This window comes from Saccoglossus kowalevskii, chromosome 18 (genome assembly GCF_978046115.1).
Source record: "Saccoglossus kowalevskii chromosome 18, keSacKowa6.1, whole genome shotgun sequence".
In the NCBI taxonomy this organism is placed as follows: Eukaryota; Metazoa; Hemichordata; class Enteropneusta; family Harrimaniidae; genus Saccoglossus; species Saccoglossus kowalevskii.
The window spans coordinates 25,786,835-25,917,374 of record NC_140658.1 but is presented as its reverse complement, the minus strand read 5'-3'; the positions used below and the strand labels follow the sequence as shown (position 1 = coordinate 25,917,374).

General features: G+C 36.9%; 3 protein-coding genes across 5 annotated transcripts; 2 read left to right on the top strand and 1 right to left on the bottom strand.

Moving 5' to 3' along the window:
* The first annotated feature begins 57,037 nt into the window (after window positions 1-57,037).
* On the top strand, window positions 57,038-60,657 carry myc (myc proto-oncogene protein). The gene is made up of 3 exons (NM_001164972.1): window positions 57,038-57,119; window positions 57,519-58,041; window positions 59,563-60,657. Exons 2-3 carry the CDS (start codon window positions 57,522-57,524, stop codon window positions 60,159-60,161), a joined length of 1,119 nt encoding a protein of 372 aa, NP_001158444.1. The 5' UTR covers window positions 57,038-57,119; window positions 57,519-57,521; the 3' UTR covers window positions 60,162-60,657.
* A 787-nt stretch (window positions 60,658-61,444) lies between these two features.
* On the top strand, window positions 61,445-105,963 carry LOC102810275 (tRNA dimethylallyltransferase-like). 3 transcript variants are annotated; one of them, XM_085493171.1, is made up of 10 exons: window positions 61,445-61,609; window positions 75,168-75,305; window positions 84,895-84,993; window positions 87,154-87,524; window positions 88,882-89,024; window positions 95,411-95,531; window positions 97,762-97,958; window positions 99,445-99,554; window positions 100,185-100,305; window positions 104,079-105,963. In XM_085493171.1, the coding sequence occupies exons 1-10, from the start codon at window positions 61,472-61,474 to the stop codon at window positions 104,186-104,188; spliced, it is 1,548 nt and encodes a 515-aa protein (XP_085349297.1). In that variant the 5' UTR covers window positions 61,445-61,471; the 3' UTR covers window positions 104,189-105,963. The 3 variants fall into 3 exon arrangements, with proteins under 3 accessions (XP_085349297.1, XP_085349299.1, XP_085349298.1); XM_085493172.1 differs by lacking the exon at window positions 61,445-61,609 and adding an exon at window positions 61,627-61,694; XM_085493173.1 differs by lacking the exons at window positions 75,168-75,305; window positions 84,895-84,993.
* A 5-nt stretch (window positions 105,964-105,968) lies between these two features.
* Window positions 105,969-120,360, bottom strand: LOC100377685 (F-box only protein 32-like). The gene is made up of 9 exons (XM_078011798.2): window positions 120,131-120,360; window positions 116,716-116,819; window positions 115,876-115,922; window positions 115,079-115,180; window positions 114,133-114,226; window positions 112,900-113,069; window positions 107,713-107,898; window positions 107,370-107,510; window positions 105,969-107,053 (listed from the first exon to the last, which is right to left on the bottom strand). The coding sequence occupies exons 1-9, from the start codon at window positions 120,256-120,258 to the stop codon at window positions 106,949-106,951; spliced, it is 1,077 nt and encodes a 358-aa protein (XP_077867924.1). The 5' UTR covers window positions 120,259-120,360; the 3' UTR covers window positions 105,969-106,948.
* Between the last annotated feature and the right edge of the window lie 10,180 nt (window positions 120,361-130,540).

Sequence of the window (130,540 nt, the reverse complement as noted above, 5' to 3'; positions counted from 1 at the left end):
CCCTGGCTTACACATCCCACACCCGGCTTACATATCCCACACCCCGGCTTACACATCCTATACCCCGGCTTACACATCCCATACCTCGGCTTACACATCCCACACCTGGCTTACACATCCCACACCCGGTTTACACATCCCATACCCTGGCTTACATATCCAACACCCGGCTTACATATCCAACACCCCGGCTTACACATCCCACACCTGGCTTACACATTCCACACCCAGGCTTACATGTCCAACACCCCGGCTTACACATCCAACACCCGGTTTACACATCCCGTACCCCGGCTTACACATCCCATAACCCGGCTTACACATCCCACACCCCAGCTTACATATCCCATACCCTGGCTTGCACATCCCACACCCTGGCTTACACATCCCACACCTGGCTTACATATCCAACACCCCGGCTTACACATCCCACACCCGGCTTACATATCCCACACCCCAGCTTACATATCCAACACCCCGGCTTACATATCCAACACCCCGGCTTACACATCCCACACCCGGCTTACACATCCCACACCCCGGCTTACACATCCCATACCCCGGCTTACGCATCCAACACCCTGGCTTACACATCCCATACCCCGGCTTACGCATCCAACACCCTGGCTTACACATCCCACACCCGGCTTACACATCCCACACCCCGGCTTACACATCCCATACCCCGGCTTACGCATCCAACACCCCGGCTTACACATCCCACACCCGGCTTACATATCCAACACCCCGGCTTACACATCCCACACCCGGCTTACATATCCCACACCCCGGCTTACACATCCCACACCCGGCTTACACATCCCACACCCCGGCTTACACATCCCACACCCCGGCTTACGCATCCAACACCCCGGCTTACGCATCCAACACCCTGGCTTATACATCCCATACCCCGGCTTATGCATCCAACACCCTGGCTTACATATCCCACACCCCGGCTTACACATCCCACACCCCGGCTTACACATCCCATACCCCAGCTTACGCATCCAACACCCTGGCTTATACATCCAACACCCTGGCTTACGCATCCAACACCCCGGCTTACATATCCCATACCCTGGCTTGCACATCCCACACCCTGGCTTACACATCCCACACCCAGCTTACATATCCCACACCCTGGCTTACACATCCCACACCCGGCTTACATACCCAACATCCCGGCTTACACATCCCACACCCGGCTTACATATCCAACACCCAGTTTACACATCCTGTACCCTGGCTTATATATCCAACACCCTGGCTTACGCATCCAACACCCTGGCTTACGCATCCAACACCCTGGCTTATACATCCAACACCCTGGCTTACGCATCCAACACCCTGGCTTACGCATCCAACACCCCGGCTTACACATCCAACACCCTGGCTTATACATCCCACACCCTGGCTTACACATCCAACACCCTGGCTTATACATCCCACACCCCGGCTTACACATCCCACACCCGGCTTACACATCCCACACCCCGGCTTACACATCCCATACCCCGGCTTACGCATTCAACACCCTGGCTTACACATCCCACACCCTGGCTTATACATCCCACACCCCGGCTTACACATCCCACACCCCGGCTTACACATCCCATACCCCGGCTTACACATCCCACACCCCGGCTTACACATCCCACACCCCGGCTTACACATCCCACACCCCGGCTTACACATCCTACACCCCGGCTTACGCATCCAACACCCTGGCTTATACATCCCATACCCCGGCTTATGCATCCAACACCCTGGCTTATACATCCCACACCCGGCTTACATATCCAACACCCTGGCTTATACATCCCATACCCCGGCTTACACATCCCACACCCTGGCTTACACATCCCACACCCGGCTTACACATCCCACACCCTGGCTTACACATCCCATACCCCGGCTTACACATCCAACACCCTGGCTTATACATCCCACACCCGGCTTACATATCCAACACCCAGTTTACACATCCCACACCCTGGCTTACACATCCCACACCCGGCTTACACATCCCACACCCCGGCTTACACATCCCATACCTCGGCTTACGCATCCAACACCCTGGCTTACATATCCCACACCCCAGCTTACGCATCCAACACCCTGGCTTACATATCCCACACCCCAGCTTACACATCCCACACCCCGGCTTACACATCCCACACCCCGGCTTACACATCCAACACCCTGGCTTACATATCCCACACCCCAGCTTATGCATCCAACACCCGGTTTACACATCCCATACCCCGGCTTACACATCCAACACCCGGCTTACATATCCCACACCCTGGCTTACACATCCCATACCCCGGCTTACACATCCAACACCCGGCTTACATATCCCACACCCTGGCTTACATATCCCACACCCTGGCTTACACATCCCATACCCCGGCTTACACATCCAACACCCGGCTTACACATCCCACACCCTGGCTTACACATCCAACACCCGGCTTACACATCCCACACCCGGCTTACATATCCTGTACCCTGGCTTACACATCCCACACCCGGCTTACATATCCAACACCCTGGCTTATACATCCCACACACCGTCTTAGTCGAGTCGAAACCAATATCCTGGCAATTCTCGGTAAGATCTTCCTTTATAACATTTTAATCACCGTAAAAGAGGCATATATTCAGTGATACCGAATTCTATTTATAGACATTATTTATCATTTTAATAAGCGAGCGCAAGCTTACTCGACCCACGCACCCCACACCGTCTCACCCGACCCACGCACCCCACACCGTCTCACCCGACCCACCATTCCCTCCCACGCGTTGTGTTGACATATTTACTCAGACGAACAAGACAGTTTATGTTCATGCAGACGACGCGAAAGGATACTGAGTTATCGCTCGATGACAGAGCACACACAACGCATGCTACATGGTGTACATCAGGTCGATGAAAACGTATAGCCACAGTTAAATAACGAACGCATTTGTAGTCCCCGCTTTCGAACTAAATAAATCAAAAACCAGGTCCCAGCCGGCATCTGCACACTCTTCTTTTGAAAAACGTGTTTTTTTACAACTTGACTACGCCAGTATGTGTCTGGAATGTCTACTAAGGTCGATCCATGGCAACTAATCTCGTTCAAACTAAACAATAATGAGAAATGATGACCATTTTACGTAAAAGGGCTTGATTCCAATCACGCGCAGTGCGTAGCTACGTGAGTGGAAAGGCTAATTGTAAACCAGGGATAGTGCGTGTACTTTTTTCCAGTAAACGGTCCAGCACACACTGGAATGTCATTTATCCGTATATTCGGACACTTTTTGACACTATCAACTATGCGATAGCATAATATTCTCTTCATGGGTCGTGCTCATCGCAATTCGTCGACTGACATCGCCCTGTCGTATTTAGTAATCCAGCTCGTTTCACCGTCGTTCAGAATTTTAATGGCTGCTTGGTTCATTTGTACATGACGGCTGAAAACCATTAAAGTAAACGTTACTGTACTGTATCAGTGTTGTACACAAGACCGCTAGACTGAAATCGAACTATAAAAATGAGATATTTACGAGTTGGGAAAACTATATAACGAAGGACTTAATAGCTGCCTGCCTCAGGGCACCTACCGGGTAAACGTACTTACCACGCTGGTTTTCGTCGCGTGAGATTGGGGAAATATTTCTGGCAATGAGTTTTACTCAAATATACGGAATGTATGTTTTCGCGGCTTTTTTTTGTTTTATCCTCGCCAGCGGGAAATGGGTGCGCAAAGACCCGTGGAGAAAACGATATCTCTATATGAGCTGTCACTTTTGGTTTCGGCCAATCGGCCACGGTGGCAATATATGACGGTGGGAACTCCTAAAAGAGTCATAGACATCACAATGTGTATAGGTGATATATGCCCAGGTATCCTCCCCAATCCCCTCCCGTCTTTTCACATTGTCACATCTACCGTACAAGGACGACACTCAAAATACAAACATGCATACAAGACGGGGCATGTGTCGTTGTAACCAATTGCTTTACACTTGGCTGCACGTAGCTCGTGGCGCACAAGCAGGCACAACACAATTACCCGTGCGAAGATAATTCAGAAGAGTTACCGGATTATTGCGAAGAGCTGCTACTGAATGTGATGTAGGTTTCACGCCACAATTAGAATTTGTATCAAGGCAAATGTAATCCTCTCTATTTTGAAAACAACTGTTTGCAAAAGATTGCGTGCTTGTATTTCAAACCTTTTTTTATTTAATATGATATCAGAATGAGCAATCCTTAGATTTGTGAGTATAATTTTAGCCAATACAACCTGGTTTGAATTGACTTCATAAGGTGACACTCAACTGTGGAAACTTTCCCAACATCGCCAGTACCAACTTAGTTGAGTCGGCTTCATCTTTTGGACTGATAATGCTTAATATTTGATTTTCAAAATTAAAGAATCTGACTTTGGGCAGTCGACTCACTGCTTCAATGCCCCGACTTTTCAAGTTGTTATATTTGCCTCTACGTGGATTTTAATTATAGTATATCAGATTGATTTAGGAACGGATGAAGGACTAAGTATATTCAGCCACCCATCACCGTAATTCTAGATGTGAACTATGTGCTCACATATTTTCCTGTACAAGCCTTGCGTCATGTTTTTACTTAGAATCTGACAGTCGGGACTTTAAACGTCTTGATGGGGCAAACACGGGGAACCGTTCGCAAAGCGTGCTGTAAGTGCATTTACGCCGTAAGCTGAATTTGAGCATTTCAGTCAACTGTATTTAGGTTTATCTTATTTCAATATAGGTAAGCTCGTAAAGTATATCAAATGTTAAGGAAGTGTTAAGTTCGTATATTGACCTATATAGACAATGTAAAACTCGAAAAACGGATGTTGCATGTTCTAACATGGAGCAAAAGAAAATTACCTCCATGTTCCAACAAGTTTATATGTATGTATATTATTATGACATTTTACGTATTCCACAAATGTCGCCTATTATTGGTCGATTGAAAAAGCATACAAAAGATGGGGAAACATGGTCAAAAGAAACATTTCTTATCTACGAGCCAGCACCGTTGTGTGCGTTACTCGGCGGCCATCATATTTACGTTACGCTTTTTGTCCATTGTGAGCACATACTATGGAGCAAGTTTAACTGAAATACAGTTAACCTCAAATGCATTTTTTTTTAATTCTACCCGTTTAAGCTCGCTTACATCGGCGTTTACATTCACACCCATTTTCTCTTACACCGGCGTAAACACCGTGACGCTTAGAGAACCACAAGCTCATAAACATAGTTATGATCATTTAAACACGTCGTTACGAAGTTTGAGAACACGCTGTACTGTTTACTCGGGTCGACAAGCAAATCCAGAGTAGTTCATATTAATTGAGTAAATTTAGTAGGTGATTTACTAAGAGTAAAAGAAATGAGCTGGTCAAACTGGTTTCTTTATAGGTACGGTAGATTCTCTTAGGTGAACGCATTCACGTCTTCCACAATTTGACCTCTTTGTATTTTCTGCTATATATTAAAAATAAAGACTACTTAGCCAAACAAAAAATAATTGTTTTTGGTCAGTGAGTGTGTGCTTGCGTGCGTGCGTGCGTGCGTGCGTGCGTCAGTTCACGAGGAGTCGCTCACGATTCTGCAAACAATTGTTAGAATGAGAGAAAAATAGGAAAAAGAAAAACAACTTTTTTATGCGCGTCACAATTTTTAACATCCAAAGACCAAAAACAAATCTGTTTTATTCTTAATTACTTAAAGCGAGAATGATATCATGCATCGTACGTTCTGATTTCGTGCGAACAATGTATTTTGCATGTGTTCTATGCGTCGCGTTGCACACACAACGAACCAACACGGTTCGACAACCTTGACTTTAATCGTTAGATACTTACTAATCTTGGCTCATTTTGTATTAACATGGCTGCTAATACCATTTAAACATGAAATATCGTAACACAATAATGTAATTCTTATTTAGTCATTCATATGTATATAAAACTGATAGTCTCCCGACGTCACTGTGGGGGAAATGGGGACAACTAACCAATGGTAAAAAAAAGGTTCTACCATCTTTCTACATAATGCGGAGTATGTCGAAGTCGAATGCAGTATGGTTGAAATTTGATTACCATTGTATCAACTATGGAGAACCGATTATTTCTTAATTTAGTAATATAAATTTGGATTTTGTGAATATGGCCCGCATCCGTCCAACGACGGATGGTACTGAGTCCGACCAACAGCGATACTACTTCATCGTGAGTTGACTGTATGGCACGCTTTCTCTCTTTCATGTGACTCGTCCGTATCATGTCGGGGCTTGTTCATAATGTACGAATCATGTTGCTACCCATATATGTACTATGTGTTTGCCATGTTTGCCGAGAATATGACTACTTTGCTACGTTTATATATATCGTGACGAACATTTGCCAGATTATATAAAAAAAAAGCTTGATCGCATCAAAACTAGCCCTAGCCATTCTCTGTCTCGACAGATTGTTGCCTCTCTTTTTCTCGGCCCATTTCTCGTGCCCTATGAACATTATGAAGTCTGATTCAAATATTTTATTACAACACATTGAAATGTTATGTGTCATTTTGTAAAAACGACGATTTTAATCTTGTCTCTATGGTAGAAACATATGGGTGGACAAATCCCCCGTAGTAAATGTGCACGGTGATACTTCGCCAACATTTTTCACAAAAAAAAAAAACACATTTACTGCAAATCTTATATATATATATATATATATTTGATCCAAAAAAACCTGTTTTGTGTATATAGACACCATGTTCACCCATTGTTTCGTGTTTAAACGGTACATTCTCGATGTTTCGACAGCCGATCAATCAGGATCTTAAAATCTATAAATAATACTCCCCCATATGTCAAATTATTTTTGTTATCATCCTGGCCCTTATAATACCCCGATGCTCTTAATAATACCACTCTGTACCCCTGTGCATTATGCTATCTTACTTCGACCTTATTCACCGGTTGGACATACGTTTCCTTGTAGAGATCGTGTCCTCAACCTTCGCCCTTCGGCCTCAGGATACAGATTCAAGGCTAATACAGCTGTTTTGTGTTGCAGTTTGCATCAAATCCGCGGTACCCTCATAATTACCACAGCATCCATCGTGAATACAATAAATTAAAGCGAGAATCGTGACATGCTGGTACCGAGTACAAAGACGAATCTACCAAAAGATCATCACTAAGCATTCATATCCAGTAAATGTAGTGAGTGGATAAATACTACTCGCGAGAGGCGATATAATAAGTTTGTCAGTAACGTACTTATAACGTGGAGGAGTGGCCTTATTGGTGAAAAGTTTTCATTCACATGATTGGCCAGTTATGCATGCATCCGTAGTTTGATTGCGTCAGGAGAAAGCTTTCTGGATTCTGACTGCAGCATACAATAAAATGAAAATATTAAACAAAATACAAAACTGCACAATTAGGATTAAAATATAATTACTGTTGAAACTATGATAAAGAAGAGATACTTGTGACGTAATCCCGTATGGCCATTATAGATAAATCAATATACTAAATTATTTATAAAACTCATACTAGTAGTTGCTGTCGACATAGGAAGTAAAGTAAGCAAATAACACCGAATAAACGGCAAGGTAAAGACTATGTCTAATTATAGTAAATACGTACTGCGTGCGTGACTCAAACCGGCGCTCGCGTACGGCACCTAATCGCCTAGCTTCACGCCACTACACGTCTTCCCCTCGGCCACCGGGCATCCCCAAAAAAGGATGCTTAATAACCGAGCTTATTACGTGCAGAGAACGTGAAACCCGTCCACGCGATACGCGCCACACAGCATGGCCAGAATGCGGCAAAGGCCTTCAGATCTGGCTGTAGTAGGATGGTGAAAGTAATGGTACAGCATTTTAACAGTGAATAAGTACTGGCACTTACATTTAATTTACACTGGCATTTAATTTCATTATTCGATATTTTGAGCTTGTCCACGAATTTCCCGGAAATAGTGAGTTATATTGTTATTTCATGGCAAAGTTGAGATTTTCACGTATACCCATACATGTATACAGTCATATATACATATATTTAATATTTGAGGTTTTATTGTATTCTCATTGTTGTCGTTTGATAAATGTTTATTGCCGCGATAAAAAGAAATTTACACTTTACACCATGATTTTTGCACACAAAATAATTATTTTCAATTTTAACCTTGGCAAGTATGTGTCAACGTTACATATTTATATATATATTTAAACTTATTTTTAAACTTATTAAAACATATAAAATGTGACTTCTACGTTCAGCGTGCCCTGGTGTCAGTTATCGGAAGAAGGGCCCGGTAACCGCAAATTGAAAACCACGTGACAAATAAAACATCTCTGACTCGTGTTAATTCAACCCAAAGTGGTACGACTACTTGCACCGTTCCTGTCATGTGCACATCGAACAATAATTCTACATAAAGAAATATCAATTGCGTATATACTCATCTACTTACTTACATATATACGAATCGCGTTGTACTGGTTCACCGACATTATTTATTTATTTATTTATTTATTTATTTATTTATTTATTTATTTATTTATTTATTTATTTATTTATTTATTTATTTATTTGTTTGTTTGTTTATTTGTCTATTTGTCTATTTATTTATCTATTTATTATTTTATGTTCGGAAATAACCAATTGAATCGTGATCAGAGAGAACATTATTTGTTAAATTGGTGTTCAGTGAATGAATGATAAGTGTTTCCGCCAGCTGTTTGTCCGCGTTCGCCGCTGTTATTTATTATCGTTTTACTAAGTATGACAATTACATACTCCAAACACGCCGCATGGTAGGTCTGTTCTTTTGATGTCCATTGAAACACTAGTAACTCACAAACTGCAATACTCGCAGGAAATGTACCAACAAACCCAAAACACGAAGGAGCCAAGGACACCGTGTACCGGAACCACCATAGAGCCCTTCTCACGTTCGCTGTAATTAGCAAGTTTGTTTATTTGGAGTTCGAGTCTGTTTTGTTTCACGTTCCCAACAGCGAACTCGGGGGTCCCATGTGATGAGGGAGACAGCTTGCTTTAATTTGAAAAAACAAATAACACCGATATGGTATTGTTTTACTGCTTTGTTGCAATACCGTCCTCTGGCGGTCGCTGCTGTCTTCCCTCTTCCGGTTCATATATTGTTACTCGATCGTATTTCTGGTCTAAAATTAAGATATAATGTTTCATTTCATAATATTATCGGTATGTATTTGAGCTTTGCCGAAACAGACAAGCAATGCTGTTTATTTTTAAAATGAGGAATGTTATCTCTTTCTCTTTCTCTGGGGCAAACGTGTGAATGATATACATTGTATATATATATATATATATATATATATATATATATATATATATATATATATATATATATATATATATATATATATATATATATATATATCCCCAACACTGACACTGTATACAGACATAGAATATATACGGCGTTCCACTCACATGCATCACATTGGGAGAATAGGCTCTGTAAAACTACGAGTGTTTTAATTGGGGTACCTCGTTCCGCAGGTTACCTCTTTTAAAAGTTTAACGCGTAGGTAACAAATTATCCTAAAATTGAGCCAGTCAGGACCAAACTTTGTTTTGCGATTTCTAATTTTATCCACCCGGTTCCAATGTCACCTTCCCCTCACCCACTGCCTCCCCCGCATCCGTGAAAAGTTACCACATAATAAACGTTCCCGACTGGTGGTGTTTTGTTCTGTACTCACCCAGCCTGAAATCCCCACCCGTTCTCGATGCCTACCGATAACTTTCACCTAGCCGAGCCAGACTGACCATTCCTGGTCTTCACTCAACTGGATAGTAGTCGATCTTCCTAAAATTAACCCTTGTCTAGAATCAACAAACAACACAGCCGACTCCCACCCACCCACATCGACGAGAGGTCAAACAGAGAACCAAGTCACATACCTTTTCGATATGTCTGGGCATAAATCATGCCAACCGAACTTGAAACTGAGATGTTTACTGACCTGCTTTCTATCAAGACCGAAATCCACCAGGAATGCCGTCTAGCCGATAATTACTAGTATACGGAAATTACCACTTGGAGCCAATTATTGCTAATTTTCACATTAAAATCATTTTTAATTTCAGTCGGTCATTGCCCCTGCAATGAACAAGAAATATTGAATATACTTTACTCCAAAAATTAGAGCAACCTTAGAAATATTTACATAAATTAATAGTACTCCGTCCCAATATTAAATCAAATTTGTTATATAACTAGTGGTTACGAGTAGATTACTCTATAACTTGGGATGTCATGGCCAAAGACGCAAATTCCATTCATACCTAAATCTCGGGATGTACAGTGAACAATCTCATAAAAATAATAAACATTCCTATCGTGGAACCTACATGGATCATTAATCAGCCAAGACCTTGCACGTGTAATTAAAAAAACGAAAGTATTCACGGCAGATATTTCCTCTCCCAGTGGTCTCGTTAATTTTCTGCCGACTTGTCAATTCTGGTTTTGACCTTGAGATTGCTACTTATTGATCAAAGGGTCATTGCCCGATGAATACTACTATATTGTTATCACTTGTTTGGTCTGGCTAGCATAAAGGAGGGTACTGAACTCATGGTTACAAAAATGTTTTGTTTTCAGTTTTCTTGCACAAAAATCCAAACAAAAACATATACGCGTACATTCCAGGAATTTCCCAAACTGCTCCACCCAACTCTCATTTTCAAAATAACAATTTACTAGTTATGTGCTGCTCGTATTTCAAAATGTTTGATGATACCAGAATAGTGAAAACCGACCGGTTTGAGAAGACATCAACAACGGCCAGTATAAGTCTATTGTTACCTTCGAGTAGTTTTCAATTCGCGCATATAATGCATTGGTATGAGTGTGGGTGAGTGACACATTAGTGTTCGATGTCTGGAAGTGACGCCTGGCACTAACAGCAATCCGATCATTTTTGACAAATGTGCCTTTGGATACAATAGACCATTTTCCGTGTACTGCGAGATCCCGTGTTGTGCGTGAAATCGAACGTAAAAATAGGGCAAACACTGCTCACTGTCGTGGTGGCAATAAAACATCGCGGGTATTTTCGAACTTAATAATGTACTTTACACATTTGATGATGGTAAATTTTGATGAAGTACGTGTATATCAACGCCACGATCTCCTCTGAAAAATAGGCATTTTGACATTGAACTACAAAAAAAGAAATTCAAGTTCAAAATCGAATAGTCCTATTTTTGCGGCAGACGTTCGATTCGCGACTTTCACGCAGTACGCGAGATCTCGCAAGAAACGGAAGATTGCCTATTGTTTTTGTTTTTTCGCTGGGACTCTGTCCTATACTTAATCGACGATTTTATTGTAATTCTTCTCGGATTGGGTCATTTTATATGACAATGCGCTAAATCGAGACAATAAAATGATGTTGGACTAAAAAGTCACTTTTACAGCAAGTTAAATACTACATTGTAAAAACTCCTGGGTTTATGAGAGCTCGTCTCGGAGCGTTTTGTACTTTTGACTATAAATAACTAGTTTATCCCCGTTTCGCTGGCATGATATGATATATACCAATAACGTATGTTGTGGTGACATAAAATTTTAACGACTTCAATCCCCAGACTTTGTAATCCGTTTACAAATACTAGAAAATGTATTCATGCGCCAGGTACATAGCTGAATAAAAATCCATATTATTGGAAAAGTTGTTTTGAAACGGTGGATGAATGAGATATTCTGATAATTTGGTTAATAATTCTACTTGCAAACAACCTGTTTTTTTATATATTTTGAAAATCGACAATGTGTGCATTGCGTTTTTATAAATGCCTCGTGGCAACCAAATTATATGGCGCCGATCGCATTCAGCGGAAAGTAAGTCATGGACATGACTTCGGGCAGACATCGACAGTTCTTTGTAAATCGAGTAAAACTACACACAATTCCAGCAGGTATTGATTGACAGAGCGAGTTATTGGCATCCCTCCCTGTTATGTTGAAGACACGCTGTTGCTATAGCAACGTCATCCAGGTACCACGGTACAGCGTGGCTGACCTTGCAGTTGACGTATCCAGGTGCCCGAATAGTCGATCATCAGCAAGTGTTTTTTTTTTTTCAAAGTTTGATCTATTGTGCCTATAATGACTGGATTCTCGTATTAACGACTTTGTTGGATTTAGAAAACGAGGGATATTGCTCCATGATTTAAACATCGTCGTGTTTTTTAATTTTAAGCAATAAAAACAAATCAGATAACGAGTATCTGTTTTCGATTGCGCTTACTAAACAAACTGGCATTGTCTTGGCTGTTTTACTAGTAGGGTGTGATCCGATGCCCAAAACAAATCACATGGTGCAAACGCATACTTTAAATTGTGATTTATTATTCGGATGTGGTGATTATTTTTAATTGTGATCTTTTCATTATAATTTATTAATTTTTAATTATGATTTTGTGACAATTATTCTATTTCATACACAGTGATTCAATCCCCCACTATTGATCGTATCGCCAATCTTGTTATTTTACTTGGTTGTTGTTGGTGTTTTGAATTGTGGATTGGAAGACCTTGGTGATGGGGTGAAAGGTCGTTAACCTTTTGGGAAGCCTTGGAACGTCAGAGAGACCCTGAAACGAGATATCCCCGAAGAGCCATCAACAAACAAATCATCGATAAGAGGCAATTCCTTGATACACAACGCGGTAAAATAACATATTTTCGTGAATATCGACCTATGTCGGCGATGAAGATCTAAAGAGGTTTCCTATTTGAAATATTAGGTTTGTTTGTTTTTTAAACAACACAACAATATTCAAATATTTCTGGCGACAATTTTGTTATTCACCTTTTTCAAAATTATTTTCAATTATTTTACAAAATTATGACAGTTTTCTCTTCATCCACGACCATTTTTGTTCACACAGTTGTCTATCTCACCCTCTCCCAGTTTTTAAATGGCGAACCCAGAAACGATTGTATTGTCTAAATATTGTTTATTTAAATTGCTTAGATTTATTTGGACTCTTAATTGTTTCTATAATTTTCAATAAGTTAAAACATGGAGGCAAGAATATAAATTATTGCTAAATTCAAACATTGATACTGTTTTAACTTTATTCAACTCTCAAAAATGATAAATATTGAAGTTTATCAACATTCCGCACAAGCAATCACAAACTTCAAATTGAAACGGACATATATTTAAAGGGCGGTCGCGCCGCGCATGTGCGAAATTTATGTTGATAAACATTGATCCAATGCGCTATTCTAATGAAAATCGCGAGTGCGAGTTTTGACCTAGGTGCAACGCGCAGTAATTACCGTCGATGACTCCCTTGATACCCTCCAATCACCAAAGAAATTATCTAGTTAAAGCTTGGTAACGTGTCAGTTTGTACTCTTTGTTTATATCTCGCGCATGCGTGGCGCGACGACCACCGCCATTTAAACACTGTATGATAAATACGAATTTCATTTCTCCAATGTCTGTTCAAAATACGGAAACGTACTAGTACGTCAACATTTTCCCCTTCAGTAATTACTCACATACATTCAAATAATGTTAAAGCGGAAGGGTCGTCACTTACGCACGCTCGGGAGTTGAGACCCAAGCGACAATGACAACACACACTAAAAACGCAAAGGCTCATGGGTAGCCGCTTGTTTGTAAACAGTGACACGCTGTGGCCATCTGACACATGCGCGGGTGACGACTCCCCCCCCCCCCCGCTTTAAGTTATCCTTGGGGCGGACATCCGGGCATTTTCTACCACCTGGCAACCCTCGCGTTGAAAATAAAGGCCAAAAACTCGCAGAAAACGGTACTTTGGGATGGTAGTTGAGAGTCCCCTGAACAGTGTAACAAGTTTAGCCTTACGTGTGTAACATATATGAATTTGGTTGTTCAGGATTACTTCAAAGTTGAGTTTGTGTTGTTTTCTCGAATTTTCACCGGCTCGAACGGCGTTCCATGTTTAAACGCCACTACGACGCCACATTACGCGGGATTTTGCAGTGAACGGGAAATGACGTAACCATAAACGGTCGTAACGCTTTAACGCTGGCGTCTGATGTGTGGAAATGGCTGTAAACTCATAGCGGCTGCTGAAAGTAAAGCATGTAAATAACCATGAATAAACGGCATGGTAACTACCTTAGTACTATTTCTACCCATTCCCTTTTCTTTTTAAAGTGTTTCATGGGGAAATTTTCTTCATCATTTACAAACCCAGATTATATAAACAGATTGATGACATGTACTCAATTATTCGCTAATCAATTAAAAAAAATGAACTAATAGATTATTTATCGCGTTGATTATCGCTTGTTATTGGCTCAGAATAATGTATTGCTTCATGGGAAAAAGAATTCTATCCCGTCCACACAGCATGAACGAAACTAAAATTTCTGCCAATTTCGAAATCAGATCTTGTAAGTATCTAGAAAGTACCATAAATCTGGATCAAGTCTCTCATTAAATCCATCAATTTTTTGTCATTACGCTCGCTTCACTGCACAGTAGAAACCCTGACCTTTGTGTGCACATGCGATCCAGTCCGCATCTATGCATCCGGGTCACTTTGTGTCTCGTTAAAACACCGTGACGTCACGGTGTGAACTCTGTGAAAACAGTTGCGAGATATTCGAACGCATAGACATGGTAGGTTGGTTTGTCTTGAGACTAACAAAACATAAATCAGACGATAGAAATTAAATTATGCCGAATCGCCGAGGTTTAGCGCTTGCCCGGAAGACAACTCTGAGTTTTACGTAGTCTTACAGGTAAATTCAACTATTATGACGTCATCATTCGCTTGATACTAGTAAATCGGCTTCTCTTCAGTGCCAGTGGGACACGGGCTCTAGTCCTCGTTCACCTGGGAGTGTAGGTCGTGTTCGCGTACACGTAGTCGCTGAATGCAAAATAGACCGACTAGTCCAGATTAGATCGAGGGGTTCTGACACTTATAAGTATCCTATCCTTGTGTGGTTCAGACAGTGAACATAAAATAAAATTTAACATACTCAGGGTACGTACACCCTAACAAACTTTTCGCCAGATGAGACGTTTCTGTCATGCGTCCTACGGGGGTAATACAACTTTATTTCAGTTGTACTTTTGTTTAGACAGGGCAACTTCCACTATTTCCCTTGGCGCTACAAAATATTTTGGCGGGAAAGTCGTGAGAACTAGGTCACAGTCACATAAACATAAACGTCTGATGTGGATGTATTTGGTGAGAAGCTTGGCAACACATCTCAACTCGTGCCCTGTTTTCAATTAAAATTTGATCATAATATCATACACGTATCTGTATGTGTGTATGTATGTATGTATGTAATATTGGAATTTTTAATAACATTACTCAATCTAATGGGTCTACTCATGCGGAAACGGCCGTGGAATGTCCAGACGTCGCACACGGGTGTGTGGACAACTTAATAAGAAAACTTCGCAAATGATACTGACACGAGGCCCGCCCTTCAACTTTACGCGCGATTTCACTAATATGCCCATTATAGAATTACCCCGAAGGAGCAATTTATTTTGAAGTCACAATCCTTCTCATCCAGCTAAGCACGTAATATTGTTTGTTACTCTAATCTCAAGCTGTGAGACTTTTGTTGCAGTGTATCGTGGATCCTACGTTCTAAAAGAATTATACATTTAGTCAAATATTTCGTCTTGGGTACTAGAACATATATATCGGCACAGGCCATCGATCAGAACTGTATGTTGATTTGAGTATTCTGTATCTGTCTATTGGGGATTAGGGAAATGTACTATCTACGAGGAAATAAAAATGACTATATCACAAATTCATAATGCATGAACTGTAATTAAATATTAATTAAATTTGTCAATTATTTCTACCCCCATTTTATTGTGGATGCAAAAAGAATTCAGGGGAGTCTCAACAACTATCCCAAAGTACCGTTTTCTGAGAGTTTTCGGCCTTTGTTTTCTCTGTGATGGTTGCCAGGCGGTGAAATTACCCGGATGTACGCCAGAGGATACCAAGCTTTTACACGCACTTGGAACGAACTGTTACGTATCTATTGAGCATGTGACAGAAAATATAGGCTGTGCAATATTGGAGAACTTTTTATCAGGAAACTTAACTAAATTATATGTTTTGCAATAATATGACGTACAGCGATAATAGTATATTTGTTCATCATATTGCACAACACCAAACGAGAAGATGTGTATAGGTAGCACCACGGAACAGAGGGGTGTTATGAGGATCACGGTGGAGCCCGAAACAACTTCCCATGTCTCGCGTTTTTATTGCTTATACACTGACTGTTTCAATTCAGTTTAAAGCAGTATGCAAAGGTTAACATAATTCCTCCATCAACAAGTATTTTTCTAATTTTCTGTTGAAACTGACTGTTCTGCAGCCAGGACCACACCTGCTTTACAATTCACCTTTTCAACAACATATTGAATCTTTCAGGCCAACTGTTTGCAGAGTTATGGTCAGTAGTACCAGGACTTGTCTTACATGAATGCCAGAAGTCGCCAGCTACAATGCCGTCGCTGATTGGCTACTCTCGTCAATTTGTCTCGAGGATTTCACATTTTAGGAGAAGAAACTCACAAAGATTGGTCCTGATATTCTTCATCCGTCGTCGTTATGTGATATTTCCGACCAAGTCTCCGGTTGGTTGCAATAAATGTCAGTCCGAGTCCCCGGTTGGTTTCAAAGCGAGGTACAGTCGCTGAGTGGACAAACTTATGTTTTTCTTATTGAAACTGTGACATGACATAGAATGACTGTGAATGTGTCATCTCACTCACCGTATTGACTGTGTGTAGTTTATTATACGGCCAATATGTCGCCAGTATTTCTGTTTAGATTATTACCTATTGAAAAGTCGCATCGCGGTCAATTCATAACTACGCGGTTTCCAGCACTGATAATGACGTCCTTAGTCATTAATTCGACTTTCACTCACGATGAAAACGGTTACATGTAGTACAAATTATATTCCATGTAGCGTCACGTGCCAGTGCATCATGTGAAATGATGTAAAACACTTTAAAAAAACCAAATACCATTTTCGTGAAGTTGGCTCGCTACATGAGCTAACATAATCATAATCATTTAGCTAGAGTACTAACAACCTTATTATGAGAATATACCCTTAAATTACCCACAACTTGAATAAACAAAATTAGAGATCAACTAAATAAGCTAAAATAACATGCTAGTTAAAACATATTAATAGTATCATTCGGGGATCAAACGTAATACAGGGAGTGTTATATTAGGCGCGAAAAGATCATAAATTGAAGAGTTTCATTCAGAATAAACTAATTAAAATAAATTCAACACTTGGAAAGATTACGTTTTATGGATTTCGTTTGTAGATTTTTATGAGGTCTTAAATGAAATGTGCGTTTGGCGAAGCGTTGTAATTTTTTTCATAATAACACGAAATCGCGGATATACTACTAAAATATTTGATATATAGGGTCCACGCGATGCAACGCGTATTGGATGCTTCGTTTATTTACGCGAAATCCCAACCACTGCCTTAATAGCAAGTGTAAACATGTCAGTTGATATGCTATGAACATTATAATCTGACACTGACAGGGAATGGAACTGTAACGTGTTGTAGAATGACATTTTAAATTATTCAATTATTTACCGTTCGGAAATACGATGGTACAAAGCAGCGGACAAGTCACGACTTCGCTTCGTCACGTGATATGCAAATTAGCGCGTGTCGTGTCGCCGCGATTTGTCGCTTGCCACATCACCACTGCGGTGTATGCAAATGAAACATATAACGTCAACTGCACTACCCTGTTTATTTATTTGTTTATATTTATTTATTTTTAATATATTTGACAAACTGAGAAATCTGCACTAACATCATTGTTAGTTCTTTGACTAGTCATCAGTGTAGCAAATTAACTTAAATAAACTCCAGGTCAGAAGGCCCAATAACGACCCAAAGCTGCAGGTCCTACTAAAACAGAGCTGCTCTTGATTCTTTACCATAGAAATGTATATGCCAACCGCATTTCACCAGTGATGTCGTATCACGCAAATCGACATGGCAACCACGCAACAAAAAATTTCAACACTTTTATTGTATTCACTGACATCCACAATATTTTATAATAAATGTTTGCCCCCAAAAGAAGAAGAGGACTTTCAAATCCACAATGTATTTAATAGTGATAGCGTAATATTAAAGATAAATAGATAAAATAATGCAGACCTTGGCTAATAATAATGACTTATCCCGGAAGAATCCTTGCGAACTTGTTTTCATGGTTGTTATTGGAGTTTACCTTCGGATTCACTCGGGGTGGTATTTTTTTGCAATCGAATTTCCAACATTGTTTTTATCATTTATCGAGGAAATGCTAGATACCCATATGACAATGTATTTGCGTGATTGCGTTTTCGTTTTTCGATTTATGTAGAGTTTCGTATGGTACATTAAAATTAAGATTTTTTCTCAATTGTTTTCACATTTATATTCCCTGGCGATGAAATACTTTGAAATATGCGCTCAAACATCGATAGAGTACATTTCATATGCGTCATGGTGCAGCCGACACAAACACTGATTGTATTATAAGTTATACCCCAAATTTGACGTTGTGTACTCTTTTTTTTTTGCGTACATCGATTTGGTTTAAAATTATTAATTTATATGCGATATTCCATTAAAATTAAACATTCCATTTTTAATGAATGTCCTCTGAGTGAAAGTCAGCTATGTATGTTGGTATTATTAGTGACACCTTATTGCTAACCATATTTCAACATGAACGGGAGCGTAACCAGTGTACGATGTCTTCTGAAAATGTATCGCACGTCACCGTGACAAGAAGCCGAGTAGCTTATACCATCTAACTTCCTCTTAACAATTATTTACTTAAAACAGCCTGACATTCTCTTCTGGTATTTTAGTTAGTATCTACTGTTCGTGATATTAATTTGATTGTTGGTGTTTTTGCTTACATAATGATCACATTTGCTTAAAATATCTGTAATATCTACTTACAATGGAATATATTAGTTCCTAATTTCTCATTTATCAATTTAACTTTTATTTTACATAAGATTCAATTATTTTTTATGTTTCGTCAATAGGGTCAGGGACTTGACTAGTTCCACTGAATTACCTCCTTGGTTGCCACCATTCATAATTATATATATATTTCTTTTTTGTATCATATGTTTCAATAATGTGAAATGGTGAAATAATTAAATTTACAATTTACTGTGTTAACAATCTGAATATGCTCATTATTTTCGTAAATTGTCCTTCTATAATATTAGCGCACACTGATTGGCTGGCTGAATTCGACTGCCACTGAAATTTAAAAATATTTATAAAAATAAAGAAAACAGTTTTTTTGTTTGCCAAGTTTATCTCCAAGTGTTATTTGATTTGGAGTTAATACGGTAATTAATATAAAAGCCAATATATTTACATGTACATTCTTTCTTTTCTGTTCAACTTTACGGATGTCCAAACAAGGATAGGATTCAATAATAATTATAATTATTATTATTATTACATGTAGCAGACCACTCCTTCTGTCATAATACCCAGTTTGACCTATATTTACACCGTGCAAGCTAACGTGTTTAAAGGATTATTATCGGAAATATTGCACTATCTATATTTCGACCCGCATTGTTTCAGCTCAGCTAAAACTGTGCAACCGAAACAAATCAACAGATTACGCGTTGCCAGAAATAGTATGCATAGTGGTGAGTCGAACACATAATACAGCTCTTGTTTTAGGCAAGAGCATTTGTGTTGTACTATTAACTGAGTTCGCATTATTTATATTTTTATTTGTTCATTTGTTTATTAATTTTTAAGGTATTTGTTTATTTATTAGTCGAATATATCAGAAATCAAATTATTGTCTTATATCACATGTGATCGAACCGCTCGCACGCGTTTGAAATAGCTTTATTACTAGTATATTTTTTTCAAACATCGTTTCATTTACGTCAATGAAAATCCAAAACGAGGCTGCGGTGCCACGTCATAATACGTCATCAATCAATCATTCGCAGACGATAATACTCATATTTCACACGCGACCAGAACACGACTACGTATCGTAAATAGGTGTAAAAGTTCAACAAATGTGCGTATTTAAACATATTATTAATTATAGATTTTAATCTTCCTGTCAATGTAATATGTTCCCTGTGAGTTATTTTCGTATCGGGCGGGTAGAAAATCATACCGATGTTTTTGACAGGAGCTAAGTTATTATTTCTGTCCGATTACATCAGAACCAATTTGTATCCTCGTTCGCAGTTAAGCTCATACCGCGTCCGTGTCACCGCCCCCTGCCTACATGCGAGCAAATACATAAGCCAAAGAAACCAACTTTTTGGTGTAACAAATAAAAAATATTTTTTTTTTTTTTGATCTTATCAAAAAATCTAATTGTTATGATAGTTATAATTTAACCGATGGCGGCCATGTTGTCGGTATTGGAACGCTTTAAGCATTTGTTCTTATCGTAAATATATTATGTCATATTTCAAACTGTAGGGTGGTGGTAAAGGGTTAAAATATATATATCGTGACTGGTGTACATTTTTTGTTATCTTGTATTATTTCAAATTTGGTTTGACCAATACGGTACAGCATTAATGCTGGTACTTTTCATGCTTGTATGAAATGTATGACCTACTTCTATCGAATCACTTCAGTGACATTGCGGTGATACAGCGTATCCGTTGTTGTTTTTTACGATTTTCCGTCATATGTTGCAAAACATGGCCGTTGATGTTTTCTCCTGTACAACGTCGCTTTCAGAATATGTACGTATACGCTTGTTAAGTCGCTTGTCGTCGCGCAGCGCGTGTTCGAGTTTCATGTAAATAAACAATGTATTTTTACACGCGTTGTATACGTCGCTATAAGTCCCATATCGAACAGGACGCGGCACGACGACTGCCGCCCTTTAAACTTAGGTCAGTGGAAAATGATGATTGTTTATCGATTGTCGTTATATTAAAATCTCCACAAAATAATATGTCTGACTGTTGTATTGTCCGAGAAATTAAGGCATTTCGAACTGCATTACAATTTTGTACTTTTTGGCATGTTATTTAACGTACACGCAATGAATTATGGGATGTAACTTCCCATTGTATATAATAATAATAAAATCTTTATTACATCCTTAGAAATACATTTTTTTTCTATCGGTAAATATCAATATGATAATAAATGAAAAGGCAAAAAAATGAAGAGAAAAAAATACCAATAATACAAATCAAGATAATGTTCATTTCGTAAACGTATATGTAATTAGGATTTTATTAGGATTCCTATCAATTCATCAATTTTTTTTCATCACGTTTTTTCAGCATTTTCAGCATTTCATTTACATTTCTGAATTCCCCCCCCCCCAAAAAAAAATTGTTCGGTGACACCCTTTTTAGGTAAATACTAATAATTACTAATAATTAAAAGTACATATTCTGCCTCACTCTCCCGCTTATTTTATTTTGGGGTTAATGGTGCGTTTTTTTTTCATTAGACAAAAATATCTATAATTTCACTGACCTTCAAAAACAAACAAAGCCTCTGATCTCAATGTGTGTCTATTATTTACAAATCTGGCATAATTTAAGAGATTCGCTTAAAGCGCGGTAGTCGTCGCGCTGCGCATGTGCCACATTTGTGTTGATAAACATTGATTTTCCCACAATCCAATGCGCTCTTCAAATGGAAATCACAAGTATGAGGTTTGACCTGGGCGCGACTTGCACTGATTACCGCCGGTGACTCCTTCGATACCTTCCAATAACATGAAAATTACTTATTTGAAGCTTGGAAACGTCTCAGTTTGTACTCGTCGATCTGCGCAACAGTCAAAGTCGCCATCTTTGTTTATATGAGACCCATATATCTCGTACATGCGCAGCGCGACGACTACCGCGCTTTAAGTTCAGTTATTGTTATTATATTGTGCAGTTAATTTATCATTACCTAATCACAATCTCAGCAGTTAATGGTGTATGGAGATGAAATTCTGCAATTGGGGAATCAAATTTAACACGATTGATTACATGACCCCAACAAATCACTTATATTGTTTCGTCATAGAATGCAATAAGACTATATAGTCTATCGTTATAGCAAGGTAATTTTAGTCGGTATACATGTCAGGAAACAATATGGCTCCACCTTTAAAGTCACCTTGAAATTCAAATGTACTGGTTGGAATTCGGTATTTCTAATTCCAAATAATTTATTTTATGAACATAAGCTCGCTTACTCTGACATCAAAGTCTGCCATATGTCCGTGCACCGTCACCTCATCCATCATACAGTGCACGCTATAGAACGCCAAGCTCCGACTCAATCTCGGAGCTGGGTAATGAGGACAAATCATTTTTGTCAATTTCAAATCTACGTGTGTGACTGATGGCTCGTGTCAGATAATTGATTAAAATGCAATTATTTTTTTATTTATTTACAACACAAGCATGTCATTAGGTGGTGACGGTGAAAATTAACGTTTCTGGGCAAAGTCAAATGAGCCGAGTCAAATATTACGCGTCTCGGGCCATAATGAGAAAACCACGTTGCAACTGAGAAGCCAGATCGAATCAAGTTTCATTTCAACTGAAAAGTGCATTTGCCGAATTCCTGAAATTCCGGAATGTTCGATGTTGGAAATATACTCACGACAGTCGGATGTTTTGTTTCACTATAAATACGTTTTTCGAAATTGGTGACGTAATTACGGAATAGTGATGTAAGCAAGTTGATTCCACTTTTTTGCAACTAGGCCATCAACTCGATTAAAAAGGGATTTTTGCTGATTCATAGTAAAAGAAATCAAATTTCCCTACTGAAGCGAGTCGGCAAATGTGGATTCATTTTCCCGTAAGACTAGTTGGAAAAGGCATATGGGAACAAGAATGCGTGTTTTTATTTTTCGGCAAACATTGTTTCACACAATTGGGAACCAGTTAGTGAAGGACTAAATAAAATTAAAATATGCATTCCCACTTTGTGTGATCTCTAAAAAAAAAAAACTCTTACGGATCTCTGTAATCACCATAAGAACTTTGGGTGCTGTACGGTTTACGAGAGGCCCTATCCAATATAACCCTGAAATCGAATTTAGGAGTCCATCCAAAATTATGTAAAGTAGTCTTTAGTGGTTATGGCAATGACTTTCAGTGCAGTCTAGCGTAAGTTTTGAGGTATTACATGATTTGTTGGAAAAACAACTCATTTTATCATTCCTCATGCTTACTATAGTGTAACATATTCGTCATGAACATTGTTTGTAACATATCTCGGATTTCGCTGATAAATCATAACTTCCAAATGTGGATAGTTTATTTTCAATAGTTTTTTTCTCATTCATCTAAATTCCAGTAACAACAATATTGTATCACTGGTCAAACCGTCCGCTACTGTTACCGTCATTCTATGTGCGTCCTGCAGTACTCTGAGTTGGAGCACTGCCAACAGGACAAGTCATAAATCCACGCAGCGACATTTTGATTAAACTATCCAATATTTCCATATTTGGGCATGATACATACACACAACGGGAATCCATTTTAATCATTCGCATCTGTTTATTTCCCTCCCATCCCCAATCAAGTCACGCGCCCACTCCGCTCTGTAATTAAGCGACACACAGGCACCATGGAGAAGAAATCGGTATGAGCATGTTCTCAAAGTAAATATTTGCGTGTTTGTTAACATGTATGATGATTTAATATTGATTCAAAAATGAAAATGAAACATCGTGGAAGTAAGAGAGTACTGGCAAATTGTTATGTTGCCAGGGCGACGCAAGCGGCGAAGTGCTGAGAATGAGGAGGAACAGCTCATCACGAGAATGAGAGAGATAAACTGGTAAATGTCACCTTTCAATTCCAACGAAGGTGCGGAAGGACGAGCGCATAAATGCAGAACGGTTAAGTGTATTTTGTTGCGACATCGAAACAAATGTATGCCTACCCTCCTAGTAATTCAGGAGTAATAGTCCGTGAGCTGATAAACACACATGTTTATGAACGTTGGTACTAGCCTAGTAAATGGACATGATTGGTGGAGAGTTTGCCATTTCTTGTGACGTCATACATTTCGCACATACAGTAAATTTTGATAAAACTGGTGATCAGCGTGCTGTAGTTGTGTTTTCGTTAGATGACCATTTTCACCGCCTTGATACCATAAATAATTGTTCCGCCAAATGTCTTTTCAAGGCATTCCTGGGCGGATTCTCTGTAAGGTCGTACTTGTACGAAAAAAAATATATATATATTAATCATATTGTTCGATACTCCATACTGTAGAACGAATCGGTCTATACTTTATCTTAAACTTCAAATATTGCGTTTGTAGAACCGCAACAATATTCGTTAGATCAAAAAATCGAAACCACTAATACGCATGTGTAGTGTTTGATATTGTATTCCACTAAATAACCAGTGCGCATGCGTATTGGGAGATTTCATTGAATGAACGTTCAGATGTGTACTACAAGAATAGCGTTTTCAGATCATGGCCTAATTCATTAAACAAGAATATTAAAAACGCAATAGTCTCATCCATACGTCGGAAATTGTAGTATCCAGGATTTGAGGCGATGTGGTTGTGGTCTCGGCCAAGGAATGTACGAATTCAAGCTGTTGCGGGAATTGCAATCACCCACTTGGCAATCTAGTCACTAATGTACGTCACATATTTATATGTATGATAATAAAAGTAATAGAAAATACAGTTAGTCAATGCTTGAACTGACTTGGAAGAGAGAGTGTAAGAGAAGTGGCAGTGTCTTGAAGTATCCAGGGGTGAAGCGCGATGTGAATATCCGATGACCTTTTTGGAAGAAACTGTGTTCGTTGACTCCCGTGGAAGTTAATGCCACGCCTGTGGCTTTCCGCGCTCCGTCACCCCGGCGAGTGACCAAATACGGTCTCGCCAAATGAAGTTGAAATCCCAGCTTCCGTGTCCAAGTACCAACTCCCACTTTTCTTAAAGGCGGACACTTGTGGGCGTAGCTGTTCCTCTTGGATCTTTGTTAAAAGATGATATTGTGTTTCCGTTGATAAATACAATGTTTGGTACAATGTACTGGTACTGTACTTAAAAAAAATATTAAATTAAAATAAAATTAAATTAAAAATACATTTATCGAGGTAAGTTTGGTTTTCATGTATGTGCACAAACAATGCCATTGTTGTTCCATCATTAGCCGCTAATATTTAAACTGTGAAAAACAAATTAATTGTTTGACTATCAAATATAATACAGGATTCATGGACAAGATGCTGACAATTAATTTGATAACCGTGTAGGTGTGAAAAAGCATATCCTCCATCTGCCTTCTTTAAAGCTCGATCACCCACTGCCCGTCCTAATAACGTGGTCACGGTATATACGCACTGCCCGTCCTAATAACGTGGTCACGGTATATACGCATTACCTATTCTGCGCCATATATCCATCAGATTTCGATTGGTGTTCAGAAAACTTGAATGAGCAGTGACAAGGTCGCTATTGAGATCGTTTCCCCACTGACGGTAAAGTCGGCAATTTCCAAAGGGTCACCCGGCAAAGACGTGATGTACGTAAAAGAAAACAAAATAAGTTAAACAACACGTTTTAAACGGGTCCCAGTTATTCCCCTGATGATCAGTTATGCGGAAAATGGAAATACCTACCTAATAATAAAACATAGTTGAACTCTGGTGACCTTGCCCTTTGTTATATAATATAATTCCCTTTATCATAGTTTGTTTCAATATAAATATGCATTGTCATAATTAATTTTGAATACAAACAAGTTTTGGGGTTGAACCAACAGTGGGAAATCAGTCTACCGAATGTCCTTAAAAGATATAAATATCTTACAAAAACATTGGTGCCTTATTTGTTTAATTATTTTAAGGGACATAATTTCCAGCTTTATTCAAAGTAAAGATATTTTAGTATAAAAACAAATGCCTCATCGCAAAAAAAAAGTGCTGCATTTAGACGTGAATAGATTCATAAAACATGCAAGATAACAGAAAATCTTAGCTGGCTTTTGTCCAAGTATTTTGTACAGGTGTCTGTCAAAAATTAATGATTCACTGAGACAAATATGAACTGCCTCATTGTGTGACTACTGTATTATATGAAAAGTAAAAAAAAAACTTTATGAATAGCTATCATGTTGCAAGCTCTGCTTTGTATGCAAATCAACTTAAATAGTTAGTTGGTGTCCAGTGGAGGGAGAAGTCAACAGTACTGTTGCCTCCTGAGAATCTACATTTTCAAACACTGCAATCTTTGAAGTGCGTTTTTAAACCAGTATTATAAAAACTCTATCATTCTGTTCTAACAGCTGAAACATATTCCTGTGAGTTTTCATTTGTCGAATGAACTGTTTGTCAAATACAGAATACATATATTTTAGAACAATTTTCTTTTTAAAATGTGGATTAAATGTTTTGCTTTTTATGTATTGTTTTTGATTTGATAAATTTGAACCAAACGGATTTTCTATTAGCTTCAGATCTTGATCAAAGTTTGGCACCCAGTTCATAGGAGTGCTTATATTGATTTTCTGACATCTTGTTTTTGATAGGATTTTATTGGTAGGTTTGCAAATGTGTATCAGACTGTGCATTCTCTCCATGAGTTGGTTTTGAAACCCAGTATGGGATTCTGATATACATTACCAAGGATATTATTACAAGATAAATAATTTGCTTCATTGAACACATACAACAATGCATATTTCCACTGAGATCAGTGACCTTTGATGTGTATCACCAGTGATCAGTCAAGTAGAAACAGTCAAAATATTTTATCAGATTTTCTCAATTTTTGCATAATATTTTCATACAGGACATCTGTTGTTCAAACTCAGGGAAGACTTTATACTGATGAATAAGGTGACCAAGTTTGGTGAAGTTTGGAATAGAATTAGTAAAGTTATTATGCACACAATAACAATTATTAACGACGACGACAACAACGACAACGCCGGACAAAATTTTCCCCTTAATATACCTTTCCCTTCCATCTTTGATGGTACGGGCAAGGTAAAAAAAAAACGTGATTATTGCGCCGCTTCAACTTCAACAAACGCGTTTCTAAACTTGCCTTTTTACTTAAGATATCCTCGAACCTTGAGTCATCGTCAACACCATCGTGACATAAATATAAGTCCCCGTATTGGCGATCAGAACGAAACAGTCACTCCAATTTGAATTGTCTTTCGAATAATAGTGATATTTATAACCAAATTGCCAGCAAATTGTGTATTCGCAAATTAAGTAAATTTAATTTACAAGACTAATTTACAATAGAACAGTGAATGCAAAACAAATATCAGAAGTTCACATAAGGCAAAAAAGTAAATAATTATTTCAAATATTAATGTTAGTCAATACCAAATTCCTGACTGCACTAAAACATCGACAGCCTCATGTGAACTTAAAGCGGGAGGGTTGTCACCTGCGCACACGCAAGAATTGAGTCCCAATCGACACGCTAAAAACGCAAAATCTCATAGATAGACGCTTGTTTGTAAACAATAACACACTAAGGCCATCTGACGCATGCGCATGTGACGACTCCCCCACTTTAAAAGGAAATAATAGATCGCTGTTCACGCCATGTTACTGTACACATTTTACGGGTTTATTAAAAATTGTCGTCATTTTCACAAATGCGGGGGACGCCGTGACGACCCGTCAGTAAATAAGCGGGCCCTTATTCCTAAGGTGGTCAAAATTGAAATCAGAGCTCGGACCACTATTTTTTTGTTGTCGTCTGAGATCGGAGCATTTTTAAGAGAAAATATATTTGAAAAAAATGCATTGCGGAAGACGTCGTGAATATACACAATCGTTTAGAGAACTGACTCATTAACGACATTTTCCAGAAATTAGAACCCGTGCTGCCACCCCTATATAAATAATGGTTCTCTCTTAATGAGCGCTACAACAAAACGACATTGCAATATTCCTAGTTCCGATTCGGTTCTGAAAGTGGATTTAGGATAATCTTGCCAGTATAATTTGTTTTTCTTTTGTTTTTACTATTTTTGTCTATAAGTATATCTCTCCTCGCCGTGACCCCTTTCTAACTAGGCACGCCCGGAGTCCGAGCAGGGTTTAGCTAGCCGGCCAAAGGATGCACCCCCAACTTCATACGTTTGTAATTATTCTTATACTCTGGGACTTTTATTTCACGCGGGTGGTGATTTTTCTTAATCTGACATTTCAATTCCGTTACATTGTAGTTTCCACTTGTTATTAATAATGAAAACACGCCTGACTTTGTTTGAATTCATGCCGCAATAATGTTAAACTAAATAAAAATTTGTGTATTCAATATATTAATTTGAACCAGACCATGACTAAAGTGATTATCGGATTAACTCAACAAGTTGTTATACCACCCATTGTATCACATCTCCTGGCATGCACCGCAGCACGGTGATTCATGTTATACTGCCTTCCGTTTACCGTTACTAGACACCACCGTCCGAAATCCCTGCGCCCACCCCTATTCATATTGAACATGTTCTCAGTTTGTCGGTGTATAGTCGGTCACTTTGGTGTCCAAAACGGGCTTTGCAGTTCTCGCGATCGCCCATTCACAAATCTCTCGTCGCCATTCACTTTTCCCGAGTCCGATTTCACTATGTAACCCGTAGCGGTTACGAAGGTGTAATCGTACACCGAATAATTGTGTCAACCCGAAGCTATAGGCTAGTAAGTTGATGTTGTATGCACCGTGTCCATTTCACATGACTTGGTGTGGTCGCAAATCTCTTCTACGAAGGAGCATACAGCGCAATCAGCTCACTAACCATAATGAGCCCGAAACACGTATTATACAAACAAATCGTATTAGAATCCTTTTTTTTTTTAAATCGAAAACAGATTACAACGTTTTTTTACGGACGATGTCGTAACTTTTACGATACACGAAGGAATTGTTTAAATTGATGTATGCCCTAGGTTAACGATGCACGTGTATAGTAACCGTTGCTAACGTGTCGCCACTGCTTGGGATATTATGGATACATTTCTTGACGCCGCTGTAAATCATTGGACGTCGTTCAGGCATTCGACTACCTGTTGATTATGTCGCTTGAAGCGCTCGCTGGAGCCACTGTTTATAACTATGTAAAGATGCCCCTGCCTTTTAATGAGTGCGCCATTGACTCTGTCATACCGCACAAAAAAGGTTTTTGTTGCCTTCTTGTTCTTTTCAATGGATACCTCCAACACTACTTCATTAACCCCACTAAAACGACCAATTTGCGTCGACCTCGTCGGATTTGTTGTGTCGGCGTCAGCACTGGACATTCAATAACCCGATATTTCCTGATTGATTTTATTGCGAATGTTGATCGTACATAAACTGATGATCATTAAGCACACCACGCAATTGGATATATATTCATATATGTACAATTGTCAGCGAACATTCGATTGTAGGCAGTCTTTATTGATATAATGATTAAAAAATCATTTTGCAGTGCTCTGCTTTTTGTAGCAATTTGAGAACTAAGCATATCGTGGATGAGTTTCAGTTATCTTCTCAGGTCAAATTCAGTCAATTGTTTCTTCGTCAGAGTTTAACCCCGAGTTATTGGCCAGTAAGCGTATTTATTTGTTTCTATAATATCTACAATATTTTGAACTCGGATTACAGCATATCAAAGCCTCAGTGACCTGGACAAAGCTTGACTGTTAGAGACCAGACGGCGTTTCGTACACCAACCACCCATAAGGGCATACACATAAACGAAACCCACCATCATTACGGGACGCACAGCTGGAAATCGCCCATGCGAAGAACCGTTGTAGCGCTGTATGGCCAATTTATTGGCAATGCATGGCAAACCGCCAATTACCCGTCTCGTATCCTAGCGGTATATTTCCGGGTAATAATCGGTAGCTCGTCAAAAAACGGACTGATTCAAATATCGATCCAAATGTCAACGGGATAGCATCGTTTGCAGAATCCATGAAAATAGTTTATGAATTAAAGTGTGTTGCGTCACCGACTCATATTATTATTAGATTTCTCACAACGTCATTATTGTTAATGATGATTCGATACAGAACGGAATGAAAATCGTTTTACGGTTACTATAAGGCTCTTTACTTCGAGTGCATGATACACTCAAAACCTTTTGTGTGTAAAATAATTACTTTTAAAAGACATTTCTCAGTTCCGGTCATTTTGGGAACACCCCGGGCCATTGTGGGAAGTGAAAGGTGCAGGGAGATGGAATAAAGTACAATGTTTTGAAAACGTTTCTTTTCATTCAAATTTGACACTTCTCAAATTAATGCAATGGATAGCGCGAGGCTTTATTTTAAAACCGATTTTTTTTTTTTTTGGTGCCTTCATATGTGGGAGTATAGTCTGGCCACCTTTTGATTGTTCCATTCATTCATATGTTCGCAGGACACGCCCCATCGAACACAATTAGAATCGAAAGATCAACGTACCAGCTACAATTACATTTCAAGTGTCAAAAATGTACGAAAGACATTCAATTGCACATCGCTCGTGTGATTGATTGAAGCAGGGCACCACATCAGCGCCGCAAAAATGTCAAATTTGAACGTAAGGCACCTGTGTGACATCTTATGGTAATCTGAACTGCGTTTGGTGTTGCGCCGACATCATTTTGGGCACGCGATAGGGACCGATTTCATCACCACTCTGGAAATTGCCGCTAACTAGCTCGACAAAAAAAATGTTGGAATTAAAAGGCGCCGAATTATTAGGTGCTAACCCAAGTGTGGAATGCAAACGATTACAACTACGAGCAGAACGGTCAGAGAACAAACTATCGATACGCTATTTTGTCTTGAATGGAGAAACGGTTTGTTGCCTATTATCGATAGATGCAAAGAAAGTCGCCTCCGAGAAGGTCAATTAATTTGTAACGCAATATGAATAGAGGTCTGGAACCCTTTCCAATAAACCGTATACGTTAGTAAGGGGGTGCATCACGTCCAAGGTATGGCGGCATTTCAGTCGGCGGTAGTTGCTCGTTTATTCGATTGTTGGTGGAATACTTGGCCACCGGTATTTAGTTACAGTCAATGTTAAGCGTAGGTTTACATAGTACTTCTTTCAACTTGAAGCCCATTCAGTTCGTATTTCGCACTCCCTGTTTCCTGTGACCATTTCACCAATATTTGCCCTACTTTCCATTTCACAGGAACGTCTACATTCTTTCGTTTGATGCATTCGGAGGAACGTCCGTCACACAAATCGAATGATTTGATTTTAAGCTTGAATTTCTTATTTTATAGGTCAGATGAGAACATGGGGCTCAGATAAAATTGATCACCATCAATTGATATAGTGCATCATTAAGCGTGAAAATACACAAGAAAACTACTTTCGCATTCGCCGAATGGCACGCGATGTTTTCACAACGACGCCATGACCTTTGCTTGTCCTGTGTTCACGTTCGATTTCACGCACAGCGCGGGATCTCGCAGTGAACGGAATGGTCGATTTGAAAAGGCAACACAATATAAGCGTAAACAAGTAATGTAACTTTGTACTCATATGGGTCATTTTGACAACTCCCGTGAAAGTTTGATATGACCTATAGCGAACAAAACAAACATCGAAAACGTCATATTAACCGGAAGTCCGATACGTTTTTTCGAACTTTAGTTCCGATTTATACTGCGAAAGTGAAAACAACTGATCATCCTAATTGTCAAATGTTTTACAAACACATGTGGTATCACCAACTTGATCTTGAAGGGTAAAAATAACAATACGCATATGTACCAAAATGCTGCATTCAAGATTAAAAAAATAGATGTATCTAACAAAAACATATCTTCAATACAATACATGCGTCTTCTGTATCTGAAAAAATAACATTGGTACCTTAAAAATCGGTGGTCGTCGCGCAGCGCGTGTTCGAATTCCGTGTAAACAAACATCGTATTTTACATGCGTTGTATACGTCGCTATGGGTACCATATCGAACAGGACGCGTCGCAACGACTGCAGCGCTTTAATGATATACACCAACAAAGAATGAATGCATTTATGGTGCTTCACAATTTATGAAATTCAACCTAATAGCACAGTTACGCAAATGATGTTACATTTATTTCGGTGGATGTTTAATTAGAACAAAATAAGAATCGCTTGCGAACAATATTCAGTAACTACTTAAAGTTTTGTCAGAAATGTACACATGAAAATTCACAGAAATATACTTTTTCCAGAGTAGTAGTGTGAAGTAGATAGTTAAATAACATGACATATAAATACACCAAGATAGAAAACACGGCATATAAATGCGGTTAAATTTTGTGATTCATGAAATGGGTTTGCTTTAGGGCTAAAAACAACACTTTTGGTCTAAATCATGAAATATATATTAGCCTGAACACTTCTTACCCGATTGTGTGCAAATGGTCCAGTTATGTCGTCACAGTGACGCATGGTGCAGTTAATGCTGTGGGTGGAAGCACAAGGCGAAGGATATTTGATTCAAAACAGTTGAAGAAGAGGTACTGAAAGTATTTCAAATTGAAATTTTATATTGAGTGACCAGAAATGAATAATAATTTGTACCAAAAGTCCCATGTATTTAAACGGCTAACCCCATTGAATTCATGTTTTCAAAGTCTAGTAAAAAGTTGTATATAGTACACTTTTTGGAGACATTACTTATATCGTCTATATAGGCGGAGTCTTTTTTGTAGTCCTTATTTTGTGAATCACGTGCACTGAGCTATAAAAATGAAGTCTTAAAAACTGTTTTTTTCAATAAAAGAAGTATCAACAACACGTTTTTATTTTTTTCCGTCCAAGTCTTAAATTCCCAGAGAAATGCCATTTCTATTTTAGAGGTACCTAGAAGCAACAGAACAGTGACAAAAAGGGGACAAACGAATTTAAATTTGTCCGGAGAAATAATCTGGTATTTAAAATAATATTACAATAATTTATAATAAAAAAAATGTACAGTCTGCAATGATGAAAACACATACTAACAATTATTGGCCAGTCCCTATGGGCGTGTTGGTTGGTTGACATAACGAAAGACCTCCCGTACATATTTCTGTCATTAATAGTTTGTTTGGTCAAGGAAAACTGAGTGGGAAAGGCTGATATCCATTTACCACTTTGTTTGAGGGCAGTGACAGGTTGGGTCACTATCCTAAAACAGCGACAGAGGAGTATTCACTCGCCGAACAGCGGTTTTCAGATATCAATATTTCTACTCTCTGTGTGATCATGAGGTAAAATGAATCACCCACACACGCACTTTAAACTGATCGTCAAACGTATTCGAACAACGTATTAGGCAATTGAGCTATTTGGTCCCTTCGCTAAATCTGGATTCAATTTCAGTTTCCATCGGTCTTCGTTGCATGCCTCTCACCTTCAACTTCGTTGTTTGTTTATTTACATCTCCCGGAATCTACTGGAAGCACGCACCAGTCCGTCGGGGCATACCCTTTTTTTTTTTTTAGTATTAAATGAGTCTTGCTCTAATCAGTTGACGGCGGAATGTGTTACTGAAAACCACAGATGAGTAAATGGGAAGTTGTCACACTCACTTGAAATAATAAATAATTATTACTGAAGGAGTCTCTGTGGACTAGGAGATTTGTCTTATATCGGAGTACATGCCTGATCGTGTACGTATGATGCAGTCACTAGATATGTTTTGGGGTGACAGGGAAGAAAGAAAGAGTGGAGTGTGTACGTACAAATTCGATTTATTTATTTGGCACTTAAGCTGACCACATTTTAGTCAGAAGGGAATGAATGGTTATCAAACCATGCGAGCGGACGATGACTAATACCTACCATCAACTTGTTTCAAAATATAATATACATGTTTTGCAAAGTGTATTATTAGATGAGTACCAGACACTCTATAAATAAACACATTTTTCAAACTCTTGAAAGCTGTTTAAAGGCATGCTCTCTGTATGATTTAATTTCTGTCTCTGAACACTGTCGTGCATTATGTAATGTGTTTTTTATATGATTCATGTTGATTACGTTAATTTATATGTGTATATTAAAGCGCCGTGTTTCTATGGAAACCGATGCTGTTCGAATCTTAAGATTAGATAATTATGATGATTTGTAGCCAGTTCTCAAACTTATTGATTTTTGTTCAACTTTTTGTGTTTCCATGGTTAGTTACTGGTGTTGTGTTTATTGCTCTCTCCCTATATTTACTGTTTCGGCCATTCTTGATTACATAAATCTTCAAAGTTTGTTTTGTATTTGTTTTGTTTTGTTAATTACTATACAGTAACGTAGTTTACGTGGGAGAGGTCGGAGGGTGGCACCAACTCTATGCCCCAGGTCACCCATCTAAACAAAACAACCTATACCTGGTCGGATCAGACACTGATTTAGTAGTGGTTCCATAGGCTCAGTAGTATGAAATACTTGCTATGCCCGGCATGTCCGGCCTAACAGCTTTGACGAGCAAAGTTTTGCGCGACGAATTGTCCTCGTTACTTATAGAGTCCAACCTCTAAGTGTTCTTCGAGTATTGATCAACAATCGGCGAGCTGGCATGAATTTTAACCAATTCAATATATCCAGTGACTCATCAATACATTGAATCCTCCCCCTCAACAAACTTATACCAGTTCAACTATATAACACAAAGAGCCATTATAAAAACACAAGTCGATGTATAAAATACCAGGTCGAGAGAGATTCCTATATGTGTGCCTATATACAATTGAATGTACTGAGATTGTTTTTTAAAATCTTGTTCAATGTCGGAAAATAGTAGATTTAAGTGTGTTCTTAGAGGTGTTTACCCCATTAATAGCATTCATGGTATCATTTAGTAGGTGCCATTGTATATATGACATCTCAGACTGTCTGTCCTGAAATGAACACGATGGCTATTACGTAGTAAAGCCTTTATATAGTACAAATAACTCTGATTATTGGAGCTCATTAACGGACACCACGCGATGGACGCACCACACCAACTGATACGCCGATTGCAAACAGTGTGTTGCGCATTAGCTTAACCTCCTTAAAATATTGACAAGTTTATTAAGAGCCATGACACCTCGGAGTGGGTTCTTTTCCTGTGTGATTAGAGCGCGATGAGTTAAGTCAAGATAAAACAAAATCAACGCGCCCTGTCCTTCAGGGGGTCTTATTTGGCGATCGTTCACTAAAAGTACCTTTCCATTGTATTGGAACGGAAGTTTTTAAGTGTACCGCTGACAGGGTTTGACAATCGCGATCCATTCAAGGCTTTCAATAAGCTTAGTAAATTACAATCGGGTTTTCTTTTGTTGCATGTATGCAACTTGAAAGAAAATTGGGAGGATTTTGAACCGGTTCACTTGGTCCTACGTTTCTTTCACATTACTTCCTGTCACGTGACTATCGGGTCACTGGTCATTTTATCTATAACGCTTTCGATCATTGTTATGACTATGATACTAATACCCCCCCCCCACACACACACATATATATATATATATATGAACTATTTAAACAACAACAACAACAACAAAAATATAACTATGCAAAAACCATCATCCCAATCTCTGTTGACCGACTATTTTCAATTTATTTCTGAGAACATACAGCAAACCTGGGAAGTATCTTTCAGTCTAGGTAAATTGTGCTCTGAAATGAGGACCAAAAGTCATACTAGGTAACTTAATGAGAAGCATGGTACAACAATAAACTCTTTTTCACACGTATAATTTTTTTTAGGACACATATGTGTTCGGTGTGAAGCGTTCACTTTATGTTATTTTCTCTATAGGTTTGGATCTTTTCCATTCAAGGTCAAAAAGTTTTTTTGACACCTACTTCTGACCTCACAAACTCTGCATACTGTTCTGTTGCAGTGAATTTACTTTTAAGTCAACTATTTGACGAAACCGTGTTTAGAATCAATATATATGTTTTGTGACAATCGCTGCAATTATCTACTAGGCCATCTAAAATAAATAGCAACTACATCACTGAAAAATAAAAAAATCAACCGTAGTCACCCAGATATATACTGTATTTATATACTAAATTATATTGGTGACGTCATGCATTTGACCATGTCTTCAGTGTCTGTGTGATGTCAGCCATGTAAACGGCATGTGAAGTGAGTGCCCTTGCCCTTCTAAAGCGATATTGTGAAGACAACTTTCAAACGGACGTTTTCGGGACAGGACTCGTCGTCATTTTTGCAGCGAGTTCATTGATTTGGTGAGACACGTTAAATAAGTGACTTACGACCAATGATTCTTAAAATGAGGTGATCAGTGTGTACTTGATATATGGCAGGCATTCCAGGGGCTCTCAATGGTCCAATTACTACAATAATTCTGTCTGTCACCACTTGGCCTTCAGGCCTTGTAACGAAACTCAGGCGCAACTTCTCGCATTTCGTTCAGAGCGTAACTTCGTATATTTATTTGTTTGTTTCAATTATTTGTTTTCCGGGGTCGGCAATTGTTTCTTGTCAACACTCTGCATTAGAATAGTACCAAGGCCTATGATATTCTTGAGAACGTTCTCGGAGAGAATGTAGGAAGGTGGCTCGCAACTAAATACTGTTGTGCAGCAGACCGACACACGAGAGCATATCCCAACGCCACTGACTTGCAACATTTACCTCCACCTCCGACAAACATGAATAAACTGGTGAATTAAACTCGCAATATTTTCACGAAATGTGTCTAAATACGTATTTTAAAAGGTACGTTTTTGCTGATATTGGAATTCAGGTGCCGTCTGCATTGTTATCGGTGTCTGAGATGAGCAGGCGGCCATATTTGAGTCGTATTTCGTTCTGGGTGCTGAAGAACGCACAATCATGATAAGTGTGCTTGTCACGATGTATTGTGATATATGTGTTTATAACGAGGGTTGACCAAAGTTCACAGAATATTACGAAGTCTCCCCAAAATCGACGCTGCTAAACTCAAATCAGGACAATTAAACGCGTCTGATTCACCATCAATGTTTATCAGCGGCATACTAAAACTCTCGTTGCCCTAGTTCGTATTTGTTGACCCGACTTAAATTTGCTGAGCTGAAAGTAGTCCCGTTTTTTTTTTTAGTGAATACTCAATGCAATCCTTGAACTGTCTATGGTACTAGCGCACTGTGAGCAGGTAGCCTTGGACTTTTATAGCAAATTATATTACGCTGCTAATCATGAATCTGAGCCTAAGTCGCATATTTTCGCCGTGTTTCTTGTGTTCGCTCGATTTTGTTCTCCAACGTACCCTCATCATATTAACTACTAACTCGCCTTTAGCCTAACCTGTATACGAGCGTACTGTCAGCATACATCGTACCCTAGTTAGCCTAATCTCCCCGCCCTCATGTTGCATATCATACTAAGCCGAACCAGTATGACACAACAGCGTTTTATTTGTTTTAGGTCTACCAAACGCAGCGTGTTTTTAGTAATGTTGATTATATTTTTTCTATTCCCGTAAAAATCTTCTTTTTTTACTATGGTAGAACAGAATCTGTTCAATAAAACGTTTGCAAAGGTGTAGATGATTATATTGATAGATAATTTCGTAAGTAACTCCGACAAATTTCCCAATCCTATTCATTACTGATACTATGTTGGATTCACTCTAAATTGTCGACCAAGAAAAAAATGCTGGTTTTTGCCGAGGGTGGGGAACGTTGTCTACTTTATTGGATAACATTACCCAAGCGCTGTGGGAACTAAGTGACCTTGCTCCGTCGTCATCTTGCATACATATGTGCTTCTGTTATACGTAATTTGACGAATGATTCGGAAAAAATATAACTACATAGTATGGATAATACGTATGAAGGGGGTTAGCAATCGATTATATTTATTTATCTTCGAAGAGGTTCGTTTAATTTTCTGAATTCATATATCTGTGTCAGAAATTCGGTGAAATATATATATAATTTACATCAGTCGTGCATGATGGAGAAGGAATCTTTTAATGAAATACAAGGCGCACCCCGGGGTAGACCCTCCACGCCCCAGTCTGTGATTTGTGGCATGGTTGGGGCAATCAGACTTTGCATCGCCCATAACACCCGACACACATTCATCATTAATCCGCTAAATCCAGTAAGATAATCTCCCCATTTGAAGTACAATCTTGGACGATCTTGCGCTGAGGAGGGGTGTGTCCCGTTACTTCCTTCCTGGATGCGTCACTAATCACACTGGTTGGTTTGTTTGCACTGTACATGCAATGAATAAACTCCGTATAAATTGATGAATATCACTTCGAGGTGTACCCGGATTTTTTCATCGATTTGGGAAAAGGGACATCCCGACTTGGCCGAGGTCGAGTCGGTGGAAGGAATGAGTTGAATCTACGGCAAACTTTAATAAGTGGCCGTTCCATCATGCTCCACGTAGTAGTTTTTATGGAGGCTAAACAAACATACCAACGCTCGACTAACAGACGGAAACAAAACATAGACGTGTTTAGTTTTCGTTTAGTGTCAACTTCATGGCATGCATTTCATCGCTAAACAAATCAAACAGTGCTTGCGAAGAATGGAATTCGGCTGTTAATTTTCAGGATGACCTTTCGATTCGTCGGTCGACCTTATTAGGGATTTATTAAGTCGTGACTGGTCCGAGATATAGTAGCAGTTTTCGGATATACCCTTTTCCTGCAGAGTTTGTCTGGTTTCGAGTACGACCACTCGAGAGGTGTAACTCTATACGGGATGTGGAAATCTGAGCAGTTCGGCTGACTTGTTGCGAGTAGCCATCGATCAACACCGGTCGTTTGGTGGGCGTTGCCCGAAGCGTCCAGAAACCCTGGACCTACCGCCTTCCCAGGCCCATTTAGGTAGCTCGATACACATTAAAACATGAACAAAATTGATCACAGTAAATCATTCACAAATTGTTGTGTGATGATTCACTTACATGCACGTCATTCATATTTAACGTTTTTACGGAGAAAGAAGGATGTGTTTCCAAGAAAACATGTGCAAAATAATCTGAAAAGCGGCCATGTTAGAACATTTACCATAGGATCTCATGTAAATACATTATTCCAAAGATAACTTATACTGATATGTTCATTTCACGATATTGAGCCTGGATGGCCAGTGAAACTATCGGTGACTCGGAAGTAATTTAAAAAAAAGTCTACACAGAGAACATTTACAAAATATACACACAAATACAATTACAGAAAAACAATATTGGTAATATCTCCCCGGAGTTCATAATGGTCAATCCTTTTAAAATGTTTCACTGTATATAGAGATACTGCAGTCGTTTAGTGTCCAGGAACGCCATAGAAACGTTGCTATAGCAATATCCTAGTATCCGCGTCCTTCAGAAGTATTTACCGAATTTGGTTTATTGCATTTGAGTACGAGACAAGCATCGCGATTCAGGGGCACTTAACGAATATGTTGACATATTTATTAATTTATTTCATTCCCTGAAGCACTTCTGAAATTGACGTACAGAGTGCCCGGCCGACGAAACCCGTAATATTTAAGCGTAAGGATGTCACCAGTAGGAACAGGAATGCGGAACTGCAATTCGAAGCGCCCGGGTCAAACTAGGTCAAAGCAGTTTAGATATCTTTCATTTTCTTTGACATATCACGAACAAAAAACGAAACAAGAAATTATTATTACAAAGCATTGAAAAACATAATCTTTTTACAAACAGACACTCGTGAAGTTTGATCGTGATTGTATTGTATACACAGTGAGTTACGGGTGGTCTGTTTTGATTCGTTAAGCCCGGTGAACGTAAACTTTTAAATTGGCCACTAATAAGATTGGGTCTCATATGAAACGACAACGAGTCGCCCAAGCGAGAATGCTCTGGCTAATGAAGCGTGCGGTTCTATCGATACGTAATAATAACGTATGATTGTCAGTGCACTGACTATTTGCCGGGAATATGCACTGAACACCGGCCCATCGGCTAGCAGTCAGACGTCCGGCTTGTATGTAGGTCATACAACGTTGCAACAAAAGCATAAACCATTAACTTTTAAACCAGTGCCACTTCATTTGAAACATTTGAAGTAAGTGATATACTGGTATTGTAACACATTCTCCAGTTTATGCCGCTAAACAGCTCAAATTTTCCGCGGGAACTTGAGTTGAGTCATCAACAGAAATACGTGTTATCATGCAAGTTGATCAGTCTGTGTTAGCGAGGAGTTGTTTAGGCTGCAACGGGGTGCAGTGCAATGCTTTTATTAAATGCATTTGATGGTTAATTGTTTTACTGCGTAGTAAACTTTATTTCTGGTCATTTCATGGGCCATTCGCTGCCAGGAGTGTATGTAAAGTTCTCGAACATCATGTACTACAGTGACAGCGAGCCGCGTAAATAGTTCAGTTGACGTTGGGATTTTATGACAAACGTTAATAGAATTGGGTCAATCGGCTTTTTTTGGCGGGAACATTCCATACTCGTTAGGCAGTACTGCCCTGAGGACGATAGAAATGCACTGAACCACCGCTTGAGATGTAACGAGCTGGGCGATAGGTTCTCACGTGTAGGAATGCATGCAGCACGCCAGATATTACGACAAAGGTTTGCTGACGAACGCGAGATGGTAGTCACTCGGCGCTCCCAGAGTTCTTGTAGCATAGACCCATCTTGAAGTCATGGCAACTACCGTGCACGCAGGGTTACTTGGAGGGTATAGTTCTGGTCGGGTAGGGTGGGGTGGTGTGCATATGTGTCATAGAAAGTATATACGCGAGAAATGCCGCGCATGGTCAATGAATATATTTTGTCAGAAATGAACGCAAGGCGGTGGTTTGAAAAATACATTTAGTGGTTCAGTTCTGAACTAGAAACTAGAAAGACTCTAACATTGGTTCGATGTCTTTTGAAGGAAGTTATATCGTATGTTGGTTGATGGGAGTAACAAACACCACTACTAGCATATATAAACGTGGAACATACAACATATTTGAAAGCTCGTTTGTATATTATTTTATTCATATAATAACCAGTTTCATGACACATCAAAAAACATAACACGCAGTCATCATTTTTTTAGAATTATCGTTGCAGAGGACTGTTTCTCGAGTCTCCCATAACACTATTGTGTATATGGTAGGCAATCCAGAAGAGTATACATGCACTTGTTCATATATCTGATCCACAAACCCCACTGATAATTCTATCGTGACCTTGGAATGTGTCACAAATATTCCCTTCAGCCTTCAAATATGATCCACTCCTAAGAAACTTTGCACACTGAAAAAGATTATATTTGAATTCAGAAAAGCAAACACCAACTATGGACAATTAGTTCGCCTTATCGTTTTTTTTTCTCTGCTAAACCAAACTGAATTGATAACGAAGAAACAATTTCAAAAGACTTAGCAACCGAACAACGCTTTAGATCCCCATGGACGAGTCCAGACCTGAACTTTTGTCGTATGTTCCCACAATCTAGGTCATGTGATCAGGCCCAGATAATTTCAAAAGATATGAATGAGAACACCTTGTTGTGTCATGTGAATTTATAATGAGTTCAAAATTTACAGAGACAGATGTTATGAATAAAATATCAAAAGCTTAACTTAAAAACAAATAATAATACGAATTCAACAGGTGCCCAGTTGCTCTTCTTGAGTCTGGAGAAGCGTGTCGCGTCGTCGTTCCCACTTTGTATATATACTACAAAAGATTATTGTTATCACGATGAGAAATGATGAAATCATTTGGCAGGGAACAAATTTTGAAATTAGAAATTGAAGATAGCCCAACACTCGACAGAAAAGGTCAGGGTGTCTAATCACCAAATCAAATATGATTCTTATTGCTGTAATCACTCAAGGCCATTTGCAAGTCTTATTAGAAGTTTTTTTCTAAATTCAGTTTCAGGATTATGTTGGATAAAATTGTTCATAAGCTGTTAAAAAGTCCCTATGATGATTACAGAGTTCAGTGGAATCTTTTTCTACTGATCATACTAAGTATAAATGCAACTTCAAGAGATCTCAGTCATCATAGGGGGTTTAGAATTCTATGGTATTAAAGAAATGGAGTTGGATAATGGATAAGGTGTCTTTCTTCGCCCTTCTCCTCGTTTCTGACACACCCCTTGCTGCTGTTCTTGCCTTACTTTGTGTAACGTAAGCAGACCGAAGGTAAATGTGTGTCCTTCACGACTGGACGGTCCAAGGTCATGGCCAGTGCCCTTTTTGTGAATGACCTGGAGACAGAAATCGGATGAAAGACGAGAGGAGTAGAAATGACCGCTACTGTGATCGTGATAGTTGAATACACACGTGACAGTTCTTTCAGGAGTGGTAAACCTTTGAGCCCATGTTAGGTCACAACTACCAATGTCAGCTACCAATTTCAAGGGTAAAGGCAAACACTATTTTTAGACCGTGGTTACCACGTAAACCATGCATATTTTGTGTTTTATCGCATATATAGTGCAGTTTTCAAACCAGAAATTTAAACTTTTTGCAGATTTCTCCACATTTACACATTTCGCAATTGAAACATAGACTCGTTCAACACATATCTACAGCACATATTTAACGTTTCATCCACTTATCTCCGGGTAGCTGGGGTTTCCACACATTGAGAGCCAGGAGTTCAAACAAAACTAAACGAATGGTAACACAGCTATCGATGAACACGCTGTGTGTAGTAAAACGTTAATATAACGACAAGTACATTTTGTTTAAAGATTATTGTATGGACATGTGTCACAATTTCTGTGTAATGGTCAAACATGTACCTTGTAAATGTGATGTTCAATTTATTATTTCCGACATATCAATTATCTACTAATAGTAAAGACATGTGTCACATGTTTTGTTATGCATTATTGATGACATTGATTGAGTGCCATGTTTCAATAACGTGAATGAACAAAACAACATAAACGAATATTTTTTGCTGTTGGATCTGTAGAATTGTAAGTATCATTAAACTTGTTGTGCGTGGAAATATCTAAAACGCCATCGTGATTTTTTGATCGAATTTTGACTCAAACTTGTATTTGTAAACCAAATTTAGCGGTAAAATCACACTTTCTGTGGACGGACGATCAAACCGTCATATATACTGCAAACAGTAGTGTCTGCACAGTAAGCGCAGTACACGTCATTCCATTGGATCATACCCAAATCCAGTACACGTTATTCCATTGGATCATACACAAATCCAGTACACGTTATTCCATTGGATCATACCCAAACCCAGTACACGTCATTCCATTGGATCATAACTAAAACCAATACACGTTATTCCATTGGATCATACCCAAACCCAGTACACGTAATTCCAGTGGGTATACCCAAAGCAAGTAAATGCAATTCCAGTGGGTATACCCGAACCCAGTACACATAATTCCAGTGGGTATACCCAAAGCAAGTACACGTAATTCCAGTGGGTATACCCAAACCCAGTACACGTAATTCCAGTGGGTATACCCAAAGCCAGTACACGTAATTCCAGTGGGTATACCCAAAGCCAGTAAATGCAATTCCAGTGGGTATACCCAAAGCGAGTACACGTAATTCCAATGGGTATACCCAAACCCAGTACACTTTATTCCAGTGAACAACGCCCAAATCCAGTACACGTAATTCAAATGGATATACCCAAAGCCAGTAAATGCAATTCCAGTGGGTATACCCAAACCCGGTACACTTTATTCCAGTAAACAATATTCAAACCAAGTACACTTTATTCCAGTGAACAACGCCCAAATCCAGTACACGTAATTCCAGTGGGTATACCCAAAACCAGTACACGTAATTCCAATGGGTATACCCATAGCCAGTACACGTAATTCAAATGGGTATACCCGAATCCAGTACACGTAATCCAATGGGTAACCCAAACCCGGTACACGTAATTCCGGTGGGTATACCCAAAGCCAGTATAAGTAATTCAAATGGGTATACCCAAACCAAGTAAACTTTATTCCCGTGAACCGCGCCCAAAACCAGTACACGTAATTCCAATGGGTATACCCATAGCCAGTACACGTAATTCAAATGCCATAGCCAGTACACGTAATTCCAATGGATATACCCAAAGCCAGTATAAGTAATTCAAATGGATATACCCAAAACAAGTAAACTTTATTCCCGTGAACCACGCCCAAATCCAGTACACGTAATTTTAATGGATATACCCAAAGCCAGTAAATGCAATTCCAGTGGGTATACCCAAACCCGGTACACTTTATTCCAGTAAACAATATTCAAACCAAGTACACTTTATTCCCGTGAACCACGCCCAAATCCAGTACACGTAATTCCAATGGATATACCCAAATCCAGTACACGTAATTCCAATGGATATACCCACATCCAGTACATGTAATTACAATGGGTATATCCAAAGCCAGTACACGTAATTCCAGTGGGTATACCCATAGCCAGTACACGTAATTCCAATGGATATACCCAAACCCGTTACACGTAATTCCAGTGGGTATACCCATAGCCATTACACGTAATTCCAATGGATATACCCAAAACCAGTACACGTAATTCCAATGGGTATACCCAAACCCGGTACACGTAATTCCAGTGGGTATACCCATAGCCAGTACACGTAATTCCAATGGATATACCCAAAACCAGTATAAGTAATTCAAATGGGTATACCCAAACCAAGTAAACTTTATTCCCGTGAACCACACCCAAATCCAGTACACGTAATTCCAATGGATATACCCAAATCCAGTACACGTAATTCCAATGGGTATACCCAAACCCGGTACACGTAATTCTAGTGGGTATACCCATAGCCAGTACACGTAATTCCAATGGATATACCCAAAACCAGTATAAGTAATTCAAATGGGTATACCCAAACCAAGTAAACTTTATTCCCGTGAACCACGCCCAAATCCAGTACACGTAATTCCAATGGATATACCCAAATCCAGTACACGTAATTCCAATGGATATACCCAAATCCAGTACATGTAATTCCAATGGGTATATCCAAAGCCAGTACATGTAATTCCAATGGGTATACCCAAACCAAGTACACGTAATTCCAATGGGTATACCCAAACCCAGTACACGTAATTCCAGTGAATCACACCCAAAGCCAGTACACGTAATTCCAATGGGTATACCCAAACCCAGTACACGTAAATCCAGTGAACCACACTCAAACCCAGTACACGTAATTTCAATGGGTATACTCAAACCCAGTATACGTAATTCCAATAGTATACCCAAACTTAGTACACGTTATTCCAGTGGACCATGGCCAAATCCACAGTACGCTTTATTCTAGTTGACCATACCAACAAACCAATAAAACACTTTATTTCACGCGACCGTACCCAAACCTGGAACATAGGAAACCAAATCAGCAGACCACCTTGTTCCATTCTGGTACAATTACTTTCAGTGGATCCCGTTCTATTCACGTTGCATTTCAATTAACAGCTATCAGGAATTGGTCACAAAGAGGGAAAATTAGGTCAGATGTTTATTTTATCACACTCGACTCCATGGCAACAAAATACAGCGGTGGTTTAGCGAAATAACTTTGTTTCCGCAGTACAATCCGCCAGTGTTGCACAAATCATTTTGTTTAAACTTGCATGTTGAATTACAACGTAAATACATGCGCATAGCCAGTGATATACAATCTACATCCTTTCCCACGGCCATAATTGCTATATAGTTATCGATGACGCCACTAACACTACCAACACAGTGAATGCTGAACCCTGGATGAACATCCGATCTTTACTGCTTTGGACGGAATGCTAAGTTTCGTGCCACGGTTATTTCTTGCCTAATATATCAACATGTCAACGCGAAGTACTAGGGGTCGAGAGAAAAGTGTTTTATTTGAGGTGATATACATGGCTGGGCTGTGTCAATGAATATCTATCTAAATAAAATATATTGCAGCTATTCGGCCGTGAATCTCCGACTAACGTTAAAAGAAACTTCGATCTCCAGATCTCAGTATTTACTTTAGAAATATCTCCGAGTTTCAACACCCGAAAAGTGTCAGCGGTGACTCTCGACAATTGGTTCGTTGCCATAGAAACCACACAATTTACTGTAGATATATCCCATTCATTGTCCAGATACCAGTGTGTACCAACTGAAGGAGTATTTCGCTGAAGGACAAAATGTGACGTCGTCCTTTCATCAAACATCTTTTCTTTGCACGAAGATTAGCGTATGTACTGGTAACCCGAGGTACGATTATCACGGATACGCGATAAGTGAGAGAAAATGTAACCCGTATTTAATACTGCAAATTATTGTGCAAAAATCGTTTTTTTTTTTTTTTTTTAATTGGTTGCAATTGATTTTTTTAGGCCGGGGACGTTCTGGGCAGTCTTAGTGAAATGGCCAGTATGCACTGACACTTCAAGTCGGTATATCTCGTTGACACACCTTGGACAGTTTAAAGTGCAATCAAACCGGGCAAAGGGGCATTGCCATTATTGTTTCGATCAACGGGAGGAGGGGTTGGAAAGCGTCACATAGAACCGGAAGCCAAGCGCTGGGGTCAACGGTTTTTCTTCTTTAGTCCCGGAGGCAATGTGTTCTCCCATTGTAACTGCATCAATGATGCTGTTGCCACGACGACGCATTTCCATGCCGTTTTTTGTTGTCCTTTATTTTAATTTGTATTTCCCCCCTTCTTTGGTTGGTGACTTTCCTGTGTATGAACATCGTCCACACTTGGACTAGGCCGTAAACGTTTTAGATTTGCTTCCGGGCGGCGGTGGGTTTCAATATATCCGGAGAGTTGGTCGATATTGTACGACTCACCTAGGTATTCCCACACAACGTTACAATGCGGACGTACATCGTGACAAAATAAAAAATTACCACTGGGTAAATTAATACATTTATCCATTTATAATTGTGAACTTATGCAGCTAACTCGCCACTGTCCGAACAAGTGTCCCTGGTCCGACCGGTATTTGTTTTATTTGACCTTGGAATCACTAGAGATTGGTCGATCATATCGTATCATTCTCTATTGTGTGTCGGTATCTTGTAGCGTCTACGGACCTGAAGATAGCAAACGCCAACGGCAGACTTTGTACTTTTTTAGATAAGGCATGGGCGAAATGAATCGACCGGGACTTATGTACAGGTACGGTAGCACTAAGGTCAGATATGACAGCCGATATACCGAGCACTAGTGATGCGGACTCACCACCAGTCCGCGTGGGAGCCGGCTATGTTTTTGGGAGCTTACGAACAGGTCACGATTATGTGACAGCGTGCTCATAGTGGATACACTATGATAGTGGTTACTAAAATAACCGTGGTGGAAACTAGTTTTATGAATCAGGCCACGTGTACATCACTATGGTAACAACGGATGATAATCGTCAGATGAAGCCTAGTGAAGTGTCACGGGTCGTTCGGTATTTAATAAATGGTAGCCGTCTATATAGGGAGTTGGTGCACGATTCGCTCAATGCATTGTATGTCACATCGTCCACATACACCATCATTAGTATAGAATGACACTGCGCAGTCTGTAGAAATATTAATTCAAATGCCTCAGTGCCGTCCGCGCTATGATATCGATTGTTCGAATTTTGGTCGTATTAAAACGCCGGGGACTCGGAAGGATACGACGATTTAACCATTTAAATAGATCCCCTCCCCTCTGTTGAGTTTAGGTGAAGGTCAATTTTATCGGTTTTATGTATTTCTTGGAATGTTGCCAGTTGAATTTGACCTTAGCTTTGACCTGCTGATGCCGTTTGGGGGGTCGTGTATGGGGTACTAAAGGTCATTTCTGACAATGTAAGATTATTAATTTTAAAGTAACCGTATCCGATTTAATGAAGAAACATGCCGCTCTTTAAAATATGCGACACGCAGTCATCATTATCTCCCCGATAGCACGTGATAGGCTGAACTCTATACTAGGGGTCACATTGACCTCAGAACGAATGTCAGCATCGCGTAAAAGCGCTGACTGCGTTTCCACTCGTCGTTCTATTCACTACTGCTGGTATTGTATACGCTTGACAACATTTCGTACGATTTCGCAATTCCATCTATTTCGCAATACCATCAATGAATTGAAATGGTCGAGACTATTTGCGTCTATGTATTAACAAAGGAGGGTGGTATGCTTTGGCACTCGTGGATTTGGATCGGGTGTACGTGAATTCGTGATGATATTTTTAAAATTATCTCAAGGTTCATTGAACGTCGAAAAGGCGGTCCTATGGCCAATGGGCGTCATCTCGCCAATGGACTTTAGTTGAAAAACGCCATTTCTTAAGACGTTTGCATAAGGGTGGAACTTTACATAAAGTCAACAGTCAGTTAAAAAAAATCATGTTGAGAAAAAAAAACTGAAAAGATTGTCGTCAATGAATAATGGTGCGATACGAGTTGAAACCGTGGGACAGTTAAAATCTATAGACGGTTGTATACTCAGTATAGTACAGTTGAATAGCTCATGGAAATCTCAAAGAACCGAGCACAACTTGACGGGACAATGGGCTTTCAATGTATTCATAACGTGCTTAAAAGAACATTTCCCGCCATTGGCTCTTCATTTGGAGTCCTCCCCCTTATAAAATTGTACCTGTACTGAGGCCATGGGAAAATGCCTAACTTGGGAGGTGTCGTATCTATGGGAACCAACTAAACCACATTCCAATACCGTCCAGCGTCTTCTATGCACGGTATGGTATTTCAATGCCTGGAGTCATTGTACGCTAGATAATAGAAAACGACTGCGATGTTGATTAACTGCTCGTCGATTTTCCCCAGATCAAATAAACAATTTACATATCTGTAATTCTTTGCTATTAGATATAAGAAAGGAATCTACAAGTTTTGTTTGCAATAAAACAGAAAGCATTGCTTGTTGGTAACGCATTGACAAATCCTGGAACAAACGAGCCCCTCGATGTCGTCTGCGTCAATGGTTGTAGAGGTATGCAAACGACACTTAGAAAACCAGCCCGAAGTACACACCGACACGTTCAAACTTGTTTTCTGTTTATTACATTTCCTTGTCTCAATGAAAAACGACCTGGATTTGAGTTCACCTACCCAAGTGTTTTGAAAACATAATAATCTTTACGTGTGTAGGTAATATATGTAGCAAACTTCTTTTGGAGTCGTGAACCCAATGCCCAATCCACTGTGTATGTATGGACTGTAAGAGTATCTTATCCTGCACACTAGAACCCCAGCAGGTCGCTGACAAATTTGTCATCAAGAACACTTACATATAGGCCCACTTCCATTCAAAATACTCAGAAACATCTGGAAATTCTCAAATTTTTTTAAAAATTATTTCATCTTCACGTATCAATAATAATAATAATTTTATTGCGCAACTTAGCCATGTGTGGGTTTAGTAAGGTAAAAATGATTACAAAAGACAAATAAAATAAGACTCACTGTAGGACACTCCGACTTCAATATGACGTCACGGTCACTACATCATTCTTGATATACACGCTTGGCACCTAACGTTCACGTTTGGGACGTTCGCTTTTGTAAACAATAACATTTCAGACAGCAAAAATGCTCATATGGTGGTGAAAAAAAATATGATGTTAAATTAGCGAAACCTACATGTTTTAATGTTTACGGTGTTAATCGTATAAATGTACATTTGGCATCTTTCTTCCCGGCTTTCGTGATCGGCCCATTTGGAATTTTTGCTCCAGACATGCACGTTTGGTATTTGCCATTTTTTTTTTGGTATTTTGACACGTTTGCCATTTTTGACTTGCTGAACTGGTATTTATTTGACAAGATTTACACGTTTTGCACATTAGGCTTAACATTTTACATTGCTGCCGTTTGCTGTGGTAGCCTCAAATGTGTATGTTCTGCAAGTTTCCAAACATGCAAATTGTACCGATTCCAGGAAAATTTTACTTGCAACTTTCTTGGATACGACTGTTTGTGGGTTCATAGCTCTTATAGTTTCTAGTTTCTTTTCGTGAGCACGTCGAATATTTATGCAAACGAAAGCGAAAACTACTGCTATTCTTCGAAATCAGTACAGTTCAAATCCTAACCTGACTTTCAGTAATAATATAGTATCAGGGAGGATGCTTCAAATTACCCCATCGCTTTCCAAACATATATCAAGTTTTTTTCAATCATTTGAATATATAATTGGAGACAAATGTATGATTGAAAAAAACAGACTAAGGCACACGGCCTTAGGTAATCGTTACGTTTCGAACAATATTGTGTATCACTGTTGGTTTTATATAAACCTTTTTCCTGTGGCACGTTCAATTAGAAGGAATATTACAGGTGTTACTGTTAGAAATATATTAAATTATACTTTTGCTTATGAGGTTACTCAATATTGATTCCTTATAAGGCGATTATTTCACCATCTCTATCCTTCATCTCCGATTGTTCTGTGTCAATAATAATCCGGGCAGGTTTGTTCATTTATTTGGCAATCCTACAGCTCACACCATGCTAAATGTGTACATTGTGGCGAAAAAGCATGCCCTCAAACACTCGGCGTCGGAGCACTACTAGTATTTAAAAAAAAAAAAAGCTGATACGTAGCAATTAAAAAAACGGGTTATTTTTACCTTATGTGTTCAGTGATATGTGGTATTGTATTCACGATTTGCCGGTCAGCTATCAGTACCGAAAGATATACACTACCCATGAACAATTGTGATACGAGAAATTTTGTTGATGCAAAGACTATAAAATTATGTTTATATGTGTTTGAATTGTGGCTGGATATATTCTTAGCGCAACTAATTTATTCACTTCATCTTTGCAATACTTCACAATTTAAACAGAAACGAGAGGTTTCTATTGGAGAATTGAATATCGTTTGAACGTCGCTGCGCGTTGTGCTCGTTGATTGGCTGGTTGAATTCAACTGCCATTGAAATGTATAAGTAATAATAGGAGATGGATAAGATGGAGGTAATGCCTTTGTTGTGCTGATAGTATAGCCATTCACGTAGACACCATTTATGTGCATTTTTTAGGGGCCAAAGACTCGGCTTGTTGTTTTGCCACTTATATAATATCATTTGCTTTTTTAGAATTAAAGAAATCGCATTTTTGCAATTATTTAATCGTATGTGAATGTTAAAAGCCGCAGAAAAACAAACACAAACAAACAAACAAATGCAACCGTCGGTATGGACACCCACAAAATGACGGCATCAAGTAACGGGAAATTAGCTGACACTTGTTGAGCCTAGTTTTTTTTATTTAAGTTTGTCACACAAATAAACGTGCCTGCTTATTTTTCTGTTCACGCGTCAACTATTATTTTGGGTGCGGTGACTTAGTTAGATAAGATTAGAAAATATGAAAAAAATGATTCTATAGGAAAGACATGAATAGCACAGTGAAGGCAAATCATTAAACGTAACTATTCCATATAAATTAAATCGTATAAGTCTTGATGCAAGAACAAAATACAGACAGTTTTATTTTTTGGTTTTAAACATGTCAAAACAGGGGTACTGTGTCGATAGTTTTAACCATTGATACTGATAAATAAAGAAACATGTTGGGGTCATCATCTTAAACGAGTGTGTGTTTACATTCTGTTCGTATATTGAAGCAAACATACTAGTATCGAATCATCATCGCAGTCGTCGCAAAGCGTCGTGATCGATGTGGGTCCCATGCAACAACGCGTGTAATATTTTTTTTTTTACTACAATCGAACGCGCGTCAAGAAGTGGCTGAGGCGCCGAAACCTACAGGGTAGTGAAATTAAACATCCAGTCTCTTCAACTGCAAGGTAGCGTCATGTAAAACGTCTGTTTTGACGCCACTACACCTTCTCAGAGACGCTACACGGCACATACTTTGGATAATTAACTGATTGTTTTCGTTATGTGCTGTTTTAACCGGAAACATGCTTTGATCAAAACAAAACAAGTAACAAACTGAACTTCACATTTGATTTGTTTCCGTAAAGTGACCTCGGCCCAATTCTAACGTGCTAGTTCTCAGGTTTGGTCGGTGAACGATGGTGGGATGGGCGAACATTTGAACAGATGTTTGTCCGTGTTTTTTTGTATAAAATGTTCTGCCATAACAGATTAGTATACAGGTGATACAGGTGATACAAGAAACTAAATCGTATTATGTGGGGACTGACTATATATATAATATATATATATATATATATATATCATGCCAACAAGAAAACCAAGAGAATCCAGCTGGAATGATGTCGATATTCAGAAAGCAACTATGTGACAAAATCTATGAATACGCTACAAATGTTAGGGACCAGCAAACTTCTACATTTGGGGGAGCGAGGGGAGTAGTGGTTTGTGAAAACGTGTCTATCAAGCTTTGAATACTCTAGACGCAACAAAGCCATTCTCTTTATCTATATAAATATTTATACATTCCAATGGCAGCCAATCAACGAGCACTGTAGACATCGATGTCATTTTAAAACATTCCCGTGTCATGCAATCAGCTAATAGAAACCTCTCGCTTTAGTTCGGACTGAGAAATTATAAATATTTATAGAAATGAGGGGAATGATTCTGTTGCGTTGAGAGTATAGTAGTATATTTACATCACCAACTTTATATTGCCCAGTATTAAATAATACCGTAGGCTGCGATACTCGCTTGCCTCAGGCTCGAAACTGTGTAACTCGTGAGAAAAATACTACTCACGCCGTCGTTTCAGTTTTATTTTTAGTCAGTGCCAGCTAATGTTTTTAAAAGTGAAATTTATAGAAAAAAACACTTTATAGTCACCCGCCCGGTCACGCTTGCGATCACAGTGCACAAACGTGCGGGTGTATGTGTGTCCCTACTGCTCGGAAACTATACTACCATGTAAATGGGAATTATGTATATTTTTTGCAATTTTGGCAACTAGAAATATACAACGACACACACAAATAAAATTACTGGTCGCCAACCGCATCAACACGTGTACTGCATGAGGGTGGGTGGAATTGGTGTTCATTCTACAGTAAAATAAATATGTCATTATCGGTTTCAACATCCGGTACCAGTGACTCAACATGTTGTTGTTGTTGTAATGATCTTGTTATGGCAATGTTCGGTGTATTTCAAGTATCGCCAATTTGGGCAAATTTGTAACTTTGAGAACAATGGCAAGGTCGGACCTACAGGCCAGCACTATAGCACCGAACTGCATGTTCCGTTTGTATCTTTGTTTTTTAATTTTGAAATACGTTGACCGCAACCGTTTTTTAATTGACGAATAATGCGCACATCTCCAGCTTCTGAAGACGACGTGTTGCCATGGTAACCATCCACTACAAGCAGACAGAACCCTAATGAAGAGCACGTTAATGCATGGGTGTGGCACCTCCCATCAGATTGGTTTATTTGTGTGAAGTTGCGATAAGATACCGATTCTCTGTAATCATGATCGATCTTCGTACTGGTGGCATTGGGAAGATTAGTCCTTGTTTTATCCCACGCATCTTCACACGAGGAATGTTTAACAGTTTAGCATCCCCATTCCTTTAAACTAATCAGGGAGAAAAAAATATCCCGGGAAAAACGACCCCACGGACGGCTTGGACAAACGTTACATGTGTAACAAAATTGATACATCTTATGACGTTAACGCAATCAATTTGCCACACTGTATGTATGTAAGTACGCTTCCGTGCTTGATTTTAGATTTGCTTCGTAGATTTAGTTTTACGCCGTGTATAGAACGACTGATTTCACGGACGTTTAAAAATCGCGGTCCCAACCCGGGTTTTCAATCGTGTCACTCCGTTTTTTTACGGTGGAATAGATCATGAACAAACATACAGAGGGCATATAACCTCCTAAAGTAAATAGATTCAAACACACACAGAACACAGCGTAGTCAGGTTATATACAACTCTGTTTTAATATTATAACTCCATTCAATTGCTATCAAAGTCCAGAGTTACGGTGCCCATGCATTGTGTTCTTCTGGTCTCAGCATCTGGTATGCCGGATTGCGTTGTTCTGAGCGTCTGGTACAACCGTGGGGGGTCCATTTTATAGCTCTTAGGGGATCCGTCGGTAGGGGAGTCTTTGAAATAAAACACCCGTGTCGTAAACTGCGTAGTTCGGTAATCCATATGGTCAGTTATAACATTAAAATTTATTAATTACCTAATTAACATGAACAAATGATACGATTAATCAATGGAAGGATGGCAGCTGAGGAACTCACGGGTCATTTAATTTGGATACTAGTGTATAGTATGACTGTGAAGGCCCTTAGAAGATGGTCTTGAATAAAACAATTGTTTCATTTCGTTATTATAAACAATTTACTGCATGCAATGTTGTGGCTTGGTTTTCTTCCAGTTCCACGAAATGTGCCACGCTCTTTCTCGTGGATTCCAAATGGTGTGCTCCTACTAAGTTGCCTGGGCCAGACAAAATTTCCAGCGAACTACACTCTGGCAGATCCCCGCCACGGTCACCAGTTGTCACCCAAGTGTCACAATCTACGAGCAGTTATCACAGAAAATAAATGTTGTATAATAAAGTTGAATCAAATCAGGGAACGGGAGTTTATTTACGGAAAATTACGAAATACAAGTTTACGACGATCATTGTTATTACAACACCTTTTTTTATCACAAATATTTACCGAGCATCAACTCTTGCATCCCGTATACAATAACCGCATAATGCGCATATCCGTTTTGAATTCTTTATGTTGCTGGTGAATATGTAAATCGTCGTAAGTCGTTTGACAACTAATGCTTTAATCGGATGCACAACTTCCTGGGACAATTTCCAGTTGTTGTGAACGCAAACTGCGAAAAGAGATTTGAGTTACTCCGGGAATAATCAATATTAGTGTATTAACTTTTTACAAAACGATAATACATTCAAATTTGAAACTGTAACAGCCATTTTAATTATGAGCATTAGCAAACTTCTTACTGAGTGCATTGTTATGCAAATTAGCAATTATCTCAGCTTCTTTTTAGTGCACATTCCAGAAAAAATAGCTCGTAGACGCTTTGACCTTTTGTTTTGAAATTTTCACAAATGATTGACAAGGTGTTTATCTTCTAAACGCCGTCGGGCATTGTTTTTAGTTGAATAGTGTTACAGCAATCGTACAGACAACTAGCCTGGGTGTTAATTTATGCATAAACTTGAAGTAGTGAAATTGGAGCTGCTGCCCTACAAAATTGACAACTGGTAGACATTTTTCAAGACGGCGCTTTCTTCATAGTAAACAGATGTACCCATAAACCAATTTTGACAGGAAACAGAAGCATGGTTTAGAAGCTAATTTTTTTAAATCACTTTTGACCAAAAAAGCACATTTTTGTGCATATTTCCAACTAGAGTGTCCAACAAAACTTTAAAATTCATACAATAAGCTTTCCGAAAATATATAGCTTTGTGGACAAGGGAGGTCATCTTGATTTCCTAATTAATTAATTAAAATACCTGTCAGGTAAACTGCATCTCTACCTTAAATCGAAAGAGCATACAAGCCAGAGAAAAGACACCCCCCCGGTCCCAACATTCAAACACACCCGACCCGACAGGTGCCTGGCTTCCGATTGCTTTATCGGTAGGAAATCGCCCAGGGTTTACAGGGAAACAGTCAGTGCATAGCGTATACGTAGTGTGGCACTCGTACCACAAAGCCCTGTTCTAGACAGCTTCTGATTGCACTTTGAGAATTGAAACTTTACCTGCGGGGCAAACATGGGTGTAACTACATGCAAACAAAAAGTGTGGATATATGAAATCGCGATAAACCTTGTGATTAGAGATTCTGTTTGAACATACATGTGGTATAGGTACTTAGTAATTTACCGACGAAGGGACAACCTTTATACGAAGTCGTTGCTTATCGATAAACAGCGTGTCTGACAAGAGCTCAAACAAACTGTTAAAATTAAATATTATCACTCAACGACACTGACAGGGTGTCACTGATAATTTCGGCGATGACCCTGAAGACGAACCCAGCAGTTGGTTATTTTCCCGTGCAGTACTGGTGTTTATCCTTGCGTCGTACGCTAGCAGTGCTGCGGAAGAGGAACACGTGTTCCTATTTTTATGAATGGACCACTCGTAATGTTAACGTGGCACCGTAGTAAAAATAAAAAAGACGCACATTGCGTGCCTACTTCTTAACATACATGCATACACCTGTTGTGGGTTTCATGACTCTGGACTACCTCCAGAATTCATCGTCCATGACAAACTCTTGAATTTTGAAAAAACAAAACTTGTGTAGTATCGGAGAATTCGACTCGAATTCGAATATTCCAACAACCCACGACGCTGTATATAATTGCACATTGATTTGACACGCCATTTTGATAATTACACAGCCGGTGTTTGACTACTACTACTACTCGTTACTACATCCTGCCCTCTGTGCGAACCGGCTAGTATACATGTGTTTACCGCTGCACAGACGTTTCTATGGATTTGGGCATGTTTCGGATGTATACTGCACGAAATTACTGATTACGCATGTATGTTGCGTACACGAATGTTGCGTACACACAGCCCTTCAAAGTCCTCCACTATTTCCAAAAAAAATGCGATTTTACTCTGAATAAATGCGTAAGATTGTCGAGTAAATTGATTGGTTAACGTAGTAATAAAGCAAGGTAGACAACGCGTAATTTGCATAAAACACGCCTACTTTATTTCGCGGGCTACCGAAGTGGGCACTTTTATGCAAATTAGAAACTTTGCGCCAAAATAGTTCCAAGAATCATTCCTGTTTAACACATAAACAAGATTTAAAATGCATTTTTGTTGTCAAAAAGAGAATATATCGCGTATTGTGTAGTTTTGTTGTCATTATGCGCGTAATATTTTGAAATTTATATTATTTGCGTAAAAATGACCTTAGTATGAGCTGCCCTACGCGGATGAATACAGAATGTAACAGTTCATTTAGCGGGTTTTCCGGTCTACATTTATTACGCCTACTCCAGCTTGGTGAATAAGCATTGACTGTGTGAGGGAGATACGTAGTATTTTCATTCTACCTCCAGTTTTCTTGTGAAATAAGTCAAAATTCCGCTCCAAGGTAAGCACATTCGATAGAGCACACATGTTTATGCCCACCAATGAAATGTTTTTGTAGCATTCCGTTTTTAAGTTGTGAAATTCAGTGAAACAAGTTGCCGTCTGGCGACTCCCAGTGACTGGAGATTTAAATTCTTCACGCGTAACGTTTTACTCGCAGGTAGGGTTGCCAATGATGCCAGACTACGAACTTGGGGTTTATTGCGTCTGCTACCGAAGGTGAATAGTTCTTAGTGTAGCTGGCAGGGTGGATTTTAGTTTGTGTGTTTAGACTAGTTTTTACTAAATTCTAACTCGACTACAGTATGTTATCGCGTTCTTGTATGGACTTCCTCGTATGCTGCTGTAATAATTGAAATTTTTTCCATGGTCTGACGCGTCTCTCGTTTCTTTTTGCTAGGAAATGCCAGAAATGGAACCAGAGCAACGTATTCAGTCTATATTGGATTACGACAAGTATCAGCCTTATTTTCTCGGGCACGACGAAAATGAGGAGTTTTACGGAGCTACGCATACACCGTCGCCGAGTGAGGACATTTGGAAGAAATTTGAGCTGCTTCCTACACCGCCTCGGAGTCCCGGTAGGCCTGCGCCGATACCACTGCTCTCTGTCGTCGCAGAAGCCTTACAGCAAGTTTCAGAAACATTGGACGATGATAACCATACCCAGACATTCGTGTTTCCAGACCTTTCAAATTTGAAATCGAACCTTATACAGGACTGCATGTGGAGCGGTGGAAATAACGGCACTCCAGAAGAAACTACGAAGGGAGAAACTACTCTGCCAGCGGCTATTGCCGCTTGTTTGACCCCTCCCCCTCTGGATTACGCCGTTGCTGAATGTGTCGACCCTACTGCCGTATTTCCATACCCTCTGAACGACCCTAAGGATCAACTTAGCGGACCATCGCAATCAGATTCAGGTAAATTCTATTTCTCTTGTTAAAACATCGATGCAACCCAGTGAATGAACGGGTGTTGCATTGTTTGGTAGCAATCGACGTCTGTGTTGCAACATGTCTCTAATATTGCTACAATTTTAACTAATGAATCTAATCAATGATAAGGCTGTACTGGAACGTCCACTAGTTTCCGCCCAGACACACATTTCGAAGGTTCAGAGACTAGTTGAAAAGCGGAGACCGTCAATGAATAATTCTTCACTTTTGTTGTTATAGTCTGATGATTCATGATTCGTTCATTTGGGCAGAAATCGAACAGCTGGAGTGGAGAGTCGTCGCATTTTTTTGTTCGTTCGTACACAAACGCTTTCTACAGTTTGTTTTACCACTGAAACTAGTTACGTAACGAGGTGTTGGACGCCTTTTCACACCTCAGCTTGATTTTAAAAGCACTTGACCCCCCTTTGTCGTTAGATTAAGCGAGTCTCCCTGCTGATTTAGTTGCTATTTCCCGGCCATGCGATGACTAGACAACTGTTTAATATATCGATCTCGCATGGTAATAGTCTCTGCGACCCCGATTGCCCAACGCGCCGGAGCATATCGGCTGTTCTTGATTGCTCTGCGATTAGACAAATCGGAGAGATTTCGCAATACTAAAAGATAACAGACGTGTCTGTGTGGTGCACTGGGCATTCTTGCAGTATGTGGTAAACGGTATGCTGGACATAGCTGCACGTAGACTTAGTCCCGAGTTTAGCCGTGTGAAAAATCTGTATGGCGGGAATTTTAGTTGGATTGCTTGGTCTACGCGTAATACATGCCATACATGAAATTACGTTTTGACCGGCTAACACAATGACTAATTCGTCTCTTTATTTCACGCCACCAACGGTGTGCTGTAAGTTGGAAAATGAGCATGTTTTCTATTATTCTGAAATCGTTTATGAGCTCATTAATTCAATGTAATGCATAATAAAACGTTCATTCATAACGCGCCTTATTATAGAATGACATTTTGCTTGCATAAAATATTAGACTAATTTCTAAGATTTATTGTTGGCTCTAGGCAAAAATCTATATGCACAGTTTCATATCATTTGAATGGTGGTACAGGACTCTCCTACTTGTGGTCATGTGTTAGAATGAATCTAGGGTCCTCTTAATTAAGCAATGCTTAATTAATGAATAAGTAATTAACTAAGTGAATTGTAGGTGTTAATCCATGGAAGTCAATAAACAAAAGCATTTGTTTGGATAAATTTGTTTATAAGCTTTTACTATGCTGTTGTCATGCTGTTACAGTGTAAGAGGCCTGGATACGTAGTTTTTTTTTTATGTTCTTGTAGTCAATGATTTTGTCCAGTTTACTGTTCCCAATTACCTGATGTAAACAGTGGACAAGTTTCATCATGTTGGGAGCTTGGACTGACTAGTTAACCTCTCTGACCCTAGGTCAGGCTCTACTTTACGTGCATGTCGGATTTTTTGAAAACTGTCAACCACTAATGAACTATTTTTTTTTTTTTTTTTAATTTACAGAAGAAGAAATTGATGTTGTTACTGTTGCAGAGAAATTACAACAGCCACCAAAAAGAAAGGTTACAGCGCCAGCTACTCCTGCATCAAACACCGCCACTACCACTACCAATACTACAAGTAGTATCACTTTAAAGCGAGTTAGACCTAGTCATAACCATCATAATCATCATTCATACTCTACACCAGCCAAGAAAACAAAACAAGAACTGTCCATGGCAGAGTTGAAAGCACTGATGCAGCAGTCAAATGGAGGTCGTCGAACGCCAGGAAACAGCCGACCGGGCAGTCGTTCAAGCAGCAGACCTAGTTCTGATTCTGAGGACAATGATAAGCGTGCCACGCATAATGTGCTGGAAAGGAAGAGAAGAAACGATTTAAAAACAAGTTTTTTGACTCTGAGAGACAATGTTCCAGAATTGGAGAATCAGGAGAGAGCACCAAAAGTTGTAATTCTTCGCAAAGCCACTGATCATATACAACAAATCACTGCCGATGAGCTACTCCTGGTAAAGGACAAAGAGGGCTTAAAAAAGCGAAATGTTATTCTTCTGGACAAACTTAACAGACTAAAAAACGATCTCAACTTTATGTTGTATTAGAGCCTGCTTGGATACATTTATACAGATAAAATTGTATATTTTCAGTTTCAAGTGTTGCGTGATGTGATGTGTCGGGGGGGAGATAACTCACTAGCCAACTTTGTATATATTATTTGTTATATTTCTAACAAAACTGATAAAAAATACCTAATTATGATAAAAAAAAAACGTGTTTGCTTTATCATTGTATAAATTTGTAAATGAAGATTTTATATATTTAGTTTATTATAAAAAAGCAAAAACACTGCCATTTTGAATTCGGTACTGCGAGTGTACTGTTTAGAAATAACGCTGGTTTGTTTAAATTACATGTAGAAACAAGCTGGCTCCCGTTTTGTCCTCTGACCCTTTGTTAACGTTGGTCTTTGTTGCGAGAAATATACATGAAGAATAAAATAAGTTTTCTAGCAAGGATATTAAATTGCCGAGCTGGGATGTCTAATCTTGTGTTGTATATTTAAATTGTCAATAAAACTGCAAGTTTGTTTGAAGTTGATTGTCATTGTCCTTTATCACAACAAAATTGGTTTAAAGTCCCTCTGCCTTTGTTCCTTTGTGATTCTGCTATGTGGAAAGTTGATTTGCATAAAGCCCGCCAAAATCATGATGGTTGATTGACATCTTTTTTAGGGTAAGGAATGCGTTTAATATTAATGAGATAGTTAAGCCTCGCCCACCAAATACTAGAATGTTCAGTAGTCATGACTGCAATAAGGGCATACAAGCTGGTCGAATAAAGCAACTTTAGTCAATATGGAAATCTTCTCGAACGATTTATGCTACAAAATGCCAGTAGCATAACCTCTGAATGAACCCGTTTGATAGCGAAAAAAAACTCCCATGTTATTCTTGACAAATGGCTTTTTGCTGGTTCCCTAGCAACGAGTGTCCACTGGTTGGAATGCTGCCAACCTATGAGTTTGCATTTTCCCATGCCCCTGTGATTATCCAGTGAATATTAACTTAACATGTTTGGAAAAGTACCAAATTAATGCAGACAGAGTATATAACTGAACTCCTATATGAACCTAATTATGCAAATTTTCATGATTGCACAAGAGTTGCGGAGTTAGGCAACTACGAATCCGAGGATTTTGATTATATCTTTTGTGTTAATGTTTTTAAAATGTTGGAAAAATGGTTAGTAAAATAACCCTAGAAATTCTGAACATCAATTACATTGATAATTAATCTCAAAATCAGTCAAGTTTATACATTTTTTGGTTACTTGAGAGCTTGGGGAGCTTCAATTGAGAAATGCAATCGAGCTAGGTAGGCTACCTCGTTGATATGAATCATGGGTAATTACAATGGCGGCGCCCATGCGGGTGCTTCCCCGATTGCCAGTATTGGTGATTTTAGGAGCTACTGGCACTGGGAAATCCAAACTGGCATTGGAATTAGGTAGCAGATTCAATGGTGAAATCATCAGCGCAGATTCCATGCAGGTAAAGTTTGATGTGTGGATAAATCGGCACAATCCTTGGTTCCCACGTGAAGCCATACAAGATCTCATCATAGTCTTGTTTACAGGTAAAGACATGAAGATTTGACCAAGAAAATAACATTGGAAGATCGTTGATACGTATTGAAAAAAAGTAGAGAATATAGAACTCGTTAGTATTTTCATGCAAAGAAGTCGACGTGTTGTGTAGCTTGAAAAGCATGTCTGGGACGGTAAAATGACTGTCCATACAGACAAAGCGTCTTGAATATGCGGAAGCACGTGGTCCAATATATAGACCAAAATGTCTCAAGTTGCCGTTGTAATATCTCAGCCAAGAATATTGTTATCTAAAGTGATATAACGACCACGGTTGCCCAATTTCAGACTATTAGAGCATCACATAACATGCACGAATATATTCTGTTGAATTATATTTATTATTATTTACACAATGTGCTTCTCATACTATAACGTATTGCCAGATGACATGCTTTCATGATACCTGTTCATAACCTAACCTTAATTGTGGAAGGTACTCACGTTTGTACCTTCCATGCCTTAATGGAGCCTTGGGAGTTAGGCCAGACTTTTGTTATTACTTGTTTCGCGAACCCGCCGAATCTGCGAATGAACAGGAGCCGAAAATGAAATAAAAATATAATTTTATTGCAGCGTAATTTCTCGCACTCGTAAGCGCAAAAAATGCTAAAAAAATATTATTTTTATCTTCATTTTTTTTTTACCGTCCGCCGCATAACAAATCCAAGTTGCATTTTCGTGGGAGTATCATTATCAAATTACCAAAGTCTCGCGCAGATGAGAAACCAGGTTATACATGGAATACAATTTTATTTCATTTCTTCTCTCTGATCAATGATCTCACTTACAAATCTTTGTGAATCACGCAAATCTAATGAAAAAAAAAGAATTAATTTTATTTTTTATTCGCCCTCCTCAAAAAAATTCAGTGTTCTCCACAATCCAAAATAGCTGGTGGGTGGCCTAATTAGCATAAATTTGCATATAATTTGCCTCCATTTACATACAGCATTCTAGCATTTATGTCATGAACTGCAATACACACTAAGTTATTTACTATTCTCTTTTTAATTTAATTGAAATTATTCTGCATTCTTGAAATGCAATTCGTGTAACCAAGAGCAAGTACAAGAGTTATAATGTAGAAAATATACGAGGTGATTTGTCCCCGACGCCAAAACAGGCGATTTTCAAAATAAAACTCATAACATTTGTGGCATCAGTACTCACCTGTGCCGACAGACGGTAAGATGCATTTACGCATGTACGGTCACGATACGTTGCGTTTTCACACGTTTTGGAATTCAAGAAAAAATGCTAGCAATCGGCAAAATAAAAGAATCTGCTATGTTCTCGAAAGATTAGACAATAAAGAATGGATAAATTGAAAAAAGTACCTGGAAAAGATAACTAAAATATTATTCAATTACAAATACTCGCGGTAAACTAATCCGGCAGCCATGTTTGATGTTTATTACTGCTTTCCGAATTCAGTACACGAACACCCAGAATGCGCTGTTCCCCTATGCAACTTAGATACTAAATCGTTACAGTGCCAACAGCGGTGGGTGGCCGACGGTCACCAGTTTGCCTTCTCCATGCTATTTTCACAATGAAAATCGAGTGAACGTTGTAAATATGGCTAGAATTTTAATTTTTGTTCATGTACATGCAATCTGCTAATATATTTGTTTATTTTCTGTGCATATACATTTCGTTCGTATATACTTCTTTCTTTCGTGATCGGAAGACCATTATTAAAAATACAGCTGTAAATTCAAACCACTGTAGTTGCGTATTGTAAGCAATAAGTGGCAACAATGTCGGGCGACAATGAATTCAGGCGATTGACACATTGCCATGAATAAACTTGATAACTGCTTGCAGACTTCCAGTGGTCATTGTTTATGTCTGGACTCTTGAAACAATAGCAAAATAAAGGGTTGGGCAACTACTCTTTTGTTTAGGCTTGGGAAGAACAATGCAAGCTTTTTACAAATAATTTCAGCTGGATGTACGTTGGTGGGCGGGTGTTGAGAGTTACTAGGCGACCGTAAAACTTGATGGCCCACCGAAAACCTCTTCTGGAGAACACTGAAATTGCCTTATAAAAACTCGCGAAACAAGGAATACAAAAAGTCTGGCCTTATTAGTAAATGAACAAATACATTCCATAATTTGTGCAGAAATTGTAACTCATTATTTTTGAGATATAAAATAACTTTCACAATCTCGATAGAACTTAAGAAGTTACACTGTAACCATCCCACCCATATCAGAAATACTGGTTAGTTATTTTGAATAATGATTTGAATTGACTAAGAAATCATAAATGTGTGTATACATATAGATGTTTATTCAATGACTCAACACCGACTAGAAATACTGTGGAATACTTTATTTTCACTGGAATTAATTTTCGCTAAAAAGGCATTTTGAATGTTCTGTATGGAATTTATTTTCACTGATTTTTGACAAGTTTAATGTGAAATATAGGAAAAAAAGTATATTCGCTGGATTTTATTTTCACGGAATCATCCTTCAGCGAAAATAAATTCCAAGCGAAAATAAAGTATTCTACAGTAGTAACATGGATAACATTTGGAAATGATAGACTTGTTTCATAATAAAGTTGGATAAATTTTAAGAAAACTAACAACTAATTTTAAGCAAGCAAATAAATAAATAAAAAAAAATCTAAACACATTAAATTAAACGCGACTAAATTTGACCACAGTTATGTTATTCACATTCACCGGTATAATCAGTCATGTAGTTGCAACTGTTGACTAAAGTTAGGTCACGGTTACTAAAAAAGAGTAACCGTGGATAAGTTAACCAATAGTTGTCAGTTGGAATAAAACACATTTAACTATATTTGGCTTTGTCATTTTAATTTACTAAGCCTGTGCTAAGGAGCTGTGCGTAAACACTACTTACAATTAAAATTACAATGGGGATAAAAAAGACGGATAAAGGAAATCAAGGTTAAAGGTTAAGCCTGATCCAACAACAAATTTACCTACTTGATTAATTTAAAAGGACAAGAGAATTAAAAAGATGGATTTATAAACAACAATAATAGAAAAAAAATGTGCAGGTGTATATTGCACCTAGAAATCATAAAGGACGATCTGTTTTTTCTCTAAAATTGGCAGCGTAAAAGTTGTGCTGTGTCTTAGAGGAAAAATAAAACTGATGTGAACACACTACTATTAATAATATTTATTTATTTGCATCTTTATAAATACCGTATTTCTATCAGTACAGTAGCAATAAAAGTATAACAAAGTATAATAATAATAATGAAATAATAAAGAAAGAGAAAATATTATCATGTTAAGTATAAAAGTAAAATGTAATGTGTTAAATTTTTTTACTAATAGTAATAAGTTTAATAATAATAAAACTAAGACTAATAATAATAAAATTTAAAGCTATCAACTATTTATTCTTTCTTGAACGCTTTGTAAATAAACTGAAACCTTTATAATTTCACATACATCTGCACTGAGTAATCGAATGAATGTATTGGGCAAGTGTGAATTGGAGGTGTGGCTATGCTAATGAGTGTTGTTAATCACTTGCATAGCCTATGGCGCAACCTGTTTCAGCGGTCCAACATCACGTGACTTTGATTGACAGTAGTTAATTATTCAAGATTAGTAGCGCGTCACTTTCTCCGATTCATGTTTTTGACTTTATTCGTCAAAATCTCAACTCGTACACTATTTATTGTCATAAATACTACACACAGTCACTGCTGTGATATTCATAGTCGCATGCATCCACTTTGGCATGACATAATTAACCTGTAAGTTCGAGAAAACGCGCTATTACCGAGGCTTGGCTGGAGCTGTTTACTACAGCGTGACAAGCAAGGAAATAATCCCTATTGTTTAGGACCGTATTTATACTATACCTGGGCCTTTAAGTAAATCTTTAGCGTCTGTTGTGTTTTCATTCAAATCTAAATTCTAATGTACTGTGTTGTGTTGTGTTGTCATTTGGGCATGAACCTTCACTTCAAACCAGGACTACTAGTACCTGGCTTGTCTGCAAACAGTATACAGCACATAATTATTCGCTAGGTTTAAATTTGTCCATTTCTCTGCTAATAAGTAAAGTATGCTAAATTAAATACATGTGGACATGCATGTGTAAAATAACAATAGAACTCATTGTTTCACTGGCAAATTCATAAATATAAAACACAGTGAATATGCTCAAAACATCAAAATAGTGAAATTAAATGTCAGTGAAAATAAATGGTTTTACAGTAACTTAAAATCAGGCCATCAGCTGGCTTTGTTTGTTTGTTAACTCATAAAAACGCTAGTGTCAACACTGTTATTTTGTTGTACAAATATTAGATAATCTGCTGAAATGTCTGCTTGAGTTCTGACTTAGTAAAAATACCGGTGTCTGAGAATTGAATGCTGGCCTTCCACCTAATATTTTGTGTAGTTCATCCCAAAATGGCATAGTTTTTGGAACCGCACTGCTTCTGTTGTTGTGCTCAGTCACTTCTCTGTACTTAAAGTACTATACGTAAAGTTTTGATCTTCCGTTGACATTGTAATGACGTCCTGTCCAACCCCTTTTCAGCCGCTTTTTCTGCAATCAGAACATAGACATTCCTAGACATTTCGTCCATCATTCTTTGATTATTAGATTCTCTCCATACAAATATCAGTAATCTTGCTTCTTCGTCGAACCAGTTCGACGTTCGACCTGTAACCTCTGACGCCATCTTGTGTAATGACGAGCATAAGTAAGTCAGTGATTGAGGGCGTTTGGCCATCGTATTGTGTTCACATGGCACATAGCGTTGTGCAAGAGCCGGTGTGAACAGCGTTTAGGATCTGGTCCACCCCGTTGACGACAGTGTCAAAAACGCTGATGCCTAAACGGCGTATTCTGTTCACAACATTTTAACAATATTCTCAAATAAAAGGCATTGTAACAACGGCTTATTTCGTCCAGTGAGAACACCACTATTGTCATCAATAATTTCAACTTGTTCTTTGTAGTATGTTACTAAAAAATATACTGTGGAATACTTTATTTTCGCTGGAATTAATTTTCGCTGAAAAGGCTTTTTGGGCGTTCTTTATGGAATTTATTGTCACTGATTTTTGATTAATTGAATGTGAAATATAGGAAAAAAAGTATATTCACGTTATTTTATTTTCACGGAATCATCCCTTCAGCGAAAATAGCGAAAATAAATTCCAAGCGAAAATAAAGTATTCTACAGTAAGACATATTTAGGTATGTTACTCCACACAATTGATGGTTTTGAAAGCAAGGTAAGCGAGCTATATGCCATCTTTAAGGGACAAATATTAAGTTATGCTCGTAATGTAATTTTGTTAACACTAGTTGCTGCAGTATCCAGTGATCATTAGGTGTAGTAATGCCATTATGAATGTTAGGTATAAATGTCAATTTGAATATGCAATTTTTTCACATGAATTATGCTTGAAACAATTAGAGCTATTGGAGGTTTTATTTGGACATGGGGGGGGGGGGGGGGGAGAACTACAACTACTCCGGAACAATTTTAAGTTTTTTTTTAAACATTTTTGGGAATACCCGATCAAAGACATGATAGTGGGGAATGGTAGACATAGTAACAAATCATGCTAGTTTAGCCAATAATTTCTAGCCCTTTGCCACTGAAAACATAATTATAGTACATTATCACTATGAAAAATTTAAATTTATGAATTTATTTGCATACTTTTACTAATATCAATGTTGAAATTCCTGAATTCTAAGGATGTACACTCTGGAAATATTTGAATGAAGGTTATATCGTACAATGAATGTTATTCAGATTGTTATAAGCCCTTGATTAACTTGGAGGTAACACAAGAACAAAAACAGACAAAAATTGATTTTTGCAATGTCGAATTTGAATTGCCGGTTCAGCGGCATATCTCCAATAAAACCCATATTACATTTATCACCGACAAATTAAACAAATTAATACTACCGGTATATCGTGAACCTGATATTTTGACTGTTTAAAAATATTACACAGACTGACTAAACTGGAGGATGGAGGTTTGTGTCTTCTGTCCTACTTATTTTGCAATAACACAACTGTAATCCATTAGCAACACAATATAGTAGTGTGCAATAATTTGTCTTTTGCACATTTTTTAATGACAATTGCTACATTCACACGACAGCATTTTATTGGAGCCTACGACTCAAAAATGGCCGTGTATACGCGTTCAGCTCGAGCCGGCTCAAGCCAGGCTCGGCTCCAATATACCCACAGGGTTGAGCCCCGACAGGGTTGAGCCCCGACATGGCCCGACTGTGTATACGCAGGGACCAATTATCGGAGCCCAAATCATGCCCTCAATCGTCTTCTTCAAGTAACCTTTCATTTCAATTATGGCAGAGGCAACATCGTTTGTAATTTCATGCAATATCTGGCTTGATGAAGAGTTACGCGTCCTAATATATATTTGGTAGAGTAAAGAAATACTGCGATAGATTGGCAGAAAAATTAAATACAAAATTATGCGACAAAAACTTGAACGACTGAACAGATCCAATGGAAATTGAAGAAACTTTTTAAAGACACCAAAGATAAAAATCATAGAAGCGGCCATGGTACGGTGATGTGTTTCTAGTAGGTTTAGATTGACAACTGTTACACATATCAAAACACTTACAAAATGGTAATTTTGCATGACAATAACTTGAGCGAATGGGCTGTACACATTTTAGCTGCTGTGTTTTCTGTTTATTTCAGATACTATTACCTAAATCATAACACCAGTGCATTGTCTTTTCTAACTACCTCCATGCTCAGACTTGTGACCTTCCTTTTTTTTTTCCTCCCAGCTCAACAGCATCGTGTCATGTAAAGAAACAACATAAGCACGACACCAAAATTGTTGTCAGCCATGTTTTTTTTCATACTAATTACCGGTATTTAAGGGCACTGTTCCGTTCGGCTCTGATCAAACTAAATTGAACTCTGGCAGTTCTCGGCTCTCTAACCCCCCCTCCCCCCGACCATGTGAACGCATTGGAGATGATCCCCTGTTAAACTGTGGGAGGAGCAGTAGTTCGGCTCTGATAGAATGCTGCCGTGTGAACATAGCATATAATTGCAGAGTGTTTTACTTCCATGCAGTTACTAAGTACACCTCTCATTAATACAGTTATCTATTCGGTTAACTAATCCAGGGTCCTATAAATGAACAAATTGTGAAATATCATGGTATGGTGCTTTGTTTAATATCAGTGTTCATTCAGTATAATGTAGACGATAAATTAGCTTCCCATGATGTTGTGGAATGTTTCAGAAACTGATTTTATGCAACATATTTTAAAGCACTACATTTTGTCGCAGCGAATCATGTTCGAAATGAGGCATATGTAAAAAAAAAAATTAGTGTAAAAACATTAATGAACAGTTGTGACTATTTAACAAACTACATAGATGCCAATACTTTAGGTGACTAACTTAGTGTTATTATCGTATCAGAATATTTGAGGCAGATTCACATGCTGGATTGTGGATGGGGAGAGGGTTAAGTGTGACCCCCACCCCCCTCCATATGCTAAGCAACTTAATATGCAATGCAAATTTTTATTAAAATATAATTGTACATAATGAAATCTGTTAGAGATGTGTGTACGTTTGACTTTGAGGTTAAACGCCATTGTCAGTAAGCTGTGAACATTCACTCTGACTTATTGAATTTTTACACTGCCATCGGCCGTGTAGCCACTGTAGTCCAAAAAATAAGCTTGGTACAAATTGGTTGCCTCTACTTGTGTTTTAAAAAAAAACTTAGTCATTGTGTTTGCTTGCTGTTTTGTTTTTTACCCCCCGTGGTCACATATATCCTAAGTTACTACCCATTTAACACAAATTTAGCCTTGCCCCCCATAATCACTATTTTATAGACCCCCTGCCGTGATGCTGTTTTAAGTCCCTCCCTGGGCAGGTTTGATCCGGTGTAAATGCATCAACTCTTGGCCAGCTTGTTATAAATGATTTTACATCGACTGTGATTTCCGCAGGGATATACCCTCTTTTGGAATGCGTTCTTGAAGAGATTAGTTCAGTCAAGTATTAGCACTTTGAAGGATCAGCTACCGGGCTAAGAGTCTCAAATCGAGAAACAATTGGAATGCTTGTATACCTGTGCTGCTTTTCTCAATACAATTGCGAATCTAGGTCCAAATGTCACTGGTTAAGTTTATCTAATTGTTAATTTTGGTTGCTGTTGCCGGTTGTTTTAAAAGTGAAAGTGAAAGCTATTAGTGGAATGTTAATGTAGCCTGGGAAACAGGATTGGGTAGTTGCACGGAGAATTACAATTAATTATATTGTTTCTCTGCTCTGTACTGCCCTCAGTTACTTTGCTCTATTAGAATTGCGTCTCTGGTAAAATTTTTCATTCAATTCATTCAATGACACTTTAAGCTTGCACTAATCTGATCTGACTTGTGACTGTATTTACGTAAACACACCCGATTGAAGAAATACTTGTAACGAAGATAATCGTGTGTATGATGCAATATCAGTAACATAAAACTGTTCTATATGACATCTCTCGGCAGCAAATCTGATTGGTCCTTTGATATTGTCGCATCACCAACTAGTCGCCTCCGAAAATGGCAAAATATAGCTTATCTAGAATATTTTTTTTCATGGTAAATGTTTAAAATACTGTAAAGGGGGAAATTATTCACTGGGTTTTAATTTAGCTTATTTCGCTGACTGGAAAATGCGCTAAATTAAAACCCAGTGAATATGTAAAATTTAGCATAGAACACATTATCTAAATGACGAAACCGTGAATTTAAAACCCACTGAATATGCCTGAAATGGTAAATCAGTGAAATTTAAACCCAGTGAAAATTAGTCATTTTACAGTATGATTAATCTAAAGGTCCTTGCTAAGTACTGTAAAATACTTTATTTCCGCTTAGAATTAATTTTCGGTATTTCGCTGAAGGAATGATTCATAGAAAATAAAATCGAGCGAATATACCTTTCTTCCTATATTTCATATTCAACTCGTCAAAAATCTGTGAAAATAAATTCCATACAAAACACCCAAAAAGTCTTTTCAGTGAAAATTTATTCCAGCTAAAATAAGGTGTTTTACAGTACATGTACCTATAGTTTTATGCATTCTCCAATGTGCATTTTTGTTATGAAGTTTCTTTCGAGGATTTCTTCATTTCTACTTGTCCCTACCATGGCAACACATGAAATTTTTTCTTCACTGAACCACTGCTACTGCTTGCCAGGTTTATAGCCAAAAAATAGAAAGTGCCTGTCTAAAAACTCCATCGAAATGATAGCATTCCCCAACCACAGATTTACAATCAATTTTTTGTTAATGTTTATGGTTATAATTTACAGGTAATTTTCAATCAAAATTTGACAGGTTTGCCTGTCTAATGAAATTCTGTCTAAAATGACAGGTAGATGGGTGGTTGGGTAAAGCCTGCTGCTTGCTGATTGGCTGTTGAAATGTGTGAAGACCACAGATAGAACTTGTCCACTATTTAGTTTGTTTATTATGTTTTCAATATACTAGTACATTGATGGTTCAAAAAATGAATTATTTGGTTATTCACAGCCAATAAACTGTCTGCAATGTACGTTCAAGAAATAGCGATCCTATATGCAAATGAATAAAATGCGCTATGAAGCTTATTATACTTGCAAACAAATAACGACTCAGTATCTGCAGCGGAAAAGCTCGAAATGTATACATGTGATAAATAGAATATCAAAATTTGTGGCCGTGTTATATCATGTTTTAACTCTTATAAGTTTCTCGCCAAAGGCTTGAAACGTATAAAAAATGGCTACACTTGTTCTCATGTGTCTCTCATTAGATATTCTCTATAGCCGTATCGTTTCACAAAGTGTGAAATGGGAGAAGTCTGGAACTGGATCGGAACAACTATAATTTCCTCTTAACCTTTCACTATCGGTTCCCTATTTGCCGTCACAAATTTACAAAATATCCCTGTTCATAGTCTGCAATTTCCTTCAATAGCAAAAAATTGTTTGAGTAAAAACTGAAAATTTACTCAAATTTATTCTGTTGGCTCCAAAATTAGGGTTCATTTCCAGAAATATTAAAGAATATCAGAAAAAAAGCGCAGAAAAATTTGGGCGAGAAAGTCTGGTGGTGAAAACGTGAACACATTGTCTGATTATGCTGTTTAATTTCCCATTCATTTTGGCTCCTCTCTGTGAAACCTTTCAGCAGACGATGTTTCAGGCCAAAAGTCAGTTAACACCTTTCACAAAATTAACCCTTGTAAAAAAAAATTTTTCTTTCAAAAATGTTGATTAATATCTACAGCCAATTGGAAAAATATGTCCACATTACAAAGAAATTAGAAAAAATTACCTAAAAATGGGCAAAAAATTTACGTGGGAAAAATTATAATTAAGAAATGTTATTTCATTGCAAGTGACGCCTTGAATCTACTGTATTTGAATAATAAATGCATCGTAAATAACAAATGAATGACATTAAAAGAAACCTAGTCATTTTGTGGAACGGTGGATACAATGCTTATATCATTTTTTCTAAATGACGTCACTAATCATTACGTTGTGTCATAATTATACTTGAAGATGTTTAATTTGAAAGACTAAAGTAGAGAAAGATGTAATGATAAATTGTGTCGTTGAAATAAATTCTGAAGGGCCACAAAAATCATTCTTGGGATTCAAAAAATGTCACAGTAAAAAAACATTTTTTGGATTGCCTCCATCCATTTTAAACATTTACCATGAAATAAATTCTGAAGGGCCACAAAAATCTTTCTTGGGATTCAAAAAATGTCACAAATATGTCACAAAAATGTCACAAATATGTCACAAAAATGTCACAAATATGTCACAAAAATGTCACAAATATGTCACAAAAATGTCACAAAAATGTCACAAATATGTTACAAAAATGTCACAGTAAAGAAACACATTTCGGATTGCCTCCATATGTCTGCATACATCCGCGTTTGAAGCGTTTGAATTGTTTTACGTGCTGTACCTAGTTTTATGATTACATTAGTACTATTGTTTATAATATCTCTTAGTTGTTACTGGCGTAATTGATACAGTACATTATATAGGAACTCCAAATTTAATCACCATCTGGCATACACATGTATAGGGTGTATTGATATACCTAGCGTATTACTGTGTTTACGTTACATATGTGCTGCATATTGTTAATCCATTGCAGCGGGATTAACGCTGTTGCACTCCTGCACATTAGGGCTGGCTCGGTTTGTAACCAAATTAGACGCATATTAGTTGATCAGCCGAAAGGCATGCGTTTAAATATGTCTTCTTATACTACGATGTTATTTGTAAATGATGTCAGTAATACGCTTGAACACCGTAAATTAAGTACTGTGGAATACTTTATTTTCGCTGGAATAAATTTTCGCTGAAAAGGCTTTTTTGCCGTTTTTTATGGAATTTATTTTCACCGATTTTTGATGAGTTTAATGTGAAATATAGAAAAAAAAGTATATTCGCTGGATTTTATTTTCACGGAATCATTCTTTCAGCGAAAATATATTCCAAGCGAAAATAAAATATTCTACAGTACTTCGTGTATTTAGTTTCCATGGTTTCTGTAGTTTTGTGTTCCTTGGCAGGAAACTAACTATTGTTTTAAATGTTCACATGGATTTAGTTTAGCGAATTTTACTTATCAATAAAAATTAGTGAAATTAAAAACCAGCAAATAATAAACGTTAACAGTATTATTTGAATTTGTTTTATTATTATCACATGACTAGGGAATCCTGATGATCAAAATAAGTCACATATTACTGTAAAATCTGTATTAGAAGCCGCGGCTTCTATTAAAATGGTACAATACAACAGAGAGGATGCGGCTTCTATTAGAGCATCTACACATATGAGAAATGATGAATTTTTGATTCCCAATTTTTTAAAAAAATGGGTGCGACTTCTATTAGGGATGCGACTTCTAATACAGATTTTACGGTAATAGTCCAACACCCATGCAATTGTGCGCTTTTAATAGAGTAAATACAGTACATTAATTATTCTACTAGACAGATGGGTACACTGGTGGTTTGATGTGGTGTATTAATATAATGCGCAGTCTGAGCGTAGCCTATATAAATCATCTTAAATGGGTTTGCATTCACGTAAGTGTTCTGTACTTCCAATAAAATAATGGTTTCTCCAGACGTTAATAGTGTAATATTGCAATGTTGGTACTTGGATAAATAGCTCTGACAAGGACGGAGTGATTCCTACATTTGAAATCGACTATCAAAAGCTGCATCCCTAATAGCAGGCTGCATCCATTCTTTTTGAATATTTAAGAATCAAAAATTCTCTATTTCTCATACGTTTTGATGCTCTAATAGGCGCAACATCCCGTCTGTTGTATTGTACCATGTACCGGTAGACGCAGCTTCTAATACAGATTTCACAGTACACTTCTCATTAACATTGTCTGTACGTGTTTCTGATAGTTTGACAATTGCAATGTGTTACACGTCTATCTATGGTGACTTAGGTTTGCATATAAATTATATGTCTTTACCGAGTACATTAAAACTTTGCACACATTACGCATTCGTACATATGAGACTCTTGTACATGCTCATTTCAATTTAGGCTTAATGATTCAAATTTTGAAATGTACATTCATATACATATATCATCTTAGAATGTAAACGTATATATTTATTACTCAAACTTAGATAACTTGTCATTATTTATCCTGGTTTAACCTTTTCACCACCAGACTTTCTTGCCCAAATTTTTCTACACTTTTCCCTTATATTCTTAAATATTTTTGGAAATGAACCCTTATTTTAGAGCCAACAGACAAAATTTGAGTGAATAAACCTTTTTTCCTATATTTTACATTCAACTTGTCAAAAATCAGTGAAAATAAATTCCATACAAGACACCCAAAAAGTCTTTTCAGCGAAAATTAATTCCAGCTAAAATAAAGTATTTTACAGTATTTTGTGATGAAAAGAGGAAACTGGCTGATAAAACTTTTATTTTCATTACATTATTATCATTTTATTACCATTACTGTGTTATGTTGTGACCTATTTTCTTTTCTCTACTATATTCATGCTAAATTATATAAACAGTTATTTTCTTTCTGAAATATTCATTGCATGATTGTATCATTAATTATTTATTCCAATTTTCAACAAGCAAATTTTCACTGACATCTGCTCAAAAATGATGTATACTATTTGACATTGCCGTGTTCAGGTGCAGTTCTGGTTGTCTCCATTCCCGAAAGGTTTGATTCATCCATGTGGAACTCGTATATGAATTATTATTACAATCATTGTAAAAATTGACATAATAGGAAAGTACGAGAAATCTACTATTTATACGGATTTATTTTTTGAACGAGCGATTAAAATTGACAATGACGGGATCATCCACAAGTGTAGCATTGTCATGTATGCATTGTATTCTATTGCAGGTCTACAAAGGTTTGGATATAATAACAAATAAAGTGCCAGCAGCCGAGCGTCAGCAGTGCCCTCACCATATGATAGATTACGTGGACCCGCTCGGCAGATACACGGTCGTGGATTTCCGTAACAAAGCCGTGCCAATTATATCCTTTATAGTAGTGTCATCCAGAATTGACGGTAATTCCACTTTTAAAAGCGATTTCCCAGGGACTGTGTATTGTCATGTGTTAGTTAAATTTTCCCTCCCAACATTGTGAATGCAGTGATTGTCCCTTCCCCCCCCTCAAAAATATCATACCCATGCTAATTGTCGCGACAATAGAATATCTTATTTATCATTATTGTATTAATTGTTTTAGAATAAGAGTTCTATTTATTATTCATCAAAATTAAGTGAAGAGGTGGCCACTATGTTGAACATTTTCCGTGGAGAACCCTTATTCGGTGTCCGGCAACGTACACAGCTACTTGATTTTACGCCCTGCATACAGCATTGGTGCTTATAATCTACAAATAGCGAAGTAACTAAACTCTAAAATTAGACTGTGTTTTCACTGAATCCGCGTTTCACAATGATTCAGCATTTGACATGTAACACACCTCAAAGTACAGAGGTCGTACTACACTGACCTACGTATGACCTGTAAATATGAAATAGTGGACATATTTCAAAAATATAAGAGGTCAGAAAAAGGTTGTCTAAGTTCATGCATCAATGTGTGCGCGGCGATTGCCCAGTCAATTGTGGCACGGAAACGGTAGGGTGGGCGGAGTTCAGATGGGGTTGTTGGGATGGGTTGGCAGCGGTGGTGTGTGTGTGTGTGTTTGTGTTAAGGGACAGACGAATGAGAAGAAATGACAACTGTTCATTTTGTGGAGGCTTTCTATATAAAATGTGTATTTCATGCTTTCTTAAATATGTATTTAATAATTTATTTTTCATAAATTTAATTTTTTTCAATTTTATTTATTAGTTATTTTATAAGGGTAGTTTTTGGAAAGCGAAAATAAGTTAAACCCACATAAATTCATTATTTTTCAAAAATGTTATCATTATACAATGGATCAATGAGATTTGGTCCAAAAATGCATAAAAAATATTTACAAAATGTTTCACCAAAAGAATATACATGTAGCTTTCGATAATTAATAGAGAAATGCTGTTTCTAATACTTTCTAATAACTTTAGACATCAACACTGGCCAAGCTGGATTTATAGTTGTGAATCTGCTCTAAAAATAAAATGTAATAATGCAACAACCCTTTAACCCTAGGTTTATGTAAATGGTTGAAATCACCTCTTATATGCATTGTTTTTTATTTGAAAATTATGTTTTTTTTTCAATTTTTTTTTATATTATCTGTTACCCAGAATCCTTCCAGTAATCACACCATGAACAAATAAGTATATTTTGAGATGGCTGAATTGTTAAAAACTATATTGGTTGCGTGCTTGAAATAATTTCTGATTTATTCAGCGTAGCAAAAGTCAGGGTTCCTCCCACAGTTAACCCAATGTATTAAAACCTGTGTAAACAGATTAACCCTGGTTAGTCTCAATCTTGAGTTCTGTGTTAAATATATAATAAAAATAAATTTATTGCATCCTTAGAAATAGTTAGTTGACAGCAATAAAATGTAGAATATAATACTAAAATAAAATTGTCCGTTATTGTTATTTCAGATTTCAAATATTTTGTATAAGTATTAACCAACTTGTCTTATTGTGGGTAGGATGACTTTTAAGTTACTAGATGTACATGTATCAAGCAATAATGGCCTGTAAAAAAAATTATGCAGATTTAATTTTAATTTTGTAATAAGACTATTCAATACCGTAACAAATAGATGTGTACGTTTATTAAATAATTATGGTTTTGAATACATGCATAACAAGTTGATTGGGATGAAAAACGTCCTTTGAAACGAAAAACAAACATTTCCCAATTATGCCGTATGTGGTGCATTTCACTGATAAGTGGAATTGTAAAAATAATGTGGTTTAGGTTTTGTACTATTAAATAAATACTATTTTTTTGCTATGAAATGGACAATTCAAAATTAAATGTTTCTTATGGCTTTCATGAAGTGCATATATTCTGATATGATTTTATGTCTCGTTGGGAAAATGTATAGAATTGTTATATTAAAAATTGAATGTTGACAGAGATGAAAATTTCTGCTTTATTATAAGCATTGACTCTACAGAGATGTTTTCCCAGTACTGCATCCGGATCTTCTTAAGTACAAATATTTGAGTATGCAAACTTCAATAGTTGTTGATTTTTACATAATACTGTATAAAATACTTTATTTTAGACGTAATTAATTTTCGCTGAAAAGACATTTTGGGTTTTTTGTATGGAATTAATTTTTACTGTAAAATATAGGGAAAAGGTATATTCGCTGGATTTTATTTTCACTGATTCAGCGAAAATTAATTCCAAGTGAAAATAAAATATTTTACTGTATGAAATTCTCTGGACCCCCTTCTCATACCTAAAAAAGTGCCTAGGAACTCCAATATTTAGGTGACAGTGCCCACGATAGTTGGTTATGATGCCTCCAATCATCAACTTTGATCAGATTTTGAAAACTTTTGGTTGAAATATGTAAAGAAATAATTTTGCTCCAGATTTTTGCTATTGGGGGGGGGGGGGTACTGGTATGTCCACAGAGAACCACAACTGCGTAATTTGCATAAGTTATTAAAACAAATTTAACTGATGTTCTTAATATTGAAATCTTTGACATTCTATTTTTAAAGAGCTTTACTCTTCCCAAGTTGTTACCAAGTAGTTGGTCGTCTATATATAATTATTTCTCTTCTCAATGCATATGTATGTTAAGTTTTGTTCTGTTGAGCGAAATTGACAATGGGAAAATCCTGACAGGTCATTCATGCTGTTCAGAACAACATGAAAAATCAGACCACTGCGTCTCGTTGAATCGGTAGATTCGTCATCAGTATAATTTGATATATATACTATTTGATTTATCCAAAAACAAATGGATCCCCAAAGTACTATATCGCACAACGAGACGATTGAGATGCAGGTCCACGATTTTGTATCCTTCAATTTTTTCTCTTTTTATTGAGCTGTACAAACCAGATGCGCTTTTGAGTAATATTACAGAATAATTACATTAACCTATTAGAAGTCTAATATTGCTTATATTGATGTAGTTTTGCAAACACACTAACCTGATTTTATATGGATACATTTGGATTTTCTGCTAGCGTATTCGCTGTAATAGCGCATACGCAATCGTAAATTACACGAATTATTCTATGCTCAAAATACGTAGTACTGTAAACTTCTTTATTTTCGCTTGGAATTAATTTTCGCTATTTTCACTGAAGGAATGATTCAGTGAATATAAAATCAAGCGAATATTCTTTTTTTCTCGTATTTTACATTTAATTCGTTAAAAATCAGTGAAAATGAAATCATACAAAACACTCAAAAATTCTTTTCAGTGAAAATTAATTCCAGCTAAAAGAAAGTATTTCACAGTATTTAAATGATTCATCATATAGCAAAGGAAACTTTTGGTTTAGGAGAACTTTAATTAACTTGTGTGAAATATATCAAATGTAAAAGACTGTTTGTTAACATGGTATTTGAACATGCATTGCTCACCGACTCCCCCCTTTTATTGACGTTCTTAAATTTATTATAATATGACATATTTTACCATAGAACACTTCTGTCATTTTAATACTTAATACAGCATAGATGCTACTGTTTCAAATGTGAATATAATCCTGAAAAATGTGTTGCTATTCCATTAACCTTTTGTGTACCATTATTTTTCTCAACAAAATGTTGGTGCCTGTTATTATGTATTTTTCTAAAAATTTTTGACCAGAAGGACATACACGTAAATTACCAATCTCTTAGCTACAAGTCTTTATCAAAACATTGGAAAAATACAATGGGATTAAAATTTGTAAATGATGATGAATGTTGACTTCGACCTTCCAAGGGTTAATAGTTGCGTTCACGCACAGCTCCTTAGCACGGGCTAAGAGGTCAAATTCCTTAGCCCGTGCTAAGAAAACGTGCGTGAACGCTTAGCACGGGCTAAGGAATGCTAAGTACGGGTTAAATCTGATCCGAATTTAAGACGCGGTCTAGACCTTAGCACGGGCTAACGAAGTATGCGCGAACGCTTAGCCCAGGGCTAAGCGCCCTCTGCGGCGACCTTTGGGTGTGAAAATTGTCCCATGTTCGTATAACGACACTATTCCACCAGTCATTACTCCGCGCTCGCTTCCACACTAATCGGGTCACTGTAGTAGTAGAGCGTACAGCAGCTCCAATCGTAGACAAAATAAATTTGGTTCGCTGTCTACGACGTGCATTAATAAAACTCTGTATTCTGTTACGACCGTTGTATACTGTTTATGTGCATCCAAATAAGTTGGGTCCGTCTTCTCTCGCGTACCTGTGCACGTCGCTTCAAATTTAGAACGAAACATGCCAGCAGCAGAAATAGAACCTCGCGCGTGTCATCCATTTTTCGTTCGCAAATAGCGGCTTACCAAAGGTCACCGACTAATGGCACCTCTTAGCCCGTGCTAACGACTGGCCCGCCCTGTGCGTGGACGCAATTGGGTCTAGCCAAAATGCAAATATGCTAGATAAGCCTAAATCAGCTTAAATCTTAGCCCGTACTTCGTGTAACGTGAACACAACTAATAATGCAAAGTATTACTAAGACAATGCAGCGGGAGTATCGATGAGATCGCGTACTGCCTGAGTGCATGCTTTGCAGTTTACTCGTAATAACATTAATTATTATTATACATCTTTTCCTTCCAAGGATACACCATCGGAATGCCGAAATCCAAAATGTTTAGAACAGAATCAGCAAACTACTTTGTGTGGGTCCGGTCAAACCCTGGGGCAGCCATGTTTCTTGTTTTTATTATTAGAGGACGCTTACGCGTGTAATCGTTCCATATTTGGAATTCGCGTTTCTTAATATGGTAGGATGAAAATACCCAGTAAAATACCGCAAAATTACGGCACGCTGTAACTTATGGCGTTACGGTGAAAGATGTATAATAATACATTTTATCATATCTAGTTTATGTGACATTTGCAATTTGAATGCTGTATTAGTAGCACAAGCGATTATGCAAATTACTGAGTAATAAGTAATATTTTAATAATCAGTATGCAAGAAATGTAATATTTGGTTTACATCTTGCTTCTACTAGGGCAAATACAGAATTACTGAAGCCTGTACTTCAAACTACCTGTTGCGAATTTGTCGTCTCTTTCAACCCATTTGTCTTCATCACTCAGTATCGCACAAGGTCCACCATTTCCATTAGCAATGATTTCAATACAATGGCTAGAGCCATTTTCAAGGTTTTCAACACCAAAATTCTTAAATAGCATAGAATTAAATTAACTTGGACCCTGGGAAAACGTGAATAAGCCGTGAATAAATATTTACCTCTTAACATATATATTAAGTGGTTTTGTCGAAAAACTAGAAAACATACACACAAAAAGTGGCTTCACAAGTTGTTTAACTTTCAATAAACCCCCACATCAATGAAGGTTACTGGTGTTTTTGTTTTGAACTTGACTATTGTCTGAATGGTTTAATTCAAGTAGGGGGTGGTGTTATTATCCTGAATGGCTTCATGACATGTCTCTTTCACACTGCATACGTTGATGAGTTTCTCAAATGATATGCTCAGGTGTTCATGCACATAAAAGGCACGTCTTTTTGACTTTTTTAATTGGAATACCTATAGATTCAAAAGCATGGGAATTTGATTTTGGGATAGTGGGAAAATGCAATCCTGGCATGGAGGACCACGCCTAAATTTGATTGACCTTCAGCTATGGTCTTCCTTTTGTAAAACCAGTCACAAAATGAAGCTTGACCATTTGAACTTGTTGATATAATTCGCTGGTACCATCTTCAATCGTGAGTGTTTTCTAATTAAAATAATCGTAAAATTTGACCCAAAAATCAAAAATAGGATAGGATAGGATAGGATAGGATAGGATAGGATATTTTATTTGGAACGTACACAAAAACAATGCTTGAGTAAAGTCCAACGTAAGAAACATACAGTATATTTATGTTTCTTGAAACAGAACTTGTGTTCGTTCTTCCCTGGATACATGCAGTTGCCGTTAGAATTTGTCATTAATTTTATTCATCACAAGTTGAAAGCTTCTATGGATGGTTGAAAGGAATAGGAAATAGACTGCGTCAGTATACAACGGATAATTCTTCCTCCAAAATTTTGCTACAACATTAAAAGAATCTTTTGTCTTTTTTTAGCCTGGAAGTAATTAGTTTATTGTTCATGGAAGTCTGGAAATCCAATTTGTTCTTTGTATTATAGACCTTTCTTTCTGTTAATTATTATTATAATTATTATTATTTGAAACTTGTATAGCGCCATAATTCTCGAGAGTCTGATCAGAGACGCTTCACAATTATAAGAATTTAAAAAAAAAAAATGAAAGTTATTGATGTTCGTTCTTGTAGGCGTAGGCTTGTTGAAACAATGACGAGTCTTCATTTTCTTCCTAAATACAGATAACAAATCACATTTTTTTCATGTCAAAAGTAAAATTTATTTAGTTTTGATGCTAGATTCTGAAAGGCACGTTTTTTATAAGATGACTTTACTTTAAGTAGTAGTTGTGTTATCGAACGGAGATTACAAATGGGATTATATGGCTTTAGATAAGTAGGCTGGTGCTTAGCCTCGAAGTAGCTTAATTGTGATTAGAAGAAGTTTGAAGTCGATACGCATGGGTATGGGTGGCCAGGGAATGTTGCTTTCTAAGGTCTGTGCATATATGCACCGTGAGAGAACCACAATACAGTGATTGGACTTCATTCATTTGTAATGTTATATAATCTAATGGTAGCCTAAGCTGTACTCAATCTATTGTCGTGTACACAACCTTTTTCAAAGGTTAATAAAAGCTGCCTTAGCTCAAGTGTGTATATGGTGATTACACCCTGAAAATGCTTGGAGGAAAAAATAAAAAATGATACGCTGTTCTCTCAATAAGGGGCTTTCCCACCCGAAATGAAGATTGTTTGAAACAAGCAAACATTAGTATTCTTTTTATAGACTTTTGTTTTTTGACAATTCTCCAAATACATTTCTTAGGTGTGAACAGGGAGGTGTAATGAGATTATTATAGCTCCCTGGTATGAACAAATTAGGTTAAATGTTGGGAGAATATCTCTCAAACAAGAGATTCTTTATTTATTTTTTTCTGTATGAAAAAAACAAAACAAGAGAATTTTTTAAAAATATTGAAAAACCACCCATATGATGAAACTATATAGTTTGCTTCCGGGTTTGTTGTAAGTTAAGTTGTCAAAAAATCTACATTTTTCTCCTGATCTAGGAGACTGTCCTTCCTTGGAGATGGTTTCTGTTTTTGATGGAAAGTGCTTGATTGTCTCAACAAAGCCCAACAACATTATAGTGATAACACTGTGGATCTTGCATGAACAATAGAGAGATTAACTCTCAGCTTAGAAAGACAAAGGGATGTTTTTTTTTGTAGCAGTGGAGATTTCTTTGTCTTTCACAAAAGCAATTGTGCACATAAGTGAAATGCATCATGGGTATACTGCTATTCTTTAGATAGATAAGTAATATGCCACACATTGTCGAAATTGCACAGATTTGTAAACTCAATGTTAACATTGAACCTGTGTGTGATTCTACTGGAGACCATGCATTTTAAAGTGATAAAATCCATAAATCTGATTGGGTGCCTATGTAAAACATATGACCAATAGGAGTTGGCATAGCATACAGCAATGAACATGAAACAAAATGGCTGGATGTTGAATTTCCAAAGAGAGCGCACTTTAATACACACTTGCTGAACAGGATTATGCCAAGGCACAGTCCCTCTATCCCCGGTCTGGAAACGACTAGCGTTCTTTTGTCTCGAACCGCAGTGCGGGTAAACAAACCATTCACACGCAGGCGGAGGGAGTCAGGAAGTCAGACAGATTACAATACCGGTACCTTCAAAATTTACCGTCATGCAAAGCGATACCTCATTGTATGACTTCCCTTTGACTTCAAATTCGGGCAACCACAACGTAAACAAACATGTAAACAAAATTATCACTATGAAATTTGGGTTTTTTGAACCCTGATACGCATCACAACCAGCCTACCAACTCATAAACATCCAGTTCCTGCAATTCAAAGATTAATATCGGGAATTATGTTCATTTTCTCGTTTTAATAGGGAAAAAACTTCGTGTGCCAACATGCTGACATCGCTAAACAAATCTTGTCAAAATGGCGTCGTTCATGTTAACGTAGTTGATCGAAAAACCTGTGATATTTCTGATTCTTGGGGGGTTCATAACAGTTCAAGTCAACTAGACAACAACTAATGACTTTATTCTATGCAAAAGTATATAACAATGCTTCAATGTTTGTATATAAATGATTTTTTTAGCACAGAATTGAGTACATTGTCATTTCAAAACGTCGCCATTTGCATTTACGATCTAAAAAGCATCCATAAAAGTCGCTCAATTTAACATTAATAAAATGCGGTGTGACAAATAACAAATCAGCCCACCAATTTTTAATGATATGTTTCGATTATAAAATGTCAAAATCGAAGACAAATATTGTTTTCACGCCAAGAAGTATGGTAAATAAAATTGAGTTAATTTCAATCACCCCAAAATCAAAAACGACAAATATCTGGGTAAATGTATGAAAATTTGTTGCGAAAATGTGTCGCTGCTGGTAAAATAGATGAATTAAAGAACTACTCGCCGGCTAAAATATGACCTTATACAGATATCCTGATTAAAAAATTATGTGAAAAAGTACGAATTCTGGAATAAACAACTAAGTTGTAAAAAAAAATACATAACACTGACGATGTCAAATCACGTACTGATCACGTGACAATGCTTTGCCCACACCCGCAATACGCCTTTGCCAGGGAAGAAGACCAATTCACACCTAATACAATGACCGTTTCTAGACCGGGGATAGATGGACTGTGGCCAAGGTATATTAGTGAGAGGACGGGCAAATAAACAAATCTTAGCTAATGTGCGTAAACAATCTAATGATCAGATGTCTGCATAGTTTTTCTCTCAAATATATTTTGGGGTGCAAGAGAGGCATATACTGGGGGATTAGGCCTAGGAATGGGATGCGTAAAGAGCGTTTATCTTTTCATGGTGCAATCACCTAATGTAAGTTAAATTTATTACACACTAGGCTTCCATTAATAATATCTCCATAATCTCGTTTCATGTTGGGAACTTTTTACCATCGATGTCGTCATCGAAGTCTTATCTAACTGCCACGAGTGATTGTGGTCTGAAAATTACACAGTTGTTGCGAATGTTTCAATTTTTGAGTTCATTTGAATAATGACTTTAGAATGATAAGATAAGGGTATGCCACTGATATGTGATGAAAATAACACTTCAAGTCGAACAAAAGTGGGAAATAATCCCACAATTTTATTTTATATTCACCAATTTAGTATTACATAACCTTGCTTATTGCAGCTTGTGCAATCAGAACTTCGCGTCCACTATGTTCTATAATATATTAGTCAGAATTCAGTTTGATTAGCGTTCGTAGAAATCCCTCAGAATGGGAATTTTACAAAATAATGATTTGCTTGCATTTTTAAAAACGTTCGTTAATCACCTTGACTGGCATCGTACGTAGATGATATTTTATCACGTCAGAAACTTCCCATCATCGTTGGCGGCACCAACTATTACATCGAGTCGCTGCTTTGGAATATACTATTGGAGATGCCGGTAGGTCATTATGTTTGTCACTTCCAATGAAAATGTAAAGCAGTATTGTGATAGGACGTTTGTACTCCTGTGTTTACTCTATTACTTGTAAAAATGTTTGTATAAATGACAACAGTGCCTGTGGTAAAAAAAAAGTCTGATTTGAATACAACAAAAGAAATTTTTGATTTGCATGCTTTTGTATTTCGAGACACTACTAATGAAGAAAATACTGTAATTTAGATAGAATGTTGCCTTTTATTCATTTGGAATAATTGTCATGTGACCTTGTGCCATGCCATATAAAGTCTGATTTAAAGTTTGATTTTTGGGAAATTTTTCACCCATTAACCTTTTCACCACCAGTTCCCTCTTTTCACAAATTCACAAAATAGTCCCATTTATAGTCTGCACATCCCTTCAAAACAAACAATTTATTAACTCATAACAACCTACTGAAGGAGGTTAAAGGTTACAACAACAACAAAAATTACAGATAAAAATTAATCAAATTACAATGGCTAATAGTTTAAAGACAACCAGAAACAGACTAAATTGAAGTTAGTAACGGAAATATATAATAAAGTAAAATGAAACACCAACAAAAAACTATAAACTGAATATAAAAACAAAAACCCAATGAATAGGTTTAAAAAAAAAAGTTAATCTTCAGAAGATTGGGACAAAAATAGAAAAATGTTTTGAGTAGAAAGTGAAAATTGACTCAAATTTTGTCTATTGGCTCCAAAATTAGGGGTCATTTCCAGGAATATTGAAAAATGTGAGAAAAATGTGCAGAAACATTTGGGTGAGAAAGTCTGGTGGTGAAAATGTCAAACAACAAAGTCAGCTTGTGTAACTTTACACAAAACAAGTCTTCATATCTTGTAACGTTTTGTATTTTAGTACAACTATAATAATGCTCTAGCGGTATTTGCTTAGTGTTTTTTTGAAATGTAATGCAAGAATTGTAAGGAATGAAAATATGCAAAATGATTCATTAACAATTTGGCGGGAACAAATTATTGCGTTTTATTTATTTTATTTTTTTTTTAAATATTTTTTGGGCCAGGCGACAGTTCCGGACATTGGGTATCACTGTTGTCTCTCCTGACTTTTTTGTATGTGCAAATTGCAAGTGCTAGTGACGAAACACAGTGCATTTTGCCACAGAAGTCGTATTCATGTTTGAGACTACATGACAGGGCTGTGTGGCCATCTCTCTGTCAAATGGCAATTTGTAATGCGCTATCCTGGCGTCAACCGGACCCATCAAACACAAGCACCTGCGGACCTTAACCAAGGTTCCCCCAAAGTCGCATTCATTAGTGAATGAATCTCCATTGAGTCTGTGGCACACTCACCCAGGGTAGGGGTCGACCCTTTGATGTTCAACCTAAGGTAGGATTTGAACTTGGGTCTACCGATCATGAGTCTGATGCGACAACCACTATGCTACCAGTAACCGGTAATTATTGCGTTTTAATATTATTGTGTGAAAAATGCATGTTTGCACAGAATTTGAATGACTTTGTTTTCATGTTCTTGTGTTTTGTGATTTTTCAATCCACTGGTCAAAAGATAGCCATTAGGCCAACAGCTATTTTGCCCCAAACCTATTAGTCAGACATGCTCATGCTCACGACCTTAGACGATAACAAGTCTGGACCAATTCCATACAAGATTTATTGCCGTATGGGGTGTAATAAAATTGCTCATCATCTTGTTTAGTGATTCCATTCAAATGGCTGACTGGTTGCCATTTTGTTATACACATGTATATGTATTTGTATGACATTCCTCGACTCATTCAAGTTCGTTGATCGCTATCAGGTGTCACTGAATACGCACTTGACAGGAGCCGTGATGAATTGTCAGTAATCTTGTCGTAAATGATGATATGTCTCACAAGGTGGATTCGTGTGATTGGTTGATGGGGGCGTAACAGGGTTCTGTTGTCAATACTGAACAAGGATGCAAAATGAACAACCCTTACCATAGTATTTATTTTAAATGTACCTAATCAAGCATTGAAAAACAGCACAACAGTTCACACGGAATAGAAGGTGATCTTTTCTCTTCCAAGGAGTTTATTTTACCCCCTTTGATACGTGCAACCTAATTGAAAAGTTGATTTGAAAGACTGGAATTTCAATTTCATTTTCTTCAAATTGTTTACAGATCAGAGACTCGGGTGAATTGATTCTGAACAAAGAACTTCACAGAAAAGGTGAACCCTCACTAACACCGGGAAAACGTAGTTGGAACGATGATATAGCCGGGAGTGCTCTGAAAGTGAAAATGCAGAAGACTGAGGGGGACGTTGGTGATTCTAATGTGAAAATTGAAGAAAAGGACCATGAGGAAAAAGACGAGACTAAAAAAGGGGTGATGAAAAGTGAACTTGAAAATAAAAGAGAGGAACTTAGACAGTTTATTTCTAACATTGAACTTGACAAAGTGAGTGGAACTGAACTTCGATGCAAATTAGAAGCAATTGATCCAGTTATGGCAGACGGAACTCATCCCAATGATAAAAGAAAACTATTTAGGTAATAGTTTATCATTGCTGGACTATAGGTTGTTTTTTATTATCCTAGAATTGATGCGAGTTCTGCTGACTAAGACAGACTGCGTAGGCACAATAATCTGGTATTGAACATTAGTTGATTGAATGATGAGAGATCAAATGATTGAAAAAGAAAACCCTGCTTGCATCATCTGAATTGGCCACTGAAGTACATGTATTTGAGAAATATTTTATCAAACTTTTTCAAATTTGGTTACTGTAAAATGAGTAATTTTCACTGGGTTTAAATTTCGCTGATTTACCATTTCCGGCATATTCAGTGGATTTTAAATTCACGCTTTAATCATTTAGATAATGTGTTCTATGCTAAATTTTACATATTCACTGGGTTTTAATTTAGCGCATTTTCCAGTCAGCGAAAATAGACAAAATTAAAACCCAGTGAATAATTAATCCTTTTACAGTATGTTATTTCTAAGTTTCTGGTGAGATCCAAAATGCATGACATCAGCATAAAAAAATCTGAATATGTCATCGGGATATTATTCAAATTTTGTACCTGATAATGTGAGCAAACTCTCACATTGGACATAATTTAAATAAATATGTTTTTTCTCATTGTTTTTATTATTTCTAAAATACTAACTTTCTTTACCGTCATGTTTAGTCTCAATGTGAGGTCACAACCTTTTTTTCCTTGATGACACTTTAGAAAATACAATATATGTAAAGCCTGAAAAACAACAACATTGTAATAAGTCTCATCAAGACGCTATATGAATTTTTGCAAAGTCAAAATAAAAAAGGAAAACACTAGAACAAACAACAGAAAATAATATTTTTTCAGAGAATTCAGGTTCTAAATGGGTTTGATAGGATTTTGGCAATGATTGGACATCCACATTTTCCTAGCACTTACAGTAAAATCTGTATTATAAGCTGCATCCCTAATAGAAGTTGCACCCGTTCTTTGATTGAGAATTGAGAATCAAAAATTCATCATTTCTCATATGTGTAGATGCTCTAATAGAAGCCGCATCTCTTTTGTTGTTGCATTGTAACATTTTATTAGAAGCCGCAGCTTCTAATACAGGTTTTACTGTACAAGCAAAAATACAGTACTATCCTACTACCTTAAATACCAAAAAAATCAGCATACAATGCAGCTGGTATTTACCTTCAATACGACATTTATGTGACATTTGCAATTTGAATGCTGTATTTGATCCATTAGTAGCGCAGGTACTTAATTGACAGAGGCATTTCTATCAACAAAAAAGGTGTATTTGAATGATCCAAGTATACAGGTGAGGCCATTATTTCATGCACTTCTAATGGAGCAAATACAGTACACTGAACACATTTTATTTCTATTTCAGAAGTCTGCAGGTTTTTGTGGATTATGGTGTGATACACAGTGAATTACTTGAAAAGCAGCGTTCAACCGAGGGTGGAAGCGTGCTCGGAGGTCCTCTCCGTTACAAAGATGCGTGTATATTGTGGCTACAGTGTGAAAGATCTGGTAGGTAAACAAATCAAATGTGGCTGAATTTTAGCGGCCTGCTTTACATAAAACGCTTCACGCGACAAAATAGCAGGGGTAGTCCTTTCTGTGATCTGCTTGTTTTGTAAAGATTTTATCAAATTCTTAAAAAGTTATCATTCAAAGTCAAGCTCTCTGTTTCTTCCAAAGTTAACATCAAAGTTTGTGAAAAGCACAAGAAACTTTAACCGAGGGAGTCGTCACCTGCACACGCATAAAATGGCCATAGAGTGTCATTGTTATAAGCATTATCCCATGATCCTTTACATTTTTAGCTAAAGTTGTTATCATTGCTTAGGACTCGATTCCTGTGATTCCTCAATTACTGGTGATGGACGCTTTGGCACAGGTGACAACCAATTCACTTTAAACTGTAGGAAATGTGATTAGTTATGCTGCTTCCTGTTGGGATTCTATAGTGTGAGCGTTATTTTACGGCATGATTTTATGTCAATCATGCGTATTCAAATCAAACCGTTAGTGACATTACGTTCAAGACACACAATAATTTGCATATTTTATTAAATTATTGACTTTTTACCTCCGCTGTCATCTTAGATGACAGAGTGGGGGCTGTTCATATTGGTGAATGTCTGTCGCTGTCTGCCCATCATCTCTCAACAATTCCATTTTCAACTTCTTCTTGAAAACTAGCAGCTCAATTACTCTGATACGTAGCTACCTTTGATGGACCTCTGTCAGATTTGTTCATTTGATGACGATAACTTCAATTCTATTTTTGGCGAATATTTTTGATGAAAAATGCTATATTCAACTTCTTTTTGAACGATACCAACCTGATTGCTTTGATATTTGAGATGCACATTATTTTTGTGAACAATTTGTTCTCAATTTGGCTACCACAATGTTCTTATGACAGAGGAGCTATTTTGACCGTCAGATCGCTTGTTTCAAACAAAATGTCTTACTTACGCTCTGTTGTGGCAACATCTTTCTGCCACTGATAATTGATGGTTCACTAAAGTTTACAAATTTTGTACATTTTTTCAGAAATATTGTACACTTCATAACATGTGGGGGATTTTATTCAGGGTGTGGCTAATTCCAAAATATGTCCGAATTTGAGTGAAACCCAGTAACGATTTGTCAGAATAATTTATGAATCTCAACAAATGATGTACCATATTTGCTAAATTATTAGCACATGTGCTTACATAAAGTACAGAGATTTGTCTCTGGTCAAAAATGTTATATTTTAATGAATCAATATATACAGCCAATGTGATTGATGTGTACTGCCAGTGGAGCCAATATGGTGTGCATACCTTTTTTTCGAAAATGGTAGATATAATTTTAATTAATATTTTACTTAATGCTTTGATTATCTGTTTACATTCATATGCCACCAACGTTTTTTATAGTTTAATTGAGATTGATCCCAAATTTTACCGATTCCTTTATATATATATTTTTTTTACTGATGTAAATTTGCCAAATAGTGCTATTACATCATTAGCATTTTAAATTTGAATTTTTTTGGTTTTTGATTTTTCACTTTCTTTCATATGCAACAATTTGCTTGTCACTGAGGTAGTGTGTGACCTTGAAAACAAAATACTTTGTAGCATTGAAATGGGGGTGATTTTTTACTGATACTTCTTTGCTGTTTTCTATTGTTGAATGTGGATACATTGTTACCCTCGGTAACAGTATGGTAGAGTTGGCCTGGTGACCACAACTGTCCATCAGTGTCAAAAAAAGTGATTGATGCATGGGGTGATATTAAATTGTGATTGGGAGGGGGGGTACCTTTTTTTAGGGTCAGACCATTGTTTTTATCATTGGGTAATGGATAGGTTTCAAAAACATTTGGGAAGACTTGCATTTTAATATAAACTGTGTAGAAGCCCTACAAACATACCTCTCTGAATTAAGGGGTTAAATATTGGAAATCATTGAGGGGGGTGGCCAGTGCATTTTTTTCAGTGTTTTTCATTGTTTTTTCTCGAGTATGCAACCTCTTTTCCCTGCAACATTTTGCATGCAAATTTTTCTTTTTCTCTGTGTCTGGACTGCAATTTTTTTTAAAACAAACCTTCCAGTCACTTCTCTTCCGTGATGTTAAATACTAGTAGTAGACTCCTATCGAAAAGCACATTAATGGTGAACATTCAGGAGGGGAGATGCATATTATGCGTTTTATTTTTTTGGGAATTTGAGCTAGATTTGTTGATTATATTACTCATGGTTCTTTTTTTTTTATTTTTTTTTTTTTTTTGCCAGATGACAGTTCCAGTTTTGTATGTCACTGTTGTTTTGCTTGACTATTTTTTTTAATGTTCAAATTGCAAGTGCATGGTTTTTGTGTACTGCTTTTCGTGACTTTTTCACATTTTGTCCTGTAGGATTATTTTCCCTTGTTCAGAACCCTCCTTCCAGTTTACCACCCCCGAGTTTGCAATGGTTCACACCTCAGGATGGCCTGATTGTTCTAATAACCTGTTGTGTAACAGAAGGTCGATGTAACCTTCCTTTAGATCTCAACAAAACTCTGATGTTAGGAATAAAGAGGTGGATGAGGAGGGATAATAAAGTGATAAAACATCTACATAATAACCATATAATATATCAATGTACACTTCGATAATCCAAGCGACAGCTGTAGGATTATTTGTTTGTGTTTTATTAACTCGTATTGAAACAGGTTTGAATAAGTTTTGATTTGAATTGTTTCGTTTATTCTGAAAAGAAAAACATCACAAATATCCTAAAAATGTAGGTTTACGTAACCTATAAAACAGCTGTGAATCGTCTGATCCCAATATTAAAGAATTCACTGTAAACTGCTAACATTTCATTGTGTGGAATTTTCAAAGTTTGTTTATTTGGAAACGTTTGATTGAACAAAATCTCCTGAAGGTCACTGTAGAACCCCCCCCCCCCCCTAAGTCTTACTGTACCTGGGCAGCCTGGATACCAGATTACTGTTTCCATGGTTACCCCTTCTTCACTACTGTCTTCACTTGGCAAGAGTTTGCTCATAACTTGGATTTATTGCATCAATATACTGTAAAACATGTTGAAAAAGTGTCATGCAATTTTAGCGAATTTTAGTAAAATGACATAATAGCGAAATGTTGATTTAGCGAATCTCTCTTGTCATTGTTGATTTGTTTGTTCGGCGGCCATTTTGAATTGATAATAAAGTCATTAGCGACATCTTGAATTAGCGAATCAGATCTCTCGCTAAATTCGCGAAAAAGACATGCTTGCCAAAAAGACATGTTTCACAGTAGGTCCCATGTGAGAATGTGTGTAAAATTCGTTGTTTGTTTACAAAAAACTCACTCCCTGACAACTATTATAGAGTGAAATTAACACTGCAGCTTCCAGTATAAATGTCTGTTTCAATGCTGTTGTATTGGATGTTAGAGACAACTCTAATTACCTATCACAAAAAAATATAGTAAACTTACATTTTCTCCATATTTTCCCCCAAAATTAGATTTGGTCCAAAATGAACAAAGAAATTATAGAAATTTTCATACATATGTCACGCATGTTGGCTTGAAAAGTGAGATAGACTGTTGTGTTGAAACAGAAGTCGTCACCTGCACTTGCAACGTCATAGCATGTCGTTGTTTACAAATTGGTGGCTACCTTCGAGCCTTTTGCATTTAATTATGCGTTGTTATCATCGTTAGGTCTCAATGTTTGCACGTGTTCAAGTAATGATCCCTATGCCTTATTTATTGCACATAGTCATTTTTTTTTATGGTATCAATGAAATAGATGAACTAATATCACATCTGACCTGTTTAACACTTGACCTACTCTAGGAAAGTAGAGATTTCTGAGTAGAGAATCGTTAAAGTAATTTTATAAGTCATATTTTGTTTGTTTTCGACCATTCTTCCATGCCATATATTATTGAGTTGATTATATATGATCTGTCTTCTCGCATATACCCCGGTACTTTGGAATTTATTAAGTTTTACCGTACTTCCCCGATCATAAGCCCAGGTGCCTCAGCAGGTAAAGTCGGGGCAAAGTAAGGGGTGGGCTTATACTTGGAGACCACCTCAGAAAAGATTTTTTTTTTTTTTTTCGGTTTACAAAAAAATGGTTGACTGGCTGCCTTTTTCCAGTTCCAGAGTCATATCTCTTACATGCTTTGAACAATCACATTCAAACTTGACATTTACAACACAAGTCATATCATACATAAGCATATTTTGTTTCATAATCTAATTTTAGTGCTAAAAATTCATCATTTTTGCCATTTTCTGAACTGGATCATGGTCATGCATGGACATATTTCATTCAAACTTGGTATGTCCAGTAAATTAAACATAATGGTCCTTTGTATCATGTCTGTCATACGAGTGTGAATAATTATTTGGCACTAAAAATAGGGTCAATGACTTGTTTAACTTCTGTTGTCAAGAAGATAGATCACCATGAATTGTTTGAAATCTTTGTCTGTGTGTGCATTTTTGCAACTCGTTGCTATGGCATTACAAATTTTTGGGGTTGCACCTGTGGAGGTTTCTTGTTGTGATTCTCATTTAGATTCTCGTAATTGGTCCTTTGGTTGTAAATAGTTGGAGGCCATTATTGGTGGCTGGAATTCTAGGTTCTAGTAAATATATCCTGTTATCTGTGGAAGATCTTTATGATGGTCATTTCCCCTCCTATATCCTAGTTTGCATTTTTTTCCAAACTTGCCATGGCAACGCACTGAATTTGTGTAACTGCTTCAAAGGCTAATGTCGCCAGAGACTTTTCAGTTTTGTAGCTTTTTGGCTTTGGGGAATTTATTCAGTGTTTTCCGAATAATCATTTCGACTTTATCATAAACTGCTTTAGGATACAGAACAACTTAGGATAAAAGATTAGTTTGTTACTATGGAGACTCCTGCTATATCTCACTAGGGAAGAAAGTTGAATTGTTAATATGATTATTTTACATTGTCTGTCTCCACTCTTACATGATTATTGACCCAATTCTCAAATAGAAATTGATTCAAACTGAAGAAACTAAATGAACCTGTAACCTTTAATAAACTTATCCTACGATATTATTTGCTGATTTCAATGTAAAATTGCAGTTACCTCATCAGTGACTTTAGTCAATATAGCTGACATTTCCCCCATAATAGTCATGCCCAAGTAAGAGACGTTTGTTTTTTTTGGTTGGCACATGTAGGTAGTGCAGTGTTTAGTGAAAGCTAGTGAAAAGCAAAATTTTTCAGTCAGTTCTAGATCGCGAATTCTAACCCGTAAAGTGAACAATTTCCTCACTCACTTCAGTGTTTGGATTTTGTTTTGTTTCTGACTAGTGAGGGAGGAACTGTTATTTATAATGGGGGTGGTTAGAATAAAGTCCGAAAAAAACAAATATTCAAAACATGTACTGTATGAGAAGATAATTATGAAATTATGTTCATGCACGGACATTGTATGGTTGTATGAATCCCCAAGGAAAATTGTAGGGTAGTGCCCCCCAACCTAACTACTGAGTATGTGTTTTTTTTAAAACAATACATACAATGAATAAAATATTGTTGATTAACATATTTAATTGTTATGCAAATTATCTTTATTGCTATGCTATTGTGAAATGAAAATTACAATAAAATTACACTCGTTAATTTAATAAGTGTATGATTTGCACGTTGGTCACGACACGTATTGCATGTGTTATGGCGTTACGACACGTATTGCACGCGTTATGGCGTTACGACACGTATTGCATGTGTTATGACGTTATTTCTTGACAGGCTCAAGGCTTGGCAAATCAGACTGCTCAGTTCTGAATGAATCTATATTATCAACTATTCATGTTGAAAGAAAAGCCTGCATTGCTTGCTTATGTAGCAGTTTTAGTCAATAGTACTTAGCCACTATGTATCGAATAGAAATATGTCACAGGTGTAGACATGTAGTCTGAAAACTGGATTCTTATCCAGGCTTCTCATATCTGGGGTCCAATATCCTTTCTGGGTCATGCTAATCAATTCACAAATTTTGTTCAAATTTTGATCAAGGGCAAGACATAATAATATGCATATACACATCAATTTGTTTTTGAATTCAATAAAATTGAACTAACTTACTCGCATTTTAGTCAGAAACTACTTTCATGTTTTCTTGGCATTACTTTATCCATTTTAATTAAAATAACATTTGTTACTGTTATCATTTTATTAGTGATTCAAAATGTTTAAAGTGACATTTATTTTGGGGTGTCTTGTTCCTTACTCAATTCTTATTCTGATTTTGCTGGTAGAAAGTCAAGATATTTATATGCACTTTTGATTTTATTTTGTGAAGTTTTGAATTTATGATCGTATTCAAAATTATATAATGATGCAAAAATTTCATAATGGCATTTTTTCCAGTTTTAGATGAGAGGTTAAACAAGAGAGTAGATGAAATGATGGATGCAGGACTTTTAGATGAGCTGAATGATTTCCATAGCAACTACAACCAAGAGAGACTTAAAAGCCACAAACCGGAGAGGTGAGATGATTTTCATGGAGTAGTCACAGCGCCCTCTATAGTTTCGTTTTATAAATAACACGGAAATTGCTCTGTGATCGAGGTGTGGTCACTGACCTCATCAAGCTGGGACATGCAACTGTGGGTATCCCTTTTCATGTAACTTTAGTTACGATCCCGTACCCAATTCACACTTTAGAAGAACTGACAACAAAGCTATGTCAACACCAATGTTACATTTTCTTTTGTTATATCGGCTAAATGTGGTGCCAGGATGTAGCTACATAAAATGAGTCAACTTTGAGTCAAATCAGAGAGTCCATCTATTAATACGAATGAAACTAAAAATTAAGATAGTAACAGTTTTCATTTCACTATGATAACAGGAAAAGGAAACAAAAGTTGTCAGTTTTCTCTAGAAGGAAACAAAACTGCCTAAAAGTAAACTTTGACCTGTCAAACTTTATCATTATATCAAGTGTATTTTGTTATGGTATTTAGAAGCGATATAGCCTAGCCCACCAAATATGAATATTGGCACAGCATAACCTTTGAAACATAGAAAAAAAGGGTAAGACTAAAACTGTTTCAAGATGCTAAATTCACTGGTTATATGCTTTACTGTGATTAAATGTACTAGAGATTATAACCCTCGTTGCACATGGAAAACTGAATCAACATATATCATATGTTGCGCTATTTGGCTGGTTCCCATCTCAACTGTCATGGCACACCAAGCCACAAGAAGCCGGTAACTAGTAATAATACCAGCATTCTGATTGAACTATGAGGTCTCCATTCCTTGTTTCAGAGATTGAATTAACCCCATATTCTGCTTCCCAGACCCCCAATAATTACAGAGAAACCAAGAGCAGGGGTTCCCTTTACCTTAAACAATGCCAAGAATATATAAATCTGTTTTGTTTGTAATCACTTTGTACAAAACTAGCCAGGAATGCTAGAACCGTAGCAACTCCAGGCAGGCAAACTGACGTGATGTTACTGTATTAATACGTGTAATGTTTTTAAAATTACCTCAATTCACACTTTAGAAGAACTGACAACAAAGCTATGTCAACACCAATGTTACATTTTCTTTTGTTATATCGGCTAAATGTGGTGCCAGGATGTAGCTACATAAAATGAGTCAACTTTGAGTCAAATCAGAGAGTCCATCTATTAATACGAATGAAACTAAAAATTAAGATAGTAACAGTTTTCATTTCACTATGATAACAGGAAAAGGAAACAAAAGTTGTCAGTTTTCTCTAGAAGGAAACAAAACTGCCTAAAAGTAAACTTTGACCTGTCAAACTTTATCATTATATCAAGTGTATTTTGTTATGGTATTTAGAAGCGATATAGCCTAGCCCACCAAATATGAATATTGGCACAGCATAACCTTTGAAACATAGAAAAAAAGGGTAAGACTAAAACTGTTTCAAGATGCTAAATTCACTGGTTATATGCTTTACTGTGATTAAATGTACTAGAGATTATAACCCTCGTTGCACATGGAAAACTGAATCAACATATATCATATGTTGCGCTATTTGGCTGGTTCCCATCTCAACTGTCATGGCACACCAAGCCACAAGAAGCCGGTAACTAGTAATAATACCAGCATTCTGATTGAACTATGAGGTCTCCATTCCTTGTTTCAGAGATTGAATTAACCCCATATTCTGCTTCCCAGACCCCCAATAATTACAGAGAAACCAAGAGCAGGGGTTTCCTTTACCTTAAACAATGCCAAGAATATATAAATCTGTTTTGTTTGTAATCACTTTGTACAAAACTAGCCAGGAATGCTAGAACCGTAGCAACTCCAGGCAGGCAAACTGACGTGATGTTACTGTATTAATACGTGTAATGTTTTTAAAATTACCTCACCACTTTAGGTACATGCAGTTTGGCTGAAATTCATGCCAAAATGGCGATTGCTATAGTTACCAGCATAATTCAAACCTGCTAAAACAGATTTGTTGAGCAAACTTGAATTCACAACTTCACTATTCAAACATGGTAAAAAAATTTTAAATCAATATTTTTGCCTGTTTGACATCCAATATCGCATCATTGATTTTGGCATGTGAGAGGGGGGCACTGTGAAAGTTAACTCATCAGCCCTTTCACCATTACTGTCAACTCTTGTAACCTTCCACAATATAGTCCTGTGTTCAAAAGCTGCATGTTTTTATCAAAGTCTCAGAAAACACCCATTTACAGAGACGTGCATTTTGAATTTCAGTGAAGAACTGTACACACATGGTATATTTCAGTCTATCGGATTTAAGGAGTTTCACCCGTATTTGCTTTTACCAGAAGACGAGAAAGACAAGGATCATGGCAAGAAATTACTGGAAAATGGCATCCAGGCTTTAAAGTTAGCAACCAGACAGTATGCTCGGAAACAGAACCGATGGGTTGGAAATAGATTTCTGAAAAGTGAGTTAATTTTAATTATGCGTAATCATAGGCCTTGTCTATACCCACCAAAAGGTGACACATACTGGTACTTATGCTTGAACTCAAAAGGGTCACACATCCTGGTACTTATGTATGACCTCCACAAGTTGAAGACACCACTGTCTTGCCTGATGTTTTTTTTTTTTTGGTGCTAGTCAGGGCAGACTGAAATTCTGATTTATACATCCTTTCGCTTGTTTACGCCTTTAATGCTATAGTTTTTTTCCTGTAACCATTTTATTGAAAAATTTTGCAAATTTCGTAACTACCGTACTCGACCGCGTTAGCGCCCATGCCCGGGCAGGCGCCCACCCCCCACTTTTGCGCAATTTTTATATTTGGGGTCACATTTGGCAAAGCGCCCACCCCTTCAAAATGCAACTAATTTAAAACTTGGTCTTGCGTAACGAATCTTGGTACCGTAATCGTTTTTATATGATACAGCGTGGATATCGACCGTTGTGAACATGCTGTGAATGCCTAGAACGCGGTAACCGTGCATAAACTACGCTTCGATAATGACCTGTTAATACAAGTAAAATGCGGTAAATATTTCATGCCATATTCAGTTTACCTCTCAAAAATGGCTAGTTACTAGTTTTTTGGAAAAACTATGTCGTTTATTCGCTGAAATCAATTCCAACAGATCGTACTTCGACATCGATAATTCACTTCCGCATTGCGTTACCGGAAAGTCTTCGGGAATTTCCGAAGAATTGCGTCAGTACAACACAGCATTGTGATTGGTTAATAACCAACTTGACCCATTAGGTCAAAGGACGCCACTGCAGGTGAAATCTGCAAATGCATCATGGCGGAAAGTGATTTTCATCGAGAGTTTGCGTACGATCCAACACCTTTGTCAGTGGAGATAATATGACAATTTTGACTTCGACTGTGTTCCAACAGACTCAAATGTTTTTAATTTCGTAAATTCTGGTGGTACGTAATTAATATTGTAATAAAATGTGCATATTTTTTGTGATCATTTCTGTTTCTTCATTGTGAAAATCAATGACGACTCAATTAATTTCGTAATTTGATTTCCCTCAAAGACGTAATCTGTTACTTGATGAATCAAATTTTTCATTTGCACTCTTTTTCGAGGGGGGTGCTCGGGTAAGCGCCCACCCCTAAAAAATCATGATTTTCTGAGTTGAGGCCCCTGGGCGCTAACGCGGTCGAGTACGGTACAGGTCTTAAATTATTCTTGGTCTTGAAAAGTATGCACAATGAAAATTAATGATTGTGAATTTTGTGAAAAGTATACTTTTCTTGTCCTGAAATGTAAATATAATTTTCACCAGATTTTCACCAGATTAATTTTCAAACCAGAACAACCTACCGTAACATGCTTTAAGAAATCTCCAATATTGTACTAGACAGGCGCTATTACTGTCATGCTTTAAATATTGTGAGATCTCTAGTCAGAGTCAACACAGTTGTTTTCTTGATATTTTCTCAGGGCCTGGTAAAGAAGTGCCACCTGTGTATGGTTTAGATGTCACTAATGTGACAGACTGGGACACCAAGGTATTGGCACCAGCCGTGCAAATTCTACAATCTTTGAGTCAGGTGAGTATGTCATTCATATAGGTTCCCAAAAATACAAGTGTTGATACATTCAGCAACTGACACGTACGTACCAAAGATTAATGAAATGAGTTCCTGTACTGCCTGAGTACTTACTTCGCTGTATTCTTGTGATAACTTTATTATTATCGATCTTTTTCCAAATAAGGAAGACACTTTTGAACTCATCTAAGACGCTAAATTCTATTATTTTTGCTGCCAGAAGTATAATAATGCGCTTTAGGATCTGAATCAAATATGTCTGAGTGACGGCCATTTTTAATCTCGGGAATTTAAATCTCAATCTCAATTTCCCTCAATCTTTGTGCATTTTTTTTACTCCATGTATTCATACAGATTGGTTAGAGTAGCATTCACAGTCACAGAAATCAGGTATACTGTGTCAATGACATTATTAGTTTGCAGATTAATAATTTTCAACTTTATCAAAAAGTATGATGGTTTTTGAAAGCATCATTTTTATAAGTGACAACAGGTGTTGATCATTATTATTGAAGAAATTTAAAAAATAATGTATGCGATTATTTTGTGAAAGGTGCCTTAAGTTTTTGTGGCTTAAAGATTTATTAAAATGTTTTATGCTAATTTATTTATTATGATTTATTATGCCAGGGGCAGACACCGTCTATTTCACCGTTGCCACGTGAAGCAACTCCCGACATTGATCATCATGTATCTAATGTATGTGAAGTTTGCGACGGAAAACTATTTGTTGGAGAAAAGCAGTGGAAAGGTATGTATACCGGTACTAGCCAATTGTACTTTCCTGCGAAACGATGTTAATCTATGTGACTGAAGACGACCGTCATGTCCACACATGTCATTTAGCAGTGGTTTCAAGTAGTAATGAAATTGACCATCATAGAATGTCCTCAGCACATGGTGTCATCATAGACTATCTGTGCACATGCAGCCATCATGGACCATTTTGGTACATAATCATCATAGACCATTTTAGGGCATACAGCCGTCATAGACCATCTTGTTGGACCAAGTGGAAAGTCGAGTTTGAATCAAAAATTCAGCAAAAGATTGAGCAGTAACATTGTACCAAGTCCTTGTGTCTCGGGGAAGACACTATGGTTTGTTTACCGACTGGCTTTGGAAAGTACCCCATTTAAACGTTGCTGATGAGAGTTGCGGATATTTGTGGAAACATTGACCATTCTGTTATTTTGGTTATTGCATCGCGTTAATTTTGCTGATGAACATTTTCTGGATTCATATTCGATTTCCATCGATTCTACCAACAAAATATTTTTGGATGCATGTTGTTTACTTCCGTCATCGTAATCTATTGTAATCAGATTTAAACTTGGTTGTCTTGATTGCTTGCTAAGTGCTGTAATTCTTGAATATGGCAAAGTTACTAAATTAAATATTCATTACCAAATCCTAAAAAAACAACCACGAAGGCAGGTTGATATGACTATGATGTTGCCGAAAAAAACTACAGCTTTGTTTATACCGAGTGAATCTGTCAGTGAAGGTGAAATAACAGTTGTTATTATGTTATTTTATTTAAAATCCTAAAGTCACAGTCTGCAACTGTATCAAGAACTGTTTCTAAGAGATGGACAGAGTGAATTCAATCAAACTTTGTCAGGGGTTTTTCTAGAAAAAACACGGACGAGGGAGCGGAGCAACGCCATATCGGAAGGTTTCTGTGTCATTTTAACGGTGTATCTATCGCTATTGAAATATTTTGGAGTAATTTTAGTGTATTTGGTGTCCAGACACATTGTCAGCTGGTGTTGCTGGGAAGTTTTCACAGAGAAAAATATATTTGAGAAAGATTTCATGTTGTACGGCAACACGGAAGTGCACGCCTCAAGAAATATATTTATGACGTGAAAGTTCAATTGGCAATTCGGTAAGAGGGTGCCAGCCGAGAGTATCAGGGGGCTGCGCTCCTGTTCCCCGGTTTAAAAAAAAAACTGTTTGTAAGATGATCACGCCTACTGGGTTACCAAGGGTATGTAATTTTTTTGTTGAGATTCAAACATAAATGCTATAAACTCGCTGCCACGCTAGTTTTTGGTCTGTACAGTGATTATTATCACTACATTTTGTCAGTCTATGCACTTCCAGCCATACTGCATTGAAATTAGCATAAGATGACCGTAGAAATGAATTACTGCATGTGACTTGTCAAATCACCTACCATTAATACCAAATAGAGACTGTGCATTGCAAATGCTGGTTGAGTTTACATTAAAGAATATTAAATTCACTTCATAAGCGAGCACTTTCTGGATTCCCAGGGATGAAACACATAGACATCATAAAGTAGTTTATAGTGAAATTTTGTATGAGTTTAATTCTTCTTTTGTCCTAAAGGTTAGATCAAATAATAATGAATTGGTAACACGCTTTCAGTTGTTCTGTTAATAGCCGAAAATATGACCCAATAAAAACTGGTGTCATAAAGCATCAACACATACTGTTTATTTTATCAATTGATCACCCACGACTTTAACAAAGTCGGTAGATTACATTTTGAATGAATATTAATCCGAAATACAAACATGTTAATTTATGTGTATTTGTATTTAAAGACCATCTGTCTCCCTCGCAGAGTTCTATTTCTACGAATATATCTCTGGCAGCACAACAGCTTGTTGTTGATTGGTTAATGTGTCACAGTGGTATTACTTTTAAAGATGCCAACTAAAACATTGCCATGTCGATTTTCAAACTCGACAAAAACTTTCTGTATTTTTGTAGATTTTGGCTGTTTTCAAAATGAGAAGCTGATTTTTTTGACTTTCTGTAGCGTGAATGGAGTGGCAGTAGGATGAGTTAGTTGTCAATACCACAAAGTGCTTTCATTTGTTTATATCGCATCGCATCGCCTCGCCTCGCCTTGCCTCGCCTCGCCTCGCCTCGCCTCGCCTGGCAATCAACAGGAATGTCTTGATGAATTGTAACACAAGTAATTGTGTTATTTTGAGATGAAATTATTTCTTTGTAAATTATACAAATGTAACTACTATTAAACCATTTACAGTGTGTTTAACGAAAAAATCACCAGATATCGATGACATATTATAAAACTTGTTTACCAGTAAGAAGAAATCAAAACGAGAGCCTGCAAATTAGAAAACAAATGCCACGAATCCACGTACCTATGGTCTTGTAGCATTTCACTTGATACTATTGGTATTCTAGCAGCAAGGAACTCTGGGAAGGAGAATGCAGTTTTACAAGTTTTTATTTTAAAAAAACAAACATAATTTGTTTGTTCCCCATCTTTAAATATTTGCTGACATATTGCTCCATAAACTGAGAAATTATTGTCATGGTTTTATTTACAAATTAAACAAATTCAAATTCCTTATAAAAACCACTCTGGCTCTAAACGAAATGAACTAAACTTAGGACCATGTTGGCCACAAGTGTATTAACACACAAGACTTAATCTCTTGTTAATTGTGGAAGGAATAATAGTTCGCATAAAATACTGCTATGTAAACATAAAATGTCATTTGTAAAAGTATAAATCAATTTTAGTATGGATTAACAGTTGTAAACACGATTATGGTCCTTGTATGGTTGGTATCCCATAAATTAGGATATAAACGGAGACGCGCTTTTATATAATGTGGTAATTGACAAGGGTCAATGGATGTGTGAAAACAATGGATGAAACTTTGTCGGATACTGCCACTGAGGCTTTTCAGTCATCCGACCTTCATGACTTTAACTTGGGTCAAGCATTTCATTCTGTGTCCCCTTCATTTAAGAGTCACTATACTGATGGTGACACCCCCCTCACGTGTCGTCCACAATTTTCATTTGAATGCATGCAATGACAGTGGCCTACCTTATATGCAAATATTGGTTGGTGTGCACTGCTCACAGCGTTTGTTGCAGCATTAAGCACGAAACAAAATTCAAGACGTTTTGACAATAGTACACTATATTCCAACAAAGTTACTTAGCTGAAGAAACAATTGATAGAACATCCATTTAAATGCCTCAGATGTATGATAAAATCAACTGATGGCTTATATTTCTTCTAAGTTCATATGTAACACACAATTTTATTATTAAAGGGTGATGGTCGTTGCGTTGCGTCCTGTTCGATATGGGACTCATAGCGACGTATACAATGCTTGTAAAATACATTGTTTATTTACATGAAATTCCAACACACGCTGCACTTTAAACTAACTTTTCATTGTAAACTGATCTCGCGAGCGCCCCCAAAGGGTTCACTATTGAATGGTCCCTTTTTTTCAGACATTATATAGTATTAGCTAATGACGCTATGAGGCGACTCACCGGCCTAACAAAGTGTTAGAAAGGTTGAAAAACGTTTTGTGCTGCTGGTGTGTTTTTGGCCACTAGAGGGTGCTGTTTGGAATAAACATGTGTTAAACTTTATCATACACTTTGGAAAGATACTTTTTATTTACAAGGGTGAAACAAGTAGACATCTTCGATTGAGTAGGCTGTTTGGTTGTTGACTATTAATGTTGATGTTTTTGTTATTACCTACAGCTCATCTTCAGTCACGTAGGCACGAGAAAAAGATGAAGAAGAAAAGACAGCTGGACAAAATGGAAGAATGTTATCAAGCAACGAAGGATCAGACTGCTAAGTCATCATGACCTCGTTATGTCATTCAATAATGGAACATATCTCGAGTGTTATTGTACTGAAAAGAAAGAATAACTGAGAGCTATCGTTGGGGGCGCTGTTGTAAAATTCAAAGTGATTGTTGTAATCTTGGCTGGTGTCATAATTGAACTCCAGCTGTCCTACTACTACATACAAGTGATATTTAATTACCAGTGATTAATAACATCACAACATTATTTATTTGTGCAGATTACAGTGTATGTTTATTAAAAATATTCAACACGTGTAAAGAGCTTTACTGTATAAAAACTATACATGACATTTTGTTTGAATTCAAATTATGTGGCAGCACTGGCAGCCATTTTGTAAGATGGCAGCACTGGCAGCCATTTTGTGAGATGGCAGCACTGGCAGCCATTTTGTGAGATGGCAGCACTGGCAGTCATTTTGTGAGATGGCAGCACTGGCAGCCATTTTGTGAGATGGCAGCACTGGCAGCCATTTTGTAAGATGGCAGCACTGGCAGCCATTTTGTAAGATGGCAGCAGACTTAAAATGTAACATTTTTCCTTGTAAATAAATATGTGGATTTGTTCTTACTGATTAAAAAAAGTCAGTACAGAAATTCTTGTTCATACTGTTAAATTAGCTAGAACTTTGTTTTGGAAAAATACAATAACATGATATAAAAAAAAAATATTCATGTTTAAGTCAAAACACACGACTATATTGTTTTAGTTTGCTCAAGAAAAAACATTACACACTGATAATTAAATTGGTTTTAGTAAATTAAATTAACCCTTTGAATGCCATTTTTACAACGAACATTTTGATACAAAATTGTACATGTTATGAATTTAATTTTAGACCAAATTCTATGAAATACTTTATTTTCGTGTAACGGATAGATGTTATTTTTGCGGTAAGTTATTCTGTTTGAAATCAAATGCCACAATCATCAAATCAAATATTCATGAATCTTATTTATTGTCACTGCCATATTGAACATCCAAACATTGCCAGCTAAGCTGCCGATTGGTTTGCTATGTGCTACTAGGTTAGGCCAAATTACGTTAAACAGTCCATGAAACATTTTTTATGCATAAAAACAATGAAATCACATCATGAGAACAAAGAATATGGTGATATTGTTTTGCGTGAAAATAGAGCCTTCTGTCTTTATAATTCTTATACATGAAAATTAATTCCTATGAAAATAAAGTGTTTTACAAGTTTTGATCAAAATTTTCAGAAAAACAGTTATTGCACAGTTATTTTGTGTAAAGCTATAAAATTTGAATTTGGCCTTCATAGGGTTGAAATTAACACAAGAAGAGTAAGTATTTTATCATAAACAATTTCTCCAAGCACAAGTTTTATTACGTTTACAAGGTTGTTTTGGGTAATGTACGCTGAATGTAATCTGTGGATAAATAAATATATAATTTATGATTATACTCAAGAACTGCGCAAGAATTCCCAGAAAATGCAAATGGCTGTCAAGATCTCAACTTGTTTTTGCCCCTCCCCTCTATAATGTTTCATTCTTTCTCGTCGTACGTCAACTGTTACCATGGTATGTGGTTCAATGGATGAGATAACAAGAATGAAACATTCAAGGGCTTTCTCACTGTCAATGATACGTTGATGGCCATTTACGTTCAAGGTCTATTACATAAATATTGTAATTGATAAATATTCCATCATGATCAAATGTTTACTGGTCAAAAACTATTGCCATGGTAACAGAGCTTCAAGATTTGTAGATACATGTACATAATAAATTATCTCTTACACTTTACAACCTCGTATGATTTCAATTCTTTATTACACATAGCTTTTAGCAAACTCGCTGTTAAAATGAATAATGCCCACACAACTCGGTAAAAATGAAAGTATCAATTTGCAATGTTTTCACTTCATTGGAAAAATGAGTGACTGAAGACATTTTTTGTGCTGAACAGGAAGCAACAACAAAAAATGTAATTCGTGCTATGTCTCATCAATATTTTCTATGTATTTGGCCACCTGCCCTGCATTTTCTGCAAACCAAGAACGTTAATCAAACTGGTGAGCTGTTATTTGAGATGCTCATAATTCTATAGCATGAACTAATGGTGGACTGGGCAAACAGAGAATTTAAGATATCTTTATGAAATAAACAAATCTGATGGAGGTCCACCCAAAATGCCTCAGTATATCATTCTAACACACTCTGTTGGTGGTTTTTATATTGATGACAGACATGGTAATGTGAACAGCTCTGTTTTGTTATAACAGATAACACAAATGGGTGGGGGTGTAAGAAATATTCAGGTACGAAGAATTGGTGTGTTATTGATCATGAGCTACATTCAGATTAATAGATATATAATAACAAAAGATATATAATTTATAATTATTTACAAAATTTATAACTATTTACAAATAACTACACAATGCAAATAAATAAATCTGACATTTCCTGTGCCTTCACTGACTCTAGTAACGTTAGTGCAACACTTTGAGAGTCAGTTTGACGTTGCACATTCATGGTGAAGTAGGCCCTCTATGGCAGCAACCTGCACATATTGTCTTTGAACTTATTGGCTGTACATCCATAGTTGATTTATATTGGATTAGGCAGATTTGTTACTAAATACGTATTAGTCATGCCCAAATAAGGGTGTTATCACTTTGTTCAATGGCTCTATACATATTAGGTGAAATTGTCTCCATATTTGATGGTTAGACTGGAGAGGTCGTGTCCATATTAGTAAATGTATGTCTGAATAAGGTACAGGTGTTTTTCAGAAAATTAATTTCATGAATTCCTGTGGTGAGATTTCTTTACTTCCTTTCAGGTGTTCCTCCTCTTCATCAGTTTCTGATGATGTACACGGATGACCTCCGACCTTAGAAGAGAAAAGTGAACCAGTCAATTTGCATACAGTACATTCTCGCCCACCAAAAAGATTGACAAAATACACTGACGAGGCCTACATTTCTAATATTGATATGTAAACATCTGAAATAGAACGACCAATCAAGTGCTTGTATTAGAATGAACATTGGCACAATGAGTATAAAAAAAGTAGATTGATTGGTTCGCTGTAATGACTAGGTGTCTTAAAGAGGACAGTGTTTTATGATGATGTGAATATAAACCATTCCTTCATCGAACATATGTTTGTAATAGCGCAAAAAGATATACAGATAAAACGCATTTACCTTCCAGTAAAGACTATGGCATCGGTTACACAGCAGTGGCATTTCGGCATATGTTTCCCGTTTGCCGTGTTTTTTCAATAACCTAAGATAAATCAAGTGCCAGTCGGCTTCGTCAACATAGTCAGGAAGTGCAGACCAGATCTAGACAAGAAGAACAAGTTTAATTCTATTAATTCTTTTTGTTAGAATCTTAAGTGAAGAAGCTCTCATCATGGCACAACAAATATTGCCATATACCGATACTCTCTAACTTAACCTTAAGTAAGCCATACAACTTTTGGAGTTCCTTCTCCGCGCCTGTAAGTATAAAAGATTACAGTAAGTTAGTAAAACTTCTACATACCTGTTTTTCAGAAAAGTGAAAGTTGCATAGTTCTCTCCAGACTTCTTCTTCTTTGCAAAGTTGGTTCAGTGAATCATTTGTAGCACCAAGATTCACCACATCTCTATGATCGCTGAATCTTAATAGAATTTGTCGCAAGCAGTCGTCTGGTAAATCCATCAATACCATCTCCTCGTCATCTTCTCTCTGTACAACATAAAGAGATACAGTGCTCAAAATATTTTTTATCAAATATGAATTTTTACTGAATGTTTTTTTTTTTTGTGCCAGGTGACAGTTCCGGACATTGAGTGTCACTGTTGTCTCTCCTGACTTTTTTTTGTATGTGCAAATTGTAAGTGCTAGTGACGACACATAGTGCATTTTGCCACAAAAGTCATATTCATGTTTGGGACTACATGACAGGGCTGTGTGGCCATCTCTCTGTCAAATAGCAATTTGTAATGCGCTATCCTGGCGTCAACCAGGCCCGGTCGAACACAAGCACCTGCGGACCTTAACCAAGGTTCCCCCAAAGTCGCATTCGTTAGTGAATGAATGTCGGCCAGTGGAATTGGCCTTCCCATTGAGTCTGGGGCACACTCACCCAGGGTGGGGGTCGACCTTTTTGACGTTCAGCCTATGGTAGGATTTGAACTTGGGTCTACCGATCATGAGTCTGATGCAATAACCACTATGCTACCAGTGACCGATCATTTTTTTTTTTTACTGAATGTTTGCTGCAAAAGGAGGTGCATTCCGAAATGTAGAACACTAAATATATTAGCCCTGAGAAGATTGGAAGACATGCAGTGACTGCACTAAACTGTAAAGTCAGTATTAGGGAAGGACCAATGTTCAAATTGGGGCTGACAAGTATGGATTTTTTTGCAATATTACAATATGGGGTGAACATATTGATTTTCCTTCCCTTTGAAATTGTTTTCAGAAATTACCACATTGCTGTACATGGCATTGAATACTACTCTTTTTAGCACTATAAAAACTGTGTTGTCTGTTGCCAAGTTGATAACACTAAATCACCATCAGATGACATGGCAGATTCAAATTAAGTTGGTAATGTTGGGAATTTTTATGTAATTTTCAACTTGAAACTTGAGTTCCAAGTGTCGTATACAACAGATTGTTTATTTACATCAAAACACGTGTTTCGTGTTGTAGTAATATGGCCAAAATAAAAACAGCCATTATTCGGCCATCTTTGATCTGATATGTATGATGTATGTGCCAAATACGAATGAACATAGTTGAACTCTGGTGACCTTGTCCTTTGTTATATAATATAATTCCCTTTATCATAGTTTGTTCAATATAAATATGCATTTTCATAATTTTGAATACAAACAAGTTTTGGGGTTGAATCAACAGTGGGGAATCAGTCTACCGAATGTCCTTAAAAGATGTAAATATCTTACAAAACATTGGTGCCTTATTTGTTTAATTATTTTAAGGGACATAATTTCCAGCTTTTTTCAAAGTAATTCAGATATTTTAGTATAAAAACAAATGTCTCATTGAAAAAAAAAGTGCTGCATTTAGATGTGAATAGATTCATAAAACATGCAAGATAACAGAAAATTTTAGCTGGCTTTAGTCCAAGTATTTTGTACAGGTGTCTGTCAAAAATTAATGATTTACTGAGACAAATATGAACTGCCTCATTGTGTGACTACTGTATTATATGAAAAGTAAAAAAAAAAACACCCTTTATGAATAGCTATCATGTTGCAAGCTCTGCTTTGTATGCAAATCAACTTAAATAGTTAGTTGGTGTCCAGTGGAGGGAGAAGTCAACAGTACTGTTGCCTCCTGAGAATCTACATCTTCAAACACTGCAATCTTTGAAGTGCGTTTTTAAACTAGTATTATAAAAACTCTATCATTCTGTTCTAATAGCTGAAACATATTCCTGTGAGTTTTCATTTGTTGAATGAACTGTTTGTCAAATACAGAATACATATATTTTAGAATAATTTTCTTTTTAAAATGTGGATGAAAAGTTTTGCTTTTAATGTATTTTTTATGTATTGTTTTTGATTTGATAACTTTGAACTAAACAGATTTTCTATTAGCTTCAGATCTTGATCAAAGTTTGGCACCCAGTTCATAGGAGTGCTTATATTGATTTTCTGACATCTTGTTTTCTGTAAAGATTTTATTGGTAGGTTTGCAAATGTGTATCAGACTGTGCAATCTCTCCATGAGTTGGTTTTGAAACCCAGTATGGGATTCTGAGATACATTACCAAGGATATTATTACAAGATAAATAATTTGCTTCATTGAACACATACAACAATGCATATTTCCACTGAGATCAGTGACCTTTGATGTGTATCACCAGTGATCAGTCAAGTAGAAACAGTCAAAATATTTTATCAGATTTTCTCAATTTTTGCATGATATTTTCATACAGGACATCTGTTGTTCAAACTCAGGGAAGACTTTATACTGATGAATAAGGTGACCAAGTTTGATAAAGTTTGGAATAGAATTAGTAAAGTTATTATGCACACAATAACAATTATTAACGACGACGACGACGACAACAACAACAACGACGACGACAACGCCGAACAAAATCTTTCCCTTAATATACCTTTCCCTTCCATCTTTGATGGTACGGGCAAGGTAAAAATGGTACATAAATTGGGGAAATATAGTAGTAAGGCTAAAAAGTCAGATGGCTGTCAATCGGCCATCCTTGACCAGATTTTGAAACAAATTTATAAATTATAAAATTTATAAAGTACATGTATGTGCCAAATTTAAAACTGACAGAGCACATCCAAGATACCGCATTAAAAAACGAAAACAAGATGCCTGCCAGTCGACCATCTTTGTATAATCTGTGTACCAAGTTTAATTGACAACTGACAAAGCATGTTCAAAATTGTTTCAAAAAACAAGATGGCTGCCAGTCAGCCATTTTGAATCGAATCGCTAAACCACTGCATGTGCATATGTCCCACATAAGGTACTAGGCACATGCAAAGAATGAACGGAAACGGTCCACAGGATTCTGAAATATTACGTTGGACAGACTGACGCACGGACAGACGGACGGTCGGACGGAAAGACTCAGGAACTCACGGACGGTTGGGACATGTATCCTAACATGTATGATCTACGTACTAAATTTGAATGAAAACTGACAAAGCATGTCTAAAATACGACATTTTCAAAAAACAAGATGGCTGCCAGTCGGCCATCTTTGATCCAATTGTGAAATAAATCGTCATGGACATGTATCCTAACATGTATAATCTATGTACCAAGTTTGAATGAAAACTGACAAAGCATGTCCAAAATACAACATTTTCAAAAAACAAGATGGTTGCCAGTCGGCTATTTTGAATCGAATCGCTAAACCACTGCATGTGCATATGTCCCACATAAAGTACTAGGCACATGCAAAGAATGACCAGAATCGGTCCAAGGGATTCTGAGATACGACTCTGGACGGACGCACAGACGCACGAACACACGAACGCACAGACGGACGGAGACCGAATTATAAGTCCCCGTTTTCAGACTTTGTCTGAACGGAGACTAATAATATATATTTTTCATCCCATGAAACCAAGCCAAATTTTGAGATATAAAGAAATAATTTTACAATAGGAATCATTTCTGACTAATTTTTGGTGTCCTAAATACAGTCAAACCTGTGCAGAGTGGCCACCTGCTCATAGCGACCACCTTAGTACAGTCCCTTCGCAATTTACACGTTAAAGACACTGGATTATAGTGACCACCTGTCCAATGCGACCAACGACCACCCTATTGTAGACCTATTCACACTTTAACCTTTGTATAACGACCACCAACATTTCCATCAGACGGTCTCAGCAAAAAGACAATAGCTACTAAAAAGAAAGTGGCCATATGTTCCGTTCAGATTACCGAGTACGCAATCTTTAGGACTAATAGACAGGGGTGACCAACACAACTTGGTTTGTGAAGTTGCGAAAAAGTAAAAACAAAAAGTTGAATATCATCTGAATGTAACGTCTAGAGACTGGAAAGATTTTAACAACAAATCAAAACAGTTTCATTCAAAATTTGAAATGAAAAATTAGCTTATTTCCGATTGGTACTGTACGATCGATCCCCAGCCGGCCAGCGGCACTTCTGTGGACTGTTTCGCACATGAAGAGCAAATTCCTCCCGTCTCGAAAACAAGAAAAATGAACCAGTTTTATTAAATGAGAGATGTTTTATTTACCTTGTCAACATGAAATATCCAAACAAAATAAATAAACATTCGTTTACTTCGTTTTCATCGCGGGGTTGCAAAATCCGACCCATTTTGGCCGCCATGTTGTTTGTTGTTGATCGTTATAAATTATGCTAATGAAGCTAGCGCATGGGCAAAACGTATTGTTACTGAGGGTTCATCTCAGGGTTATTCTCAATGAAAGATGTTTTCAATTTTGATCCTCCTTTTTTATAAAAGGTAATATCAATAATTCGCAATCGAGAAAATTCGTTTCATTTGGGCAGTTTTGACGCGTGTACGATCATCGTGTTTCATTTTCGGTTCGTTTGACTTTCTGATTCAACACCAAGAGTTGGAGCAATTGTTATGAGTTTGGTAAATTTTGTTTATTACCAATGCTTCTTCATTTTTAATGCTTGTTTGTTTGTTTTTTCAAACACGGCAACTTTGCCTGTGCATTTTGTCACAGTGTACAATCGACAATACTAACGATGGGACTGATTCCCGCCTGTGACAGAATATGTGTAAGAGACTGGGGAATAAGACTGCATGGCGATGGTGTGAAAGTCCGAGCTGAAACGCCGATCGTTGACAATCGTTCTTATGCATTAAATACACCAATGAATCTATGGTCAGACACACTTTGTTTCAGTGAATTTACATGATATAATTTGTAGTAAAAAAGTAAAGGTGTGTAATTATCCAGATGAAAATGAGTGACTTTTATTAAAAAAGACCTGTTCATTGTACAATGTGTAGGTTTGTTTTTACGTTTTGCTTATGATCTCCCTTAAAATTCCCGCCCTAATTAATATTCATGATTGAATGAATAAATTAGGCCACCTCCATATAAAGACCATCTGTCTATAAAGGATAGTTTAACTGTAGTGGTAACTCGTAATAAATAAAGCACGAGGAAGATGATATATAATCCTCAAATCAGCTCAAATGTTCGTTTTATACTTACCTCGTACAATTCAATATTGTTCAGCATTTCTTGCCACACGTGGACTGTATCCAGTTTTTTCTGCCAGACTTTCGTACTTCCGACGTGGGTATGTCTGCCGTCTTTCATTGCTTTCTCAATAAGCTTCAGAAGGCATTGGCACTCTCGAATATTCTGGGTACTTTCACAAACTGGAATAATATGATTGCATTTATTAATTTATTCTTGGAAATTTAAGTTCATAGAAACAAGTTGTTAAAAGACAAAATGATATGTTTTTTATATGAATATGAATATTATTTGAATATGTGACATTACTCAAATGAAGTATAGTGTACAAATACCATATTATATATTTATTACTATATTTGACTGGCTTAGTATCCATGCACGGCTAAGTGCCCACCCCTTACTTTTGGGACATTTCTATTTTCAGGTTCACGTTCGGTGCCCATCCCCTCCAAAATGCCCTAATTTGATTGTCTAATCATAAAACCTGATTTTTGATCATTGACTTTTCCTGACTGGTAATTGTTATTATATAATACAGTGTGGATTTTGACTGCAGTGAATGTGTAGACCACAGTAACCATAATGATGCCATTTGCCGAAATCATTTCCAACAGATCGTACTTCAACATTGATAATTTACTTCAGCAATGAGTTACCAGAAATTCTTCGGGAATTTTTGAAGAACTGCATCGGTACAACAGAGCATTCTGATTGGTTGCAGGTCAAGTCGTGTGAAAAAACATCATGACGGGAATTGCTTTGCATCGAGAGTTTGTGTACAATCAAACACATTCACAATGAAGATACGGTAATGGAGGTAAGCGACCACCCCTCCTAAAAACACATGATTTTTAGAGCTGAGTACCCCGGGGACTAAGTCGGACAAGTACCATATACATCAAGAACATGAGAATTCATCCCTTGAATGTGTTTCAACATTCTTAGCGTGACTGAAAAAGAATCACATCACTGAACACAAGATGGCACAGGAAAGAATACTTATTGCTGGCATTATATTTCACTAACTTATTACTTGCACACAGGAAAAGATGTACAATAATCAGGTTATCAAAAGAATACAGCAACTCAAATACAGTGAAATCTTTACTTCAGAGATACACCAGCCACATTGTTTTTAATATTTCTACCACATTAAACATTGACCATTATGACAATAGTAAAATTTTGTCTTTCTAAACTTATCCGCTTTGAGTTTGTGGTTTTAAAAATATAACTACTTACCGATGTTGACAATTTGACCAATGACATTCATAACATGTTTCTGTGAAGTTCCACTTACTTCGTTGAACTTCTCTGTCACAATTAACGACAATACCTGCAGAAAATAGTTACAAATGAACATTTAGCAAGTCAACTGCAGTGATCACCAAAACTACAAATTACAAAATAACATACAAAGGCATGTCAAATTTATTAGCAATGATATGGGATAGCTTGAATCAACATACATTTTTTTTCAAAAATTTCAGTGATGGTCGCCATTTTCTTAATTTTAGATACCGGTATCAATGTGGTATTTATTCATATCTCAACATTTTGCGAGGTGAGACAGAATGAACAAATTGTATGACAGGATTTTGGTTGACTTAACTAATTTTGGAATGGTATAAAAACAGGCTACAACGATCTTCATCGTTTTGTTCTACAAAAACAGACCTAATAAAAATAATAATTTTGGCACAATTATGATCTTTAAAACTATCAGTTCTATCATGTTATGTGTTTGAATTTTCAGGTAAACAAACAATTAACATGCATTGTAAAAACATGTGACAATATCGAACACGGTGCTTCAAAATATGAACAAGCATAATGATAACTTTATTGCTTCCTTAGAAATACAGTGTTTCTATCAGTTTCTAGTAACAAAGATGATATACAAACAACAAATAATGATACAAAAATAAGTTCCTGCGAGAAATGATTCCAGACACATTTACGAACTCCTATTTTCAGATTTCAGACGAAATGACTGTCATTTCAACAAATTTAATCAACTTACGAAATAACACCATCTACGGTATTATACATGCTCTGTGTGTTAAGTTTGAAGGTGATCTGTGAAAGTAAGAAAAATAGCTCTGGACAGATGAAACCCAAATTAATAGTCCCAGATATTGGACTTCATCTAAAATTGGGACTTAACCCAAAATATTGATCTTCTAACCTTGCATATGTAGTTAAACCTTCGTGGATCTCTGGCAACTCCCCCAAAATCCAGTCTGGTCATGATTTCTGCTATGTTGACTGTACCTGCCATAAATCCAGCCTGTAAACAGCAATACAGATACACAAATCAAATATTATATGGCTTCACAAAGGGGATTAGGTAATCGATCAGAATCAAAAATTTGGTAGCGAATATTATTTTGTTACTTGTATTTATTATTTTGTCCTGATTATTTTGTATTTACAACTTTTTGTTTTGTAATGTGATCTTGATCAGTCTGACTGTGAAAAGTGCAATATAAGGAAAGAAATTATTATTATTTTGACATTTTTACAATTTTTTTCTGATTTCCTTAAATAGTGTTTTGTGATATTAAAACTTTAAAAAAATACCAACAAATAATTAATAAATTAAAACAAGAAAGCCATCAGAGATGGAAAAACGCCCAGCAACCTGGCGTGACTTGTAAAGTGGTTGTTTTGGATATGTAAACATTAAAAAGCATACAGGTATGCATTCAAGCTTCAGAGAGATGTATCTACTTAGGAAGTATTTACTACTAATTATTAATACACAACTACTGGTTGAATGTCTCTAGCTAAAATAGTGGTCCAGATATGATATTTATGCATTTTTAATGAGGTAACATGACCATATATGGTTACTAAATATTTTGATCATGAGCCCAATGTCTTCAATAAAGCACTAGTTGAATGTCTCTATCTACAATAGTGTTCCAAATACAATATTTACGGTGGATGTTTGCGAGTAAAATATTTGATCTGTTTACTTACATCTTTTCTTCCCTTTGGAATAACAATATACAATGATCTGTTGCAACCTATAGAAGAGTTAAAACAACAGTTCACTGGGATGAAAACATTCATTCAACATTTAGTAAGTTTTAAAGCAGGGGAGTTGTCTCCTGCGCATGCGTCAGATGGCCATTGCGTGTCAATGTTTACAAACAAGTGTCTACCCATGAGCCTTTGCGTTTTTAGCGTGTGTTGTTATCGTCGCTTGGAACTCAATTCCTGCACGTGCGCAGGTGACGACACTCCCGCTTTAACTAGTATTATTCTTTTTTTATTTAATTTTAGCAAAAATAAAAGAACAGAAAAAACGTTTACACTGACCAGAAACTAATCTGCTCACCAAAGTACCGGTACAAACAATTTTAGGAGAAGGCAGAAAAATTATGTTTCAAGTCAAGTTCATGTTTTACTGTGGAATACTTTATTTACGCTGGAATTAATTTTCGCTGAAAGGGATTTTTGGGCGTTTTGTATGGAAATTATTTTCACTGATTTTTGATGAGTTTAATGTGAAATATAGGAAAAAAGGTATATTCGCTGGATTTTATTTTCACGGAATCTTCACTTCAGCGAAAATAGCGAAAATAAATTCCAAGTGAAAATAAAGTATTCTACAGTAGTTATAACGATAGCATCTTGAAAGAACAAAGCTGTTTATGTTTCCCAGCAGTATAAATAGTGATTGCATGAACACATTAATATATGTATTTACTTTTATGTATATAACAGACATGGACAAACAAAACATATACATTACATTACAGAAGGCTTAATCCCAAGATATGATCAATATTATAACATGAATTCATTTATACAAACCATTTCTATCTCCATGCATTTCCATGTTGTTGTTGTTATTGTTCATATTGCTATTTTTGTCAGGTAATTGTTCACTCACAGGCATCTCATTTAGGTACGCATATCTGGAAAAAAAATTATAAAAGGAATAAATAAATAATGAAATAAATATATATAAATTTGTTATTTTGAGCATCAGTATAATTTAGTTCAGATTTTTAAATTTGTTTGCGGCAAGTGACATTTTCAGTAGAGTATTTATTGAAGACATGATTCAATTTGTTGAAAAACTTGTCAACAAAAAATCTGCTTTCTGATTGGTTTGACTGTTAGATGTTAGGGTTCTGTAGCCAATCAAGTAGAGTCTTATAAGTCACATTGACTTGACTCAACAATTCAAGACACTGATCATCAACAATACTTATATATTATATATGGTTACAGTCCGTCCCTTGTGCATTCTTGTCGCATAAACTATATTCAGTGTTTGGAACTGACTGCTGTGTAATTATGGCAATTTAATGCGATGCCCGCAAGTCAACCACCTGCCGACTGAGGTTAACACATCCCCTGTTGACGCTGTTTTTCATTTTAGAAATTCCTGCAGTTTTTCAGCAGGCAATATGTTAATAAGGTTATTTCTACCTAACAATGGGGACAATAAGTTAATTAAATATACACAAAAAATACTCCTTTTTTCTTAATAATAATACATTCAGCAAAATTCTGCGCAGTTTTTTTTTCCCTGTATTTTTTTTACAAGTGGTTAAGTGGTTCATCCCTGAAGTCAATGACCCTTGAATGTGTATCACTAATAACCCCCCTCTTATTTAAATGGTTCATCCCTGAAGTCAATGACTATTGAATGTTTTTTTTCCCTGTATTTTTTTTACAAGTGGTTAAGTGGTTCATCCCTGAAGTCAATGACCCTTGAATGTGTATCACTAATAACCCCCCTCTTATTTAAATGGTTCATCCCTGAAGTCAATGACTGTTGAATGTATAACTGACCCTCCTTCTGGTTAAATGGTTCATCCCTGAAATCAATGACCCTTGAATGTGTATCCCTAATAACCCCCCTTTTATTTAAATGGTTCAACCCTGAAGTCAATGACTATTGAATGTATAACTGGCCCTCCTTCTGGTTAAATGGTTCATCCCTGAAATCAATGACCCTTGAATGTGTATCACAAATAACCCCCCTTTTATTTAAATGGTTCAACCCTGAAGTCAATGACTACTGAATGTATAACTGACCCTCCTTCTATTTAAATGTTTCATCCCTCAATGACGCAAGTCACATGATGTGATTAAGATAATAACATTTTATTGTAACTGAGAGTGGCCTCATCAACAGCAGTTTAAAACTACACAGTAGGATGCTTATCCAATGTCTCAATAGTTAGTTATGTATAACTAAATTTAAAGTAGTTTTTTTTTAAGAGTAGGTTAGAGCATGGAACAGACCACAAGACCAGAATGATTGGACCATCGATGGATATACTCCGGTGATAATTATGCGATGTGTAGAATATTTTAATAAGCTTATGATTTATTTTTAGTAAAGAGGTAAAACCAGCTAAGGCTATAAATAAATGAATTGGTCAGCATGTAAAATGGCCAGTACAAGATTTTTTTGTGGTTTCTGCCAAAATATTATAGTGTGATAGCTACATTTTTATTTATGAATAGGTAACCCATGTGCTAAATGATTCTACAATCAACAATTTAAACTGCCTTGACCTTCAGAAGGGTTTAAAATGGTCAATTCATGTTTCAAGATGGCTTCAGTCCAAGATAGCTGCCAAACTAGTTGGCCAATCAAAACTATGAAAGTCATGTGCACCAGTTCAACATAAGCCCCAATCAGCACTGAAAATGTGACAACATTCTCAAAACTATTGGTAGAAGGAGAAGAAAAGAAAGGAGAAAATCTGAATGGTAACAAAAAAATCTCCAATGACAATATTATTTTTGAATACCTCAGGACGAAAAATAATTTGTTTATAGCCTAAATAAAATGCAGTGCATTGATACTCTGGCTTAGTACACAGTCATGCCAAAAAAAAAATTGTTTTGTTGCCCTCAGCGATCGACCGAAAAATATGAAATATCAGGTCACGTTTTTTGTTTTTTGTTTTTTTTAATACATGTAGGCCCAAATATTAAAAACTCACCATTTCAAGCAGTAAAAAAGTGTTTTCTCTAAAAATTAAGGATCCCGGACTGTTGTTTGATCCCCAGAGTCCCTGTAAGTGGTGACTTTGAACCTCGGATTGATCTGTATTTCTCTGACATGTTCCAAAAACTATGAAGTCCATATACTTGGCTATTTACAATACTCTTGGTTTTCACAAATTTAAAAAAAAAAAAAAAAAAATCCAACCGACCCAATTTTTAAATTTTTCGACTTGAGGGCAACATAAGTTTGTTTGTTTTTTGGCCTCATGCCTGGTAATGCAAAACTAGTATTCTTTTAGCACTGCATGATCATTACATACATTGCATAGTCATGTGTGGTGTAGACGTACTGTTATGTGTGATTGCATCATAGAAAAATCACGTCTAACATCTCTTCAAACTGAAAAAATGAACAACCTTTGTTTGAAAAGAAAAAGCAGACTTATATTTTCATTAGAGAATACATTTCTAAGAAAATGGTACTGTAAATGTAAATACGCTAGTCGCAATCTTCCCTGGACAAGGGCCAGGAGCAATTAGTGGTTGTCATGGAAACATTTACATCATCAGCATCCTCATCATATTTCAGTGTTATCGCACAGACTGCAGATTCTGAGCCTCATCCTCACAGCTGCATGATTGCAAAATTGAATTTGCAAAAAATAAAATGAAACGAGAAAAAACATAATTGTCGCGAATTAAATTCATCACCATGGAAACAAGGACAGCCAGGTAATTCCCCGTCCCCGAATTTTCCCATAAAAACGCATAACTGATAGTAATGACACGGCAAACCCATTTTAACGTGACGGTGACCGTCTAACGTATTGCTTTAAATTAATTACTATAATATTTTCGATGTATAACAACCTCGGAGCGTCGGCATGATCACGAAGACAAACACAAATAATTACGCCATGTTGTAAAATGCTTATATATTTTTTATGAAGACGTCATCGACGACATATCAAGAAAAATTATTTAAAAAAAAAGCACTTCTAACAGAGAAAGACGTCTCATTTAATAAACAGTTTTGTGTCGAATATATTTGCACATTTTTCCAGTCGGTCTAGCACGAGCAACCTTCGACAAAAATCTGTTTCTCGTCAGCGAAAAAAAATCTTCGTATCGGTGGCAAAATAGAACAAATCAGTAGAGACATTCGTTGTAAAATAATATTCACACGATTGGAAACGGTGCCAAACTCGTTGCGTAGGTCACTTTTCAAAATTATCGACGTCAGAAAATATCTTACCTATCTTTCGACAGACTTCGAATGTGTGTGTTCAATTTTTCTCTCAAAGCGATCAGGATTTCCCACCCTTTATGAGCCCGAACCCAATTCTGTCCGGGAGCACGAAAGTCTCTTCCAAGAAACGGCATTCTAACGGCTCCTTTGTCCAAAATATGTTATTGTTTCACAGCTGTCTTCTATGGTGCACATGCAGTCGACTGCGTTGTGTTGCCGGAAGAAGTCTTGTTTTGGTTGTTAGTATTCCGTTAATAGGGTGAAAGGGTGTTTAAGAGAGGGGAATTTAAACCTGTTCGATTCTTAACTAGGGAAAGTAGCTTAGAATTAAAAATTACTCCGACTGCCTCTGAACTGTTACTAAATTACTATATTTTGTTTTAGTGTCGGCCTAGTTCCACTCATCATTCATCAATACGAATACCTTTACATTGACATCCCTGCACTAAGAAGTAATATGGTGTGTCCCAATAAATATGTAAATGAGTCTGTCTGCTGGTGACCTCATTTATCCTTGGCGTCAACAGCGTTCGTAACACGAGTCAGACTGAACGTTTTTCAACACGACCGCATTGTGTCATACGCGTTTCCATTCACAAGGAGGGTGGTAATAAAATTAATTAATTTAATTCATTTTTTTTTAATAAATAAATAAACATTTGTTGAGTCACTGAATTAAAAACACTCCAAAAGGTCAATGTATGTTCAAACAAGTAACTTGTCGAATTTAAAGGTAAATATTACTTCCGAGTTTTGTTATTAAAATTAAAAATAAGGCCCAAAACAAATATATTTTTTGATAGAAACCTAAGATCAATGGACCATTTAACATACTAATACAACACACTATGTGAGGATTAGTTTACTGTATTTATTATATTATATTATCAGTCTTTTTGAAAAATATTATTTTTATGTGTAAAGAATAAAGATATACTTAGTCACAAAATGTGGTATATAAATTTAGAGGGCTCGTGAAAATGGATTGAAATATTATAAATTGAATTATCTTTGAAATGTCGATATAATAAGCACAAAAGTTTAATATCCGTTGTGTGTGTTTGTCACTTTCAAGTTAAATGCGCGGAGCTACCAATGATAAGACGATTTATTCTATTTTCATGCTAAATTAAAATAAATCACACCAGGTATGCGTGAACCATTAAACAATTAATAAATAAATAAATAATTAAAGAATACAATTTATTACTTGGATTGCAGGAATATAAATAGAAGCATGTAGATTGTGATCAATGTCACAATCACTTTGGAAAAGTACGTTTTGTGTTTGGTAAACTGTCATCCAAATTCAGAAGACCACGCAATATAGGAAACATCAGCTTCGTGACTGAATGCAGTTTGGTGGTGCCCCAAATAAATTATAGCTTGCATTTGTGACACTATGAATCTCAACTTCCAAAATACTGACCAAAAATCTCGTAATCTCAACTGATAGAAAAATCGCCTAAGTGAAATTAATGTTGTAAAAAGCTGCAGGCATTCAGTATTACGGGGAATACGGGGAAGTGTCAAAGATTGGTCTGAAATACGCCACTTAATTATTATAGAGAAAGTGAACTTTAAAAACATGCTTTTTGAGTTAGATTCGGGTTTAGCCGACTATTTTGAGTTTGACACTAACTATGCAGGATCGAATCGAACAGGGTACGCATTGTCAGGGACCATTTGTTGAGGAGAAACAAATGAAAAGATGCAAGTCACTTGACTAACGTTAAATATCAAATCTCTTGTATTCTTACCGTTCGTTTGGCTGATGAAGTGTTAGTTTTACGGCGGTAGTCACGCATGCGCGAGATATATGGGTCTCATATAAACAAAGATGGCGACTTTATCTGTTGCGCAGATCAACAGTGTACAAACTGGGACGTTACCAAGCTTTAATTAGGTAATTTTTTAGGTGATTGGAAGGTATCGAACGAGACACCGGTGGTAATTAGTGCCAGTCGCGCCCAGGTCAAACTTTATACTTGTGATTTCCATTAGAATAGCGCATTGGATTGTGGGAAAACCAATGTTCAATACAAATATCGCACATGCGCGGCGCGACGAATGCTGCTCTTTAATAATAATTTTTAATAATAATTTTATTAACACTTACACATTCCCCGGAGGGATTGGCAATGGTTACAAAAGTTTAAAAAGGAATAAAAGGTTACAAAACAGTAAATAGATTAAAAAAAAAAAGCTAATACATTACAGATAATAGCAAGTATAAAATTATGATACTACGATAGATAGAAGACAAAATGCAAAACTCAAACAGTGAGAGAAGGTTGTCACTGGGGTTGCTGTCTTATTTCAAAACACTTCTTTAGGTACCTTGCTACGGGGAGTGTTAGGCCACTGTTGTTTAGCAAGGCTATGAATTGTGTCTTTGGTGGCAAATTTTTTAAAGTTTTGGATTTTGGTTTTTGCCATTTCGAATAGGACATTTCTTTCGGGGGTATATCTTTTACATGACATCATGAGGTGATACTCATCTTCTACTTCATTTTGATCACAAAGGTTGCATAATCTATTAGCAAGGGGCATTCCTTTGTGTCTGCCAGTCTCAAATTTCAAGTTATGGTCACTGAGGCGGAATTTAGTTGAATTTTCGAGCATCTCAATGTTTTTCAGGGTAACAAGGTATGTTTCGAAGGCAAAATTGTTTTTTAATTCTCTGTATGTTCTTAATTTATTTTTTTTCATTTTGTTTTGATCGATTGTCATTATGTAATTCACTTTTCCAAGTTGATATGAATGATGTTTGTATATTTTTGTTGATTTGTCCTAATTGCCTTGCTGTTAGAGTTTCATCGCTGTCGATCAGGTAAGACTGGTTGATGTTATTTAAAAGGGAATCTATATTGGTGTACCATTTACTATTAATTTCTTTATTTTCTTGGAAAGCTAGTTTTAGTAATGGATTTGACGAGTTCTTTATACGATTAAAATATTTTATCATTTGTTTTTCGATAAAAGTCTCCAATGGGTAACGTTCAAGTTCGCCGTATAAACCCATTGTTGTAGTGTTTTTGGATGTACCCAAAAGAAAACGAAGATAATTTATATGTACATCTTCAATTGGTGATTTTAGTGAAATTTCATCTCCCCATACATCACTACCATATGTGAGAATTGGTCTGATTAGTTTATCAAACAGAGAAAGTGACAGTGGTATACTTAGAATTTTGCCTGTTTTTCCCTTTAAGGAAAATAAGGCCTTTAAAGCTTTTCTTTTTATGCTTTTTAGGCCTTCCTTGAATTTTCCATTAGCGCTTACTATTAATTCTAGGTAATTGGTTGATTTTACAGTAATTAACTCACAACCTTCAAAGAAGAACATATCATTCTCTAGAAGTCTGTTTGATCTGTTAAAGATCATAGTTATTGTCTTTTCCGTGTTAACAGTTAGATGCCATTTTTTAGTGTATATCGATAAATTATCAAGGCAAGTTTGTAATCATGTTTTTGATTCAGAAAGTATTACAAGATCGTCAGCATACATTATACCGTTAATAGGTGTATTTTGTAGTTTGGGTGGGTCACATCTAGGTTTATTAAGAACATCAGGTAAATCGTTTATGAAAATATTGAATAGGGTTGGGCTTAAGTTACAGCCCTGTTTTACTCCCACCCTTGAAGTGAAGTGTTCAGTTAAACCTTCTTTGCTCTTAACTTTATATTTTACCTTACTATACATATTTTTGATAATTTTATAGATTTTACCCGATATTCCAAGTTTTAACAATTTAATATACAACCCCTGATGCCAGACACTGTCGAAGGCCTTTTTTAGGTCAACAAAGCACGCATATATTTTATTTGAATTTTTACTATTATTTTTTTGTATTTTAATATTTTCTTTGTTATTGACAGTGCTACTATGATAGAGATATTTGTTAATTATTGTCTTAAGAATGAAGATATTGTCTGTTGTGCGCCGATCTTTTCGGAATCCGAATTGCTTGTTTAGAAAGTATGTTCTTTTTCTCTAAGAATGTGGTTAGTCTAATGTTTAGAATGCTTGTAAATAATTTGCCAAGGCAACTAGAAATGGCAATGCCTCTATAGTTAGATGGGTTGGATTTGGAGCCGGATTTGTGGATTGGTATCAAAAAACCGAGGTTCCAAGAATCTGGAAAGTGGTTTGAATTAAAAATTATATTAAAAAGCTTATGTATGGCTTTCAGTAAGTTGGCTTGGCTGTGTTTTAGCATTTCATTGCAAATTTTATCTTGACTCGAAGCTTTATTATTTTTCAATAGGTTAATCCCTTTTAAAATTTCATCTTTTAGAATTGGATCGTTCAAGTTAGAATTAAGAGCCATGTGTTTTTCTTTGTTCTTTAATTCAGTAGTTAAATCATCACTGTGGGATGTGGAATTTGCATTAAATAATTTTTTAAAATATGAAAGCCATTCAACTGGTTTTATATTGTTATTACACTCATTGTGTGATTCTTCATTATTCATTTCACGCAATGTTTTCCAGAATTCAGAAGGGTTTTCTTTTGAGGTTTAAAGTTGGTTTAGTAGTAGAGCTTTTTTTTTGTTTTTTCTTCTCTTTGATGGTTTTTTGAACAGTTTTTTTGTTTGGAAGAAACGACCACGTATATTTGGGTTTGGGGAAATTTTTCCAGCAAATTTGAAAGGCTTCTCAGCTCTTTTCTGATGGACCAACAATCTTGATCAAACCAATTTTTTTTTTTTTCTTTATTATGGGGGTGATTTTTTTTAGACTTCTGTCGGCAATGGAGGTGATTAAATTTTCAATAATTGCCTTGTCTGTATCATTGTCACTATAGGATCTGTTAAGATAATATTCGATATCACTGTTATGTAATAGCTGTGATGTTTCAAAATGATGTTTTGCCTGGTTATCCCATATATATTTAGATGGCAGGGGGTCTAATATATTTGTTTTTGATGTTTTATTTATTTTGAGAAGACTATCTTTTATTGCGTGTATGGACAATGTTATTAAACAATGGTCTGAGATTAATGAGAGACCATGTACTTTAAAGTAATTAATTTTATCAAATAATGGTTTAGAAGTAATAGCAAAGTCAATGGTACTGCTACCTCTTGGTGTGTGGCATGTGCATTTACCCATTGAATCACCCATACTTCTACCGTTTAAAATGATTAGGTTGCAGTCTATGCATAATTGAATCAGTTTCCTGCAGAATTTGTTTACACTGTATGATGAGTGGACATCCATGTTATTTCGTTTCCGAAAATTGTCATTGATATAATGAGTTGGTAAGGGGAGATGCTGGTTTTTACTGTCATCGACTACATCATCTAAGTTGCCAATTCTACTATTAAAATCACCTAATAGGATGATGTCACCTTCAGATGAGAATTTAAGATGTCTTTTTCTAAGAGACTAAATAAGTCAAGATCGTTGTTTTTATAAATAAAAGAATTTTCAGGGGGAGTGTAAATACAACCAACAAATAGGAGTTTGTCTGAATTGAGTATTGCTTTGTTGATTTTGCACCAAATAAAGTTATTCGTACAGCCTTTAATTTCAGTCAGGTGTTTTTTATACCTATTTCTGAACAAAACAGCAACCCCCTCCCCTCTGTTTTTTAGGGTTTTTAACACATTCATTTCTGTCATGGCGAATCATGTCAAAATCATCTAAACTACCTGGTAAACTAAAACTACTGCAACTGCTGAGCCATGTTTCTTGAACACACACGATGTCAAGTGACGTGATGTGTTTTCTGAAATCAATATCTTGCGATTTGTTGCTCAAGCCATTAATATTCCAACTGCCCAGCCTGATGTTAGACATTTTGTAAATAATAGTTGGAAAAAAGAAAAAAGGTACGCTGCATATAATAAAAATAAAAAAAAAGAAGAATAAACTGGAAATGCAGCTGATACAAAAACAATGGTAAAAAATTAAGATTTGTAACTACTACAGTGAATATTTAGTTAGTAACTTGGGGCAATGAAGAAAAACTTGCCTATGTATATATCTAAAATAAGTATGATAGATGAAATACCTTGTCAAGTCATTTACTTGTACATTGGCTTACGACTTAGAATGAGTTCACTAAGTCTATAAATTTCATGAATTTTGAAAACACATTGTCGCTATCTTGACTTTCTGGAACGATGTTTTGAAATCTTTGATAATTTGGGCGGTGAGGGCGCTCTGTCGTTGGACGAGATGGTTTGGAGCGAGGAGGTGGCCGCCAGCTATTGTTTCTTCCATTCTTCTCTTTATAGTGGTAATTATGCTCCCGATGCTGGTTTTCAGAGGTGTTGCCTGGTGTAGATGTAGTGACATTACGATGTTTTCGAGTTTCCTGCTTTACGTCTTGTACTAGCCGAGCTACGCCTTTAAAGTTGATATGTATGCCGTCACTTTCAAACAAGTCGCTACTCGCTGATAGGTCGTCATGTTTAACGATGGTTACATTCTTGTACTTTACTGCCTTGTCTGATAACATTGTGTTAAATTCTCGTATCATTTTATTTGTCATTGTATCATTGTTATGACGTTCGAGTACTTCGGAATAGGGTCTGAATGTTGCGTACGCATGCACACCGTGCACATTCATTCGCGATATGTGTTCTTTATACAGACAATAATTATTGAATTCGAGTTTACGTAATCTCAGACTTTCCCCATCCTTGCAGTTTATTATCTAGGCGACCCCCTCCCATATTGGCACGTAGTATCCGGATAGTATTACCCGACCCCTAGTCAAACACTGTATAATGATGTTTGGAAATAAGCTGTACGTAATGACGTCAGATGCTAAATTTAATTTCGATGGGCGTGGTTATATTTTAACTAGTGAAAATTGCTTTGCTCACAAACAATGTGTGTGCGTGTAGGGGGGGGGGGGTCGAAGCTGTTAGCCGCCAACAGAGGGCGATATACCATACACAACACTGCGCAAGAACTGTTTTGCTGGAAGTAATGAAACGAACCTCTGAGCTCAGCCTTCAACACAAACAACTCATTTGTGACAACGCTTTGCTAAACCTATATATCAAAAGGTAATATCAGGTAGTTTGTTATCGGAAACTCGCGAAATACGACTGTACCCACTCCATCATAACCTATAATTACGCTTGCAGCACATTGCAACATCGTTGGCTACAAAATATTAAGACTATACATGGACCCCGATATATGACGAGTGAAATATTAGCCAGGTACAACCCGGAAGCGGTATAAACGGTACTGTCTGTGTGGGCTTGCAAGCTTTCCAGGCTTGAATATACCTGTACATTTTTTTAAATATCAAATACATCAGAAATGTCTTTGTTAATATGTACCCAATATATAGATATCGTTAACTATAGAAGCGTAAACTAGAACGTGAACGTTGGATCACTGTAATACACGCACTCACCTGTTTTTCGGAATTGCTGATGATACGAGCCAGCCGGGCAGTGATAGCTGGAAACAACTAATGTTTTCTCAACGAACAGTGGTTTTTAGCTCACCGGAGGGGCGAAACGCTTCTTTTGCACGACCATATAAGGATATATGAGTTATATATGATAATTGTGGCGTTAATGCACTCTTCCAAATATGCATCGCACTCGGGCTGCGAGCGCAGTCAATTTAATTGTTTGCCACGCGACCACGTGACATATGTAAACAAGCAATCGAACGCATGACCTTATTTGGTAATCTTCGTCGCCCGCAATTGATCGGTGCCTCGATCGATTTGTCACAGATCACCATATAGTAATCTTTACCAAAATAAAGAATGATGTAATCGTAAATATCTACAATTTGTAAAAGGGCCGGGGGTATAATTGTCAGTCACTAATATTGTGTTTCAATGCAGCATGTTGAAGCTCAGAACATAATTTGTTCGTTTGTAAAATTTATTTATCAAAACAGACTAGCCTTGACAAAACTTGAGCTGATTTTCACAAGGGTCTTGTTCTATGTTAAAAAGATATATGCTATAACATCAAACAAAGATACTAATACGAAAGTACACAACACGTACAGATAATTATAAAAACATTAAGTAGACATGGACTTACAACAACGAAAAGATATCGTAACATAAACACAACACTAAGCAACTAAAGGTGGTTATACTCTAAGTACAGACGCAGTACAATACAACAGTACAAAAGGCTTTACGAAATCCTGCCTGCACTCCAGAGATGGTCCCAGTATCCTCTGCCCATTCATAAAGTCTATTGTTTAGTATGCTACAGAATATTTTCCCGACGACATCCAATAATGTGATTCCCCTGTAGCTATTGGGGTCAGATTTTGAACCTTTTTTTATAAAGTGGAATAATTACCCGTACGTGACCACCCTTCAGGAAATTTCCAAGTTTCAAAAACATTGTTAAATAATTCACTCATGAGTGGTAATAAATGATTTACAGAACATTAAAAAAATTCTGCAGAAATTCCGTCTGGACCAGTAGCTTTCCCATTTTTCAGTGATTTCACTGCTTTGAAAATTTCATCATTAGTGGTCCAATCATTCAAATCTCCACAGTTGCCATTTTCAGCATAACGCTCCTCAAGCAATGAATCAAAAGTGACTTCCCTGTTGTTTACAACCTGTGGCTTATTTATCTGTGCAAAATGTTCCAACCAACAATTATACGAAATTTGTGGACTACTAGAGGTACCCCTACAATATCACGGACCACATACCATCCCGACCAACCACATTATCCCAACATTTTTGTTCTCGACTTAACAGCAAGTCTGTGTGAGTTTTCTTATTAAAATTACAAATGCTTTTGAAAGTATTTCGAGCAAGTTTGTATTGCAACAGTGCTTCGTCAGTGTGCATTTCCCTGAACAACGTAAGACATCTGAACATTTCACGTTTAGCATCTTGGCAGGATTTATTGAACCATGGTAGTTGGTTGTTCATATTTTTAGTGACACCGCGACATTCCACCCCTTCCCCAGCTAGTTGTAATGCACCCTTAAAGTGCCTGTGAAATGGCTGCTATTTTCACGCCTAAAATTATCCATTGATACATAAATATTATTAATTTTTATGTTTCTAAGCATGAATTATTTGTTTTAAGTGAAAAAATGTGTTTTAAACTCAACCAATTACCATATCGTTATTGTCGCCTACATAATCATGTGCTCTATCTAGTAGCCCTACCACTTCGTCTAAATTCAACTTATCTACAAAATTCTGCTTTATATACTCCTTCCAACGATACTTTTTCCATTCATCAACTTTAGGAGTATGTATTACCTGACCACTCTTAATACAATTACATTGCAAAGTACATTCAAGGGGGAAAATGGTCTGACTCGGTTCTATTTGACACCCGAAAATTAGAAACTACATCAAATAACCCAGACGAAGCAATCACATAATCCACAGTTCTTTTGCCACAGTTTGCTATACATGTAATATTACCCAGTATGTCTTCACCACTCTACCAAAGTTATTTGTTATCCCTACAGCTTTACATGGCATACAAAATGAGTCGTTCTCGTAGAGATGTGGGAGAAATTGAATGCGATTTGTATCATCATTTGCAATAAAATCGGGTTCGTCTGCTATCCTCGCATTAAAATCACCCACGAGCAAAATATCTGTACAATTATAAATGGTTTTCAACCTTGTTAACTCTTGATCAAGGATACTGATTCAATTAGTCTCATTTTCATACACCCTAGAACCTTCTTGTGGTATATATACAGCCCAAAACAAAATATCATTGCCCCATCCGAAATAGTGTGACTTTAATAATAGAAATACAGCATCTTTCATCCCTGTATCTAACACCTTGACACCAGTAATCATATCTTTAGAAATACCAACAGTAACACCCCCGCTAGACCTGCCCCTTGAAAACCAATTTTTCTCCCTGATGCATGAGATCAATTTAAAATCAGGGAAATACTCGTGAACATCAACATTCCCATGTGTAAGCCAAGTTTCAACCAAACAAAATATATTGAATTGCGTACAATACTGGAGAAAACTTGTGTCATGTAAATTGCTCAATAATCCATGTACATTCCAAGACATGTGACTAATTACTTTACCCATACTTTCATTAATTTGACCCATGCCAGACTTCTATCTTGAAATACTAGTACCCTGTCTAACAACAGAGTCACTGGCATTGCTATAAGTGTATACACACCTTTTCCCACCTTCATAGCTGACAAGTTTGTTGTAGTTAACAAAGGCACGTATATTGTTTGCAATATTTGAGATGTTAGCTAAAGTAACGAAAGTCACAGTCCCTCAACATCGTTTACAACGATTCAAAAAAACAAGGTTCACTCGCCTTCTTTAGCGCCGTGCACGAAGGATATGCATATTTGTACGTCCATGTTTTCTATGGTCTATATTTCCTAAGGTCTATGCTTGTTGGTGCTTTTAGTATTTCTCGGTAAGTATGAAAAGTTTAGTCATAG

Coding starts and splice junctions, on each gene's coding strand:
- LOC102810275 (XM_085493171.1), top strand. CDS start 61,472: ATGGCGGCGCCCATGCGGGTGCTTCCCCGATTGCCAGTATTGGTGATT. Junction 84,994..87,153: donor ATATACTATTGGAGATGCCG/GTAGGTCATTAT, acceptor AATTGTTTACAG/ATCAGAGACTCGGGTGAATT. Junction 99,555..100,184: donor TTCTACAATCTTTGAGTCAG/GTGAGTATGTCA, acceptor TTATTATGCCAG/GGGCAGACACCGTCTATTTC.
- myc (NM_001164972.1), top strand. CDS start 57,522: ATGCCAGAAATGGAACCAGAGCAACGTATTCAGTCTATATTGGATTAC. Junction 58,042..59,562: donor ACCATCGCAATCAGATTCAG/GTAAATTCTATT, acceptor TTTAATTTACAG/AAGAAGAAATTGATGTTGTT.
- LOC100377685 (XM_078011798.2), bottom strand. CDS start 120,258: ATGCCGTTTCTTGGAAGAGACTTTCGTGCTCCCGGACAGAATTGGGTT. Junction 116,820..120,130: donor CGAAGTCTGTCGAAAGATAG/GTAAGATATTTT, acceptor TTTTTTTTCCAG/ATATGCGTACCTAAATGAGA. Junction 114,227..115,078: donor GGTTTAACTACATATGCAAG/GTTAGAAGATCA, acceptor TATTTTCTGCAG/GTATTGTCGTTAATTGTGAC.